This window comes from Mustela nigripes, chromosome X (genome assembly GCF_022355385.1).
Source record: "Mustela nigripes isolate SB6536 chromosome X, MUSNIG.SB6536, whole genome shotgun sequence".
In the NCBI taxonomy this organism is placed as follows: domain Eukaryota; kingdom Metazoa; phylum Chordata; class Mammalia; order Carnivora; family Mustelidae; genus Mustela; species Mustela nigripes.
In genome coordinates, this window is record NC_081575.1 from 37,632,296 (window position 1) to 37,776,474 (window position 144,179).

General features: G+C 41.3%; 2 protein-coding genes across 4 annotated transcripts in view; one reads left to right on the forward strand and one right to left on the reverse strand.

Moving 5' to 3' along the window:
• The first annotated feature begins 3,051 nt into the window (after positions 1-3,051).
• Positions 3,052-117,255, forward strand: AMMECR1 (AMMECR nuclear protein 1). 2 transcript variants are annotated; one of them, XM_059384883.1, is made up of 6 exons: positions 3,052-3,577; positions 57,159-57,269; positions 94,806-94,920; positions 108,785-108,875; positions 110,304-110,400; positions 112,773-117,255. In XM_059384883.1, the coding sequence occupies exons 1-6, from the start codon at positions 3,105-3,107 to the stop codon at positions 112,885-112,887; spliced, it is 1,002 nt and encodes a 333-aa protein (XP_059240866.1). In that variant the 5' UTR covers positions 3,052-3,104; the 3' UTR covers positions 112,888-117,255. The 2 variants fall into 2 exon arrangements, with proteins under 2 accessions (XP_059240866.1, XP_059240867.1); XM_059384884.1 differs by lacking the exon at positions 57,159-57,269.
• Positions 117,256-133,276: 16,021 nt separating this feature from the next.
• Positions 133,277-144,179, reverse strand: part of TMEM164 (transmembrane protein 164) — a 90,007-nt gene continuing 79,104 nt past the window's right edge. The window contains exons 4-6 of one of the 2 annotated variants that reach the window (XM_059385351.1): positions 137,967-138,067; positions 136,077-136,285; positions 133,277-135,017 (exon numbers count right to left, since the gene is read on the reverse strand). In XM_059385351.1, the coding sequence (XP_059241334.1) occupies positions 136,079-136,285; positions 137,967-138,067 (308 nt within the window). In that variant the 3' untranslated portion in view covers positions 133,277-135,017; positions 136,077-136,078. Of the gene's footprint in view, positions 135,018-135,152; positions 136,286-137,966; positions 138,068-144,179 lie in introns of those variants that run through there. The other variant, XM_059385350.1, reaches the window with a different exon arrangement.

Genomic DNA, 144,179 nt, shown 5'->3' on the forward strand with positions numbered 1-144,179 from the left:
CACTATGCTTAGATGTAAAAACAAACAAACAAGCAAACAACAAAGCAACTGAAAACCCATTTCTAGAATTTGATCTGTGGATTTCATTTGTATTTGAATGAAATATGATTATTTCTATCCTGGTGACTTTGCAAGAAAACCAGGCCAGGAGAGGCATTTCCTCAAAGGCTAAAAGGAGGCATTACCACCACCCTATTACTTGCCAGAGGATTTGGAAAGCATGTTGAGGCTCAAGGTTAGTATGGGAGATGAGCCAGGCTCAGGAGAAGTTAACACAGAGAAAAAGGTTAATGTTGTTTTTTCTTTTTTTCCTGTTCTTAGCCAGCCAATACAACAAAGTGCTTTATATCGTAACTCCTAGTAGTCAAGTAACGGTGTATTTTCTGCAACAATCATTGTTTGGGTTTGTCTATTTTCTTTATGCTTGTGAGGCTTGAAATTGGCATTTAAAATCCTTGGGGTAAAAGCTATTTTTGTAATTCAGCTGGGATGTCCTTGTCTCAGGGTTTCCCATTGCATCAGTCCCTTAGCCTGGTACGATAGCCATGATAGTGCTGTGTCTTTTAGATGATGTGCAGAAATAAGGACATGATTATGGTGCTTATTAAAGATTCCTTGCTATTTTCACAAGAGTAGGGGCGTTAGACTCTTGTCTACTGGCCAAATTCTAAATTGGGAGATTACATTCTGCTTTCCTAAATTCCCCCAGCAGAAGCAGCCATCCGTGGTATCCTACTTTGTTTCCTTTGCTAGACATTGAATGGCATTGGTTTTCTACTCCAGAAGTGTTCACTTCTTAGTGGAATGGTGAGTAAATCAGTACCTATCGTCTGATATAGTATCTGACCCAGTTACAAACAAATTAAAAGGTAGGCATGATAGTTTGAGTACAAAACAAAACAAAAACACCCTAACAGTGTATCAGTTGTTGTGGAGCACTTAAAACAAAACAAAACAAAACAATCTGCTTTCTCTTCTGCAACATAGACCCCCAAAATTAATGCTTTTTAAAAACTCCATTAGGAGTGGACAGTGAATTGTTATTTGCCTCAAACAGGAAGATAGTTCTAACAGTGACCATGAGGTTTGAGAGCATGAGAGGATGAGATCGTGTATCACAAACCAGTTAACCCCTCTCTTTTGTCGTTGGGCTGCATTGAACCATTCTTGACAGCTGATCTACTTTGTAAAATCTCCTTTTAAGGAGGTTTTTCATCTTAACATTTAGTGTTTCTCCATCTTTCCCTAACAATGACGTTGTTATTTTTGTTTAACCTCCATCCCACCCACTGTAGTTTTAATGTCCCTATCTTCTATCCATTGCTAACCTTGCTATGACGTAGTGGTATTGCGAGGCATGGTTTTTGAAATCAGCCATTTAATGCCTTGCTCTAACACTTTCTAGGTGTGTGATGTTGGGCAAGTTACTTCTGAGGTTCAATTTCCTCATCTGTAAATGAGCAACCTCAGAGGGTTATTTTGAAGGTCAAATGAGGTAATATATTATTTTGAGGGGTCGTGGGGTAAGGCAAGGCATAGTACTCGGCACCTGAAAAGGCCTCGATAAATAGTAGATATTTATTGGATTGTGTACACGGATCTGACTTAATTCATAAACTCTTTGAGAGTGGGAAGCATATTTCCTATTTCGACATAAGCACAGTGTCATGCATATAGGATGGTGCACAGGCTTAATATTTATTGCACGAATAAACCTTTTTTTCCTCCTGAGTGGAATGAACAGCCCTCAGCTATTTGCAAATCCCACACATTTGGCTCAAAGGTGACAAAAATCAATCAATCCTCTGATACCTCCAAAACTACAGACACCTGCCTTTGTCTACATGTTTTGGTACGGTGTACACAATGCAAATAACTCACACTTTCTGTTTCTGTCAGGTTAATTTCTATGAATGTTAACACTTGATTTGTCTTAGGTGCCCAGAATGGGACTGACTCAATCACACGCCTCCTCATTCATTCAAGCATTCTTTGATTGAGAAATTTTTTTAATGAATACTAAGAACTATCTAATTATATACCTGAACAAAACCTTTCAACTTGTGACTAAGTGCACCACCTGCCCTATTTACCTGTAAGATCTGTGCTGACTACAGATATATTTCTAATGGCTTTGCTCCCCAGGCAAAAACAAACAAACAAACAAACAAAACCACCCAAAACAAAATCCCAAACAAACAAGACAATAACCTACCACAGCAAGTTTCAGAGCACTATCAACATCTTTGAACTAGGGAGGTGTTGGTTAGGATTTTCTTTTCTTTTCTTTTGAAAACGTTTGCACGGGGCTGGGAGGCAGAGAAAGTTGGGGGAACAAGGGAGATACAGATTCAACCAGGCTTGAGTATTTGCCACTAAGGAAAGAGTATTGTTCTTTCCCATAGTCTTGGAAAACCCCAAGTGCGTGCTTAGATGGGTACTAAAGCGACCGCAGTGTGGCCATTTCCCCGACTGCTTTGTACATAGTTTATACGGGCGGTCTCAGGTGTGGGGCTCCAAACACCTGCTTGCTCAGCTCCGGCAGTTCAGAAACCAGCGTATTTGAGGCCGATGGCTCGGGTTTCACGTAACTCGGCTCAAATGTCACTAACACTATGTGCAGTGCCGGTCATCGAGCTGTGCTTTGGGACTCGGATACTTAACTTCGGACTTTCTTCTTTCTCCCCTCCTTCCCCCCCCCCCCCCCCCCCACTAGTTTTCCTTTCTCTTCCTCCCTGGGCGTGCCCAACTCTTTCCTTTGCTCCTACTCTCTGCCTGGCGTTCTCGTTTCCTTCTCCCTCCTTTCTGCTGGGCTTCCCGTCTTTCATCCATCCTCTGAGGGACACAGAGCTCGAGGCTGCGCCTCGGACGAGGCGCGAGCCCCGCGGGACAGGCGCGAGGTGCCGAGCGGCGAGGGCGCGCGCGGCTGGGGCGCGCGCGGGACGGCCGCGTGGCCGGGCGGCCGGCTAGGGAGCGGCGCGCGCGCGCGAGCCCTGTGAGCCCCTGGCGCGCCCCCGGCGGCCGGGGCCGCAGCGTGCTCGCCCCCGCCGCCAGCTCGCCTCACTTATGGGTCGGAAGCGCTGCGTGGGGGAGACTGTTCCAAGATGGCGGCGGGTTGCTGCGGGGTGAAGAAGCAGAAACTGTCCAGTTCGCCCCCCTCTGGCTCGGGTGGCGGTGGTGGCGCCTCCTCCTCCTCCCACTGCAGCGGAGAGAGCCAGTGCCGAGCTGGGGAGCTGGGACTAGGAGGCGCCGGCACGCGGCTCAACGGGCTGGGAGGTCTAGCCGGAGGAGGTAGCGGCAGCGGCTGTACCCTCTCTCCCCCCCAGGGCTGCGGCGGCGGCGGCGGGGGGATTTCCCTGTCGCCACCTCCGAGCTGCGGAGTGGGGACCCTACTTTCTACCCCGGCCGCCGCCACCTCTTCCTCGCCCTCCTTGTCGCCCGCCGCCTCGTCCTCATCGCCCGGCTCCCGGAAGATGGTGGTGTCAGCGGAGATGTGCTGCTTTTGCTTCGATGTGCTCTACTGTCACCTGTACGGATACCAGCAGCCCCGGACCCCCCGGTTCACCAACGAGCCCTAGTGAGTACCGTGCCCTCCGCCGCTCTCTCTCTTGCGCTCGGGATGGGGCTCAGAGTTGAAGCAAAGTATGAGTCCGCCTTCCCGCCGGCGGCTGCCCCTGCCCCTCTCTCTGCCCCGGTCCCCGGAGCCACTCGACCTAAGTAAGGGCACCCCGCGCTTTCTACCCTCCGAGGCAGGCACCCCACACTTGGAGCAGGGTGTTGCTACAGGAGATGGCTTACTGGTTCCCAAAGGTGTTCGCTTTCTCTTTGCGATAACTTCGAGGAGTTTGGACCCTTCCCTTCTTTCCTTCGCCACCCCGCGTCCCCACCGCCCTGGTTTTGGAGAACTGGATTACTCAAGGTGTTGACCTCTCCTCACTTTGGTTTCCATTTACCCCAAGTGAAAACCCCGCCAGTATTCCCGCCCCGCGTACCTTGCACAGGGAGAGTTACTATCCCACTGCAGGGTGAAAAATAGCAACTATCCAACTTCTGTTCGGCTAGTGATGGAACTTAGCTCCAGAGCTTATGAGGTTACCCGTCTTTTCCTTCAGGTTCCCTTGTGTCCCGGGGGAGGGAGGAGTTTTTTTTTTTTTAAACACTTTCCCTTACTACCTATTCTTATCCGAACGTACCCATTAAAATGTGTTTCTAGTGAAGCGCACCGCCAGCTCTCTCACATTGGAAGAGTGAGACCCCCCCTTTTTTTAAATTCCACCGTCTGGGTAATAGCTCATTCAAAGAGAGCTGTCCCCATAGAACGAGTGTCAGTTTGTATATGAAGCGTGCATTCGCTTTTGTGTAGATTTCACTTGTTAGAAATCTATGTTGGGCTCGACGGTTTGAGAAATAGTTAATCCAACAGTAAGTGTGTAGGAATTTTTATGTTTTCTTTTGGCTTGTACTTTTATTTTACCCTTCAAGTGTGGTTGAAATTGTTTAAAATAGCACTGTTACAGCTAAAAGCAGGTTAATTCTAATCCCCGTCCATTTGGATGTGTGGGAGATGGGGCATATGGTTTTTTTTTTTAATGTGTAAACTGAGTGTAAACTGACTTTTTGAGTTAAATGCTAGACAGAATGTAAAGCCCAAGGAAGGGCAGAATGACAAAGAGGGCGATTGTTTTTATTATGAGTACTTTGCATCACAACAACAGAAATAATAGAGAAAAATTTCAGTGAAACTTATGAGGAAACCACCAGCACTTTCCTTGCTAAGACAAGTGCCCCTTGTCCCCATATCATAAATACCTGAATTGATGTTCTTTTTAAACTGCTTCTTTTCATTTTGTGAGATTAGGGGATTAGACTACTACTGGATAAGTATAAACACTTCTGCCTAGACTAGAAATATTAAATTAATATGTAAAGTGGAAATTGCAATAAAGTGTCCTGGAAATTGTAAATTTGTATTGTTTGTTTTCTTTGGCTTTGATACTTTAAATGTACTTAGTTTTATATTTTTGCCACTCTTGTGGTCTGTGCATTTTCGTTCAGACTTGGTTCATCTTTGGGCATTTAGTCATAAAAATGCATGAAAGAGCATCTAGACTAACATTTTTCTAAATATCTTTATAAATTTCATAGTTTTAATTCTAGGAGCTTAGATCCTAAAACCACACCTTTACTTAGCCCGTTTGTTTTTTGGTAAGAAGTCAGATTCATTTAAAAGAGACTGCCATGTAAAAAAAAAAAAAAAAAAACCTATGAAATATTTATTAGTTTGAGTCACTTATTTGTGACTTTTCTGCCTTCTCTTGGGTGTCTATGATGTATTAAAGCCAGTCGTGGAATGATACATAGGTTGGCTCTGCAAAGTCATGGGACGCAAAAATTCACTCCTGTTCAGTTACATGAGTTTGGCAAAGGCTGTTTTACTATTCACGCTCCATTGCTCCAAAGCATATGAGAACACACTTTCAGGAGGTGCTATTTTCACACATTTTAAAGTGAGCTTGGGTTAACTGAAAGACTGTAACAAGTTTAAAAGGAAAGAGAGCTTGACCAGTTCATACAGAGAATGCTTTTTGAAAATGTTATCTTAGCAGTGGCTACTTGTGGACATGTGTTTAGGTATTGCTTGTCTTTGAATACCCCATCCACTGGATTTCTTTTTCATGGAACTAAAGAGGCCAAATAAGACACACTTCGACCACTGGGGATATGTTGAAACAATGGTGGAAGAATAATAACTATTATCATTTAGCAGGCCTTGAATGTGTCATGTCTTCCACAAAACAGCTTAGAAGAGACCCTGAACATGACCAAGGGGAGAACGAAAGTTTTCTTAAGCGGAAAGAGGACTACATCTTATCTTCCTTTATCTTAAAGTCATTTTTGAGGTGTACTGTGGAAAATTCAAGAAAATGTCTTAAAGGTAGTGTTTGATTATGGAGTCAAATAACTGTCATCACTTGCCAGTGCCTTAGTAACCACCACACATTTTCTGGTTTACATATCACATATTTAATAGCATCGTGTACTTATTAGTGGCTTTGTGCTGGGGGCATAAGCTGTAAATAGACCTATTTTTCCCTCCACCCCAAGTTATTAGTATCCCGTCATGAGCAGCAGTGTTCCAGGTCTTGTCTCTGTTCCCCCTACCCCAGAAGTCATGCTTTCAACAAATCAGATACTCCTGTGTAAAAACACACTGCTTTCATCCCTTCCCAGAACCTTCTCTGTCAACATGTCTGTAAGTAGTGAGATCTGCCTCGTATAGGTTCCGAAGTTCTCCATTGAGCAGTTACCCTTCCATTCTGAAGGGTTATTAGAAATCTCCTCTATCCCTTTCAGTTTTGGGGAAGGGATACCAACATGTGAACAGACTGTAGGGATACAAACTCTTCACTGTTGGCTGCTGTTTGTTGGAGCACCTACCTCACTGCACACCATATAGCAGTAGCTACAGCTTGGGAGGACAGTGGCAACTTGTTCAACGGAGGACACGTGACATTCGTGTTAAAAGTGAGGACTGCATTACCAAATCCTCCGTCTCAGTTCTCCAGGCACATTTGCTCACAGAAATCAGGTTTGAGACGTGATTTTACAAATGACTTGAGGTGCATTTTACTCTTCAAAACCTGAGCTCTTGGATTCGTATGTGGGAGCCCGAGAGCCACATTATAGGAAATCATTTGCTACTCTAAAGGGACCCACTGCGCCAGGTGTGGAGCCAGTCAGACTCCAGAGCAGCGGTTCCCCACTCGGGCTGCACATTCGAACCACTGGGGAATTATTTAAAAATGTGGAGACCTGGGTCACAAGCCCAGAGATTCCGATTTAATTGGTCTTGGATGGGGCCTGGACCTCAGGATTATAAAAAGCTCCTCAGGTGATTCAGAACGTGCCGCTGAGGTACAGAACCACTGGTCCTACCGTATCCACCTAGTCCTCTCTCCTGAGATTCAGATTAATTTGGCCTGGGGTGGTGCCTGGGAACCCATATTTTATAAGCACCCTGGGTAATTCTGGTAAACAACTAGTTTTGGGAAACCCACGCAGTGTGGTCTGCAATAGACCCGACCTAGGAGCTGCTCTGAAATGGAGGCTCTCAGGTCGCCCCTCAGCCCGGCTGAATTGGAATCTGCATTTTCACAGGCTCCCCAGGTGATTCTTCCGCACGTTAAAGTTTGAAGAGGAGTGGTTCTCCAACTTTAGAGTACATCATAATCTCCTGTACTGCTTGTTAAAACACAAATTGCTGGGCCCCATTCCCAGAGTTTCTGATTCAGTCGGTCTGGGGTGGGGCCGTGAATTTGCATTTCTAACAAGCTCCCTGGCGTTGCTGCCTCAGTTCCCAGGACCACACGTTGAGACCCCCTGGGTTAGAGAGAGAAGCTAGGACCTCAGTAAAGTCGTGCAGCAACTGTAAGGGAATGGCAATTTCCCCTGCCAGTTTCCAGTAGGGAACTTCCTGTTTCCGTGTCACCAGCCTTTGTCATGTTCTTTCTAACTTAGCACTGGGGAGATAGAATGCTGCCAAGATCCTAGTAAGAGTCCCAGGTTCTTGGGATGGTTTCATTCTGAGGTGGGGGGAGGGGTGACTCTTGGAAACCGATGGTATGATTTTAGGACTTTTTTTTTTCTTCCAGAAATGTTAAATGCGAGGGGCACCTTTTAGGAGTTAAAAACAGCATAAATATGATCTCTTAAAGTGAGTTGTATTGATTTTGATAAGTAAAGCCCCCTTTCTGTTGCCATAAAAAATGCTTTGATGATTAGCTCACTAAATTACTCGTTGTGATACGATTTTAAAGCTTTTCCTTACACTTATGCTTGCTGGATTGGATTTTAAGAATTTCCCTCATTAACAAAAATATAAAAGGTTCCTGCCAAGGCACTGGGATTGTTCAGTCTTATATCTTTAATGCTGTGTTGCATGTCATGTCCCATGAACTATTTGTTTTAATCTTCTTACCACCTTTGAAGTTAATGCACTACTACATTTTGTACAGACCATGGCACATAAAAGATACTTTACTATTAACATCAATAATACGGTTTTCCATCACAGTGAATATAATAAAAAAAAAATCCACTCCTGGATATGCAGTTCTTGAGAGACTCCAATCAGGTATTTGAACGGTTAATTCTTTCTTGTCTTGTCACAGTAGTCAAATTACTGTTTTCCGGCATGCTTGGGAGGAATTGGGTTGTTTTAGAAAGGTAAAGCAGGCATTTTGCCTCACCAGAAGAGTAACACTCCTATGGCATGTTCGTTAAAAAGGCGATTTGATAATGTAGCTCAGGTCAAAGTGATATTAATACAGCATTTTAAACACAAGCTATTATATTTCTATTATGTCTTTTTTCTTAATGAAGACTGAGCAGAATAGCCAGAAGGTTTATCTCTCTATTGCAGATGATGCTACTAGGCCAGCATAGTGGTCATAATGTATATTTTTTCTTCAAAAAAACCCACAACAACAATAACAACAGCAACAATGATAACGTTTGTCTGGAAAATTGTTGAGCATTTTTGAAGGTATTATACAGGTTGTTTTTCTACAATGTTGATTTCCATTGGAAGGCAGCCTGGTGTCCTGTCTTTACTAAGAAGAAAGAAGGCACGCCCCCAGTTGTCATTTATGCTGTAAAAACAGCCAGTGACTGAAATGGAAAGATATAGAAATATAAATTACAAAATTATTTTTATATCCATGCGTAAAGGTGTATGTAGGACAAGGTATATTTAGTTAAAAAGAAAAACTCGATGCTTATTTTACCTTCTCCCCCATATGGCCAAAGGGAGTGATAATCTGGCTCATAATTTTGCTTGCTTATGAATTGTGTTTGTGCTGCATTCAGGTCCCAGCTAGTGGGTGGCAATGAAGAAGGAGCCTTTGCTGGGATCTCAGTCCAATGGGAAGAAAGACCACTACTGAGAAAGTGAAAAATGCCCTGTTAGCCCATATGCATGAGTAGCCCCCCCACCCTGTGCTTCTCAGAGAAATACTAGCATTCACATTGTTGTCTTTATAAAACCATACACTTTTTGAAATGTATTTGTGTTAAAATGCTCTAATGTATTACCGCAAAGGATTATGATTTAGAAGTCATTGTACTTCCCATTTAGAGACCATCTTACTTTTTGAGAATGTATATGTGTGAAACACTAAAACTTGTGCAATGAGATTAGTCAAAGTTCCCTATTTCAATAGGCGTTATTCTGGTCTCTCAATGTCACACATGCTTGCCTGTTTTAAAGCAGCACAATGACCACGGCTTTTACATTTAAATTTTCTTCAATAGGACCCCCCCCCCCCCCGCTTCTGCGAACTTGTGTAATAATGTCTCTTTTTGGTACTGTTCTGAATCAATTAAGCTAAGTAAGTGAGGACCAGCAGTAAAAGCCAGGGGCTGCCAAGAATGGACCTTCAGTGTGTAAGCTGTCTTTCCACAATCAGTAATTGGGCAGTTGCTCACAGGACACTGGAGACAGTGTGGGAAGCCAGTGGTTGTGTAGGTGGGAAGAGTAGATTCCCCAACAGTAAACTTATTTAGAGTTTGAGCTTCTGTAGTCACAGTGCTGCTAAGAGCAGAAATGAGCCACAAGCTTATGTAGTAGAAATAAAAGAGCCCGAAGGAAGAAGTATGGTGTAATAGTGCAGTTGGTTGGGTGGAGCATATTTTATGTTTGGTCCAACGATAAGTGGCATCTTTTCTATCCAGTGTGGGTGTATTTTCTGCAGCTTTTAAAGTATCATACTTTCAAACTTGCTCACCCTTAAAAATGTTAGTTTTGAGGAGCTAGGTGGAAATTATATGTCACTGGGGGGAAAAAAAAAAAAACCCTGTTATTTCTTTTAGCATATACGGTATGCTGAGTTCCCAGGTTGGAAACCAGAGAAGTCGCTCTGTCCTCACAGAGCTTCCAGTCTCGTTCAAGGTATGACACAAACATTAGAGTCGCTTAAAATGCTGACAGGGCACTATATACGTGATTATAGGTGAAGTTAAAAAATGGGAAATGTTGTACATCAGCACAGTGATGCCATGGAAAAAAGGAGTGGTCAGGATAAAAGGCTTTTGGGAAGAGGATGAACTTTAGAGCCAAGTTTTGAAATGGCAATGGTACAGAAATTATTGATGGAGAGTCTGGTATGACCAGTAGATCTCAAAGTCTTCCTGGTGGTTCTCAAACTCATTGCTCACCACCACACGCCTTGCCACAACACTTGGGGATTCTCAGCAGCTGTCTTCAGCCAGCAACCTGGACCCCCAGCATTCTCCATATGACTCCCCTTGCTCTGGTCTCAAAGATCAGAAAACTTCAAGGAAATTACAAGCAGCCTTTTTTCTTGGGAACCCTCTGGGAAGGCTGGATAAGAGATACTGGATCTGATTATGGTCTCTCACGTGAGGTGGAGAACAGTATTGGCAGAAGAGTCCTCCAGAACCTAAGATGACTTGGAAGGAGATGAGTCTCACGGTAGAGGAGACCAGCTATGGTTGAGGTTCCGAGGGCACTAGGAAATCTGGCATTGGAAAAGTAGGGGAGCCACTCCAGGGGCAGAGTTCATGAATATGGGAATGTTGCAAAATCAAGAAATGGAAGAAGTTATCAGCAGATGCAGGGACTCACACTCCAGGGCCAGGTTTTGTGTAGGAGTGGAAAGCTTGCAGCTCACCTGTTTCTTGGCTGCCATCCTTGCCTCTTCTTTTCTTGGCTCTGTGCCTAGCTATTCTTGTGCTCAGAAAAAGTTTGTTCAACAGCTCAGTTGGAATGGCTATGAAATTTGATCACAAGTGTAAGAACCTCCCCTTCCCCCTCTTCATCTATGCCCGACTGTATCTAAATCGAGAGAAAGGAGAAGATATGTTGGTGTATAGAATTCGGATCAAGTATAAAGTTAGCTGAGATAGCTTTTGGGCGAGGACCTGAAATTAGGGGACTGCATGTAAGTAAAGAGACATTGCAGAAAACAAAGCAAAAACAAAACAAATCAAACAAACAAAAAAAGACCACCAAATTCCCATTGCTGGGGGAAGTAAAGTGGGGAGAGTCTTTGAACCTAGTTCAGAGTTTACAAGCCTGAGGAACTAGGTGGTGGTGCCACTAAAAAGCATGGAGGTCCCCTGGGGATAAAAATATATGTTTATAAAAAATTAAAAAATTAAAAATAAAATAAAATAAAAAGCATGGAGGTGTAGGAATGGGAAGAAACAAATAGTTGGTCAGATGAAATCAGTTTTCTTATTATATGTTTTTCAAGTGTTTGCAGTTATCCGACATCATTTCTTTTTTAATTAACAGGACTACAGAATAGTGACGGAGCTCTTGTGACAATTTCGTCAGTCTCTTAGCTCTCTACAGTCACCCCTGCCCCAGTTGTGACTTTGAATGCTTAGATGGGTAGAGATCAGTGATAGTTTTCAGCTTCGTATTGCTAGGAAAAATACCCGATAGTATGTTGGGTTTCCCTGATATAGTTTTATGTAATATATATATTATATCTCATCAATTTGTAAAGTGATCAGTGATTCTTAGATTTCCTTGGTGTATATTTTAGCATGGTGTTCAGTAAAATGCAGCCTCATAGACAAACGTCTCCAGAATTTGTAATTTCAGAGCACCTGGGTAGCTCAGTTGGTTAAGCAACTGCCTTCAGATCAGGTTATGGTCCTGGAGGCCCAGGATTGAGTCCCGCATTGGGCTTCCTGCTCTGGGCTCCCTGCTGAGCTTGTCTCTCTGACCCTCCCCCTCTCATGCTCTCTCTCTTTCTCTCTCTTATAAATAAAAAAAAAATTGTAGTTTCAGATTGTGGATTAAAGGCAATTTCTGAAGGACTGGAAGTATTGCCTGGTATTTGGTTCTAGGTCCTGTGTCCTCACGCTTTGCTGACAAGGAAGGGTAGATGCTCTCAATGGACAGGATCAGCTGTATTGCCTTATGACCATTGCGATCTTCAGTGGATGGGCAGATATGAAAAGTTCTACTTGAGTCCAGGCCGACTAATGCTAGTTTTTTTTTTTTTTTAAATTAAGGTCTGTGATGGTCTTGATGATTCTTGCCTTTCCCCTATCTGTTTCATTTTACAGATAATCCACACTGTGACCCAAAGCCACATGCAATGCTGGGAGAGCACAGTTGACTGTATTATGCAATATCCTGCCAGAAGATGCTGACCAGCTCTCTAGTAATGGAAAGTAGTGAGACTGACCTAATAGCCTATGTAGCTTGCCTTGCCATTCCATATATTTTCTGTAAGCATATGACACACAATTCTAGTAACTTATATTCTAGTGAGATTTTGGATTGCTTCAAGGAGTTACCACCAAATTCTCTGCTTTGCTTCAGGCATTAGTGGGTCTTTGAGTCATTCTCCTAGAACAGAATCTATTAAAAAATTGGTTTTTGTGCTGTCTGCTTCCAGGTCCCTCAGCACTGTGACAGCCTCAAAGAGATGCTTGTGTGCTAATCACACTGTTGTGCTGCTTCTCCGTGACATTGTTTTTGCTTATGTAGCCTAGCAACTGTACAGGCCTCAGTGCTTTGGGGTACAAATAAGTTATATAGCTGGGGAAACTTGGGCCTCAGTACATACCTCATGATAGTAATGGAAATACCTTTTGTATCCTGATTTTGAACAACAGTGGGGTGTGTAGATGAGGGTTGCTTTTTTTAAATCCTTCTCAAATGCTTACATGGTAAGTGGAAGTTGGTGTTGGTAATTTATTCACTGAAGGAGAACCTCTTGAAGTCTTCTGGCCCTTTTCCATGTTAGGGTATTGCTCTCAGTGCATTTTATGAAGTTTCCCATGGTTAACGCAAACAAACAGCTCCACACGCTTCTTTGGCTTTACCAACCAAAAACTTGCCACCAGCCTGGCCAGGTGATTCCATGGAATAGCTCTTTGATGTCAGGATGAGGTGCCCGGTAGTTGGTGGTTAAAATGAGTCCATCTACCCCACACTCTTGTCAATTCAGAAAACCCTCACAAGAACAAATGGGAATGATACTGATTCTATTTCTCTGACACTAATGATGTGATGTGTGGTTTGTGGCATGTTTTACTCCACAAACTCCTCTAATCATTGCCGTTTGGCAGCTTGTTTTGCAGAAAGCCACTCTTTCACACTGTGAAAGCATTAGCTCAGTGGAGAAAGAGAGTCACATAGGGCCAGAGGCAGGAATAGAGGCTGCGTGGGAGCCAGGGAGGGAGAAAAATGGGATCGCAGTCAAGTGAGTTGAAGCCTGGATTCAGGGCAGAAAAAATGAGACTCAAGTGCCTGGTCTGGGGTAGGGCTGCTCTAACAGGCATGTTTCACGTTATGCAATCCTGGGTATCCCTCCTTTACAAGTGGCCATGGCACTCTTGTAAAAAAGAAAATTATTCCTATCAGAAACAGATGCACAGCATGAAGTTTAGCTATACAAGAAGACTTGCCTATGCATTCCGTGAGTACTTCCAAGAGACCACGTTGAAATGAGAATGAGGCCTCTGGGCAAGTTTGGGGACCATAGAACAAGTACCTCAAGTATATCCCCAAACAGATAAATGTAGCCACTCTCTGACCATGATCTTTCTTTGTTTCTTGACTTGTCTGTGAACATAGTTATAAATTCTCAGATACTCAGATGTGTCTTACTTTCTGTGTATTGAGGTCTGTGTATTGAGGTAGTAATAGATAGATGAAGTTTTATTTATAGAGCTTGCTCATAGTCATTCTTCATAACAGAGATTATGGAACAGGTAATATTAAAGGATAGATCCTGCTGTAATTTTTGACTGCAGAATGCAATCGATAGGAGGGCTTTTGATTGATCATACTCACATCTTCTGTAGCTTTTCTCTAGTGTGTCTCAACAGGACCTACTCTGGTCAATCTAATTTTTAAGTTACATTCCCACAGATAACTGCAGTGTCAGTCATTTTTAGTTAATCAGTTTCTCTTTAATCACACAGAGGTATGATGCTTTTAGAAAATTAATTGATTAATGTATTTATTTAGTGGTAAAAAACACATAACGTGAGACCTACCCTCTTCTCACATTTATTTTTTAGAGAGATCAGGGGTGGAGGGACGGAGGGAGAGGCAGAAAGAGAATCTGAAGCAGGCTCCACATTCAGCGAGGAGCCTGACGAGGAGCTCGATCTCACGACCCTGAGATCATGACCTGAGCTGAAATTAAGGGTCAGATCCTTAACCAACTGAGCGACCCAGCTGCCCCTCTTTCCAAATTTTTAAGTACAGTACAATACTGATAGCTATAAGCACCATGTTTAGCTTAGTTTTTGAAGGTGCATGATAGTGGCTCTACCTACAGCAACTAATGTTTCATGAGAATTTGGGGAATCTTTAAAAATGAATCTTACAAACATGTATTAGAGACACACAGAGCTTATTTATGGGAGAGCTTAATTTAGGCTTTGAAGTATTTATTTTTCCACACTTATTGAAAACTGAGTAAACTAGGTTAAAGGCATCTGAGTAAGAAATAACTATTAAAAAATGGTTTGAACTGGTAGTGTGTCAGTATTTGACATGGCATTTATCATTTCCTTTATTAGGATACTTAATACCACCTACCTGTATTTGAAAAAAAAACTGGATTTTCTAGCTTTCCTTTTAAGTTGTTATTCTTATCCTGTCTTTTAGGGCTTTCTAATGAATTTGCTAATAATAATATAAGGAAACGTCTTTGACAGGTAGGAACTTTGCCCTTGTTTACCCACTCTTAATGGTGGAAGGATGAAGACAGAGAGAGAACATTCATTTTGGGGGTTGAACCTTGTGTTTCTGAGGAAATGTGTTTTTTAGAGAGATGGAAAATTGGAAAACACCTTGCCTAATGGGCTGTCATAAGTAAGGCCTTTTAAGCCCGTCTGTGCATATGTAAACCACTTGAGTTGAGCATTTGTTGAAATTGCTTCTTATTTGCTTTAATGAAAAGCTCCTATGTAAAGGTGGTTAGTGGAATACTCACTTTGGGAGCGCATGCACTAAGTATGGTAGTGGAATCTGTGAAATAATAGACATGGTCAAGTCTTGAAAGTTGTTTATTTGCCTCACTGTCTACACAGCTGTGTGAGATTCTTTATTATTAGGAGAGGTACAGATGTTTTTTAATATTATCAGAGTTGTGATGTATTAATTTGGATTTTGGAGCAGTTTCTAACTTCATCCATTTAGAGATGGCTTTACAGTTTTAGAGAAGAAAGAGGAATTTCCACTATGATTATCCCTTTGCTTATAGACATTTTGAAGTGAGTATTTGTTTAAGCTTCAAGATATATTTGCCAACATTATCGTAAGACAGTGTATCTTACATCAAAACCTAGCATTCTCAGCTAGTACTGCCCTGCATATTGTAAATTCTAACATTTCAGTTCAATGAGTAATATAGCGGTTATGGGTGAGAGCTCTATAAAATAGGTGTATGCCATGCTTCCTGCCCTTAAAAGCTTGCAGTCATACTGAGAAGACAAGATTCATGAAACACAGAATGAGGCCACATGATTTAATGACTGAATGAATGATGGAGACAATGAGGCCTGTTAGAGTTTGGACAAAGACTAATGTGGGCTGGGATTATACAGGAGGGCTCCATAAAGAGAGTAGGATTTAGCCTGGGTAGACCTTCCACAGAGGGATAAAGCATTCTAGACAGTGAAACAACTTAGAGACACAGCAGTGAGGAGTATTGGACAGTAGTCAGTGAGTACCAATCAAAGGTATGTTAAAGCCAGGGAGATCGTAGCAAGAAAGGGTACCCCGTCAGGAGACTGTTGATATAGTCCAAGCATTGGGAAAGGAAGGCCTGCCAGTTGACAATTTTAAACTATTAATGGCCTGGGAATTGCCTCTTTCTTGGTAAAATTTCCCTTTGTTTAGCTAATTATGCCTCCGTAGCTCCTTTAATGTCATGAGTGTCATGAAGCCGGGACAAGAGACCAGGAAATAACACAAGCAGGAGTCTGCTGTGTAGATGAAGTGCTTTCATTTGTGAATAGACAGTCAGCATAAGTCACTTAGGTTAAGATTGGTGGTGTTGCCTTCTGCCTGAGTGCCTTCTATGTTCTGCGTTCTTTTTTTTCCTTCTAAACTTTAGTGTCTCAGACATGAAGTTGAGGGAGTTAAGTACCAACAAAGATTAAAAAATAATCTACTTATTTTAAAAAATTATTATTATTATTAAAAAATAATCTGCTCGGGGCACCTGGGTGGCTTAGTCAGTTAAGTGGCTGCCTTCAGCTCAGGTCATGATCCCAGGGTCCTGGGATGGAGCCCCACATCTGGCTCCCTGCTCAGCAGAGAGCCTGCTTCAAGAACCTCTCCCTCTGCCTGCTGCTCTGCCTACTTGTACTCTCTATCTCTGTGTCAAATAAGTAAAACCTTTAAAAAAGTTTAAAAAATAAAACATAAACTACCCTAATTATTATGGAATTAAATGGCTTTAAACCCTTTTTTTCTCCTTAAATCAATGAAGGGATTTTACTTGGATGTTACCAATGTAACTCACATAAGTTAGGTACTGGGAATTTTAGGATAATTGGGTACTAATGATTGAATGATGTTACTTATTAAATTAGCTTCAATATCATTTAGTCTAATGGTTACATTCCTCAGGGTTCTTAACATGCCCTACTCAAGAATGCTACAACTCTAAGACACAGACTGTATAAGCAAAATCTATAAAGATTTCATAGTATTATTTAGAAACAAAATTCTAAAATGGTTTCCTGGATTGCAATAAAACAGCATATTTTTATTTTATGTGTTGACCAACAATTATCCTTTGAAGAAGAAGGAGCAAATTCTTAGTCTTTCATTGATGATTTGTCTTTAATTATATGAAGACATAAGTGACATAAGTCATCTTATGACTTCTTTTTCAGGGATCATTGTAAAATTTCATTTCATTTTAACATTCTCTTTTATTTGCCAGAATACGTTTCAGAATAGAAGAAAATTATTTCCTGTTAGGCTGATCTCTGACAGGGTCTAGCCACATAACCATGAATGTTGTGCCAGCGTATTCAGGATGTAAAAAGCAGCCCTCGCATAGTGTTCATTAGGAGCGTTCTGTGTGTAGTCAATTTAGGTTTTTTATAAGTAAACGAGCTCTCCATCATGTCATAGACTTGAATCATGAGTAATCTGTAATTTGAATTACATATTACTACAGTGAGGTAAAAAAATACCAGATGTGAAAATAGTGGTAATGAAATATGTTTTGAGTCCGAGCTTTTGAGGAAGAGACGGTTTGGCCTATGTCTGCAATCACGGGCCCCTGCCACGTAATAGGATAGGAGGCCGGATGGAATCCAGTGGTTCTTAGGACAGACCATGCAAAGGTCCGTGATCACTTTCAATATGCTCAAAAGTTTTATTAGAAAGAGTGAATACTCTAATCAAGAGAAGGGAGGTGAGTTTGTTTATACAGGCTTGAACCATTGGGATGCCAGTTTCATTTCTCACAGGCTTCAGACAATAGGCGTGTTACATGGGCAGTGGCCTCCACAGTGTAGAGCACAACCAAGGAAAAAAACGTGTCTGGTTTTCCGTTTTGGCTATGGCAAGAGAACAAGCAAGTCTTCTTTTAAAGTAAAAAAATGGGTGTGGGTCCAGAGGGTCCTGGTTCCTGTCTCTACTGGCTGCTCTCAGAACCTTTGCTATGTTTTAGTTCAGCCTAGAGAAATTCAGGTCAGTTTTTACAGAAAAGGAGCATTTTAGTCTTCAAACTTTCTCTCATCCCCATGAAGAGTATAATTATTCACCATCCCGTAATAACCATTTGTTAACCCTTTACTAACTTAATTAACTTGCACCAGCCCAGCACGGCCACTGGTGCTTTCTTGTTCTCAGAATTATTGTTACCTTTATTTGAATATTTTTGACTCCTTATCTCTCCCACCCCTGAATTGAAGTATAAATCTAGGAAGGTCCTTCTCTTCCCCTTCTTCAACATAATTTGTCTTTGGAGCTTTGTCATTTTTGAGAGCAGCAGTCTTGAATATCTGAAGACTTTATAGCAATTGTACTAAATAAAATTTACCACTAAAATTCTAGCAGCGTCTACCACTTTGCATTATCTAAAAAGTTTACTGGTTCTGCTAGTGTTCCAGTTTGGGGAGAGGGTGGAGTGATTTGGAAAGAGGTTGTAAATTTATGACTTGACTTGAATATCTTAAGAAGTATTTAACTGGACTGATACTGAATTCGGGACAGTGTTTGTTCTCAAAGATTTCTGGAAGTTTTTCTAGGGAGATTTTAAAGCAGAGAATGAGAGATGTTCCATTGTGTTCTTTATTATGCCTTACCTAGAAGTGGGTATCTTTGTGTCTATATATATAACTGACACCATAAGATCTTTGTGGATTTATTTGAAATTGTTTACTGTTTGGAGACTGACCTGGCTATATGTAGCTATACACAGGAGGGATGTGTGTTTATGATTCTCAACAAGATTTGGCATAAGCTTTAATCACCACTGATCTTCTATGGTTCCATTCGTATATAATATTGGAATACTTGGAAGGCTATTTGATACTATTTATTTTCTGCTGTTCTGTTTTATTTATTTTTTAAAACATTTTATTCATTTGACAGAGAGAGAGAGAGAGAGAGCACACAAGCAGGAGGAGTGGGAGAGGGAGAAGCAGGCTTCCTGCTGAGCAGGGACCCTGATGCTGGGCTGGATCCCAGGACTCTGGGATCATGACCTGAGCCAAAGGAGACACTTAACCCACTGAGCCACCAGGCGCCCCTGCTGTTCTGTTTTAAACTATAGATTTCCATATGTTTAGGTAAGTGCTTCTTTCCTAATATTTCTACAGTCAGGGAGTTTTTTGTAAATATTTTATTTATTTATTTATTTATTCGACAGAGATCACAAGTAGGCAGAGAGGCAGGCAGATAGAGGGGGGGAAGCAGGCTCCCTGCCGAGCAGAGAGCCCGATTTGGGGCTCGATCCCAGGACCCTGAGATCATGCCCCGAGCCAAAGGCAGAGGCTTTAACCCACTGAGCCATCTGGGCGCCCCTCTACAGTCAGGAATTCTTAATCCACTGCCCACGAATTGACTTTAGAGGGTCAGCAAACCACAGTGCATATCCTCCATTTGGTGGGGAAAAAAAAGGGAATACCTTTGTTTTTATGGAAATTCTTGATGTGTCTGTTCTTGCATTAATATAATTTAGATGAAGGAAAACAGATTTGAAGAAGCCTGACCGAGGGGATTTTAAGTTTTCCTGAAAGCACAAATAATATTTTTGCATGTAATTTCCCTCATAAAATGTTTTATGGCAGACTTGTTTATGTCATAGTTCTGAGTCAAAGCTGAATTCAACACATTAGACTTTAAATTATCCAAAATTAATATCTTCTGGCTAAGAACCAACACAGCTTTATGACTCTTAAACCATTTCCTTATATTAATCACCCTCTGTAGAAACGTGCTTTATTTGGGGGGCCATTTTAAAAAAAAAACAAATTTTTTGTTCACTTCCTGAGTTATTGCGTAGTTTATAATGCAAAGAAAACATCCAAGCATAGCTGGACAGCAGGCTAAACTTACTAATTTAGCAACTTATTCGTACATATTAGCCTTAAAGTATACAAAATTCAGATTCTTCAAATTACTGTCTCAGCAAAATGAAAAATTATTTAATCAAGGACTTTAATGTTGCTCATAAATTTCTGAAATTGCAGATTTTAAGTCCATGAATTCTAAAGACACATAGTAGTGAAAACCTACCGTGTTATATACCTTTATTGATTGTATGCTCATGTTGGTTTTAAAAAGTACGTATTGAATAGGACAGTGAAACTCCAAATGATGGCTTCATAAGTATCACTGAGATGTTGATTTGAATGAGTGATTTCCTCTGTATTAAGGATCTGCTCAATTTACACTGGTTTTCTCAGACAAGATTTTAATGGCTTTGTAATCACTTTTTTAAAAGATTTTATTTATTTGAGAGAGAGAACAAGTAGGCGGAGGGAAATGAACAACAGACTGCACAGGGTGCAGAGCCCCACATGGGGCTTGATCCCAGGACCCTGAGATCATGACCTGAGCTGAAATCAAGAGTTGGGTGCTCAACCAACTGAGCCACCCAGGTACTCTGCTTTGTAATCCCTCTTACAGTGTTTTAAACATTATAGTTGAGTGATTCTCAACATTTTTCTTCTTGCAACATGACTCTGTGCCCTGCAGCATGATCCCTACACCCAGAGTTTTGTGTACAATTCCAGGTGCTACTTTAAGAGGAATAGGCCAGTTATTTTCAAAGTATTGTGTGTTTTTTCTCATGCTTCTCCCCACTTTACCTTCCTCTTCTCTCTCTCTCTCTCTCTCTCTCTCTCTCACTCACACACACACACAGAGTTATGAGAAGGTTGTTTTCATATCATACCTGCAACTAAATTAATTCAGGACCCCCAGAACTATCCAAATGAAGAACCACTTATAGTATGTTTGATATCTCCCAATTTTTTAGTATTAGGATAATGCTATCATTGTAGTCAAACTTGTTCATAACTTGTAATTTGGTTTGGCAACATTATAATGAAACATCAATTGGGGTAAAATAGTAAATGTCTTGTTAAAATGAATTTTTTAAAGTTTTTTTTTTAAGTTTTTTTTTTCAAAGATTTTATTCATTTGACAGAGAGAGATCACAAATAGGCAGAGGCAGGCAGAGAGAGAGAGGAAGTGAAGCAGGCTCCCCACCAAGGAGAGAGCCCAACGCGGGACTCGATCCCAGGACCCTGGGATCATGACCTGAGCCAAAAGCAGAGGCTTTAAACCACTGAGCCACCCAGGCGCCCCTAAAATGAATTTTTTTAATGTTTATGATTCTTGATATAATTCAAGACTTAGAACTTATAATCCCCATCTACCCCATTTCATCTAAGAAGTACACTGAGATCTTTTCTTAAGTAACCTTTCATCTTTTAGGACTCTAGGCTATGCTTTCAGTCCCACCATGTCTCATATAAGTCATAGTCTCTCATGTTCCTTTATTTAAAACTAACATAATGTGAATCTTTGAAAAGAAGTAATATTTAAAAAATACTTGAAATGCAGCCAAATGTTGATAACAATAAATGCCTCTTTATTGCAACTGTTATCGAAAAACACATTTATTTCCTTGTGGTCAACAAAGGTGAAACGGAATGTAAATCTAGGCTGATTATATTTTCTCTCTTCTAATTTTGTAGATGTTCACAAATACTTTAACCTAGCAATCTATGTGTAGATATCACCAAGGATCCCATGTATTTTTCTGGGTACTTTTAAGAGCTGAAGGTTACTGTTTTTGTTTGTTTGTTTGTTTTAGAAGACACCAGTTTTAAAATGATTTTCAAACTCAAGAAAAGAAGGGATTTCCAGAATCTTAGAGTAAGGACTGTAGAAAATCCACTCCTCTATAAAAGCAACATGGACACTGGCAAAAATATTCAAAACCAACTTTTTCAGAATTCTAGAAATTAACCAAAGATTTTAAACAACCTGAGCATTTCCTCATTAAAAACAGTTGATTTTCAGACAACAACAACAACAAAACTGGATGATTTTCTGTAAGAACAGTGAGCTTTGTTGTGTTTTAACTTGCCCTAATCCTTTCTCCCTTTATCCAGTTCCACAAGGAAACCAGTAGCCTTGCAAAGACAGTAGCTGTGAAAAGCAGTAGCCACTGGAGGGGCCCCAATACCCCGTCACCAAAAATCATCACTATTTGACCTGCATGATAGCTCCCTGGGAAGGTTCCACTCACAAGGCTTGTCTCTGTTTGACCTGACTTATCCTTGCTCAGTGGAAAAGCATTATCCTCAGAGTACTTGTTAAAAACAATCAAAGACAATTGTTTTAACATTACATCTGCCTGAGCTAGTGATACCAGAGGAGGACAAAGAAGAGGCTGGCTAGAAAACTTAAAAGGAGAATCTGGGAATGGGTTAGGGGGTTTTAGCAAGCTCCAAGATATTCCTGGGTATCTAGATGGTCACACCCATGTGTAGAGCTGTGTGTAGGCCCAAGAAAGACTTGAGGAGCCCCAATCAGCTCACCTCTGGCTAACTGTGAGAAGCTGAGGAAGCAGGAAATGAAGGCCAAGGTACATTTGTAAACTGCTGGAGCATTGAAAGCATACCCCAACACACACACACACGGTCTCTTGACATAGGGTGAAAGATACACTGGTTCAAAACATTTAGAAAATCCCTTTCCAATCATTAGTTGACCCCTAAGTTAACTGAGTAGAGACTTCAAGGGACCACACATGACACTGAATACTGACTTTACATAATCAGTCCAAGAAAGCCACTAACAACCAACAAGAAGAACAAACCTTACAGAGGGATCTAATTTCCAAACTTGCTACATTACATTATTTTAAATGTTTACTTTTCAACAAAAAATAAAATACAATCAAAGACACAGGGAAGTATGACACATATATAGTCAATAGAAACTGTTCCTGAGGAAACCCAGATGTTGTGCTTACTAGTCAAAACTTTAAATGAGCTATTATAAATATATTAAAAGGAAATCATGTCTAAAGAATTAAAAGAAAGTATATGACTGTCTCATCAAATAAGGAATATCAGTAAAGAGATAGAAATTATTTTAAAAAGAACCAAATGGAAAATGTGGAGTTGAAAATTTCAGTAACTGAAATGGAAAATTTACTAAAGTGTTTCAGCAGCAGATGTGAGTGGCAGAATTAAGAATCAGCACACTTGAAGACAGATTGAGATTAGACTATCTGAGGAACAAAAAGAATGAAAAAAAAATGGGCAGACTCTTAAGAGATCTATGGGACACCATCAAGTATACCAACATACATACAATAGGAGTCCCAGAAGGAGAAGGTGGGGAAGCAGAAAGCATATTTGAAGGAATAATGGCCGAACACGTCCTAAATTTGTTAAAACAAAACAACATTGATCTGCAACATCCAAGGAGTTCAACTGAAAGTAGGATAAACTCAGAAGGATTCACACCTAGACACATGATAGTCAAGTTGTTAAAAGATGAAAACAAAGAGAATCTTGAATGCAGCAAGAGCAAAGGGACTCATCACAGACATGGGCTTCTGAATAAGATTAACAGCTGATTTCTCATCAGAAATCATGGAGGTTAGAAGGGTGGTGGGATGAAATATTCAAAGGGCTGAAATAATGGATTGTCCAGAATCCTATAGCTAGCAAGACTGTCCTTCATAACTGAGGGAAAAAATAGGACATTTCCAGATAAACAAACGCTGAGAGAACTTGTTGCTGCAGATCTGCTCTATAAGAAATACTAAAGGGAGTCCTTCAGGCTGAATTGAAAGGACGCTAGACAGTAACTTGAATATACTAAAAGAGCGCTGATAAAGGGGACTACACGGATGAATACAAAAGACAGTGTAAAGGTATCCTTGTTTGTAACGTTTGTTCTCTTATCTGATTTAAAAGATTGTTGAACGAAGCAATAATTATAAAACTGTTGATGAGTTTATCATGTACAAAGAGGCCATTTGAATGACAATAGTGGTTTAAAAGAGCAGGGTAAGAAACAGCTATAGTGGAAGAAAGATTTTGTAAACTATTGACATTGGTTGCTATTATTCTGAAGTAGATTTTTGAAAGTTATATGTTAATTATAACTCCCAAGGTGACCCTTAAGAAAACACTCAAACTAGAATAGAGAATTGGTAGTTAGCTTTAGAAATCTCATTGTGATGGGATACAGGTTAGATTAAGGGAATGAGATTATAGATGACTTATTTTCAAAGTAAAGTTTTGATTATTTTCAAAATTAAGTTTCATTTGGAAGTTATTTTTCATATGTTGTAAGCAGGTTGAACTATATTGCCTACATAGAATATTTTGACCTCATTGCAGGTAAATTTTAATAAAATACTAAAAGCACTTCATAATGATCCATTCTTAGAACAATCTCTTAAACTAAGAGTTTGCTCTTATCCCATTCTTTAGATGGGAAAACTATATAGCATAGAGAATTTAAACCTTGCCTCTTTCTTGGTAGGATTTCTAACATTGTTGAGAGTTGTAATACTCAAGCACTGGTTTTATAACATAGCCCTCCCCTCTTTTAAAAGTGGTTAATGGCACATATTTATTTTTTGATATTAAAATTAATGTGTTTAAGAATTTTATGACACCCCTCAAGGAACTGAAGACAAGTTAAAAATCTCTCCTTGAGCTTACTTGCCTCTCTTCCAGAACTAATTCAAAGAGACCTTCAGTCTGATGTGCAGTCTCGGTCACAAAGTGTGTATATCTATTGCCTGGAAAGTTGTTTTTAGCTTGGATGGAGGTCTTTTTTTTAAGATTTTTAAGTTTGATTTTTATTTGAGAGAGCTAGAGAGAGAGGAGGAGAGCACGGGCAGAGGGAGGGGGCAGAGGAAGAGGGAGAAACAGATTCCCCCCTGAGTAGGGAGCCCAACACAGGCCTTGATCCCAGGACTCTGGGATCATGACCTGAGCTGAAGACAGATGCTTAACCAGCTCAGTTGGTTAAGACTGAGCCACCCAGGTGCACCTCAGATGGAGGTCTTAAGAGACTGTGAAAAAAATTGTTCTTTTCTGAAATAAGTATGGCATGTCAATTAAAAAAAAAAGTTGAATTGTTTTTATACAAATTTCTGAATTTTATTTATTTAAAGATTTTATTCACCTATTTGACAGACAGAGATCACAAGTAGGCAGATAGGCAGGCAGGGCTGGGGAGAAGCAGGCTCCCTGCTGAGCAGAGAGCCAGAAATGAGATGCAGGGTTGTATCCCAGGACCCTGGGATCACGACTTAAGCTGAAGGCAGAGTTTTTAACCCACTGAGCCACCCAGGCGCCCCAACAAATTTTTGAATTTTAGAAATGAGTCATCTGTCAATATGCAGATTGAGTGCATCCTTGAAAAAGTGAATGCAAATCAATATTTCTGAAGAATTTACCATGACCAAGGCATTGTGGGAGATTCAAAGATAAATATGTTTCTTGCCCTCATCAAGACTTATTATTAAGGACAAGTTGTGAAGTGTTGTCATATTTAATTAATTTTATATTAATGCTTACTTTAAAAATAATGAAGAGAAATTAGAGATTTTTAGTATAACTTAAACTTTTGGAAGTTACGTAACCTAAGTCACTAAAGAAGTACAGAATGGACTAACAGTTCTAGATGATAAATGCCATTATAACTTACATTATAATATTGGTGATTGGTTTTTATGGGGAGACAGCTCTAATTTTGACTTGCTTTCAGTTCTGTTTGTTTGAGGAAGAAGAAAAGTGGCAGACAAAATGGTTAAAAGATCTGAACAATTTTGAATGGATCTTGAACCAGCTGCAAGTAGCATGAAACAAAGACTGCATGGCTTCTGGGGGCTGGCTGTCAGGGTCAGGGGTGTCCAGCAAAGCAGGATTCCTTGTGAGTAGGAAGCTCTTGAACCCGTGCTCTCAGAAGGGACTACCATCTTCTCCTCTCTTCCCCCTCCTCCCAGGGATCTTAGCATTTGTTTACCAAGTTTAAAGAGAGAGTAGCTTAGCAGTTTTGTAGTAATGTTTCAGTTTAGCAGCCAGCTCTAGCTGGTTGAGGAAGAGAGAGAGGATGAGGTTCCAGTATATAGATAAGGAAGGTGCTGGTTTGACTTCCATGAGGTCAGAGCAACATCCTCAAGGGATGAGGCTTGTTAGTTACGGCAGCATAATTTCTTTCTATAATATACTTGTAAAAGTCTTTTATTTGCCCTCACAACAACCCACTATATTATTTTTTAAGATTTTATTTATATATTTGACAGAGAGCACAAGTGGGGTAACAGCAGGGAGAGGGAGAAGCAGACTCTCTACTAAGCAGGGAGCAGGAGGTGGGGCTTTATCCCAGGACCCTGGGATCATGACCTGAGCCAAAGGCAGATGCTTAACTGATTGAGCCACCCAGGTGCCCCATCCCATTATACTATTTTAAACAAATTAGTTCAGTTATAAGTTAAATGATTTTTTAAGTTAATTTTAAAATTAGATCATCTTAATTAAATGAACTGTCCAAAGATGATTAACCTAGAAATTAGTTACTTTGGGAATAATGAGATAGATAAGGCTTCCCTGCCCTTAAGAAGTTTATATTCTAGGGATGTCTGGGTGGCTTAGTCAGTTAAGCATCCAGCTCTTGGACTCTTGATTTCCTATCAGGTCATGATCTCAGGGTCGTGAGATGAAGCCCTGGGTCCATTTCCACGTTCATGCCCTCAGCTGAGTCTGCTTGTTCCTCTGCCTCCCGCTCTGTTCCTCCCCTTGCTTGCTCCAGTGCATGCTCTTGCTCTCAGATAAGTAAATAAAATCTTAAAAAGAAGTTTATACTCACGTAAAAGAGCTAAGTTATACACTGAAATATCTAATATAAATGAGTAAACATCTTATGGAAGGACAAGTAAAACCTATAGAAGTTAGGGAGTGATGAGCGTGGTTGGAGTATTTTAGCTGACTGAAGAGTCATCTGGTTCATAGACACACAGATGTGAAAACCAAAAGGAAATTTACAAATCACCCATATTCCCACAAAAAGTCTTGCCTTTACTAGAATAAGCCTGTATCTTTTTGAGCATTGGTGTCTGGAGATAGACAGTCGTTGACCTTGGAATGACTCATGCTAATGAGAAGTTAATTTTTTAAACATCATGCTGGGGCAGAATCAATGGTAAAGAATCCTTCTAGGTCTGGGGTTTTAAGAGTAGGATAATAGTCAAATCAATTCAAGACCGTCTATGTCCCTAAATATGTCAGACTTTGGGCTGGGTGCAGCTAATGCTCTGGCCCCTTGCCCTCCAGTAGCTAACTCACTGTCTGACAGGAGAACACTGCCGAATGCTGGATGAGTGGAAGAACCTATCCCTAAATCCCACATCTGGGTCCTTGGGCCTTTTAAACTGGGTGAAGAGTAATACCTCAGATAGAAGGGATACTTTAAAACCTTTTGGTCGGAAGACCGTGCCCCCTAGGAATGAACTTTTTTGGAAGAAGGAGTATGTGCACATGGTATGAAATTCATGGTCCCCCATTTCAAGGGGACCATGAGATGGAGCTCCCCCCCCCCCCCCCCCGCCTCCCCGCCATCCTGTTCCCCTCCCCTGAGACAATCACTGCTGCCACCAGTTCTCTACAGAGATAGCTGATGCATATACTAGCATCTATGCACATGGATGTACCCTTTTGTTTTGCACAGAGTAGCATACTATACGTGCTTTTCTCTAACTTTTTTGCAGTTAAGAGGCCATCTTGGGCATACTTCTATATTGGCATACATAGAAATGCCTCATTCTTCTCTTCTTTCCTTTACCTTTTTATTTCAAAATAATTATAGACTCACAGGATGTTACAAAAATAGTACTGAGAGATTCCCATGTATCTATCACCCAGCTTCCCCCACTAATCTATCTTCCGTAACTGTAGTGTACTATCAATACCAAAAAACCCATTGTCACAATAGAATTAGACTACAGTGCCTGTTTTTTTTAATGCCTGCAAGATATTTCATTGCATGGATGTACCACAGTATTCCACTGTGTGGACATACCACTTAACTAGTGCTTTATTGATAAAAGCAGAGATGGTAGCATTGGTAGTAGAGAGAAAGACAGGAGACAATATCCATGTATTCAGGACCGCAACTAGCACATGTATTGCCTTTGTGTTGATTAGTAAACAAATGTCCTCTTTTGGAGGATAAAGCACCATAGGGGCAAGGCTTGGAGAGCAGAATACAATCGAGATAACTGTATTTAGCATTTCTGTATGTACCTCTGTATGTACATTTCTGTATGTGCATTTCTGATTGTACCTCTTTACATCTTAGTGGGAATACATATGTAGGATAATGGAAGGGTACTTGGAAATCTTCAGCATGACATCAGTGTTCCAATTTGAAACTTTGACGCGGTTTCCTTTCAGATCTGACACGTCCTCGTACCGTTGATCCCCGCCTGTAACCCTCATCACCCCTCCCCTATACCTCAGTCAGTGAATGTTTTCTATTATTTGTGTACATATCTACCTCCCACATTAGATGGTAAGCTCCTTCCTTTGGTAGCAGAGACCCCATATTTTCATCTTTGTGCTTTCTTTCCCTTCCTCCCCTCATTCTACTGTTATCCAGCCAGATAGAATATTGTTGCATATATAAGTGTTGAGTGAAGTTTTGTTTAAAAATTTTCTTAAGGCAGGGAGGTTAAGAGGTTATTTTTTTCATCTGCCTCTTGATACTTCAAAAGGTGTCAGGAAAGTTTTAAACCAAAATTATTTTGAATTAAAATACCCACACATGCCACATTTGTAGGAGAGAAAAAGAGTGTGTCACGAAGTCAGCCAACTAATAATGGGGTACTGCAATTTCAAAAACATTAAGCATTATAATATGGAAGAAAATAGAGAAGCTGAACTCCTTGAGAAATTGTAAGCAGATTATTAGGTTCTGGCTCCACTGAATATTAAAAAAAAATAGCAATAAGAATAATCCCTGATAAGGGCTTTTTAAAGAATTCATAATGTGTACAAAAGAAATATATACTGTTAGAGATAAAAGAATGCATTTTAAAGCTCTGTTCACAAAGAACCTGTTTTATGTGCTTATGGTTAGTAAGTACAAGTTTGAGAAGTTGCATAAACCTTATACCCTCAAAATACCTAATTTCCTCAGGTCTTAACTTTATATGCCATTGATATAGGATGAAAATTGTCCATTTTTTTTAACCACTGGCCCTTTGATTATTGTTGAGCAGTAGAAATGTTTTATGGAATTTTAATTTTCATTAAAACTTCCATCATTGGAACCCTATGTGGTACATATCAGTAGTTCTATAGATACACAAAGAAGAATGGAAATGTATTTTTTAATGCATCTTTTGTTGTGTAAACTTTATATGAGCCGTGTTAACTAAATAAAATTATCAGGCTAAGCATACAACCTAATTGGCATCAATCTTTTACAACTGACAAGTTAAAATAGATAATGGTAGCTGTAAAATAGCTTGATTCTGAAGATTATGTCAATAGCGTAGGCAATGAATGGTTTTGACATCTATATTAGTTATGTTTGCTTGTGTATAAAATTTAAGGAGGTAAACGTTGCGGGTGTGCCAAATGAAACTGGGGGGGAAAATCTTCAGATCTCAAGTTCACAGTGAATTATCAACTGAGAGTTGCTTTGTCAGTGGCACATAAATATTTTTTCATATAGGGGGTGACCGTTACTGGAAGAGAATTGAAGAAAACATTTGTTTTCCTTGATCATTTGCTGTAAGTAATTTTTTTTTGTAACTAAATCAACAAACTACTGTGGGTTCATTAGGAGAAAGAGCATTGTTATTTATAGTCTCTATTATCCTGATGTTAAAATATGGTGGGTTTTTACCTGTATTCCAGGAAATAAAGCAAGTTGGATTGATTCCAGTAGGTTTTATTTTTCAGCTTTAGTGCTAAAATCAGATTGTGTGCAACTCTGAATCATGGTTCTATAAATTCTTGGCTATACTAAGTAAATTACAGTATATCTTCTAGTACAATTATAAGAATTCCGTAACACACAGGATCCTTTTCTTGAGTGTTTTTATGATTAAAGATTAATTTCCTCCTGCACATGGCTTGGGTAGGTTTTCATTCAGCTAGGATTGACGATCACTGTCAGCTACCACTTGGGTGCCATCTATGTATTTGACAATTTACTGCGGACTAATAGAAGTTTAAAGAACTTCTATTTGGTTTGGAAAGATTTCTTACAGGGGTGAATAGGATGGACACATTTACCTTGTAAGTATGGGTGTTTATGCACACACACACACATTTTATATTAATCTTGGCCTATAAACTTACAGTATACTTCAAATAATTTACCAACTTTCTTTTCCCCTCGGACATACATAAGTAAGCCATCTTTTCCACTTCACTAAGCAGGTGCCTATTTCTGTGGCTACTACTTCTATTTTAAGAAACTTCCAATATAATTTGATGTAATTAAATGATATATATATTATCTATATAATATATATATAATGCCTTTTATTATCCCTGCTTCTGTAAGGGACCTGAATGCAAATAGTACAAAATAATGATTTCCTTGCCTCTTTTTCTTGACTTTTGCCCTCATTCTGTGAGTTGTCTGTATGTGTCTTCTCTGTCATGCTCCATCCAGCACATTTACTGGAGTGGACATACCCCAAGCCAGTAAGTGGAAAGAGGTGAAATGGCCACAGGTAGATAATGGGGAGTTGGGTATTCATGATTCTACACGAGAATGAGGGAGACATGTTAGTCATATTAAAATTGATGGACTTCACTTACTGGGGAAGGATTTCAAATTCATGGAAGATTCTGAATTATGTTTGAAATCCTAGGGATTTAGAATTTGAATTGGGGGGAGTGGACTAGGTATTACAATCAGTGAGGATCATAAACAGAGTTGATTTTGTTCAGGGAACTATGAGGAAATGAGGATATTTGAGAAATTTGAATCAGGGTAGGTGAGGAGTAAGAAGAAAGGCTTGAAATTAAAGCATCTGTTCATTCACTTTGACTTGATTTTTTAACCAGTTGGGAAATAACTGGCATAGGCGTTGTACGGTTGAAACAGAGTGAGAGATTGGTCACCTCTAAAACAGAGTAGAGTCGTTGTTGAAGAGAAGACTGGAATAGGTTAGCTCAGAGAGGACTCTGGTTTGCATAAGGATTAGCTGTGAGGTTAGGTTTGAGATGAAAGAGTAGGTACAAATAGTGGTTTAGGAAAGAAGTGGTATAGTTTGACGTTCTACCAAATAACGCATGTGGTGCTGTAGAGGTTCATGGCAGGCTCACCCTGTTCATCTAGAGAGAAGGGCTGTGCCATAACCCAATGGATTTTGGAAAGCTCTGTCAGCCACACACTGTTGACGTCCTGCAGAGGAAGGTCTTGTAATTTTGCCTGCAGCTATACTTCAGAGATTTCTAGTTGTTTTCTCAACTCCTTGAGTGTACCATCTGACTCCTGCAATTCTGGTAAAGCTTGTGAGGAGAAATGAAGAACAGTGATGGCTGCTGGGGACTTATGTGGCACGCACCCTGTTTTACACCTGCTCTTCTTTCCCATTTCTCCACCAAATCAGATCTTTGGTAAGGGCATACGTACGGGTGGATGGGTGAGTGAACATTTGCCAAAGTCTCTACCCTGTCAGAGCCTTAGTCACCTAAAGAAGTTCAAAAGCAGTGGTGTGCCTTCAGCTCTGACCAGGAGCTTTCTAGCCTTCCCTTTTCCCTTTACTACACCTTTGATGTCTATTATCTCATGGCTCCAAGCCACAGATCTTGAGCTCAAGTACTTTCCCTGGTCCTCTCCTTTGTTGCTTCCCTGAATTCCCACATGAAGTGGCTGCCTTCTCTGCCCCCATCACTTCTCATTCATAGCTATTTGGTTTATGTTAAATTCTGTGTATGTGTTTTTCTCCTTCACCTATCAGACTATAAACTCCTGATGAGTAGGGTTGGTCTTTTCCCTTTTTTTTTTAAGTACCTCTGTTTTTTTTTTTTTTAAGAGATTTATTTATTTATTTGTCAGAGAGAGAGAGAGCACGCGTGTGTGAGAGCATGAGCACAAGCAGGGGGAGTGGCAGGCAGAGGGAGAAGCAGGCTCCCTGTTGAGCAAGGATCCCAATGCAGGACTCAATCCCAGGACTCTGGGATCATGATCTGAGCTGAAGGCAGACACTTAACTGATGGAGCCACCCAGACATCCCAGGGTTGGTCTTTTTCATTTCTGAGCCCTAGTACCTAGCAAATAGTAGAGAAGGTGCTTCATAATGGTTTGTTGTACTAAACTGACCCTGTCAACTGTAGTTTGGCTTCTTATATTGTTTATCCCTGTGGGACGGCCCCCACATTCTACTGACAAAGAGCGGGGCAAGGAAAAACCTCTTAGCTTTTTTAGTCGTCTTAGTCCAGACAACTCTATGCCACCAAAACTGACTCGCCTCCAGATAACAGACTCAGTCTTCCAAGGACATAGTATACCCAGCCCTAACTGGTCCTACAGTGTCAAGTAGATTAGTAACTTGGAAGATTGAGCTACAAGAAATGGTTGAGGGGAGGAATTCTGAGCAGCAATGTTCATGCTAAATTTTTTTTCTCAGAATGATGATACTCAGGAAACCAGGGAGGCCTTTATTACCTAAGGAGGTGTAAACAGCTCCAGGTTGCAATTAGATCAAGTCATGATAATTGTAGTCACTCTGACTGAGGCCCAGTGGTAGGCTGTGTTCTCTCCAATTCCTAACAGCAAGATTACCTTGCTTTTCCAGGGTTGGTGAAGAAACTAGAACGATTTGAAAGTTCTTACTCAACTGGGTCTAGAGGCATAGCCATCTTCCAGAAGTGCAAGATCCTCTAATTCAACAGTGCCTCCTCAGTCTCATTAGGTGCCTGCATAGTTAGTGTGTCTCTGCATTTTGATTTCTTTTTTTAAATTTATTTATGTGACAGAGAGCATGCACATAGCAGGGGGAGCAGCAGACAGAGTGAGAGGCAGAAGCAGACTCCCCACCAAGCAAGGAGCCCAACGCAGGGCTTGATCCCAGAACCCTGGGATCATGACCCGACCTGAAGACAGATGTTTAACCGACTGAGCCACCCCAAATTTTTATTTCTATTTGAGAAAAGTATTCCTGGGAGGAAAATTGAAGATCAGCAAGATGTGGCTTATCCCCCATCCCCCACTTCTGACAGCCTACTCTTAAATTCTGGTAGATAGAATTCTTTTATCTTTCTTCAGCCTGCTACTCCACAAGAAGCTAAATTGCTCAAACTCACCTACCCATGACTGACTTGGTGGCAGCAGGTCTCATAATTGACAGAATCACTGGCAGTAAGGCCATTAACTTCTCTAACCAGCCCTATTTTTTATAACCAGTGGTTATAAAATTCTGCTTATCTTTCCCATTTGGATCTCAAGAAACTGCTAACTCATGAACATGATTCCACATTGAAAGACCTTGTGTCCCTCCTTACCATCATCAAAGGCAATGAAACTGTCCAAAAAGAACCCTTGAATGGGTATTAAAATGCAGTAGTAGCTAATCTAGGATACTAGAGATAACCTTGATGATCTTTTACTAAGGTCTCCAGATTTTGGCCAGTGACTATAAAACTAGAAGGCTCTGGTGGAATGGGAAGAAAGAGAAGATGACCCTAAGTAACTTCTCACACACGCTCTAAGTTTTTCAGGGTCATGTGCCCATACAGCCTTCATCATTCAGGGTGAGTCATAACCAGAGACTGTATGAGGGTATTGTGAAATTCTGTGCAGTTCTTTAGCCATACTGGTGTTGGGTTCTTATAAAAATAGACTATTTCCAGACAGTAACTACATATTCTGGATTTCCCAGGGCAGCCCTGATTTCAGTTTGGCCCATTACATCCGTAAGTATCCTCGGATTCATAAGACTGTACCAATTTTTGGTTTGGAAAACACAGAAACCATACATGGAAGGACTACCTTCTTGCCAGATGAGAAGAATCCATCACAGCATAACCTTGCTCTTTGGGCTCAGCCCTTTTCACTACCAGCAATTCTTACCTGCTGCTTAGCAGTTGCTTGTTCTGTTCCTGTCTTGTTTCCTCCCCTTGCTTTAACCCTTCAGGAGTTAACTTATCTCTTTCCTTTGGCATTTCTGGGCTTTGGAGTCTAGCAAATGGTGTATCCTTACACTCTCACTAAGCTACTTGTATCCCAGCATTTGGGTGTTACCCTTTGAAAAAATAGCACACTTTTCATTCTTTACAGGGCCTTCTTGGAGGTGGAAAACTGCACCTGTGAGATACTCATCTTCACAGGCCTCCAAAACAGATTCAATAAGAGGCAGCACCACCACCATTTATTGAGTGTTTACTATACACTAGAACTTGGATAAATTTCTTTTAAAATCTCATTTAATCTTTATTAACCTGTGAGGATGGTCCCTCCTCACAGATAAGGAAACATCCTTAGAGAGGTTAAGTAAGTTGTCCAAGATTCCTACTTAGCCTCTAATTGGAAATTCTTGCTACAGTCTAGATAAAATATTAGTTGCATGCATACCGGCCTTAGAATTATGGCTGACCTGGCTAAGCGTTCCAACCCCATGTTAGAAAAGAATCTTTACCTTTATGCTTCCCACTACCAGGAAATGTATATTTCTGTACCCTTGATAATTGCGTTTTTTCACATCCTTGTTCTATACCAGTGGTCCTCCAACTTGAGCATGCAAAAAAGTCACCTGGACAGCTTGTTAAAATGGAGTTTGCTGGCCCCACTCCCGAAGTTTTTGATTCATTGAGTCTGGAGTGGGGCCTGAGAATTCGAACTTCTAACAAGTTCCCTGGTGACCTCAGTTCTGGATGTCCAGGGAATACACTTTGAGAATCACTGTCAGAGACTATTTTTTATTGAATTATTTTTCAGCACTTACTATGTTCTAGGCACTGTGCTAGCATGGGGGACATAAGGACAAACACGTTAGACAGGGTCTTTGGTTTCATTAGGCTTACAGTCTAGTGGGGGAAACAGACTGACTAGACTAATGTGTATTGGGGCTGAGTAAACAGGGATCAACACAGAAAACAACAGAGTTGCTATCCTCTGGATAGGTTGAGAGAAGGTCTTCTTGGAAAGTGATATTTAGTCAAAGATTTAAAGGATGTGAAGAGCTTCTTACGGCTTTCAGCATTGGTTTTGTCATCTCCAGCCTTTGTTGCTGGCACTGATGACAACAGCCTTGGGAGAACTCCATGCATTTCAGACTGACTTCCGGGCAGTGCATTCCTTGGGCACTCCCTGTGGCCTTGGTCAAGCTTGAGTCCATACTTGCTCTATGACTGTCCCTTCGCTTTACCCCAGTCTCCCCACTCCTCCCCCCCGCCCAGTAAAGATACAGGGGTCAGAATTTGAAGGGTAGGCTAATTTTGTCTCCTGGCTCCACCTAGGTCACATTCCTTGGTATCCGATGGCTTGGGAAGAATATATACCAAGGATTGTGCCTGTGAACCAAACATTCATGGTCACTGCCTTCACCTTGCAACTATTAGTGACATTTTAAGATTCTACCTTACTTGCCAGTTGGCAGCTTGGCTCGGAAAGGAGTGACAGTATAGGAACCCACACAACTCCCGAGCTACCCTGATGTTGGGTTTCCTTAAAGAGAACTCCCAGATTCTTGTGGTCTAAGAGGATGCTTTCAACTTTCCAAAAGGCTATCAGAGCAACACAAAACCAAATCCTGCTTCTAGTTGTGTTGACACCAAACCTGGAACAATTCTAGGTATTTGAAGGTAACTATGCTCCCAGCTCTCCTTATCTCTTGCCCTAGAATTTTAGCCCTGAAATTTGATGATTTACTGGTTTTGTTTGTTTGTTTGTTTGTTTTTGCTCTGGATATGCTCTACCATGATTTAACTAGCTTCTGCTTAGAACGTTCCACCTCCAGAACCATTTCCTTGATTTCCAGTTTTGCTCTGTTCTGATTAAACATTTCCATGGTATTCTGTTCCTATACAAAATAAGGGATTCTTAACAGGTATTTCTCTGGGTATTTTCAGGCAGATCATTTCTTTTGACCTAGATATACTTCTTGGGGATAACAGACTTCCTTAATCACCCCTCTATAAATCTCTGAACCCAAGGTTGTTTATCTTATGGAGAATACTGGAAATTGACTTTTTGTGGTTGCTGAGGGTATCCCAAGTTAAATCTTTTAAACTGTCATCCAGTGCATGGTTAATGGCTCTGATGACTCTTCTACCCACCTACACATGGAGGCCAGCCTTAACTCTTTTCCCCAGATCGAGAATTATCCTTTCCCTGTGTATTCAGAATTTTCTTACTGCTTCTATGGTTCCTGATGGTATAGAGTGGACTAGCATGTTTTGTTAGTCCATGTATCAACCACAAGAATAATTGAAATAACAAAAAAGGAAATGGTGCAGAAGCTCAGTTTTATCTGAGGATGATAAACTATTTCTGTGACTTTGGAGTCAGTTAGTCCTGGGTGATTATGTCATGTCTGCCCCATTCTAGCAGTGTCCTAGGCTGAAGTCAACTGACCTCTCAGCCTGTTTTCTCATCTGTAAATGCTTTTTGAAAGTTGTGTTGTTGTGAAGATTAAAATGCCTGTGAAAGCACCTGATCATATTTGACTCATAGTATGCTGTCATTGAATGATGACTCTCACTTTCCTCCTTCATGTTCCTCAAGTCCTGAAGCACTCAACTGAGCAAGGCACAGTCTCTCATGGTGCCCCTGTCAGCACCAGAATCTTACATTTCCCCAGATATAGAATCTAGTCAAGAGCCACCTGTGAAACTGTAATCCTTACTATAACCAATTATAACATGAAATTGTAATACTCAAGTATTCCTACTTCTCCTAAGTATCTAAGGATACTTTAACAATTTAACGATTTAACAATTGTTAATAATTTAACAATTTTTGAGGGGCTACTTAATAGAGGTCTCACTGGCCAAAAATGGTAACAATAATTTTACCTTTATTGATACAGCATTATAAATACTTGTTGGTTTCAGGACCTAAATGGCTAGTACTCTTGGATCCCTGTGGCAGTCCACCGAACAGACTGTGCATTCCTCCCCGTCTTTGCATTTCCATGTCTGAAGCTGAAGGGAGTTAGAGGACTCCTTCACAGTCTTTAGACTAATGGATGGTGGTGTAGAGCCTCGAGCCTGTTTCTATCCTCTTCTCATCCTATTCCAGTACTTTAATACTATTATACCCCATTGATTTAAACTCTGAGGTTCTGATACATGAAGTAGCTGAGCACTAGAATTCTAAGAACAAAATGTTTCTGGGGCTTCTGTGTGGCTTAGTTGGTTTAATGTCTGACTCTTGGTTTTGCCTCAGGTCTTGATCTCAGCATCTTGCAATGGTGCTTCACAGTTCCATGCCCAGAGGGGAGTCCGCTGGGATTCTCTCTCCCTCTCCCTGTCCCCCACTCTCTCCCTCTAAAACAAATATATCGATCTTCAAAAAGAAAAACATCTCTTAGGTTTCCCCCGATTTTATTCCTGAGACATTTACCTCCTTAAAAGATATCTCTATAAACTTTGAGTTTTAAACTCTACCTGGAGGCCCAAGAAAGCTGTTTATGCCTTTGATATAAATTCTTTTTAAAAAAGTTTTATTTAGGGGCATTTGGGTGGCTCAGTTGGTTAAGTGACTGCCTTCGGCTCAGGTCATGATCCTGGAGTCCCGGGATCAAGTCCCGCATGGAGTTCCCTGCTCAGCAGGGAGTCTGCTTCTCCCCCTGGCCCTCCCCCTCTAATACTCTCTCTCCTATAAATAAACTCTTTTAAAAAAAGTTTTATTTGGGGGGCGCCTGGGTGGCTCAATGGGTTAAGCCTCTGCCTTCCGCTCTGGTCATGGTCTCAGGGTCATGGGATCAAGCCTCGATTCGGGCTCTCTGCTCAGCAGGGATCCTGCTTCCCTTCCTCTCTCTCTCTCTCTCTCTGCCTGTCTCTCTGCCTTTTTGATCTCTGTCTGTCAAATAAATATATAAAATCATTTAAAAAAAATATTATATGGGCGCCTGGGTGGCTCAGTGGGTTAAGCCTTTGCCTTTGGCTCAGGTCATGATCTCAGGATCCTGGGATCGAGTCCCACGTCGGGCTCTCTGCTCAGAGGGGAGCCTGCTTCCCTCTCTCTCTCTGCCTGCTTCTCTGTCTATTTGTGATCTCTCTCTCTCTGTCAAATCAATGAATTTTTAAAAATCAAAAAAAAAAAAAAGAAACTTGGTCTTCTTTATGAAAAAAAAGTTTTATTTATTTATTGAGAGAGAAAAAGAGAGTATGCATGCGTGTGAGCCGGGTCAGTGGGGAGTGGGGCAGGGAAAGGGCAGTGGGAAAGGGAGAGAGAATATCAAGCAGATTCCCTGCTGAGCGCGGAGCCTGTCGCAGGACTCGATCTCAGGACCCTGGGATCACACAGCCTGAGCTGAAACCAAGAGTTGGCCGCTTAACCAACTAAACAAGTGACCCAGGTGCCCCAAGCCTTTGATAAGAATGCTGTGTGCCACAGTTAGATGCCCAGTACACATTTAAAAATAGTATTTTTTAGGCCTAGACCCACAACAGTCCCTTTTAGTATGATCTTCATTAGATTAAATTATTCATTTCAAGTTATTTAAATTATTTCATTCATTCAACAAACATATCTTTAGCCCTCACTATGTGCCAGGGGCTAGGGATAAAGCCATGCAAAAGAAGAACTGTCCCCTTGGAGCTTACAATCTAGTAGGGAGACTGTAAACAAATAGGTAGAGATATGTAGTGTGAAGAAAAAATAAAGCACTTTAAAATTATTGCTCAAACCATGAGACCAGTGACCCCTGGTAGACTTTCTGAAAAAGTCAGTTCTTAGGAAAATGGCCTTGGAAAGGAACATTGCCTGTGACACCCCTTAGCAGTGTCTACCTTTCATTCTCGGGACTAAGAACTTGGTGTTTGTTTTGCATGGTTGTGAATAACCCTAATAGAGATGACGTACAAGGATGTGGCCAAGCGCTTAAAGACAGATTGCAGAGGAAGGGCTGTTAGGTATAGAGCACCTCTGGAGAAATAATCTCCCAACATATACTTTTTTTTTAAACAAAGATCCATTTTTAAAATATAATGTAGTACTTTTCTTTTTCTCTTTTTGTTTAAATTCAATTAGCCAACATATAGTACATCATTGGGTTTTTTTTGCTTTTTGTTTTTTTTTTAATTTTTTATTTTTTATAAACATATATTTTTAGTCCCCAGGGCTACAGGTCTGTGAATCACCAGGTTTACACACTTCACAGCACTCACCAAAGCACATACCCTCCCCAATGTCCATAATCCCACCCCCTTCTCCCAAACCCCCTCCCCCCCAGCAACCCTCAGTTTGTTTTGTGAGATTAAGAGGGTAGGAGAAGAATAAATGAAACATCATTAGTTTTTGATACAGTGTTCAATGATTCATTAGTTGCATATCAACCCCCGGTGATCATCCTATCACATGCCCTCCTTAAATACTTTTAGAGTTGTGTTTATCTTTTAGTTTTTAAATGTAATCTCATGCCTTATAGTGTGTTCCATGAGGAACAATGAAAAGAGATGGATTTTTTTTTAAGTATCTGTCAACTTTTTTTAAGAAAACACAGTATAAAAAAGCCTCTTTCGATCCTTCTTGTTTTATGGCATAAGACTGTAGAATAAGATTTTTTTTTTTTTTGGACATAAGTGTTTTTGAAGAACAGGAGTCTGCAAGTTGGAAGGAAGCCATTCTTACCACGAGGCAAATATACTTGAGTTTAATTTTTAAACTATAACTGCCGTTTGACCTTAAATTAAGACAGTCTGTTTCCATTGTGGTGTTTTACTGGTTTAACAATGAGAACATTTAAAGCAGCTGCCACCAATTAAAATGATTCATAAATGCTGGTTGTAAATAAATATTCTTGAAGTTTTAACTCAGTGAAGTCTTTTAACTCAGTGAAGTCTTTTGTTTTTTTTTTTCTTTAAGTGGCACTGTCTTTCTGGAAAGCAATTTGGTAAAATGCATCAAGAGCTTTAAAAAAATGTTCATATACTTTGATCTGGGAATTATGCTTCTAAAAAAACTTTATCCTTAGAAAATAAGTCTGAGACCTGGATAAACTTTAATGCATAGAGATGTTCTCCACAGTTTTAACAAGAAGGAAATGATTATCTAAATTATGGTACACCCGTATGATGAAATATCATGGAGCCATTAAAATATTTTTGAAGAAGCTTAACCATCTAAGAAAATGTTTATACAGTTCAGTTGAAAACAAACTATATGAAATCATACAGTGTAATGTTAACATGTGAATGTACTTCCATAGAAAATGACTGTCAGGAATGACTGTCATTTTCTTTGGTTGTGAGATTATGTGTGATTTTTATTTTCTCTATCTGCTTTTTTATGTTTTCCAAAATGTTTACAGTGAACATGCGTTACATTTATAATAAATAAAAATATTACATGTTTTGATCCTTTCTTTCAATGGGATGCTTTTTTATTAATACCCAGTCCATTTGTAATATTACAACATAATTTCCTGCAGATTTTCATCTTTACAGCAGTTCTTTCTACTGTTTTATGTTTTTAACCTTCTGTTTATTTTAATTTTTATAATATGCCCAGTGTCAACAATTTTATTTTGTTCTAATTTCCGGGTGTTAGCCTTTAAAGCCAATAATTCAGTTCCCCACTGGAATACTATTTTTCAGGTGGTTTGTATCAAAAAACACACACACATTCATAGACTGTGGTAAGTAGAGGTGGCCCTAGGTCCATACCACAATGCCTAGTTCCAAATCCTGACCACACCACTTAGTAGCTATGTAACCACTGACAAATTGATTGCCCACTCAGATTCCCAGTTTATCTGTAAAATAGAGGGTAATAATAGTATCTACCTCATCAGATTGTGGTAGGGATTTAAAAGAGTTATTACATGTAAACACTCAAGAAAGGCCTGCCACATAGTAAGTGTTTGGAAAACGTTAGGTATTTTTAGTCCTGTGTGTTTGCATATGTATATGAATATATACATGCTATCATGATCATTTGTGAAATGCTCCTTTTTACCTTTTTATTCCTCTATACAGTTGTAATTTAAAAATTTAAATCTGTCTTACTCTTTGGTAATCAGAGTTAGTTTTCCTGTTGTGCTTTGCAATTATTTTTAAAAGTTACCATATTTTCAGCAATAGAAACCTCATTGTTTTGTCTTCCAATCCTATTTTCCTTTTCCATATTTGGAATTGATGATCATTCATGTGGACTGGATGGAATGAAACTTGGCTTTGTTCTAGGTGTAAAAGAAGTTTCATTTACATACAGGTAGTTGGTGTATTCCTTAACAGTTATCCCCATCTGTTGAATTATTTACCTTATTTATTAAAGTACCACCTCAGTAGAGAAGAAGCGGGGGGAGGGCAGGTAAGTATAAGGGTACCCTAAAGAAATAAACTACATTTGTTTCATTGTAAGCTCTGTAATCCAAACATCTCTAATTCAGTTCAGTTAATTGATCTTCTCCGATTTGGCATGAAAAGAGAGCTGCCTCTTAGGGAATCATGCATTGGGCTAGACACATATGTAATTTTGTAGTCCATAGGAGAACTATTTTATTACATGTAAAACAGTCATTTGGCAATTTTGCTGTCATACACTACAGAATGAGAAATGTGTTCCTATAGAAAACAACTTGGCTTTAACGGATTAACTGTTCCTTATAGCTAATTCCAATAATGTTGCCATAGCTCAGTTTCATTTCTTTGAAGAAGTGGTGTTTCTGTGGTACATTTACATTGGCAGAATGAGGAAAGACTTGGGGCAAGTTTGAAAGCATTAAGCTGGTCACTGAGGGACTCTTTTCAAATGTCAAGATTTTTAATCAGTCTAGCAGTATTCAGCGGAGACATGGATAGTCTTAAGATCTGCATCTTTAACTGAAAAGTTTTTAGTGTTGAATGTCAAAAACGGGTGGGAGAGGTAAGCCCGATGAAAAACTACATTTTCCCTGGTCTTTGGTTCTATAGCTCTGTAGAAACACTGGATTGATTATGAGTTCCATAGGTGTATTTCAGATATGGAAGTGGAGTGACAGCTCAAAATACTTTTTTAAAAAAAATCTGCGTTATTTATCTGCAAAGCAAAGGCTTGGGGTATTTTTGGTAGTTTTAAGGGAGAGGACGAGATAGGCTTGAAGGGGAAAAAATTAGCTTTCAGAAATGAGCATGTTCAGTAGCTCAGGTGGCAAGTCTTTCTTTCTTCTACTGACATGATGAAGCTGAGTAGGTCACCATCATTTCCAGACCTGGTACAATATCTTTGACTAATCCGTAGTCTTCCATGTACTTAGCAGTTCAGCTGGAGCCTTTTAAAACCAGAGTATTTAAATATACAGAGGAAGTTGTTGTACTGGTGCTTGTTGGTAGGGCTGCTGTGTTCTTTCTTATCTTCCCAGGGAGTTTGGTCCCTTTGTTTAGCTTCTGTTTCATTTGTTCACAAAGTTATAGGCTTTGAAGTAGGCAGCTATATAGGACTACCTGAAGAGAAGTGTAAAGCAAGAAGGTAAGCAATAATCCTCATCTCACTACCTTGTTAACCTCAGTTTCTCAGCCAGTGTCATTCGTGAATTTTGCTTTTTTCTTAGAGGCTCTGCACTGGCTTGCTTACTGCTATCCTAACTTTCTGGGGAAACTTCTGTTGTTTTGTGTTTGCTTTCTGAACATTGAACTATTGTGATGTTGCATGATGTGCTAGTGGGGAATTTTTAAGTTTTTAGATTTTTTATTTTTTTAAGATTTTATTTATTTATTTGAGAGAGAGTGAGAGAGCACACCAGAGAGAGAGAGAGAGAGAGAGCACGAGTTGGGGGCAGGGGCAGAGGGAAAGGGAAAAGTAGACTCCCCAGTGAGCAGGGAGCCCAGTGCAGTGGGGCTCAATCCCAGAACCCCAGGATCTTGACCTGAGCTAAAGACAGACACTTAACCAACGGAGCCACCCAGGCACCCCGCTAGTGGGAAATTTTTAAAAATAATTTTTGATAGGATAATTTGATGACACATATCATGTTGTTTTTCTTTTTGCTCCAAAATAAAAATATTTTGCATATTTGGTTTCCTTAATATGGAACTTGTTCCTAGGTGACTGCCCTTCTGTAGACATGGCATTGTGATTGCAAGATGTGTACCATTAAGACTGTGATAAACTCAGTGTTATCTAGTACGGCAATGAGGTTAAATAGCTCTGCCATAAGATTGTTTAAATTGTCGTAGCTGAAAAACATGTCCTATAGAAGTAGCAGTAACAAAACACAAACACACACATCAGGCATAATTCCTGATAATAACTTCCTTAAGATTTTTAGGTGTTGTAAATAAGGTTGTTCAAGTTGCATTTACTTTTTTTTTTTTTTTACCATTTTACTTGTATGGAGGGAGAATAAGAGGAGTGAGCTATTTGTGGCATCCACTTAAAGAAGGAAATGTCAGTGTGACTGTGAACTGACACTTTTGTCCATTTCAGTTTTAACTGGGCTACTTTGATTTTTTTTTATTTCATTACCTTGGATTTTAGAGTTCTTGAGTTGATATTTTTTAAGATTGACATCTCTAACCTTTTGGTTCTGAGCAGTGCATTGCCCCTGAAATTGGTTGAGTCACTTCATATTCTTCTGAGTTCACCACCTGTCAAAGCTGAAGAGATCTGTCCCTTTTACTTTTTGCTTCCTGGTCCATTTTCCTGTGCTCCGTGGTCCTCTGCTATTTGTGGTAGGCTTTTCCCACACTTAATATGTGAAACCTACCATAGATTTTGACCCTTAAAGTTACTCAGTTTTTAAAAAGCCTTTGGGAATTCTACTTCAGTCCAAGAAGTTGTAGCTGGGATTAGGGCTTGTTTCCCTCTGCCTCATGTACCTTGTAAACAACTAGGAACTGGGTAAGAGATCTTAAACAACTGTTTTCAGATGTTGGGCAACAGGTAGACAAGACTGTGATCCCTGAGAAAAAGGGAACAAATGAAGTTAGCCCTATAGTTACTCTGGCTTTTTGCCTGTGGGCAGTTTCTGGACCATAGCATTGTAAGAGGGAATCCAAGCAGAGCCTACAGTTCTGTTGAATTGGTGAGACAGAGATAGGAACTCAGGGAGGTCTAGGTGGCAGGAATTTGTAGAGCAGAGTACTGGGGGAAGGGGGCCACTCAGAAATATTTCCAGAAATCTGCAAAAATGTCCCCTTTATCTTTGGCGATTCAATACAAATCTGTGCATATCTTGAAGAAACACCATGGGGCTGGCCAAAAATATTGCTCAAGAGCTATAAGTTGAAAATTTACTGGAGCTCATACAGGACTGACAGACATTTGAGTTACCACAGCAAGAGATGAGAGACCTTGTTGAACACCCAAACTATTAAATAGAACCCCAGAAGGGTCATATCTTAGTAATAGGGCTACTGTTAGCCCTAAAGTAAAGGGTACTCTGAACCCTAACTAAAAAAATTCAAGCCAAGCTTTGAAAACTAAATAGTTTAGATGCATGACAAAACAAGCTTTACCCTTTGAAGGAAGACAGTAAAATCAAAACATTCAAAAATATAATGGTTTTAATGTCTGATTTTCAAAAAACCACTAGATAGTCCAAGAAGCACTGAAATGTGACCCATAATCAGGAGGAAATTGGTCAATAGAAACAGAACCAAAATTGACGGTTATAGAATTAGCAGACAAGGAATTTAAGACAGCTATGAAACTGTGTTAAACAATTGAATGAAAAGCATGAATATAGTGAGGAAAGAAATTGAAGACCTATCAAGAACCAAATAGAACTTCTGTAGCTGAAAAGTTTAGTATATGCAATGAGAAAGTCACTGGATGAAATTAATAGCAGATTAGATTAGACTCCAAAAGAAAAGATCAATGAATTTGAAGATCTAACAATAGAAATTATCCAAGCTAAAATGAAGAACAGAAAAAAGTGAAGAAAAGAGCTTCAGTGAACTGTGAGGCAATATCAAGCAGACTTGTATACATGTAATTAGATTCCCAGAAGGAAAGGAGAGAGAAGATAGTCATAAAAAATAGTGGAAGAAATAATGGCTAACATTTTTCAATTATGATGAAAACTATACACCCATAGATCCAAGAAGCTCAATGAACTCCAAGAGGGATAACCACAAAGGAAACCACGGTAAGGCTATTACAATCAAATTGCTGAAAGCCAGTGGTAGAGGTCACAATGTATGGGTCACATTTCAGTGCTTTTGAGCATTTGAAAGAAGCTAGAGGGGGAAAAAAGATGTATTATATACAGAAGAGCAAAGATAAGAACTGATATACATCTCATCAGAAACAATGCAAGCAAGAAGACAATGGAATGACATCTTTAAAGTGCTAAAAGAAAAAAAGTACCGCAACCTCAAATCTTGTCTCCAATGAAAATATCTTTACAAAATTAAAGCAAAAAGAAATGAAGGTGAAATATATTTTTTCAGACAAACAAAAACTGAGAGTTGTCACCAGCAGACCTGAGCTATAACAAATATTAAGGGAAATTCTTCAGGCTGCAGGAAAATGATTCCAGATGGAAATTTGGATCTCTACAGAGTAATGAAGAGTGCCAGATAAGTGTGGTAAGTGTGGGATAAATATACAAGACTTTTTCCCCCTCATTTTAAAATTTCTTTAAAAGTTAGGTGATCGTTTAAAGCAAAATTAATAATCTGTTATGGAATTTGTAAGGTATATAGATCTAAAAGATATGATAGTATCCCCAAGGGATATGGAAATATGCTGCTAAGGTCCTTATGGTGTACATATAGTGATGTAATATTGCTTGAAGGTAGATTGCAATAAGCCAGAGATGCATCATATATGACTCAGAATAACCATCATGAAAGGCATAACTAACAAGCTAATAATGGTGTTAAAAGTGAATGCTATATTATACTCATTTAATCCAGAATAAGACCAAAAAAGAAGAGCAAGGAAAAGATGGGAAATGTAAAAACAAATATAAAATATAAAGATGGTAGATTTAAACACAACCATATCAAAGTTACATTAAATATAATTAGTCTAAATACTACAATTAAGAGGCCACATAAAATGCAAGACCAACTATGCACTGTGTATGAGAGACCAACTTTAAGAATAAAGACACAGGGGCACCTGGGTGACTCAGTGGGTTAAGCCTCTGCCTGCGGCTCAGATCATGATCTCAGGGTCCTGGGATCGAGCCTCATACTGAGCTCTCTGCTCTCAGTAGGGAGTCTGCTTTCCCCTCTCTCTCTGCAGGCCTCTCTGCCTACTTAACAACTGAGCCACCCAGGTGCCCCTGCCTCTTTGCCTACTTGTGATCCCTCTCTGTCAAATAAATAAATAAAATAAATAAAAATAAAGAATAAAGATGCAGATAGTTTTAAAAAACAGATAGAAAAAAATATGTCATGCAAACACTAATCATAAGAAGGCTGGAGTGACTACATCAATATGAGCCAAGTTAGATTTCAGGACAAAGAATATTACTAAGGAGGGACATTTCATAATGGTAAAGTGGTCAGTTCATCAAGAACACAACAATATTAAATGTGTGTGCTCCTAACAAAACCTCAAATAAACATGAAGAAAAGAAAACCAGATACAACTGAAAGGATAAATAGACAAATCTACAATTACAGTTGGATGTTTCAACACTCTTAACTCAGTAACAGAATAAGTAGACAAAAAAAAAATCAGTGAGGAGATAAAAAACCTGATCAACACTACTATACCTAACCAACTGTACCTAATTGATATGTATGAAACACTGGACCTAACATTACCAGAATATATTTTCTTTTCAAATTCACTAAAATGGACCACATTCTGCGTCATAAAACAAGCCTCGACATATTTAGAAGAATCAAAACAATACAAAATATATTTTCTGACCAAAATGGAATTAAATGAAAAATCAATAACAAAGGTATCTGCGAAATTCTCAAGTATTAGGAAATGACACAGTACACCCTAAATCAACCATGGGTCAAAGAAGAAATTAGAAAATATTTTGAACTGGGGTGCCTGAGTGGCTCAGTTGGTTAAGCATCTGACTCTTGATGTCAGTTCCAGTCTTGATCTTAGGGTTTGAGTTCAAGCCCTGCATTGAGCTCCATGCTGGGTGTGGAGCCTATTTGATAAACAAAAATTTCAACAGAATGATAATGAAAACACAACATAATGAAATTTGCAGGATGTAGTTTATACAGTGCTTAGTGGGAAATTTATAGCTTTAAAATAAAGGAGATCTAACAAGTAAGAAAATGAAGAGCAAGTTCAGCCACAAGTAAGAGGAAGAAAATATTATAAGAGTAGAAATCAATAAAAGAGAAAACAATAAAGAAAAATCAATGAAACCAATAGCCAGCTCTTTGAAAAGATCAATAAAATTAATAAACCTATTGCTAGACTGATACAGATAAAAAAGAAAAGACAGAAATTAGCACAAATTACCAATATCAGGAAAAGAAGAACAGACATCACTATAGATCCTGCAGACATGGAAAGGACAAAGGAATATTGTGCATAACTCTATGCTGAAAAATTCTTCAACTTAGATGAAATGGAAGAATTCCTTGAAGGACACAGATTACCAAAATTGACTCAAAGAGAGCTAGAAAATCTGAATAGCCTTATATCTATTAAAGAAATCAAATGTGTAGTTAAAAATCATCCCATAGTTAAACTCTAAGCTCCAATGACTTCAGTGTGTATTCTACCAAATATTTAAGGTACAAATCAAACTTGTGGAAAATGGAGGAGGATAGAATTCTTCCCAGCTCATTCTCTAAAGTTGGCATCATCATGATCTCAAAAACTGACAAAGATATTACAAGAAGAGAAGACCACAGATCAATATTCTTTATATTCATACACATAAAAATATATCACCAAATATTAACAGGTTTAAAAAATTAACCTCACAATATACACAAACAGTAACTCATAATGGATCATAAACCTAAATTAAAAGCTAAAATTATAAAACTTCTAGAAAGACTAGGAGAAAATCTCCATGAACTTTAAAGATTCCTCTATCCAACACAAAACATGAACCAGAAAGCAGAAATTCATAAAATTCAACTTCAACAAAATTAAAAATGTGTGCTCTTCAAAAGATAACATTAAGAAAATTAAAAGGCAAGCCACAGTCTAGGAAACATAGTTGCAGTGTACATTTGGGATAAAGCTTGGTATCCAAAACACACTTTTTAATACCCTAGACCTCCTGTAAAAAGAAGAAAATCTAATTTAAAAATAAGTAAATGAGTTGAACAAGCAATTCCCCCCCAAATTTGTGCATAAATATGAAGCACTTGAAGAGTTACTCAATATTCTTAGTTATCAGAGAACCACAAATTAAAACCACAGTGAGATATCCCTACACATTAACTTGAATTAAAAAAAAATACCAAGTGTTGGTAAGGATGTGGAGCAACTGGCACACCCATACAATGCTGGTAGGAATGTAGTTGGTGTAGCTACTGGAAATTGGTACAGCCAATTGAAAAATAGTTTGGCAGTTTCTTATAAAGGTAAACATATACTTACTCATAACTCAACTATTCCTTGTAGGTAGTTACCTAAGAGGAATGAAAACTTAATATTTCTATAAAAACTTGAATTGAACATTATCATAGAAGCTTTATCTATAATAGCCCCAAACTATAAGCAACCCAAATATCCATCCATGCATGAGTAAAGAAACAAATTATGATCTATCCATTCAGCGGAATACCACTCAACAATAAAAAGGAACAAACACATGAATGAGTATCAGAAGCATTACTCTAGGTGAAAGAAGCTGTCACAAAAGACTGCATACTGGATGATTCCATTTCTGTGAAATTCTGGAAATGGCAAAACTACAGGGACTGAAAGCAGGTTTGTGTTTGCCAGGGTCCAGGCATGTGGAGAGGGAATTTATTACCAAGGGGTGCAAGGCAACTTTTTGGGGTGATGGAAATGTTCCATAACTTGATTGCACTTTAGGTTATATGTATATATATGTTTGTCAACATTCATTGCATTTTACACCTAAAATGCGTGCTTTTATAGTATATAAGTTATACTTTAGTGGGAAGTAGAAAGTTGATTTTCAAAAAGTACATTGGAGGTAAGGATGTCAATTCCATGTTAAAAAAAAAAACCCAACCTCGTGGGCAGTTCAAAATAGAGGTTCTTAAGAGCTTGAACTGTTTTTTTTGGAAGGTGATAGAGGGGAGGGAGCGGAGGAAGGTAAAGGCAACATAAGCAGCCCTGATACAAAATATGGGCTCAGTTGAATGCTTTGTCCCTAGATCCTGCCTTTCCTTCTAACCCCTAAAATGAGAAGAGCTTGGGGAAATTCCTGCTACAAAGCTGAGCCTATCCAACTTCTTTATCTCAAAGGAGCAAGTAATCCAATTTGAGGACCTTAAAATCAAAGCAGTTACCTTTCTAAACCAAGAAAACTTCATAAACACCTACATCACAGCTTTATTGCAGGTCTTACGAACCTGAATCATCACATTGGATCTCCTTGGAACACGAAGCAAGATGGAAATCCAGAATGAAGAAGCTAGATAACTTTACGGTTCTCTATATATTAGTGTTTAAATCACTCAGCCTATTTATTTCCTGTCTACTCTATTTCTGGTCATGGAATGGGTTCTGAAGATAAGATAAGATGGTGAAGACAGATCATTAGTGGGGAGGTAAGATAAAAGTTTAAAAACAAAGCAAAACAAAATCCTTTAGTTGTTTTCATTGTTTGAAGTGTTAAGTATTCCCTAACCATCCAGCATGTGAATTGTCCAATGGAACAAAACATTTGGTACCAAACACAGTTCCATAAAAGTTGTTAAGGGCATAAAAAAATAAATGTTGACCATATCAATCAAAACATTCTGAAACTCTGAATCTAGTTCTCCTGGCTCTCTCAGTTGTGCATATACTGAGTTTGGAATACTTAAGGCATGGTAGGTCTTTTTTGGCCTGGTGTGTTTTATATTAAAATAATTAATTCTTTTCATAGTAAAGGCTGAGTTCCAACCCTTAAAGGTCTTTGAACAAATTGTTTCAGAACAGGAATTCCAAATATAAATTATTTCATTGCAGAATTCTATAACGATTTGTCACTTAAAGCTTATTTTATGAGCTTCATTCTTAAGATGCTACCATATATTGAATTTAATACTCACTAAGACTCAAAAAATATGTGTAAATGTAGATTTTTTCCAATGCAGGCAGGCTTTCTCATCTAATTTTGGGCTCTAAGAAATAAAATAAGACAGGCTAAACCCAGTGTATCAAGTCTGAGACTGAAATTTTTTTACCTTTACTGAAAAATCATTGATTTGGTCATGCTGAGAAGAAATGGTTCTTTCAGTTCAAAATTTGGCAGAATCAAGCTAATCCTTTAAAGTATGCTGATGATTTGGCTGGCTATATGTTAGTGGTTATTATACTTGATTTATAACACACACACACACACACACACACCCCCATTCAACCTTTCCAGTCATCTGTAGGACTTGAGGCTCTCTTTTCCTCTGGCATTTGCCAGTTAAATTAGCATTATAAAAATGATGTTGGGGGGAGGATATAGTACTGCAATGATAGAATTTCTGGGACTACCAGGCAAAGAAAAATACTGAAAGATTGGTAATTCCTGATTCCCATTTTCAGATATTTGTGGTCATCTATACTAAGCCATGCTGTCTGTCAGAGCAGTGTCTCCTTGTTTTCCCAAGTCCCATGGATACAGGTTATTTAAAAGTTGGAGGAAGAGGAGTAAGGCTATAATGGTGATTTAATGTATTAGTGTATTTAGTTTAATGTATTTTCCTTATCTGCAGTAAAGGATTGGTGTGGATGAGAGAAGTGAAAAATGTATGGGAACCTTACCTTCTTCCCGCACCCCCCACATTTACCACCTCCTATTGTTCTCCTTTGAGCATTTCTTAATTTGAATTTCAGATTACCTGGAAGAGTTAGGCCTCATTCATCCATTAATGATTCATTCACTCACTTAAAAACCTCATTAAGTAATATGAATTAAACAGATCAATACCTAGCTAAATAGTTTTTAACAGCTGGTAAATAGGAATTTTCTTTTGGCAGGAATTTTCATTGGGCAGAAATCTGTAGCTTTTAGGTCACTTGAGTTGGATGAAGGTTGTTTAGACAACAGGAAGAAAAAATGAAGAAAGAGGATTGAGAGGGAGTCAGAAAGGATGTTGGGAGGCCATCAAAGATAAAATAGTAGGTTTTGCTATGGGCTTCTAATGGGAATAATATAGAGATTTGTAAAGTTGGTTTAGTGTGTCTAGGTTGATCCAGCATTTCTAGTTCTGGTATCTTCTCAGCTGATCTTTCTCTCCTTTCCTGGGAGGAGGAGAATGACATTTGTGTCTTCATAAGCATTTCCTAATCTGTGGTATCTTAGAATACATCTAGCTTTGCTACTCAAAATATTTTTTTTCCTATACTGGCGGTCGTAAGAAGATTTGGAGAACTAGCTAGCTTTTACCACTAACCAGTGAGATGACTCTGCACTTAGTCTCCCTGGATCGCTTTTGGTTTTTCACCTGTAAAAGGAAGAGGAAATAGATAATCTCTTAAAATGTCCTTCATCTAACAATCTCAGATGATTATATAAATCGTGAATGATATGAGAAAGCTCTCATTAGGGATTTGCTATGGACTGAATTGTGGCCCCACAAAATGAATATGTTGAAACCCTAACCTCCACCATAATGGTATTTGGAGATAGGGCCTATAAGGAGATAATTAAGGTTACTTGAGGCCAGAAAGGTGGGTCCCTGATCCAACAGGATTTGTGTGTTTGAAAGAGCCGGCTAGAGTTTGTATGCATGTGCACTCATTCTCTTTCTGAATGCTCAGAGGAAAGACTAAGTGAGTACAAAGCAGTCACCCACAATCCAGAAAGAGCTCTCACCAGAAACAGAATGCTGCTGGACCTTTGATCTTGTATTTTATAGTCTCCAGAACCATGAGAAAATAAATTTCTGTTGTTTAAGCCACCTGGTCTGTGGTATTTTGTTATGGTGGCCCAAGTAGACTAATACAGGATTTAACCACACTGAGTACATTTTTTACAAATTGAATCTGTAGTTTATGTGATGTGTATGAGGTAGGTAACGTGTTTGTGCTAAAACAGGAAGCAGAATGTTCTAACCTGGCAGTGGAAGGAAGACTCTACCATTTCTGTTTTTCTCTGAGCTCCTAGATCCTGGGGAATTATGGCACTGGGTTGGATGTTATGCGTAATTTAGTTGGATCACTGAGCTAAGTAACAGAAGAACCTGAACATAGTTGAGAAGCAATTGTAATTTAATGGCAAAAGAAAAGAACCATGCCAGGTAGCTTCTCTTTTCCCATATCTGTGTATAATATAACCTGTTGAACACCCATTTATAGTTATTAGCAGTATATTGGTAGGGATGGAGATCATCGTTAATGTCACTTCCTACAAATCTCATTCTAAAGAAGAGTGAATTGCCAGAGTGGGGACTTGCAAATGTCTCAGGCTATTTTTTAAAAAGATTTTATTTATTTATTTGACAGACAGAGATCACAAATAGGCAGAGAAGCTGGCAGAGAGAGAGGAGGAAGCAGGCTCCTTGCTAAGCAGAGAGCCCTATGTGGAGCTCCATCCCAGGACCCTGGGATCATGACCTGAGCTGAATGCAGAGGCTTTAACCCACTGAGCCACCCAGACGCCCCACGTCTGAGGCTATTTTTTTAACCTGTATTTAACCATTTGCCGTGGTATGGAGGGGAGATAGGATTTATGGTAAAATGTTAAGTAGACACAGTTTTATCATAGCCATACCCCTCTCCCACAAATATATGTCTAATCTGTTTTGGTCTGCATCAATAGTCTCAAAAGAGGGATGTAGGAAGTGGCACTGCCAACAGACTGGGGAATGCCCTGTTCAGATTCACATTGCTTTTCTGTACTTTTGCTGATCCCATACAGCTACCTTTCCCTGAGAGCTAGTACTATTGACCTGATGGTATTGGCTGCCAGTTGGCAGAGAGGATGCACCTAGATTAAGTGGTTACTTCCTCTTCCTGTCGACAGACTTGGAAAAATAGAGTTTACTTGCCTCCAAAGGTTTCTCAGAATGTAGTGGTACAAAATGTTCACAAGTAGGAAAATTCCTTAAAAAGCTGTGTCTGGTTACTCTCAGATAAACATTTCCATTAATATTTCATTTCATTTTGAATGTCTTTCTAGCTTGTAGTATTTTTTTTTCAGTGTATGTAGGTGGCTTCAAACCATACAGTGGAAGTATTTTCCAAAAAGCTTCAATCTTTGTCTTACTATGAACTGTTTTCCTTAGTTCTTGTCACTAAGCAGCTCCTCTCAACAGGCTCAAATCCCTTTTTCTACTTTAATCTGTCTCTGATTACGTTGACGTCGTACATCCTTTTGGGAACTCATACGTGTTTTAATAATATATTGAAGAAGAAATTGCCTATTTCTTCCCTCCGTGTATTGGGAAAATAAAAATTTTTGTTGCTATTTTTAGGTAATACGTATTGAATGTTCCCATAGTCATTGCCCTGTACAAAGAAGTTATCACACACAAGATACAATCTCCTGTGCTCAGTGATGTTTATTCTGTTTCAGTCTACTTTAAAATGCTTCATTTCCCAAGTTCTTTTCCCCCATGAAATGTTGCTTGTAGGTATTTTGTTTTTTTCAGTTCCATATATGTGTTCTTTAAAAAATTTTTTTTGAAATTCTTTTGTTGAAAAATAGCCAATGTACAAGATTGTATTAGTTTCAGGTACACAACATAGTAATTTAGTATTTACATACATTATGAAATGGTCACCACAATTAAGTCTAGTTACCATCTGTTACTGTACAAAGTTGTTACAATATTATTGACTACATTCCCTACGCTGTACATAACATAGCCTTGTACCTCCTAATCCCTTTCAGTAACTTGGTTCACCCCTCCTCACCCCCTTCCCCTCTAGCAACCATCCATTTGTTCTCTGTATCTGTGAGTCTGTTTGTGTTTTGTTGAACACATTCATATTCTTTATGAAGTATACTGGATGAGCATTTGTAAATGAGAAATTAGGGCCCAGATTGTGAAGGCATAGTTGTATTCTGTCCCCTAAATTCTATCCTAAATACAGTGGAGTTTTCAAGTAGCAATCTCTCCTGTCTTTGCCACAGATATTTTTCCACCACACCAGCTGCCAAAATGGGCGTTGCTGGGGGCAGGTAAGGAACAGGGAGAGTGCAGACAACTCTGCATCTGCTTTACCTGTTATGAGGGCTCTTGAGGACAAATAATCAACAGTGCCTGAATTCATAGAATGTTAAATGTGCAAGAGACCACAGCAAGTTATCAGGATTATCATACTACTTTCTATTACATCTCCGAGCCCTTGCTTATTATGGAGTACCTTTTCTCCAAGGCTGCCTGGCAAAATGCAGCTTATCCTCTAGCACCCTATGCCTTGAATTCATCATCCCTTCATCAGTGATGGTATAGCATTATAAGAATCTGTATGTGATTTTCCCTACTATGTGTTTTGAATGCCCTCTGACATACTCCCTAATATAGTGGTTAATTTGTATTCTCTTTCTATTTACCCTACACATTTTGAATGTTTGCTTGAGTAGATAAGATTATGGTAAGAATGATGTGCATCTATATTTTAGTGGGATAAAGAAGATTATTGAGGGTAAAGCACTTTTTTTTTTAAAGATTTTATTTATTTATTTGTCAGAGAGAGAGAGCAAGCACAGGCAGACAGAGTGGCAGGCAGAGTCAGAGGGAGAGGCAGGCTCCCTGCAGAGCAAGGAGCCTGATGCGGGACTCGATCCCAGGATGCTGGGATCATGACCTGAGCCGAAGGCAGCTGCTCAACCAACTGAGCCATGCAGGCGTCCCGAGGGTAAAGCACTTTTAAATTACTTTCATCTCTAGGGATTTTGATGGGAAACAAATTCACTGATACTTTTAGGTTTCTCACTCGAGTCACTGAGGAAGAGAACACACAACTAAATTCTGTGTCGTGGAGAAGCCATCATATTTTAAAGACATGCTAGTATATATGTTGTGTGTGAGTCACACAGCAGTGTGATTCACTTTGTTCTCGATCAGCCAAGGGTCATGTTATGGAGACATTTGTGTAGGTGCCATTATAGGGGAAGATTGGTATCTTACTGTCCACATAGTGGTTGATGAAGTTGACTCTACCAAATTACAAAGTGAAAAATAAAGAGGTAAAGTTCATTGTTAAAGATAGTGTGTGGAGGGACACCTGGGTGGCTTAGTGGGTTAAAGCCTCTGCCTTCGGCTCAGGTCATGATCCCAGGGTCCTGGGATCGAGTCCCACATCGGGCTCTCTGCTCAGCAGGAAGCCTGCTTCCTCCTCTCTCCGACTGCCTCTCTGCCTACTTGTAATCTCTGTCTGTCAAATAAATAAATAAAATCTTTAAAAAAAATAGTGTGTGGAGGGCACCTGGGTGGCTCAGTTGTTAAGCAGCTGCCTTTGGCTCAGGTCATGACTTCAGGGTCCTGGGATCAAGTCCCACATTGAGCTCCCTGCTCAGCAGGGAGTCTGCTTCTCCCTCTCCCACTCACCCTGCTTGTGTTCACTCTCTCACTGTCTCTCTCTTTCTTTGTCAAATAAATAAATAAAATCTTTTAAAAATATAAATATAAAATAAAAATAGTGTGTGGAGTGCCTGGGTGGCTCAGTCCGTTAAGTGTCTGCTTTCTACTCAGGTCATGATCTCAGGGTCCTGGGATCGAGCCCCTACGTGGGCTCCCTTCTCAGCTAGAAACCTGCTTCTCCCCCTGCTTGCCACTCCCCCTACTTGTATGCTCGCTCTCTCTCTCTCTGTCAAATGAATAAATAAATTCTTAAAAAAATAGAGTGTGTGGATTTTAGGTAGTAGTATTTGTATGAGTTATGTGTCTAATTCTTGTCTTCCTGATAATTCTTAGTCAAGAACAATTAGAGAAATGCTCTAAGTGGGGCATCAGTATCTTATCTCAAGTTATAAGGTGTTCACATACATATGATGTGGAAAGCAGAAAACCTGGAATTTCCCTTTTGCTTTTTATCTTCGTACTTTTAATGTAGGTCATCCAACACTTGAATACTAACATCGACAATCATTTGGCCTTATGGTCATTTTTTTCAATGCCTCTGAGAATTTGGTTCTTGGAAGAAGGTAATTCTTAGCACTGCTCCTGGTTTGTATACATTGTTTATTTTGGAACCTGTCTGATGTTGTGGCCACCTATCAGAACTTGGCATTATTTTATTGTTTGAGATGGGTGATTGAAGTACTTGAACAGGATATTTTCACTTAACTGCTGATGACTGACTAGAGAGTACCTTAAATACAGAATGTGCTCTCCATCTCAACAGCATATTATTAGAAATACATGACCTATGGTATGTCCCCCTAAAATTTAAATTTTTAGAAAGCAGAATTTTACTGTATCCTACCCATAATACTATGAATATTCACATTAACACGAACCACCCCCAACTGTAGGGTATTTATCCTTTTTACACAATGTGCTAAAATGTGTAAATTAATTTATTTCATACAAATTGACATATAAAGTTGCTTCTAACTAGAATTGTTTCTAGAATCAACCATTAATCAAGGCTAGATCCAAACCTCTACTATATTAAACTTTATTTAAAACTACACAAATTTCTTGATGGCATTGTATTTAATGCTTGTGAGATTGTATTTGTTGGCCACTTTTATCTAAAAAGTAAAATAATTTTTCTGGTTTCAGAGTCTTACTTTGTTAATGTTTGCTCTTGCCCTTTACCTCTCCAAACCCTACCCATTTTTCTAAGCCAAGCTGAAGAGAAGCAGACTTGATCAGATTTTCTTCTGTCCCTGTAGGTTCATTCATGGCATTTCAGACTTAGTTTATAAAACTCAATTTCTTTTGTCTGTGAGTTAGTTGTGAACATGCCTCCCTTCTGTACTGGTTCCTAGAGAGGTACCATGATGTTTTAGGCAACCGTGTATTTCCTGTAACCTTTTGCAGTACTTTGCCCTGAGATATTCAGTATTTGCTGAAATTATGGGTTTTGTTGTTGTTGTTTTTCTAATCTAGACTTAATGAATCAGTCAGTAACTTGACTAAAGTCAGTAACTTTAAACAGGTTTAAATGAGGACTCAAGCAGTCACCATGCTTTGTCCAGGTAGCTGTTCCGATTTCATTATGTATTAACTGTGGAACTACCTCATCTGTAAAATAGGACTGTGGTAATAGCAATACTCAGACTCTTAGAGTTGTTGATGAGGATTGATATAGACAATTTGTTTAAAACATTTATCGTGCTGCCTCACATATAGGTTCCCCTCAATCATTCCAGCTATAATTGCTAAATGCAGTCCGTTGGGCTAGACTCAGCCATATCTCTGGCATCTAACCCTGTGTATAAAAAATATCCAATAAATAACTTGCTTGAGTTGAATTGATTGATTGACCCTATTTTTATCTTCCGTTACAGCCCACTGTTTGTAACATGGAAGATCGGTCGAGACAAAAGATTGCGTGGATGCATAGGTACTTTTTCTGCCATGAACTTGCATTCAGGACTCAGGGAGTACACACTTACCAGGTGAAGATCAATTTTTGTTACCTCTGCTTCTACATTAAAAACAAAACAAAACAAAAAAACTTATAATACTTGCACCTGCTACTTTAACTCCTTTGCCTTTACTAAATTGTTAACATTCTTGACTTCTTTCACATCAGATTTTTCCTTCTCTTCAACCATTTGCCTTATCTCTGATAAAACATTATTGCTATATTATCATAATGTAAAATACTGTGATTATATGTATTCTGTCATAGATGATTTAAAGTGTCTTCCTTCAGAGGCCAGCTTATTTTCTGTAACTTGAAAGTCAGTACCCAGATGTCAATGGCTTACCAAAATGTATTATTTCCATAATAACACTGTGTCTTCCCTGTTAGGCTTTTTAAGAATTGTTGATATCTGTCATCTTACACGTGTTGCTACACTTTTATGTACTTTTGCAGTGAAGGGGAGAACCTTGGAAGAAAGGGATGCCACAACCTGGCAGCGTAATCATTCACGTTCACGCTTTATCCAGAATTAATTGTAGCTTACTTATTTTGTTTCCTCTAACACAAGGACAAAGTAATGAATGCCTCATTGCAGTTGTTAAGACTTTGTTTTTAATTTCCGAACTCACAAAAAGCTATCGAGCATGCCATCTGATTTTTTTTTTTTTTTTTTTTGGTTCAAGTTTAGATTTCTAGCAATTTAGGTTCCAAAATTATTTCAAAAGAAGAAAATTCCTTAAATAATAAGCTATTAGTAAAGGAATTTCCTGTTTTTCATATTTCAGGGTGATTATCTGATACAGTTTCTATAGTTGTAATATGCACAAGTATCTGTCCAACAAGAAATTGGTCCCTGCTGACTATTGGTACTTGGGGCACATTGCTTAACCTCCAGTAGTTAAAGTAGTAATTACAGGATTTTGTTTTACATACTTACTTAATAAGGATGTTAGGGAGGTGTTAGGGGAATCAAATAATACTCAGTCACTACTTTGCTTCTGGATTAACATTGTGGAACATTCATTATTTTATTTTAGGGTTGCATAAATGTGGCTTTTGCTACCCGTTAATAAAATGCTGGTAACCGAGTTTAGTATTCTTATATTTGAAGGTGCAGCTAACAGCTACAGGGTTTTCTTAACTTACCGTGAAACCTGGAAAGGAAAACAAAGGCTTGGAGGGTCACCTTCATTTTTTTATATTTGCATCGGCATTAGAATTGAGTGTTTGGACTTGATTAAGAACATACAAGCAGTAAAGGGGTCAAAGCACATATTCTGGAAATGAATTGAACTTGCTAAAGATAGTGTAAAGTCTAGTCTAATCAAGTTAGATTTTTTTCCTTGACATGAAATACTGTGGACTAATTTTGGGACTTTAGCAAATTCTGCCAGTGACTACCTCTTTGGGACTGGTACATACGAAATTACTCTTTTAATAGCTAATCAAAGGCAATTTATGACACATTTCCTAAAATAAGTAGTTATGAGGAACTTTGGTTCCTTGGTTATTGCTTGGAAAAAAGGATCCTATGGCTAAATAAATTTGGGGAACACTGGTTAAGCCAATTTAAAGAGCTGCGCTTACTGCAGGACTTTTCAGAAACTTTCATGTTAATACTGTTGTGAATCTCCAAGAGTGAGATCTAGAATGCAGCATTTCCCAAACTTCAACTCTTTTGACCACAGAACACTTTCTTTGTTAAGATTATTTATTATTTGATAGAGAGAGAGCGCACGCACAAGCAGGAGGAGTGGCAGGCAGAGGGAGAGGCAGAAGCAGGCTTCCTGCTGAGCAGAGAGCCTGATGTGGGGCTGGATCCCAAATCCTAGGACCCTGAGATCATCCACTGAACTGACTAAGCCACCCAGGTGCCCGAGAACCCTTTTACCCTACCACCCCATTCATTGTCTTATGCTATCAGTATCCCAAGGAACACATTTTCAGAAATTTATAAGTCTGTCATAAAAATTCCATTTTTCTTTATATTTGGCGAGTCTAGGTGGATAGTACAGAAACCCTTTGTACTTTCTAATGACACTGTGGCAGAAATCCCAGTATCAAATGTTATATACTTTAGAAATCCTTAGTGGTGGTGACTGTAGTAGCACTTGGGTTTTGTTTAAAGAAAATCTGAAATTCTTTTGCCTATAGTGGTAAGACGGGATGAAATATTCAACTTCTCCACACTTGCAGATTGGTCTCTTAGAGATATTACCAGAGGAATTATAGTGGGTTTTTTTTTTTTGACAATAATGTGATTCTGAATGAATCAGTCAAATAGCTCAGCTTGAAAATTTGCTGACATTTGTATACATGGTTACCCTCATAGTAGTCGGTGGCTCTTCCTGTTCATTTTTCAACTTTTTTCACTCATGTTTTTATACAACTTCCTGAAATAGTGTATGGCACACTAGATGCATATGTTTGTGTGTGTGTGTATACACATGTTCATACCCAATCATTTTATTTCTGTTTGGCTTGATTCTTTTTGCTTACATGACAATAAGAAAGAAGTTATTTGGAAGAGATGAACAAAAGAAAATGCGTCTTACAATATACAGTTGTACTTCTAGATTCATCTTAGAGTCAAAACTACAGAGTCAACTTTAGAAAAGTCACCACATAATGCCTTTCAGTCTAATAAGGGGCATTTACCATTTTTGCTGTTGATGGTATTATTATTAATAGCTGCTATTTATTAAAACTTGCTACATGTTGATACTGCAGAGAAGCTACTCACAACTCTTAGGTATCAGTACCACATTTTAAAACTGAAGAAACTGAGGTTTATGGAATTTGAATAATCTATCCCCTCATACATCTAGTAAGCAGTAGAATCCATCTGACTGCAAAGTTCCAAGCCTTTAATTAAGACGTTTGAGATAAAACAAAACCATTTTTTCTCAGAAATTATGTTCTGCAGGTTTGTCATGCAAATAGTGAACTCAAAAGAGAGTTACTACAAATTGTCTAAGTCATGGTTCGATAATTCATCACAAAAATGGAGTTAAGATTGAAATTTTGGAACATTATTTTAAACTCCAGAAAATCTGCAGATGGAATTATAAAAAATACATAATACAGGGTTATATAGACTAGTCAGAAGAAAACTGACTTGGATTGATACTGAAAAAAGGGACAATGCTTATTACAAAAATATACTTTGGTGTGATAGGAAATTGTATTCTCTGGGACCTGTAAATAATGGACTAGACATTCAGAAGAATACAGTTTTTTAAAACATAACAATTAGGGATTCTTGGAGTTCATTCTTCAATCTTAAAAACCCATAAATCACAAAATTTACAAATGGAATCAAATGAAAACAAAAAATGAATTGTGAAAGACTCACCAGGTAGAAAGGTATTTTTAAAAATTATTAGAGTATCTGGCTTTTCACTGTCTTCATCTGTGATTAGGTAGACTGTTGTTTTCAGAATATTACTCGGATATACCCTTATTCATTATGAAATATATATAACATGAAATTTATGTTTTTTGGAATTTATCATTGTAAATTTACCATTTTAACCAATTTTAAGTGTACAGTTCTGTACATTAAAGTGCAACCACCACCGTCATTCATATCCAAAACGTGTTCACCTTTCCCAACTGAAACTCTGTAGCCACTAAACACTAACTCCCTGCTGTTCCCTCCCTGCCCTGGGCAACCATCATTCTACTTGCTGTCTCTGAATATGACTCTTTTAAATACTTCATATAAGTGAAATACAGTATTTGTCTTTTTGTGATGTCTTATTTGGTATAGCATAGTATCTTCAAGGTTCACCCATGTGGTAACATATGTTAGAATACCCTTTCCTTTTAAAAGGCCGAGTAATATTTCATTGTATATATCTATCACATTTTGTTTATCCATTCGTCTGTCTGTGGACATTTGGGTGACTTCAACCTCTTGGCTATTGCAAACACTGCTGCTGTGAACATGGGCATACACATATCCAGTTGAGTACTGCTTTTTTTTTCCATTCTAAAAACTAACCACTTTACAGAAGACAGTGATCTAATTTGTTTATGGTCCCTTAATTTCCAAAACCTAAATCTGAAAAGTGACCAGGTCCTTTTTAAATGAAATGCCTATTATAGACTATGTTTTTATTTATAAAATACAGCCTTAAAATTCAGACTCTTGCCATAGTCAAGTTTTACATTCTCCTAATTGAAACTTTGATTTAAGGCTGAACTAAAACCTTATAAATAGGCTGATTTCCTCCCAGTTGTAAAAATGTATAATTTCTGTGTCTGCAGCAGAAAGACTTTGTGAGAATTATAATGTGGAACTATGGAAGATACTATTCCTTCCTTGTCCTTGGAGACTCTGGGTAAAAGCAGGCAAGATTAGAGCAAACAAGTAGCAGGATGGAGAGCTCAGAATTACTGATAGAAGTTTATCCATGGTGACATGTTCAAGTCCACAAATGACTATATGTATTCATGGTCAGACCTTTCAAGTAGAAATATTCTTTGTCCCAGTTGAAGAAGAAAAATGTCTAGTATTTGCCAAGCTACTTGCATTTCTGGCTATTACATGTTAGAAAACCGAGGCAAACTTATCAATCCTTTCTCTTAGTACTTAGAGTATACACTTTATAGGAAGACAATCATGACTCATATAGATGAATACAAATGTCTCAGACAAAGAAGATTCCTTAAAATTTTGGTCAGTAAGGTGCCTGGCAAAGCAGAGGTCTGATTCTTTATGTAAATTCAGATTGGTGGTAATTCTTTCAGAAAATATGAGGGAATAATAGAGGTGTTCTTATTTTGTAAAACAGAAATATGGTCTGTCATCAAGCTTAAAAGACCTTCTTTTCTTCTCATTTACTTTATTGGACTTAGACCTCTCAGCGGTGAAGTAATTATGCAGGTGCGTGGGCAGCATCTGGAGCTTGATTCTGAACTATGCCACTTTGTTGCATTACTTAATTCTGAGAAATTAGCAATGGAGGTTTGTTCCTTACTAAGGAGCAGGGGGACCACATAAAAGGTGGTGTGTTTTGTTTTGGAGTTTGTTTTGTGTGAGTGAGGGGTGTATGTGTGTGGGTGTGTGTGTGAGTGTGTGTGTGAGAGAGAGAGAGAGAGAGAGCGATTGTTTCTGTGTTACAAATGTTCATTTTCTATTAGGATTTTTGAGCTATTAGAAATAGCTGACAGACCTATTTTATTCCTTTCAAAGGCCCTGGCTAGATTGGGTTCTTCTGGGTGACTAGCTTTGTTGTAAACCAAATTCGCTTTTATATTTAGTATTACAATATGTCATTTTCTAAGGCAGTATGAGGCTAAAACCACTGTAAGCAGCACAATTATATTTTTCCCTCTCAGGGTGGACTATTTTGTGATCATTGTTATTCTTGATTATTTTAGGTAACTGGACTTGGCTCATTGAGAATAATGAGGGGGCTTAAACACTCCCCCTCATTTAATATTAGTGCCCACGATAGCATCACCCAGATTGATTTTTCTCATGAAAAGAAAAGCTGTACCCGAGTCACTTCTAAGTACACTGTTGTCATGGGGCCCATTCTGGAGGTGCTTAGGCCAGACCAGTTTTGGCAAGTGTCGGTGGCAAGAGTCCTAGCTAAAATATACTTTTTGGAGAAATAAATAATATATATCAAAAATAGTATGCACAATTAATTAACCTAATTTGCAGTCTACATTTTGTTGCAATTTTCCTAAAGGCAGGTTGACCTGACTTCTAAAACTTGTACAATTTCTTGGTTTCAGTGTCTGAGTGTTTCTCAGGTCGCATAAGCATTTAATTTAAGGTGTAGTTTGGAACCTAGATCATTTTGTACCCTCTACTCAAAATTATTCATTAAGGTGGCATGACTCAGTATAAACTGTGGAAATCTAGAAGCCTCTTTTTAGCCACTAGTTTAATGCATTCTTTCATTGTTCCATGGTTGCGCTAAATGTACAGAGATGTGGCCAGCAGAATGTGGAAGGAGAAACTAAAGGGTAATAACCATTCCCAGTATGGGTCATGGCTCCTGAATTAGAGGGAACTATCTGAATTCATAGAGCACCTACTATCACAGAAATTAAAAGCAGTTCCTTATCCTTTCTCTCAGATCTTCAGATCTCCAGTTGGAATCCCTGTGTTCAGCTTTAAGGGCCACAGGCATAGTGCCTTTGCGTAGAAAAGCAGAAAAGGCCATCTGTAAAAAGGTGAAGGTGTGAGAAAAGCTGAAAATAGGCTTTTGCAACGTCAGAGCTCTGGGTTCTTGCATTTCATAAGATGGTAAACTACAAGAAATCGACCCTGTTCTTAAGCTATCTATAAACTTCATGGCTTTGCTTCTGGGAGGCTGACGTTTCCCCTTTAATCGTGTTTAAACAGTCCATCCTGCAAATCTGGTCTAAACTTTGCCTTAGGAATTTATGATATAGTAGGAGAGATAAGTTATATAAATACTTATGGTCCTACATAGGAAGTGATTTTTGCCAAAGAGAGGTGGTACTGGATGAACAGATACTCTGCGTCTGTAATAAAAGTAGAACCGTATTTAAAGCAATTTATGAAAGTATGTAATCTGGCCCATCCCTTGTCCACTTTGAGTAAAAGCAAAACACTACCGTTTTTTGGCTTGTTTTTATCCTATATGGACAAAAGTCCCAAATTCCAGGAATGTGTATCAATTGTTAATATCAAATTACCACATACAAGGTACTACATTATTTGAGAGGTTCATAACATGTATTTTGAAGGGAAAATTGAACTTACTATGGAAAAAATTAGAACCTCAGAAATAGAGCACATTTAAAAGAGTGTGTAAGCACACACATGCACACACAGAGTTCATCAAAGAGTAACTAGAACCAGTGGGGTTATAGCTCTGATGCTTGGCAAATGAAGAAGATTAAAAATTAATAGTTTAGATTCCATTTCTCTCTTGTCCCATGGAAATGAATTCATATTTTGTGTCAGTTCAATAAATTGATATCTACCTCCTTTTCTGAGAATCATTGCTTGAGATATTCTTCATTTTTTTTTCAGATGAAAGACTGAAGTGGTAAAGATAATTTAGAACACAAATATTGTATGAAATCATTATTACATTAGATGCGGTCTAAAATCATACTGAGGCATTTAACAATATATTTACTTTTGTCTGAACATTTACAAAATAAATATTGAGTCTACTTATAAGGATCTAATGTATCCTTGAATCATGAGGACCTGAATGTGTGAGAGAAGAGATTTGTATCTTAGTGTCCTGGAATAATAAGATGCTTATACCAATAAACACTGGAGGCAATGATTCCAGTCTAGAGTATCATACAATAATATGTTCTTACCACTTCTAGGGGACAATGTTGGTAGTAACTTGAGTACTTTAAAATAATTTTATGTTGGGGCATTGTGCAGCAAATAATACTCAATTTTCAGTTCCTATTTTATAAGCATGAGAAAATACTTTTTCAAAGATTTCCTTTAAAGGCAAGGAAAGAAAGCCCTCCTCCATATTCTTTGCCCTTCCTTCTAACTTTAAACTACTTAAGATGTGGTTATCCAAAATAGTAGCCTTTGGAAAACTTCCCTTTTCACCATTGATAACAGTTTTGAGTTCTTTAAAGGCTTACTGTTAGCCCTCTATCTAGAGTCGTAGATATATTTGTTGTAGAAGCAACTTCCAGATTTTTTTTTACATTTCTCTCACTTTTTAAAAAAGATTTTATTTATTTATTTGACAGAGAGAGAGAGAGATATTACAAGTAGGCAGAGAGGCAGGCAGAGAGGGAGGGGGAAGCAGGCTCCCCACTGAGCAGAGAGCCCGATGTGGGACTCGATCATAGGACCCTGAGACCATGACCTAAGCCCAAGGCAGACACTTAAACCACTGAGCCACCCAGGCGCCACTCTCTCTCACTTTCTAAGTAAAGAATAAATATTCAATATAAAAATCTTGTTCTAAAGAGCCACATTATCTGGGCTGCTTCTTTACAAAAGAAATTTAAGAACCCTTACTATATAATAAAATAGGCATGGACAAATGGTAACTTTTTAAAAAGTTCTATTGGAACAAGAGTTTCATGGGTGCTAAGAATTTTTAGAGATGGGAAATGGTATTTAATACATTCTATTGAGAATGAGGATCTAATGATTAGCATCAAATTTGCATTTTCCACATGTTTAAAATTTAAAAGTGAGGAAAATGCAGTAAAGTCATGCAAGTGTAGATTTACAACTTGTCTCATGTTCAGAAAGCTCATTTTTATTAATTTTGAACTTTTTTTTTACCTCAGCTCACGAAATTATCCTGTAAATAAACATATTAGAACTATAGGCTTCGTCATTCAAATTAGATCAGCATGATATTATCCCCATTTTTAGCCCTCATTTTTAAGTTTATACGTTGATATGCCAACTTTTGTGCCCTTTCCAGTGATGAAAGAAAAGATTAGGAAAAGCCATAAAAATAAATTCGTCAGAAGCTTTTATTAATGAGATTGCCCAGAACTCAACTTCCTGTGGCTTTCTCCAGCTACTTTCAGAACTGCTCTTTATGGTCCACAAAGCTGACTTAGAAAGTTCCCACTACTCCTACTTCACTGAGGATAGGAGAAGAGTCTCTTAAATTTTTGAATCACGATATTGTACACCTGAAACTAATAGGACACTGTAGGCTAACTATACTGGAATTAAAAGAAAAACTTAAAAAAAAAACCCACTTCTTCAGGTTCCTTTAAACCAAAGCCATTCTTCTAAGATGACCTTCTGTTGCTCCCTAGCTAAGGGAGATTGATTTACTTACCTAGGTTGGGAGAAGTCTGCTACGCCTCAGAAATTAGCAGAGAGGTTGTTGCGTATAAGAACAGTAAATAACTACACAGAGTGGCTGGTTACACTACACTGCTAATGAGGTCATGGGTTCAATCCCCATTTACACCAGTTTGCTTCGTTTAGCTAAACATAGACTGCACCCACTCACAAGGGGGCTCAGATAAGAGCATGTGGATGACCCCGTACCACACCCAAAACTTCAGCCTCGTCTCAGCAATAGGAAACATGCTACATTTGGAATACCCAACACTGCGCTTTCTCCCAAATAGTTAATTCTGACTCAGTAGCCATGCTGACTATGAACACACCCGTCGGCAGGATGGAAATCTCCTCAGTTACTGTTAATCCTTGTGCCTGAGACAAGAAGTCTCTCTCTGTCTCCATCTTGCTTAGGGTAAAAACCAAAGTTATTCCAAAAGCTCTAGTTCAGTTAGAGTGAAGTTAATGCCTTACAGTGCCATCACCCTCTGTCTGCCCCTGCCTCTCTCCCCATCTCATATTCCCATCCTTCTTGGCTTTTTTTTAAAAAGACCTTATTTATTTTTTTGAAAGAGAAAGAGCACGAGTCGCAGAGGGGCAGAGGGAGAGGGAGAAGCAGACTCCCAGCTGAGCAGGGAGCCTGACACAGGGCTCAATCTCAAGACCCCGGAATCATGACCTGAGCCAAAGGCAGACACTTGACTGAGCCACCCAGGTGTCGCTACTCTTAGCCTTAAGAAGCATGGCCTTCGGGATGCCTGCGTGGCTCAGTCGGTTAAGTGACTGCCTTCTGCTCAGGTCATGATCCCAGGTGCTGAGATCGAGTCCCCCTGCTGAGCAGGGAGCCTGCTTTTCCCTCTCACTCTGCCTGCTGCTCCCTCTGCTTGTACACACTCTCTCTCTGGTAAATGAATAAGTAAAATCTTAAAAAAAAAAAAAAAAAGCATGGCCTTCAAGGTCCGAACCTCTCACTCCAGCCATGCACAATTATTCACAAATACAAGTCTTTGATGTCTCTCTGGCTTTGAACCTTTTTTTTTCTTTGCCAGCCACGCCTCTCTCCACCTCTACCCAGTCACTACCTATCCTTCAAGACGCAGCTTGCTCATCACTTCTATGAAATTTCCTTGACACTCCCAGAGGAAAGTTGGTCAGCCTCTGTGTTCGCTCAGCACTTTGTTCCGGCCTCTGTGATTACAACTTGACACACTGGTTTGTAATAATTAACCTTCCACATTTGTCTCTCCCTTTTGAAATTGTCCTGAGCCATAGTTTACCAAGCCACATCAAGGCAAATAAATAGAAAACAGCCTCATTACTTTGTAGCAACTTGATCCCAATGACCATTTCTACTCTCTTCCTTTCTGTCCGCTTCTGTCAGCTTACGTTTGTCATCGTTCCCCGCTGCCACTGTACTTGAGCTATTATAAGTTTCTGATTCTGACTGGTAGTGAGAAGGGTAGTTTAAAGCCAACTGGAGTTAGACCAATCTAGGGGGTAGGGGTCCTTATCCAGAACACCTCAGAAAGCAAGTTAACATTGGGTTGATCTCTTGGGATAGGTTCTAGAAACAATTGAAGAAGCTCAGGCTGGAAGGAATCCTTACGGATCCTCTGGTCCCGCCCTTATCAGCTACTTGAATTTCTCTTAAAATCTCCCAGGAAATGGGCATCTAACTCCTCTACAAATATCTCCATTGACTGGGAACTCACTACTAGTTAAGTAAACCATTTACTTTTCAAATACCTCTAAACCCATTGCCCCATCTCTAGTTACCACATCACTTTAGCTGAAGTGCCAGAAGTAAAAAATGGCCTATACTTAGCACTTTATTCTTTATAGAAAGCCACACTAACCAGCAGTGATTAAACTTACCCTCTGAGTAATGTCTGAGCCCTTAGAAGTTGAGGAGTGGTAAGACACATAGCTTTACAACTGACTCCCATCCACCCACCCTTCAACAATTTTAACTGGCTCCCCATTATTGAAACCTTTGAAGCTCCTGCCACCGCAACTTCTCTCACTGTCTACATTAGACTTCTGGAATTGGCTGGGCCAGAGCGCCTATAGATTCCAAGATAGAATGGGTACTAGAACTTTTAGTACCAACCGTCCCTGGTACAAAGTTGGAACTAGAGTTAGAACACAGGTCTTCTGACATTCCCTGGGACTGTCACTGCAATTTTCACAACAGAAGACCTCTATAAAAGTAGGAAAATATATTTATATTAGTTTCATGTTAGGAAGCACAACATTCCAGGGCACCCTCTAATAGAACAGTCATTTTGTAACATAAAGTCTCAACACCGAAGTTATCTGCCTTGTGTCACCTTTTTGGCATATTTCTCTAAAATGAAGAATAAATACCCTTAGAGCTATTCAACCATAGTAACAGAATCTGTGAGACAAGCCTGAAGCAAAACCCAAAGCAAATACACACACACACACACACACACACACACACACAGATATGGGTGTATGACCTTTATTCTTATCTTAGATTTCCCTTTTACTCCAACATGGCTTCCAACATACTGCTAGTTAAGTTTCCTAATTACAGTAATCACTCATAAATTCTCTTTGTGTGTTTGTCTTGGACCTATCCAAAGTATTTTATGTAAGTCACCTCATTTCATCTTGCCAATTATATGTGATGTTGAAGGTACTTCACTTCTACCACAGCTAGTGAAAAATAGGACTTAGGTTAAGTCACTTGCTGAATCATAGCTAATACATGACCGTATCTGAATTTGAACCTGATTGTATCTGGCTCTGTAGTCTGTGTTCCCAGCCACTGCCTATACTGCTTTCTCCTGCAGTGACATCGCTCGCCTCCATTCACAGGAAAAACAAACACACACTGAATAACTCTTCTCTTCATGCAGGGACTCAGTTACTCAACCCAGTAGTCCAAAATCCCTCACACCTGCAATCCCTAAGTTCCAATCTTTACTCAGCTTCTCCTGGATTCTCTTTCCTTTTGGAATCCTGCCGCATGCCATCTCCCTCCTGCCTGTTTTCTTCACAGCTGTGCTCTTGGTCCCGGTTGATGTTCTGAATCCATATAGTCCCTTCAGAACAGATCATCTCCTCAGGGACAACCCCCCCACCCCGAGCTTTGAATTGCTTTGTGCCACATCCACATCTCATCCCAGCAAGTTTACATGGGATAAGAGTTAAGCCTTCAGATTTCCAGTCAGGTACAAGTGGCCGAAATCTACTCTGACTTTTGCAAGGGCTTAGGGAAGTCTTCCCCATAAAGGGTCCGTAGATAAAAGCCCCAGCTCTGCTCTTCTCTACACCTGGTAAAAAGGGGAGGCATTTCAGGGGTGAGAAGTTAGTCCATTTCTTAGAAACTGTAATTAAGGAAACAGATTCCAAATTTCCAAGTAATTTAGATCAAATTTATTGCTTTAGTTTTCATTTTTGCAAGGTGACATTCCTTGGGCAACTTAACCATAAAACAAGAAACAGCTATATAAACGGAGGATAAATATCCATGACAAGCATGTTTCTCATAGAGATTAAAAAGGAATTTTAAGAAGGAACTGGATGTATTCGGGCATGGATTATGTCTGTTGTACCATGCTTACATTTTTTACAATCAGAAGGGTTTTTTTTTTTTAAGAAAAATAATAAATTATCCAGATTCTGTCTCTTTCTGATTGCATTTGGGATTTGGGGATCTGAGTATCTGAAAAGCAAGGGAGGTTTTTTAAAAGTATTTTTTTTAATTGTATACAGGTCTTTTATGGTCACATTATCTTTTTCAAATTTGAGGTAAACGGTAATGAAAACTAGAACCTTAGGCATTGTATCTTGTTTTTGCTCTCGATCTACTTTAAAACTTCTTTTTCTGAAACAAATAGCACATCATCAGAAGTCTGTTTTCAGGATAGAGGCATTTCACAGTCTGTTAGAAAAATCCTTTCCATTCTTTTATTCATATACTGCCTGTAATTATTTTAAAATGAATGGCAGCATTGCTGGATACATTGTCCATGCCTCATGTCTCCTAATAGGATTGCCCAAGAATGTTGCCAGCACCTGAAGTTGTCATTTCACATATCCAGGCCCCACATACCACGGACTCATCGTGGCAACAGGGCAAATTAATGATGTTGTGAAAGAGAAACCAGCAAAGGGCTGCAGATGCCTACCCACGAGTTAGTCATGTCCGGAGTCTCTGGGATTTCAGGCTAACCAGGGCACCCAAGCGTCATTTGTAGGCTCGTGTCCAAGGCCAGAGAGGTGAGAGGAAAAGGATGACGAGGCCTGATAGAGCAGACATTCTGCCACCTTGTCAAGTGTCAGAGTCGATGGCTGCCATTCTGTCTCTTGCCTAAGGTGTATCCCCTTTTAAGTTTGAGACTGAGAAAACCTTCCAGAAAGAACATTTTTGATTTCCCAGGCAAATAACTTAGTAAATACGCATGGCTCTCCAGTGTCACACAGCAGAGTTCTTCTGTTTTCCGAAGGATCCACCCAGGGTTTTCCCCAAACCCCCAGAGTTACTGCTTGTTCCTGTGTGAGCTTATTACCTATGGCTGGTCCCTCTGTTAGAGCACCTTATTTATCTTGCTTTGCTGTGTGCTTAATTCTGCACGTGATTTTCTCCCTTACTTAGGCTGGTAGTCCCTTAAGGACCTGAGCTAAATTTTTCACACTTCTGCATACCTTAAGTAGCTGTGGGGGATTTAGGCATCGATCAAAATAAATGTTCGAATAAGAGAGCAAGTTCCCTTAGTATACCACCGTCCTTGTGTACTGGAGAGTCGGGGAGTGTAAATTAATTCAAGTATCAGGAGCCACGGCCTATGCAAAGGAAATGAGAGATGAAGGTAACAGATTTTTGGACAGATAAATCATAGGAAAATAGAATCCATTTGTAGAAGTGATTTCATTTGGAGGAACCTAGACATAACCTAAGGTAAGACATATCTATATTTTGTTTTCTATATATAATTTTAGATCAAGGAACTTTTTGCTGTGTAACTGTATCAGCTGTCATTTGACAAAGGATGGGCATACCTCATTCTTATGAGAGGTTTTAGGTAGACAAAATGTTTAAGATATTCTAGTTGTAGCTGTTAAGGTCTGCTATTTAAAAAAAAAATGGGGACTCCTAGGTGGCTCAGTTGGTTAAGTGACTGCCTTCAGCTCAGATCATGATCCCAGGGTCCTGGGATCGAGTCCTGCATTAGGCTCCCTCTGCCTGCTCTGTCTGCTGCTCCCCCTGCCTGTGCTCTCTCTCTGTCACAAATAGATAAAATCTGAAAAAAAAAAAGAAAAGTTTAAAATGTGCTCCCATGGGGTGCCTGGGTGGTTCAGTTGGGTGAGTGTCTGCCTCTTGGTTTCAGCTCAGGTCGATCTCAGGATCGGGCTTGAGCTCCTCATTGGGCTCCCCACTCCATCTGCCCCTTCCCCTTCTCTCTCTCTCTCTCTCTCTCACTCTCAAATTGATAAATACACCTTTTTTTAAAAAAAGTGCTCCCACAGAAAAACTTACACATCCTCATTCTGCAGATGAGACAGAGAACCAGAAATGAACCAGAATAGTCCAAGATCCTGTGTATTACTTGTAGTGCACGGTAGCAACTTACAAGCATCTGGTGCCACAAGGGTCTATTGGAATTGTTTCATGAGGGAAACTTCATTCACAGTGGCACTGGTGTTCACCTATTTATTTATTTATTACTCCTTATAAGAGAGCGGTGGCCATTTCGTGAAGTTTTATAGCTCCTAGTCTTAAGAAGGTCGTGTGAGTGTGTGATAGTTTGTCAGAAATGATCTACTTGTGTTGGCTGAACACCTTGGGTGAGGGGGGCCAAAGTTTCAGGTAAGCAATCCCAGATCATGTTTTCACGTTGTGCCATTTATTAATATCTAGTGAATTATCCTTAATAATTCTGTTAATGAAACCATGTAGAGAGGCTGTATTGCCACAAAAATAAAACTTGAATTCAACAAATGAAACAAGACCTCACCCCCTTTCCCCAGGGATGAAGCTTTGGGCTGGGGATTGTGACAATCTTTGGATCGTTGTATTTAACAAGTTTGAAAATGTCCTTTTGAAGGGCACCTGGGTGGCTCAGTCGGTTAAGTGTCTACCTTTGGCTTAGGGCATGATCCTAGGGTCCTGGGATTGAGCCCCTATCCTGTCGGGCTCCCTGCTCTGTGGGGTGTCTGCTTCTCCCTCTCCCTCTGCCTACTCCCACCCCAGTCCTGTACATGCACGTACATTGTCTTTCTCTCAAATAATAAAATCCTTTTTTTAAAAAGTCCTTTTGAGAGGTAAGGCCTCTATCCTGTCTTTAATTCTCAGCTGTGGGAATATTCACTCCTGAATGTATCCCACCCTATTCTGAGCCCTACTTTCCTTGTCATTCCCCCGGCCATACATACTATGCAGTGACTGCCTGTGTAATGAATAAACCCTTTGGAGATTAAGCAGAGTGTTCAATATAACGGTTGGGGGGTGGGCGGGGAAAAAAGTGCTGTTTATATGTTGATATGCATTTGATAGGAATGTGTTAATTTCCACAAAACATCTGGTTTCAAACAAATGTTGTGAATGTAGGACATCTAAGGGGGTTAGAGAAGGAGAAGGGATTTACTGTGCTTAACAATTGCCAGTAGTTAGGCCATTTCCAAGTTGTGATTTTGTCAGACTTGGAAATGAAGCGGGATCAAATCTATGCAGCCCTTCTGTGGGAGAAGATCCAGATCCAGCTGCAGCAGGGAGCAGTTAACTAACTGAGAAGAACTAAGGCTCTACCCAGTGTCTCCTAGCTAGTTTTCCTTAATATGCTTAATATTGCCCTTTTTATATTCTGGGCTTAAAAAAAAAAAAAGACTGTCTTTGTGGTTTATTGGCTGAACTTGTTCAGCTGAATCTACTGTAAAAGGGCTTTCTTCATGGCCATTATTTTACTACAGTTTTCAGTGTTCTTGCTGTTCTACTTCTTTTCTTAATAAGGTAATTCAAACTTAGAATAGTTACTATAGTTTCAAAGCTTGATTGAAAGATGCATTCAGTATTTTCTCTAAATAAGCAGCAATTATAACAACACAGCTGTAGTTAAAGATAGAATTTATTATAAATCCTGACAGTCACGCTTTTCAGTTACATCAGGCTGAAATAAGGTCTGTTCAGTTGAATTCTACATTTATCGAGCATATAACTCTGAGCAAGGTATCAGATTAGGTTGTGGAGGTACAAAGACGAGTAATACATAGTATCTTCAACCAGTGAGTGTATAGTCTTGTAAGATATGACGGGACATGTGCACAAAGGAATGACAAAGAACATAGTAAGTGCTACGTTAGATGTATAAACAACACTGCTGGAAGCAAGAGAAGCCAGGTCTGGTTGCCCAGGCTGGGGCAAGGTTTCACTGAAGAACTGACATTTAAGCTGAATCTGTGGACATTTCAGACCCAATTTGAACATCCAAAAGTGAGGATGTGAAGAAGGTATGCATGATGTGTCCAAAAAACTTTCTAAGCCAAATACAAGGAGACAGAACAGTGCCTGCTGTTCAGGGGAGAACTGTAACCCTGTGTGGCTTGAGCTCTATTGAGGATAGTGGGAGATAAAATGGTAGATGGGGGCCGGAGTTTACTCCCCCACCCCCGCCCCAAAGCAGTGAATTGGCATTGAAAGATTTTCAGCAGAGTAACCGTGTCATTCAGGGATGACTCTGGCTGCTTATATATAGGATGGGATGGCAAGGATAGGGATGAGAAAACAGTTAGAAGGCTAATTTTTAATATTCCAAATGAGAGATGCTACAGATGTGAATTAGATTTGTAGCAGGAAGGATGTAAGAAGACACAGAACAGAGGCATGGGAGCACCAGAACAAGAGGAGGCTGTGTGTGGGGAGGGAAGTAAAGAGATGAGTTACAGGCAGATCCAAAGGTTCCTTCTTCCATGATGGGGAGATGACACCACTAATGGGCAGCCTGGGAAGAAGCACGTGTTTGGCACATTGCTTGTAAAACAGTCATTTTTAACGCCAAAGTGATTTGGACCTTAATCTGAGGTCCCTTTTTTTGTTTCTCAATTTGATCACGGAGGATCTTTTTAAATTAAGAATGTATTGAACATCACTTCCTTTCAGGACAGAGTAGTGACAGAGGAGTCTATGATTTAATATCTTATTACACGATATAGTATTATTTATTTAATGTATTATCTTACGTAAACGTTTAATAAGGACAGTAGAGGAGCAAGACCCAGAGAGCTCTGTTTTCTTTTGGCCCATGCCACCAAGCAAAGCTTAGACAATAAAAGATCATTTTTTATAGGGCTACCACTTGCTTGAAGGAACACTGATGCTATAACATTTGTGAAAGTACAGCCGAACCCTCAAAATTCCTCTTTGTAACCAAATATACATTTTGTGGATGAGAAAGCTATAAAGAAATAAATGTTTGTAAACACTGGGCGGTTGTTATGGAATTTAAATATCTGTACTTAGTACCTAAGAATGTCTGGGTTTCAAGGCTGAATTAAAATAGATTCCAGGCTTCCTTAAAGGTAAACAGCACATCTGTTGATTTGTCTAGGACAATGGAAACTGACTGATTTTTGTATTATGATACAAGTCAGCATCTTCTCTTCCATCTATTTAGCAATACTTTCGGGTAATCACTTCTCCTTTGGGGAACTTTCCAGATGTTTTGTGAATATGATTCCAATTTAGGAGAGTTGTTTTTATATCATCGCTGAGTGATGTTCTAACTCTGAAACACTTACTTAGACTGGTGTAATTCCAGCCAAGGGGTCCTCTAAAATGTGTGTAGGAGTGCCCTGTGACGCTTGGGCTCTCTTGACTTGCCTAGATTCTCAGAGCTGTCTAGATTCTCAGAGCTGTCTGTGGGGGCAGTTTACTGGAGTCAAAAAATCCAGGCCCTCTTGCTGTAATTTGCATTAACAAAGAAAATAACATTTCCAGGTATCAGCCGGGGTCACTTACGTTTGGAGCAATGTTCATATAGGACAGTGAAAATGAAGAGTCAGTACCATGAGATGATTAAAATGCTTCCCTAGGGGGAGAAAAGAAAAAAACAAAAAGCTCCCGTAGGTACAGATGTCCACTTGTCTTTTCCAAGAGGAAGAGAAGCCCTGAAATTCAGTGAAAAATGACAGGGTCGTTGCTGTTGCTGTTGTAGGCATAGTCAAAAAACGGTTTTTCAAATAAAAGATCACAAACTTTAAAAAAATGTTAATGTATTACAATAGTCTGGCATTAGGTAATGAATTTATGTTATGACTACATTTGTTTCTTAGTATTTATTTAGAAAATTGAGAAAATTCATAGTCTGTGCTTGGTTTTATCCAGGTATAGATTATGCTGTTTATGATTTTCCACAGAAAAACCTTCCCAAACAGGAGCCACCCCAGGCTGCCTTGCCCTGCCCAGCAGTTGGTTTGTGCCCTGTGTTTGCTGACTACCTTAAATAGTTGCCCAAGCCAGGCATAATTTTAAAAGTAAAATTTCTCATTTTAAGAGTCACAAGCTTATGGTCCAGTTGTAGATGATTTTTGGACTGTGGACCTTCTTATTCCCCTTAACACCAATGACAGAGATGCCACAGCTGATCAACCCAGTTGATGAAGAGAGACCCATGTTGTAAAAGGGAGTACAGACTTTCTTGCCCAAAACCGCTTCGCAGAATTTTTTTCCCTGTAAAATTTACCAGCTAGCATTTCACTTTGGAACATTGACCTATGATTATTTTATTCAGTATTCTTGTGGGACCCCTATCAATTTTAGTGTCCCAAATTTTCTTAAGTGGACACATTTGGTAGTTCTGGTATTTTCCAGGTTTCTATAGAAACTGGAAATCTTGGAGCCTTTAAAAAAAAAAAATCTTATTGTTCTGATTTACAGTTCTATATATGAAAAGAGGGAGTCTTAGCACCTGAAACCAAATGAAATTAGTGGAATACCCATCCATGATATGCTGGTTCTGTGTGCTGTGCTTAAGGGAGATGTGTACGAATCCAGGAGCTCACAATATAATCTGCATGGTCAGATGGGTCCTTGTGACAAGACGCCTGGGCCTCTAAGACTGTGAGCCATGCTCACAGAGCGAGATGAGAGCAGGATGGAGGTGTGAGGTGTAACCACCACTGAGAATATTTCCTCTGGACAGCAATGCTACTTTGTTGGGCTTTCATTTGATATCTGTCTCATAATGACTGAATGTTTCCTACTTACTTTACAGGTTTCCCAAGAAGGTTGTGGCTCTGCCTTTTATTTTGTTTGTTCTGGTGCAGAGGTCTATGACCCCAGGGCATGGAATTCCCCCCCCACCCCGCCCATTTTACAGCTTGATGTAACCCAAGGTATTAAGAATTTGTAACTTCTTTAGATCTGACAGGAAGTGACTGAACTCGTCAGGAGGCCTGCACCATATTTTTGAGTCAGTTAATGACCTACCATAAGACTTGTACATATAGGTGCTTCCGTGTGATTCTGACCATAGCCGAGTAATGAGCCACACGGAAGTGGATATAGAAGTTCCCTAATTCAAAATAAGTGCAGGAAGTCAGTATGATCAATAAAGAATGAACTTTTTAAAGTAGCTTTGCTTGTTGTAATGCCACAGATAGCTCAAAATGGGTGAAGAGGGTACTACTGAGTAGCCATCTTCCAGAGAGATGCCTTTTAATCTAAAAAGAAGATTCATAATTATGATAGCACTGTGCACAGAGATGGCTAATTCTAAAGTCCTGAAACGAGTTGCTCTCTCTTCTTCCCTCACAACCTTAATTGAGAGGTTGATTTGTTGAGCATAGCAAACCCTTCTTTTCCAGTCAGCGTAGGTCTGTTTGAATTAGCACAAATTTTGCATTAGTGGAGCACAAATTAATGACGTTGTATTCTGTTACGAAGAGTTTGCTTTCCATCACTGATAATTATTTCCAGGAAAGTTAAGTCCACAGAAAATATTCTCTCAGCTTCCTCAGTGCTGTTTGCCAACATCTAAGAAGTGGCTTTTAGTTACACAGGGGAGGGACAAGGCATGGCACTAGTGAAGGAAAATGAGGTACTATAACCTGGTCTTTCAGGTTTGTGGAGCAGGCTCTGAGCAGCATTCTAAACCAATATTATTCCTTATAAAAGGCAAACCAGACCTGGGAATTTGAAAGTCTAATGTGATTGAGAGAATGTGTGCTGGTGCATACTAATACTTTAACCCCTCTCAGCCTGGTGCGTTGTAGATCCTCTAAGCTGATAAATACTCGGGACAGCCCCACCAGAGAGAGGTCTATGGGTCTTCCCCAGAGTCAGCTCTTCTGCCACTAGATCATTCTCATAGCTTCCAAGGGTTGATCTTCATCAGGTCCCCTTTTCCCTTTGGACTCTCTCTCCCCCGACATCCCACAGAGAACCAGAAGAGTGGGCACAGGATTTTGTAAAGGATTCTTTTTATTTGTGAACCAATGTCTGATTTTTCTTTAGGCCCATGTTCCTTTAGAGAGACTGTTACCTTGTGCTTTTTTTTCTATGCCTGCCCTTGCTCATGGTGATTCATCCAGTTTGTAAGATGTTCCTTTATAAGAAGGTGTGAAAGGCATAAAAATAGACTAGTAATATGGGCCCCTATATGTTTCAAACTACAACAAAATAGTGATAATCATCCCACAAACATAAGAGGCCATTGAGCTCCTTCAGGATGCAAAGCATCTGTGTTTTCCTTGGGAGGGGAGAAGGCCTGTGAGATCAGAGCAATGCTAACTCTATCATGGAAGTGAATTATTATCTATTTATAGCAGTCTATGAGTTTTGGATGGAAAAAGGTTGCCAAACTGTGCTGCACTGTGAATGCACAGTAATTTAACTAAAGACTAAAAAGGCCAGTTACCACCTAAATGAACAGCATTTCATAGACATCAAACAGGGGAAAACACATTTCAGTGGAGAGTTCTTTTAAGCTGATAAATAAAAGGATATTTGGCATCTAAGGCAATGTTGGCTCTTTAATACAGTAAAACCAGTAGGGCCATTTTAGTGTTTATTATCTTACCAATAAATGTATATGAAACTCGAGACTACCTTCCTCTATGCTTTCCTTCACTCATTAAATATTTACTCACCAGCTACTGAATGCTAGGCACTGGGTATAGAGTGGTGAGCAAAATGTACACAGTTGCCATACTCATGGAGTTTATGGTCTAATGACCTTATACCCATAACACACAAGTGGGTACGAAGGAGTCAAAAACTTAGTCATTGAGTTTCTGTAGCGTTTTGGCCATTAGCCTGGTAGCTTGGCTTTTACAAAGAGGATTATACCTGTAAAGCAAAAAGTAGTAGGGCCTTGCGAATTTAGGTGCTCCCCTCCTTCTCTTGTTGGTTTTTGTTTTACATCTCTAAAATGTGACTTAGTGTATGAGATCTGCACTTGTCATTAGTTGTTCTGGGTTGTGCCTAGAAGTGCCATCATGTCAAGGTAGTGCAGTGAAACTTCTCTGAAGTAAGGTGTCCCACAGAACTCCTATTGAACACACTCCAGGTGTATACCTATGCTTGGCACATAGCAGGCACTGAATAAATATTTGCTGAATGAAAGAACTCATGTTCATAGAGATTCTCTTCTACCAGCAATCATTAGGACTGCCATTTTTCCGTGGCGAGTTCTGCTGCTGTGGGGGAAATAGAGCTTTTGTCACGTGACAGAGATTTAAATTGCATGGCTTTTATCCATTGCATTTTTTCCATCCCCAAATGATGCCGTTTCCTTTTTGTATCTACTGTGGTTTTTCTAATATGTACTGTAGTACAGAATCAGCAGTTGTGATTTCAGCAGTGTAGTGCAAAGCTTTTCCAACATATTTTATTACCCCATGTGCTTGTCTCATGGAAACAAAGTCAGCGTAGGACCCTTTCAGTGGGAGAATCGGGTAATATTTAATGGTAATAGAATGGAAAACTATACAAGTGGGATTTTTCTTTGCCTTTGAAAATTGGGTTTATCAGATATGACCAATCAAGAGATGGAGAGCTAAAATACCCTTTTCTGTTTGATCAGGCTCACTTTTAAACATATTTGTTGAAAGGAACAAAGTAAAATCAGTTCCAAGTTAAGGGATTGGAAAGTACGTTGGACTGAAGTCTGAGAGGTTAGCAATACATCAAAAACCATGGGTTCTTCTCATCCTCAGTCTATGTGTGGCATTGTGATATTTACTTGAAAATGGGCATGGAGGTCATCTTTCCCTAACCAGCTTATAATTTACATTTTTAGGGGTGTCTGGGTAGCTTAGTCAGTTAAATGGCTGACTTTTGATTTTGGTTCAGGTCATGATCTCAATGTCCTGGGATTGAGCCCTGAGCCGTGTGTCAGGCTCTTTGAGCTACTCATGGACTGCTTGAGGGTTCTCTCTGTCCCTCTGCCTTTCCCCTTGCTCACATGCATGCTCTCTCTCTTTTTCTAAAATAAATAAATAAATCTTAAAAAATTAATTTGACATATTTATATACACACAACCAGAACATGCAGTGAGTAGCATTTACAACAGGGACAGATTCTCTCATTGTTAGAGCTTGATAAAAGGGCATTAAATACCCTATTTTTTAAAAAGATTTTATTTATATGTCAGAGAGAGAGAGAAAGCAAGCACAAGCAGGGGGAGGGGTAGGCAGAGAGAGAAGCTGGCTCCCCACTGAGCTAGGAGCCTGATGCAGGACTTGATTCTAGGACTCTGAAATCATGACTTGAGCAGAAGGCAGATGTTTAACTGACTGAGCCACCCAGGCATCCCTAAATACCTTATTTAAAAACAAAAACAAAAGTGTCTAACTTTTCTGCTGAACATTCCTTCTCTGTAGCTCAGCAATTAGGGAGAATTGAAGGGACAGAATGGATGGACTGCAAGGGGGAAAAAAGAGCAAAGAAGAAGAAGCATAATGAGGAAAAAAGCAACTCCTACTAGGTGTGTAAGAATAAAGTGAGACGAGGGAGTGAATTAGAAACGTAAGGAGGGGACTGGTGAAGACTACAGTTGCCACCATCACGGTGCTCTGCTCTTTCCCCAACCCTGATCTGCTCAGTTTCGAAATTCCGCATGGCTTCAGCATGAAGACAAGTGCCACGTGCCTGCTAGTGTTGAGTTATGCTGGGAAGCTCACTGCTTTACTGTTTTAGCTCTTCCCTGGTGCCCTTTGGCATTTTCTTCTTTGCTCGTTGAACATCCGTTTTGGAATGTTATTGGACTAAGACAGAGTAGGTCAACAGATATGTGAGAGGTCAGTGGATGGGGGATGATGGAAGTCAGGAGATGCAGAGTTTAGTCACTTTCTGCTCTAGTTCCCCGAAATGTCAAATGAAGAGTGATAGTGGATGATCTCTTGAGTGCTTGTAGCGCTGACATTGGATGACTCTATGACTATAGCGGACCTTGTTCTTCAAGGACACCTATTATGGTTTCTAATGTAATGTAGCTTTCACTTGGTCTACTTCATGGGGCTGTTTTGAAGGTCAGCTAGGCTAAAAGATGTGAAGACCCTTTGGAAACTATGAAGAATCATATAAAACAAAGATGATAGGAATGATTGATACTTTTCCCCCAAAGATATCACACAGTGATAAAAATTAAAATAGTTCCATTATGGGGCACCTGGGTGGCTCAGTGGGTTAAAGCCTCTGCCTTCGGCTCAGGTCATGATCTCGGGGTCCTGGGATCGAGCCCCTCATTAGGCTCCCTGCTCGTCAGGGAGCCTGCTTCCTCCTCTCTCTCTGCCTGCCTCTCTGCCTACTTGTGATCTCTGTCTGTCAAATAAATAAATAAAAATCTTTAAAAAAAATAGTTCTGTTGCAATCCATGTAAGGCAGGTTGCAGAAGCCTTAAAAACAGACATGTAGTTATGCTTCGTTTTAGAGAAATATGCCATTGGAAAGTATACAAAGCCAGGAACGAATTCAAAACCATTGCCTGTTTAAGCAGTGAGGGGGTTGAAGCACTAGGCTTTTTTCCCAACCCCCATTCTGCTTTTCAGGGTTACCGTTAAAACCCTAGACAGAAGCAAACAGTGGATCTTGCACATTTCTCTGTCACTATCATCCATCTGCTGTGCAAAAGCTGAGCTCTAACTTTAAAACCAGTGCTCAAGAGAACAGGTCATCTTGACCCAGTGGCAGAGCGTAAACACCTGTAGTTGCCTTGCACCCTGGCCTGTTCCAGTGTCTGGTGGAGGCAGCAGCTCTTGGCCTCTGTGTTAGTGTTTTATCTCCCCCACCCCATTTATTTCTTTCATCTCCTCTTTATGGTGTTTTACTATTCTTTCATCCTTCCTTACCTTACTAGAGTAGAAAGAGGAAAGAAAAGAGAAAAACATCCAGAAGGTGGGGGAGAGGGGAAGAAGAGAAGGAAAATAAAGATGAAAAAAGCAAAAACAAAAACAAAAAGGAAAGATGTTTCAGAGGTAGTGGGGAGAGGTGGATTCCTTTTCGCTCTCTTCCTAAGCATAATTGAGTTGATAAGTGTAGTTTGTAACTCATCTTGAAGACTGACTGAGCTCTCCTTTGTTAACCACTATAGTCCCCCATCAGTGACGTCTGAGAAAATCAGAGGCCCCATAGTGAGAACCAGCATGCTAGCTCTCAGCACACTCATACCATCTAGGGCTGGCAGTTTTAGAAAGGACAGTAAACCAGAGGGTCAGACCAGACTACCCTAACATGGCACGTAAGTTATAGTGACAGCATATGTTTTGCAGTTCAGGGTTTAATTCATAGATCTGATTACCATGGAAAGAATAGAGGACAAAAATTGCAGGACTCTCGTTGGGAGCATGAGAGAGCTTATTCATTCAGTTTGGAAAAGCAAAGTTAAAAATCAGAAACAGGCCCTCCAGTCTAGAGATGTCCAAAACTAGTTCTTCGGTCATGCTGTTAGGCCTTCTAGCAGATGAAATTTCCAGTTGTGGAAAGGCTTCAGAATAAGGGAAGTCTTCATGTCCCACGAATAGGGCTTATTTAATTTAGATAAAACATCTTTTTCAATGGCAGCAGCTCTGAATCACCAAGATGGAAATGGAGAAAACAAGAGAACAAAAACAAGCTAATACCTTGACTTTAAAAAGTACCATTTATCTAAGCTTCAGAACCTGCTCACACTTAGAACCTAAAGCCTTCAGTGAAACCCCAAGGGAAGCAGCATTAACTGGGAACATTTTTCCTTAAAACCGATTGAATGTGTATGCATGCATTTATGTTGATTTGCTAACATTCTAGAAGTGGTACCACGAAAGGAGAAGGAGCTCTAGAAGCAGGCAGCCCCGATGAGTTCAGATGTTAACCCTGTTACCTAGTTTTATGATCTTTGACAAGTAGCTTAATCTCACTGAACTCAAGGAATCTCAGTCTCCTTATCTGGAAAATGGGGAGGTTTTGAGGACTCCAACAAGGTAATACGTGTATAGTACTTGGCTCACGTAGCTCCTTCAGAGATAGTGGCTCTTCTTGTATTTAAAGCTGTTTTTGCTCATAGTATCATGTGTCTAGGTAGATTAGAACCAGTCTCCTAGAATTTGATCAGGAACTATACCTTTGCAGTCTCCAGAGAGGGGTGCACCTAGGTGATCCTTTGCAGGGTGAGAAGAAAAATTAGAAATTCGAGCTATGATCTGCCTTATCCAAAATATAAGGAAGTACTTAAACCCCACAAATCCTTAATGTATGGACTGACCCTGGTGCCCTCACTTGGGTTATATCTGAAGCTCACTGCCATATTCTAAATGAGGGATCTTGAGGAACGTGAGATCCCTGATTTGATGGAAACTGAGAGTGGCATACTCCTTTCATTTGCTTTCAGCATCTTGCAGTTTACATGTATCTGGTTAAGTGGATTGGTGGTTCTTGGTATGATCTTCAGCCAGTGGTTTCTTTGCAGAAGTCTCCTGCAGCCATCTGACCATTGTTCATAGGTTAGCTAAAGATAGATAAACTAACCCATGCAGGAGGGACAAGGGGCTTGCTTAAAAGATTTCCCGGCCAGGAACAATGGATTGGTGATAAAAGTAATAATACAGGCACAAGGTAAAGACAAGAAAATGGTGGAGCTAGCTGACACTTCTACAAGCTACCTTATAATTTAGTTGGACAAGTCCTAAAGTAAAAATGAAGATGATCTAATGAGACCTGACAAGATGTCAGCCCCCAAATAAAAAAGAAATGATCAAGAACGTTCCTGAAAATATGTATTTATACATGCTGTCTTTAACAACAAAGCTTACTCAAATATATATTGTACTTAGGATATATTAGCTAGTGATGGTAGTACATGTAAATACTTTGTAAATAAATATACATATTGGGGGTGCATGGTCAAACTTTTTTTACTGACAAGATCAAAACCTCTAAACCAGTGGTTTAGATGAGGAAAGCATGGACTTTCTCATTTCTCATTCTGTGTCTAATGCTTAGCAAGTATTTTGTTTTGTCCCTAAGAATTTTGACGAAGCATAACCAATAAGATAAATAATATATTTAAATCCATTCAAGATAAATTGATAAGAATTCAAGGAATTGCATTTCTTGGTCAACATTTCTTGTATGGAAATAAAAGACCAATCCTTGCCCTGGATATTTTTAAAATTTTAAAAATTATTTATTTATTAGAGAGAGAGAAGGAGCAGGGGGAGGGGCAGAGAAAGAAGGAGAAGCAGACTCCCTGCTAAGCCAGGAGCTTGACATGGGCTTCAATCCCAGGACCTTGAGATCATGACCTGAGCTGAAGGCAGACACTTAACGAACTGAACCCCACAGGCGCCCCTCCCTGGAGATTTTTAAAAATCTAGTTCAGGAACACTGAGAGTCACAAAGCAAGATATGAATGCATGCCTGTGGGATAATAGAAATTCTTAATGAAGAAGCTCCTTACTTGATGTAGTAGCTTGGTTAACTTAAAAAAAATGCGTATACATTTCATTTTTATACATTTATGTGTAATTCTGGGTGACTTGATAACCAGTAAACCAATAGCGGAGAGAGTCGAACAGATCCTTCCAGAAAAGAAATGAACCTTGTCTGACCAGTCCTTTCAGCATTCCTATTGTATGTGATTTTAATAAGTCTTTTACTTATACCCATATATTACTTTGTAATCTATTCTTATATCCTTATGGCTCTTCACATGATAAAAAGCATATAGCAGGTGGGGCGCCTGGGTGGCTCAGTGGGTTAGGGCATCTGCCCTAACCCAGGTCATAATCCCAGGGCCCTGATCAGGTCATGATCCCAGGGTCCTGGGATCAAGCCCTGTATCGGTCTCTGCTCCACAGGGAGCCTGCTTCTTCCTGCCTCTCTGCCTAGTTGTGATTTCTCTCTGTCAAATAAATAAAATATTTTTTAAAAAAAGCATATAGCAGGTAATGTATTTTGAAAATGAAATTAAGGCTTTTCAAAAAGACCGTGCCAGGGGTGCCTGGGTGGCTCAGTGGGTTAAAGCCTCTGCCTTCGGCTCAGGTCATGATCCCAGGGTCCTGGGATCAAGCCCCACATCAGGCTCTCTGCTCAGCAGGAAGCCTGCTTCCTCCTCTCTCTCTGCCTGCCTCTCTGCCTACTTGAGATCTCTCTCTGTCAAATAAATAAATAAAATCTTTAAAAAAAAAAAAAAAAGACCGTGCCAGGAAAAGTGACCATTATTGAGATGACTGCATTTAATTCCTAGAGAAGATAACTGGATCAGATTCCCCCGTATTGAGGTTGATGGGTCATTCTTATTCTTGGGGTTCCCTTCCTTTTCCCCGAGCCCTGATATGGGGGCTGTGGGCATAAGCTTACAGTTAAAGTTCTTTGACAGCCATTACTTAGTGAGCACCTAGTGTGTGCAAGGCACTTACACAGGTGTTATTACTATTATTTTATTTACTTGTCATAGTACCTCTGTAGTGTTAGCATCCCCATTTTATAAATGAGGAAATTGAGACTCATAGAGGTTAAGAGTTTTGCCCAGATATCACACAGCTAGTAAGCAATGGAACTAGGATCCACATGCAGGTATATCTGACTCCAGGATAGAAGGTCTTAACCATTCTATGAAAATAGAGATACAGCATACCAAAATCTATGAGCTGTAGCAAAAGCAGGTCTAAGAGGGAAGTTTATGGCCATACAGGCCTACCTCAGAAAAAAAGAGAAATCCCAAATAATTTAGTTTTGTACCTGGAGGAACTAGAAAAACAAGCCTGAAGTTAGTAGAAGGAAGGAAATAATAAAGATCAGAACAGAAGTAAATGAAATAGAGACCAAAAGATAATAGAAAAGGTGAGTGAAACCAAGAAGAGCTTCTTTGAAATAAAACAAAATTGATAAACTTTTAGCTGGACTCACCAAGAAAAAAAAAAAGAGGGCTCAAATAAATAAAATCAGAAGTGAAAGAGAAGTTGCAACTGATATGACAGAACCACAAAGGATCTTAAGAGACTGCTGTGGACAAGTATACACCAATAGTATGGGTGACCTAGAAGAAATTCCTAGAAACTTACAATTTTCCAGGACAGAATCATGAAAAGATGTTCAGGAAATCTGAACAGACTGAGTCCTAGATTATTAGTAGGAAGAGCAAATCAGTAATCAAAAACGTCCCAACAAATAATGTATAGGACTAGGCAGCTTCACTGGTGAGTTCTGACAAACATTCAAAGAATACTTAACACCTGTCCTTTTCAAACTCTTTCAAAAATTGAAGAGGAGGGAAAGCTTCCAAGCTCATTTTATGAGGGCTTACTCTGATACCAACACCAGGCAAGGACACCCAAAAAAAGAATTACAGGCTAATATCCTTGATGAACATAGGTGTAAAAATCCTCAATAAAATATTAGCAAACTGAATTCAGCAGTACATTGAAAGAATCCTATACCATAATCAAGTGGAATTTATTCCAGTTAAAATCTGCAAACCAGTCAGTCTAATACACCACATTAACAGAGTGAAAGATTAAAATTCTATGATCATCTCAGAAGATGCAAAAAAAGCATTTGACAAAGTTTAACATTCATTTATGATAAAACCTCTCAACAAAACAGGTATAGAGGAAGCATACCCTCAACATAATAAAGCCCATATATGACAAACCCTCAGCTAATATAATACTCAATGGTGAAAAGCTCAAAGTTTTTCTTCTAAGACCAGGAACAAGGTAAGGATGCCTAATCTACCCATTTTTTTTTTTTAATCAGCATAGTATTGGAAGTCCTAGCTACAGCAATTAGGCAAGAGAAAGAAATAAAAGGCACAAAAATTGGAAAGGAATGAGTAAAGCTGTCACTATTTACAGATAACATGATTCTATATATAGAAAACCCAGAAGATTCCACAACAAAAACTGTTTGAATAAATGAATTCAGTGAAGTTACAGAATACAAAATTAATATACAAAAATCTGTTGCATTTCTGTACACTCATAATGAACTATCAGAAAGAGAAATCAAGAAAACAATTCCATTATGATCATATCAAAAATAATAAAATACCTAGGAATAAGTTTAACAAAGGAGGTGAAAGATCTGCACACACCGAAAATTATAAAACATTAATGAAAGAAATTGAAAAAGACACAAAGAAGGGCAAAGGTAGTCCATGCTCATGGATTGGGAGATTTAATATTTTTAAAATGCCCATACAACCCAAAGCAACCTATAGATTCAGTGAAATCCCTATCGAACTTCCAATGGCATTTTTCAGAGAACTAGGGTAATTCTAAAGTTTATGTGAAACTACCAAAACAAAAAGCAAAAATCGTGAGTAGCCAAAACAGTTTTAAGGAAGAAAAAGAAAGCCAGAGGTATCATACTCCCAGACTTCAAACTATACCACAAAGCTGTAGTAATTAAAACAGTATGGTACTGGAATCAAAACCAGACATACAGATCAGTGGAACAGAATAGAGAGCCCAGAAATAAACTTGTGCATGTATGGTGATCTGCGGCAAGGGAGGCAAGAATATATAATGGAGAAAGGACAACGTCTTCAATAAATGGTGCTGGGAAAACTGGACAGCTACATGCAAAAGAATGAAGCTGGACCAATATCTTATACCATATACAAAAATTAACTAAAAATGGAATAAAGACTTGAATATAACACCTGAAACCATAAAACTGCTAGAAGTAAACATAGGTGGTAAGTTCCTTAACATCAGTCTTAGTGATATTTTTTTTGATCTGACTCCAAAGGCAAGAGAAAAAAAGCAAAAATAAACAAATGGGACACATCAAAAGCTCCTGCACAGCAAAGGAAACCATTAACAAAACAAAAAGGCAGCCTATTGAATGGAAAAAGAAATCTGCAAATCATATATCTGATAAGGGGTTAATAGCCAAAATATATAAAGAACTCACTACAACTCAATAACAGCAAAAGTCCTTTTAAGTAATAAGCAGAAGATATGAATAGACATTTTTCAAAAGAAGGCATACACATGACCAGAAGACATAGAAAAAGATGCTGTCCATAACTAATCATCAGGGGATGCACATTACAACCATAATGAGTTGTCTCCTTACACCTGTCAGGGATCACTTTACACTTATCAGAATGGCTGTTACCAAAACCACAAGAAGTAACACATGTTGGCAAGGATGTGGGAAAAAAGGAAGCTTTATGCACTGTTGTGGAAATGTACATTGGTATGGCCACTGTGGAAGGTTCTTCAGAAAATTAAAAATAGAATTGCCATGTGATCCAGCCATTCTACTACTGGGCAGAAATGGAAACACTAATTCAAAAAGATATATACAACCCTATGTTCTTTGCAGCATTATTTACAATAGCCAAGATAGGGAAAACAACCTAAGTATCCATCAGAGGATGAATACATTAAGAAGATCATACACATACACACACACACACACACACACACACACACACACACGACTACTAGTCAGCCATAAAAAAACCAAAATCTTGAAAAGAATGAAATCTTGCCATTTGTGCAACATGAATGAACCTTAAGAGTATTGTGTGTGTGATAGAGAAATACAAATACCATATGATTTTATATATGTGGAATTTAAGAAACAAAACAAGAACAAACTAACCAAAACAAAACCCTGATTCATAGATACAGAGAACAGATTGGTGGTTGCCAGAGGGGAATGGAGAGTTGAGCAGACTGAAATGGGTGAAGGGGATCAAGAAGTATTACTTCCAGTTATAAAAGGAGTCATGGGATGTACTGTACAGCATGGGGAATATAGTAAATAATATTGTAGTAAGTTTGTATGGTGACAGATGGTAACTAGATTTACTGTGGTGATCATTTTGCAGTATATCTAAATGTCAAATCACTATGTTGTACACCTGAAACTAATTAATATTGTATGTCAACTGTACCTCAATTTAAAAAAAAGATGAACCTGGGTCATAAAGAGAAAATTAAATTGCATTCATTGTACTCAGTAGCTTTTCATCTGAAAAATAATTAAAACAAAACTGTTCCTAGTAGTTCATTTCTAAAACCAAGATAGAGTAGATGCAGAAAATCTGCAGACAGAGCGTTATTGTGGACATTACATGGAGGGAAATGAGGAACACCTGCCATCTACACTAAGCATGTAGCCATCTGTTTCTTTATGTATTTTGTATTTTCCAGTTTTAATTGTGCTCCACTAAATCAGACCCACAACCCATTCTCCCAATTTAAAGGCGAGGTGAGAACTCGTGGTGAGGCTGCAGATCCCTGACAATATTGCTGTGGTTGTCACAGCATGCGGCCGGAAGGGTATGCTTCCCTCCTGGTGGGCAGCTGTAGCTATGACAGAGAGTAAAGGCTTTTAAGAATGTGAGATTAGAGCAATTCAAGACTTTTAAGCTGGCTAATCAGAGGGCAGCAGACGATAACACTGTAAAGCCTAAGTGAATCCTATAAGATGGGAACCAAATAACACAGGAAAACCTGTGGGACCTACTGCACTTTTGCTCGCCCTCCCTCCTACCTTTTACTCTACCTTGCTTTCTCTTTTTGTCCGTGTGTGTGTGTGTGTGTGTGTGTGTGTGTGTGTGTGTGTGTTGTCTATTTTTTTTTCTTTTTTCCTTTTTTCACCTCCCGTTTCCTTTTCTTGCTTTTTTTTTCCCCTCTTCCTCTCCATCTTTCTTTGTATATATATACCTTTCTCTTTTTTGGTCCCTCCTTTCTTTCCTTTCCTTTTGTTCCATCCCTTAGTCCTTTCTTCTGTCCCCCATCAATTACCCATCATACCACATTTTGAAATGTATATTAAAATTAATGTTTTAATGTTTATATACATTGAGCACTAAGTAGCTTGTATTTATTATTCTAAAGGGGAAAAACATCCCCCAGTTATGGGACACTTTACCAATGGCTTACAATTGAAAATTTCCTTTTGGGTCACTGCCCTTCCTCCTTCCTTAACCTAACGGAATCATGTCCTTTGTTGTTGTTCTCTACCCTTAGGTTTGATAAATGGTCACTTTTTGGAATTCTGTTTTACATCCATCATTTTTTTTCTCATAATGGAAAACTAAAATTGTTACTTCATGTGAAGGAGAGGCTGTGGATAATTTTTTCAGAATTGGCTTTAGGATTCTAGTATTCTAAGTTTCCGAAATTCAGACATGCCACGTGTGCATTCTGTTCCAGAATCTCTGATGAGGAATGGCAGAATTTCCAGAGGATTGAAACCCCTTGTGAAAAACAGTTTTTTTTTAAATTTCAGACTAATGTATGTCTGATTTACTTTTCTTCACCTATCCAAACAGGGATTTTTAAAAAGATTTTATCTACTGATTGATTTAGAAAGAGAGTGCATGCAGGGGGAGAGGCTGAGGGAGAGGGAGAGAGAATCTCAAGCAGACTCGGCGCTGAGCAGGGAGCCCGACACAGAGCTCAATCTCTGGTCCCTGAGATCATGACCTGGGCCAAAATTAAGAGTTGGATGCTTAACCGACTGGGCCACCCAGGCGCCCCCTAAAAGGGATTTTTAATTTTGATTTTGTTTCCTTGTCCTGAAAAATGATGGCCTGGAATGTGAAGCCTTTCTCAGTTTGGTAACTTTCCACTGCTTAACTGATTAAAGTCATCGAAGTTTTAGAAAGTGATGGAATGAAGGAATGAGTGAGTAAATGGCTAGCTAGCTAGATTCATTTAAATCATTTCCGTTGCTTGCTCTGTTGTTTATGATGAGTCTTGTAACAGCTAAGATTTTGCCTCCTTTTGGCTGTTTTTTTTCCCCCTCATAGCTTCCAGGCATTGTCATAAACTTTGATTCTTTGATAGCTAAACTCTTAATTCCTTTTTTTAAATGTTCATTTTCATTAAAGTGCTATTTAACATTAGATATTAACTTTGACAGATGTTAATGCTGCTTCTCAATTAGGTAAAATATATTCTTGGTGAGGTGCCAATTTGAATTGAATATATTTGAATTTGGTATGTGAATTAAACTGTTGTTTAAACCTTACCCATCCATCACATGGGTGATGGAGCAGCTGGCTGGTTCTGTGTATAAGTGCGTTTCTTCCCCCCAGCAATATTTACTTATTTATTTATATTATTTTTAGAGGGGGAGGGGCAGTGGGAGAGGGAAGGAGAGAATCCCAAGCACACTCCTCACTGAGTACAAAGCCTGAAACGGGGTTCCGTCTTGTGGCCCTGAAATCATGACCTGAGCCAAAATAGAGAGTTGGACACTCAACTGATTGAGCCACCCAGGTGCCCCCTCTCCTTCAGCAATATTTAAACATTAGAAAATGGCTTCCTATTATAGCAAAGAGAACTTCATATGAATTTATTACAAGATCTCCTTGTTTGTCAGTTTCTTAGGCAGCATAGAGTATAAATTGCCAGACACTACTTTGGTATGAAATGTTTTCCATGGACAGTATTAATATTTTAAAATCCTTTTTGCTCCTACAGATTTCCAGTAGACAGGAAGTCTGGCTCTATTTACCCTTTGGCTACTAATGAATGCTATTAAATTATTATTTATCTTCTTTAGGCAGAGGCACTACAGGAATGAGATCAGAATTGCCAAGTGAGGTAAACATTTAATTTTAAAATTAAAAATAATACAAATCCATTCAAAAGTGGCAACTAAAGTGTGGATCCTAGAAGGTATTTTGGACTTGAGTCAGAGAACTAGGGTTGTGGCCCCACCTGCATCACTAACTTGCTGGGTCATTTCAAGCAAGTCACTTCCGGACTCTGGAGGCATGGTTCAGCTTCCCCATGGCATATTCTATATGATAAAGGAAGCAGGGCTGAGGGAGGCTGAAACCTTGTTTATCAGCTATCCACACCAGCCTAGCAGCTCTGAGGTCAGACTCCAGCTGCATTTTTTGTCTTTTTTTTTTTTTTTTAATAATCCCTTAAATCCTTGCTAGGCTTTCATTGCTAGTTCTTTCCCCCTAGGAATTTGCATTCAGAACTGTTGAGGGCTTCCTACGTTTGGGAATTTTTCTATGCTCATGAATTTAATGAAAAGTTACTTAGAGTTACAAAAAAAATTTCAGAATTAAATGTCTTGTTTGAATGACTGTTTCTGTAAAATCAGACTGTTTTCATCATGACTAATGTACCTTCACTATTTCAGTTTTGAACTTAATAACATTTGCGTCCTGATTGTCAGTTTCTCTTATTAGCCATGCTAGTATTCTCCCACTTACGCATTGTTCTCTTTTTTTATTTTTTTAAGCCCAGAATGATTGAGCAACAAGGCTCCATATCATGGGAGTTATATTTTAGGTACTTGAGAATCTCATTGATTTGAAATAGTTTGAATTGCACTAAGCTAAAATTTACCTTTTGTTGGCTTGCTAGGAAAAAAATTAAACAAAATAAACTTACCTCAGAGTGTTGAGAAAATAACCATATGGCAACTTCAGGATGTGTATTGTTTGACTGGAAAATGCTAGAGAGAGATTTTTATAGCTCTCTTTATTAAAGGAGGTCTAGCGCTCTGATTAAAAAGGCAGACAATAAGAAGGGCTGGTAAGGATATGGGGAAATTGGAACTCTCACACATTGCTGGTGGCAATGAAAGGTACAGCCACTGTGGGAAGCAGTTTGTTAGTTCCTGAAACAGTCAACCATAGAATCACCGTATGACCCAGCAATTCCATTCTTATGTATCTACACCCCAAAGAGACTAAAACCTCTGTCCACCCAGAGACTCATACATGCATGTTTATAGCAGCATTATTTATATTGTTTCCAAAAGTGGAAACAACCCAAATGTTTCTCAGTAGATCGAAGGATCCTAAAATGTGATAAAGCCACACAACTGAAATATGATTAGGCAGTTAAAAAGATGAGGTATGGATACATGCTACAGCATGGATGAAACCTCCAAAACATTCCGGTAAAAAGCCAGACACAGAAGGCCCCATATTGTAGGACTCTCCTAATATGAAATACTCCAGAGTAGGGAAGTCCATAAACAGAAAGTGGATTAACGCTTGCCAAGAGCTGGCAGGGAGCGAAGAGAGGAGCCTGGCTGCTAATGGGTATGGGGCTTCTTTTTGGTGTGACAAAATGTTTTCAGATTGGAGAGTGGCGATGCTTGTATAATTCTGTGAATATACTAAAAGCCGTTCAATTGGATACATTAATGGGTGAATTGTATTGGTTTGTGAATTCTGTCTCCATAAGCTATTATATGACAAAAACATTAGCAACTATATTATTCTAATTACTTGAAATTGGAAAAGTGTCTGTAAGTTACATTTTTTGCCAGGGGCTGAAAGGAAGGAAGAGTGGGGAGTTAGTATGGAATGGATGCTGTTTCAGTTGGGCAAGATGGTAAAAATTCTGGAGATGGATGCTGGTGATAGATGTACAACAAGAACGTGCTTATCCACACAGAGCTGTACACTTAAAAATAGTTAAAACTGTAAACTTTATGTTGCGTATATTTTACCATGATAGAAAATCTACAATTCTAAGAAAATCACATTTTACATTATTCAAGTGTATAAGGCTTCCTTCTCTCTCTTTCTTTTTAGCAAGAAGATGGAAAGTGTGATCAGCCTTTTGGTTTTTATGCATGAGATTCTTTTGTCTTAGTTTCAGTTCAGCGGCTGGAAGTTCTTTTGTTTCTGTTCAGTATTTGTGTTTGTTAGGAGAGAGGGTATTGGTTATACATACACATATAGGTCTTTATCTTGGCTTTGAGGGAGAACTTGAAAATGCTTTATGAAAATTTATTTGCCAACAGGAAAATAAAAGAGGCCAAACTGTAGGAAAATGTATGTCGTTAAATTATAAAATAGTGAGGGGGGTAGGGATGGGTGGCTGGGTGATGGACATTGGGGAGGGTATGTGATATGGTGAGTGCTGTGAAATGTGTAAGCCTAATGATTCACAGACCTGTACCCCTGGGGAAATAATATATTATATGTTAATAAAAATAATAAAAAAGGGTTGGATGCTCAAAAAATTATAAAACAGTGAAATGCTATTCTCAGAGTATAAATTGTCACAGATGTCCTGATTTTCTTGGTTAATCTTGGCTCCTTGAATGGGAAAAAAACATTATAGCATATATAGAACATATCTGTCTATAAGCATTTTCCTTTGTGTAGTAGGATAGAGCAAGCACCCAAATGCATTGAAAACACTCACAAACACAGGGGTTACATTTGTACAATAAAATAAGTGTTTCAGAATCTAAAGGAAGAGATGGAAAAATGGAGAAAAAAAAAAGAAACTCCAGCAATGAGGAAGTCACTGAAAAAGGAATTAAATGATTTCTAAAGGCCATGGAACATTGTTAAAACTCGAGCAGTTTGTTGGCACTAAGTTTGTAATTTCTACTGATTAATCTATGAAAATAGTTTCTAAGCCTGGCTGCTATATAGCACATTTGAATTTGAATATCCATGGCACAAATGCCAGAAATGCCATTAGTATAAAGTGTAATCAGAGGTATGTTTGTTTTTCTTGACCAGGAACTGGTTTCTTTGAAAAGTATAGGAAACACACAGTGCCTCTGTGTGTGAGTGTGTGTATGTCTGCGTATTTTCTGTCTCTTCTTCTATTGCAGGAAGAATTATGGTCTTCCAACATCTTTGTCCTTTATAGTAAGGGTTTTTCTAGAATTTTGCACTGTAGTATATTACCCTTGATTATAGGATCCAGTCAGAGTTGATGTACTCAGAAATCCATTGATGTGATTAATGGTCTCCTAATCATACTTTTATTGCCTAGATTAGCCCAATTTCCTGTACTTTCACAATTTTTGAGTCATATGTTGAATTATCCTTTATAGGGGGCCTGAAATCCTTGTATTTTTAGTCTGTAATTTGCATGATTATTTTAATTTTCTTTGATTTCCTTTGCTTGAAGAAAATGAAATTTTGATCTTTTTTGAACTCTTTGAGTGCTGTTCTATGGTAATGGACAACCTAATATGAACTTTTTTTTAACTATATACATATTTTTTCCCATCAGCCCTAGATCTAGAAGTCTTCCTACAAATTTCCACTAGTCTAGGTTTTATTCTTCTCAAAAAGTAAGTAAAAAATAGTCTCAGATTCTACAAGTAATAGGGAAGTACACCAGGAAATGACTGTACAGGAAATGTAATTGATGATTCGCTCTTTACAATTGGTTACAAGATTGGCTAATAAACAGTCTATTGAATGAAAAAAAAATGACTTCTAAAATCTTTGGGGGCCTTTAAATACATTTGAATTTTTTTTTGATCTCTTACCTTTTTCAAATGTCTGCATTTGAAATTCAGACTTTCTCATATCTAGTGGTTGCTTTAATATTTGCTTTGTTTTCAACAGTGCCCTTAAAGATAGCCGTTTCCCCCCAATGACAAGGGATGAGTTGCCACGGCTGTTCTGCTCAGTGTCTCTGCTCACTAACTTTGAAGATGTCTGTGATTATTTGGACTGGGAGGTAAGACTATAGAAATTTTTGACAGAAAAATGAAGGTAACTCCTGAGTAAATGTTAAAAAGTAGGCCCAGGAAACAACTCTTTCAGCCCATTCTTTATTATAGTGGAGGTGGAGAGGAAGGTGAATAAAGAAACCTCACATTTGATCAGTGAGATATCAGTGAAGGAGTTGTTTTGTTTTGTTTTTAAGGCAAAGCGCCATGTGTTGCTTTAATCCCCAAACTGAATTTGCTGTTTATTTTTGTCCTTTTACTTTACCACAGCACCCATAAAAGCTGTTAATAAGTAGTGAAAAGGACTGATTGGAATTTATTTTTCCTCTTATTTCCATTCTAATGTACTTCGGTGTAACTGCCACCCAGCAGTTAGGTGCTCAGAGGAAACTTCTCAGAAGGAAGGAGCCAAAGAGTGAGGATAATATGCCAGTTGGGGAAATCAGCATGTGGATACAGAACAGGGTGTCCATTAACTGCAGTTAAATCATGTTAATTCATTCTTGGCTACCTTACTTTATGCACTTAAACCCGCTAACAAACAATATTAAGGTTGTATCTCGGTGATCTCTGAGCATTGTCATGATTGAAGTAGCCTAGATTAGTCTTATTTTTTATTCTTTAGTGTGTGGTGTTGGGTTTTTAAGGAAGTTCAGAGAGGTTCTCAACAAACAAATCAGCATGATTTGTTTTGCTTGTTGCTGGGAGATAGTCGAGTGTATGTCTATGAAATTTCACACACAATTGTGCATACATTATTGAATGCCTGCTGGGTTCAAGGCACTGGGCTACATACACAAGAGTCCTAAAATCTGGTCCCCGCCATAAAGCATCTTTCAGTCTAATGGCAGAGAAAAGAAGTATGTACCAAGCATAAAGGAAGAAGTACTACAAGAATGAAACAATGGGAATTCAGTAATGCGCTTAGCATTCTCTCGCATAAACACTCATAAATGACATGACTATATCTTTATGCTATAACATGTTTTAATTCTACTGACTTTTTAGAATGACCATGTCCCATGGTAACTGAGATATTCTGCCTTGTGGACAGATCACTGTCCTGATAATTAATTGGACTTGAATTTTAATTTGCGATTTGCTCATGAGACTTTGTGAGACTTTGGACATCTTATTCCACTGCCATTCAGTTCTCCACATACAGAATAAGACATTTCTAAGGTTCTTAACCTTCATTGGAAAAAATCCCTATGATATAAATTATTGTTGTTAGGCCAAAGCTTTAAAAAAAACACATTCTGCCCAGAGTAGGATAAAAGACTTCTTCTGAGTTTTGGAATACATAGGGTTTTTTGGAGTATTATCAGAATATGAAAACATTCAGGGAAGTTTTGTAATGGGAAAAATAAAATTAATTGATAGTGTTGAACCTAGCAAAGTTGGATTGGGTAAAAATTTTCACAGAATTAAAAATCCTGATTGCTTTCTATAAGTTCATTGTTCCTATTTGAATTTTTCTTAAAATCTACCCATGTCATAGAAACATTCCTCAATACTTTATTTTTAAATGATCCCAAATTATATCCCTTACTTATTAACCAGTATTAAAATTTGAGTGGTTCTTTTAATGTTTTAAGGCCAGTGCTTCCTCTTCTCTAGCTAGAATTTTATTTCTGCTTTCTGAATTGCAGAGTGCCTGGGGGGTGGGGTCATAACAGGGTAAAGCCTGAAATCTAGAGATTACCAAGCTACAAAAACACGCCTACTCTTGCTTGCCACCACTGAGTTGGAAGTACAGTTGTGTGTGTTGGGGCGGGGGGGGGCGTTGCACATGCAAACATGTGAGCATGTTTGACATGTAAATGAATGTATATTTCATAAATATGCATGCATGTATTTGGAGGGAAGGAAAAATTGGAGGATTCTATAGTAGTTCAATAAATATGAGCAAGCACAGAGTATACCACCATCATCTTGCTTGAAGCCCACTTCAAGCACTGTCTACAGCTAAAATTAACCCTCATACATTGTATATTGTATATTTAATACATTCCTCGAGGCTTAAATATTGGTGTCTATTTAGTGATGCTTTCCGATTAAAATAACAACAACAAAAATAAATATATTTTTGTGCTTTTAACATACAAGTGTTTGAAAGTGAATTTTAGGTCCTGCTAGAATGGCTATGCTAAGAGGGAAAGACTGTCCTTTTCAGTTAGTTTGTCATGGTTGTAAGTGTTTAGCATAAGAGAATTTGTTCCCAAAGAGTAAGAGTGAAAATTGCATTTTATTAAGTACAAGAATGTGACTTGGACTTTAAAAAATTACCATAGTCAGTTCTTACAAGTGGAATGGTATTATCATGTGGGGATGATGTCATAAGGGTCATCCTTAATAGTTCTGAAAAAGCACTGGTTACTTGAAACACAGAATGCCAAAGTAGAATTCAAAACATTCTTTTAAAGTATATGTCAAGGCATTTCTGCTCCTAGGTATATACCCCAAAGAAATGAAAACAGATATTGAAACAAAAACCTGTACACAATGTTCATAGCAGCGCTATTCATAATAGCCAAAAGGTAGAAATAACCCAAATGTCTATCAACAGATAAATGGATAAACCAAATTCGGGATATCTGTACAATGGAATATTAATCAGCCATAGAAAGAAATGAAGTAGTGACATGGATGAACCTTGAAAACATTATGCTAAGTGAAAGAAGCCAAGCACAAAAGGCCACATACTGTATGATTCTGTTTATATGAAATATGCAGAATGCGTGTATTCACAGAGATAGACTGTGTTAGTGGTAGCCAGGGGTTGGGGGAGGGGCTGAATGAGAAGTGACAGCTTTTAATGGGTCCAGGGTTTCCATTCAGGGTAATGAAAAAATTATGGAACTGGATGTTGTATGGCACTGCAAATGTACTTGATGCCACTGAATTGTACACTTTCAAAGCATTTTTACATGATGTATATTTTATCACATAAAAAGGCATATATGCATCTGCATGTATATTTAAACCTATTGTCCATAATAGTATGGTAATTCTAATTTATTGAAGAAGAAAACTTTGAAAATTAAAAAAATTATAAAGAAAGGCAAGCCATTTGTAATTACACTGTTCTGAGATAACCACTGTTAACATTTTGGAATATTCCTTTAAATTATTTTTCTGTGTCTTTGTATCAATAAATATGCCTATTTGTTCATGTAACGGAGATCATATTGAATATATAGTCATTATTAAAAAGGATTGTGGAAAAGTCTTTGTTTATGGTTTACCTTTATCAGTTAATTATTCATATTGCAAATTTCCTTTATGAGGGGGGGTCCAGTCTATATCATGAAAGGATACATTTCACTTTGAGAAATTTCAGGCTAACAAATAGGTACAACTTTTCTTCTAAGAATGAAATACCCTATTCACCATAAGTTAAGTCTAAATTTAACCTGAAATGTACAGCGCTCTATATGTTGATGCCACAGGGGAAACAGGAGATGATGACAGAATTTTAATAGAGAATTTTTAAGGCAGAGATCAGTAACGGGTATGTTTGATATTAACAGAAGCCTCTCACCTAGGGCTTTTCTGGTAGAAGTACCGTTTGAGAGTTGACCCCCACTGGTGAAGCGTGTTACTGCAATAGAATTCCTAATTAAAGAGGCGAAAATGCCCAGATCAAAGCAGAAGAGAGCAAAGTCTAGAAGTCCCAAAGCATAGAGGTGAGTCACTTTGGTAACAAGAGAGACATCCCTGTGGTCATGAAGATGAGGGACGTGACCAGTGGTCATAGCCACTTAATTTTCAAATGATCAGGAAACAAGTGAACCACCACAGGGCTGGCTACTGTCTTTCTCTTTTCCTCAAGGTTTTTAACTGATCCTGTCTGGGACCTCTCTTTTGGTAACATGTCTCTGTTTGTAGAGTGGAAGTTAATAGGAAGGTAGGATTTATAGCAATCAGACTTTAATTTAGAGGCTAGAATGCTTCTCTTTGATAACATGAGGAACGTCTGATAAATGGTTTCACAAGTGGATGTAATTGGTTTCATTTCAAGATTGAATTGGCAGAATGATCAGTAATGCCTCCATGTTATATTTCCTCAACATAAGAATCATAACATGTAAGATGAGCGTCTATGGGTAGCCTCTCAAGGTAGTGATTAAAAACAGCAAAACCATCCACAAAGACCACACCAACAAATTGCAACACCCGCCCCGCCCTCCTAAGAATTGCTCATCATTGCCCCCATCATGATCTACTTCTTGCCCTGGTAGGTATGAGAAGGATGAAGAGTTGAATGATTTGGAGGAGAAAAAAATTCATTAAGTGGTAAATTGAGATATCTACCTGCCAGGCTAAAATGGTTGTTAGATGAGGAAAATTGTACCGCCCGGGTGACATCGGAAGTGATCTGCCTTGTGTCTGGACACTAAAATTATGACCGTGGTTAGGTGTTCTTCTGTCGACAGCATTCTCTTAATTCCATATGACAGGATGATGGACAGGCATGGTGCTTCAGAAAGAAAGAAAAGCTCTTGCAGTGTGTAGAATCCCTCTCAAATAATCTATAGGCTAGAATTGGTGTAGTCACATGATTTGGGAGTCACGTTTGTTTTTCAAGATGTGAAAGGATTTAAAACCAAGGACATTACAACAGTCGGAGTTTGACCTGAAGGGTGATGCTAGATGTGTTACCTCGTGACTGCTCATTTGCAAGATGATATAAATGAGTAAGCTTTTTGCTTGTTGAGGAACTTGTATACAGCCAGTATACAACCTGTGATCTTACAGGGGGAGCTCACATTGCAGTCTACTGCCTAGAAGACAAAGTATTTTCAAAATTGTCATCGGGGATCTCCTATTTCTGTGCTTTAGAGAACAGATCATTTTGGAGGCATGAGGAAGATACATTTTCTGTAATCGGAAGTAGACCATTAGATCATGTTTTAGTAGATCGGTAACATTTTTCACGAGCCATAAGGCACTTTTAGTTCTATCTAGCTCCCTGGATCACTGCTATCTCAACTGTGTATACAGCTGTCACTTGGGGAGTGCATCGTGGCCCTAAGACAGACTGTTCCTTTCTAGCACCCAACACTTGAAATCAACCCATGCTGGGTGGGGCGGGCCAGCATGATTCTTATATGATATCAAAAACCTATCCCTGGACTACAGAGCTAGACCCCAAGCCCCTAGTCTAGCTTTGTCCCTAATGTACCCAAGCATCTGTCATTGTCCATGAGCTTGTTCAACTCTCAGTACTCGGGGGTGCTGCACACACTTTAAAAAGCACACCTCTTGAGTGAGCACAGGTCCATTTCTGACATGTTCGGTTGCAGTTAATAATAGTGCACTTTTGTAACAACCTTCAGGAGCGTAAATAGATGAGATGAGTAAATTGACTACTGTCATTATCTCTCATATATTTTAGAAGGTCATGATCTCCTTCTTACCCCTTCAAGGTTTACATTTTTCTAGCTCCTCTCAATGTACCACTGAAAACAGTTTCCATTCAGACACAGATGTTTAGCATGACTCACCCAGTGAAATGACTTCTTGTCGTATATGTTCTGTCCACCGCCCCCTTCATGATTTTTCCCTATGCTATACACCATGCTTTGCTTCTCTTTTAAGATTCCCACCTTTGGGGCACCTGGGTGGCTCAGTCAGTTATGCGGCTGCCTTCGGCTCAGGTCATGATTGCGGGGTCCTAGGATTGAGCCCCACGTCAGGCTCCCCCAGGAGTCTGCTTCTCTATCTCCCTCTGCCACTCCCCACTGCTCATGCTCTCTCTCTTGCTCTCATTCTTTCTCTCAAATAAATCTTAAAAAAAAAAAAGATTCTGACCTTTGGGAAAAAAAAAAACATATACGGGGCTGCGGAGGCTTTGTATATCTAGGAAAATGCTTTTCATGGTATTTTCTGAAGGACCCTGAGATTTTTGTATAAGATATCGCTATTGTTACAATAATTTAGTCTTTGTTCTGGTGCTCTATTTAGAAATTTTTTTTTTCAAGTACTGTGGAACATTGGAGAAAGGAGTACTTCAAGCTTCCTGACCATCTAGTAAGAATTTGCTGTGAATCAACACTTCAGTGTATTAGAAACCTAGTGAGAAAGCAAGCTGAACAACGTGAAGTAACTTCTAGAAGGTGATTTAACACATGGAAATTTCCATTAGCTTTTGGTACTGTTGGTAAAATGGGCTTGCACAGTATGTTCTCCAGCCTCCTCCAATTGCTTCCTGCTTTTCTCCCACCATGTTGTTTCGTTGACGGGGGCAGCATTTCCCTGCTTCTTCCGCCAAATCCACAGACCCTTCCAGCCCTTTCCCTAGTAGTTGTATTATACTCTGCTCTTTCCTGGGTCTCTGTTTCCTCACCAGGACGTTGGAGAAGTTGGACTATATAATACCCATGGTCTCTTTGGAGGCTGACACAGTGTGATTCTGTGACTCCCCCCTTTTTAAAATGGCTTCTGTTTCATTTTACTTCCTGAGAACAAATCACCACTAACCACTAAGATGTCATAAGACGTCCCTAACTTTTAAAATAGCAAGGTGGCAACCAAGGTGAAAAACAGTCCAATTTTTGAAATTTGACATCCCATCTTTCCTTTCCACCAAAGAATTCTCTTCAGGGGGGTACCTGGCTGGCTCAGTGGGTTAAAGCCTCTGCCTTTGGCTCAGGTTATGATCCCAGCATCCTGGGATGGAGCCCTGCATTGGGCTCTCTGCTCAGTGGGGAGCCTGCTTCCTCCTCTCTCTCTGCCTGCCTCCCTACCACTTTGGAAAAAATTTTAAAAAAAAAAAAAAAGAATTCTCTTCAGGAAGACAAAATATTCTTAACAGCCAATGCCTTGTTCTATTACTGCATCATCCCCTGGTTTAAGTCAACATTATATGTATAAATCTAAATTAAGCTATTAGGGAGTGACTGTTCACTTGACAAAGATAGTTTGCTTCGCAGAAGTACTCACTCTAGGATTTCTTTACTACCTTCCTGGTGACTTCAAAATTAATCCATTTACACAAATGCAACACATATGTAATCTTTTAGGAACAAATCTCTTTGTAGATGGAGCAAAACTACATTGAGCTAGATACTCATGTATAGTTTAACCCATATAACATTCTCCTATTTCTTATCAGACAAACAACATTATTTCACCTTGAATATGTTGGCCAAGAGGTGCCCCCCGCAACCTTTGAAAAGCAAACTGATTCCCGTGTCTAGGTTTTAAGAACACTTCCTAACTTGGGTTTGTGTGTAAATTCACTCCCTTCCTCATCCCCTTAAAAAATGGTAGGAATGCATTTTTCTAACTTTTGATGAAAAGCAGGCTTTTTATTTAAAGGTCACCTGTGTTGCCTGAACTTTCCTTGGAAAGCTTCAGGATGTTCAGATTTTAAGGAATGCTCATTATAATTAATCATTACAGAGAATTGAGGGGTTTTTTTTTTCCTTAATTGCACACTGAGCTATCACTTGTTCTCTGCAAAACCTCAGCTAAGAACAGTCTCTTTCCTTGCACATGATACATAAACATGTTTGGCTTCCTAGTCTTTCAAAGCACTTCATCATTAGCTGTGCTTTATTTTTAAAATCTTAACTAATTCTTTAAAAGTTCATAAGGGGTGATTATTAGCTAGTTTAGGTATCATAGAGCTGTGTGTCTGCTATTAGTTAAAGTAAATGTTATCAGATTGTTGTTTGGTGGCCTTTGTGAAATAAATTGGCAGGCTTGTGTTCCTGATAGACAAGATGTCTGAGTCTCCTACATGAATCAAATTTGGCACTAATTGGCCCTTTGGTAAGCTCTGCAAAAGGCAAGAATTGGCCCATGGAGATTGAACTAATTTCTAAAGCAAAAGGTGACCCATTTGCAGGGATTTGAGAGAAGAGCAGTACATATGCATTTGGGTCTAGGAGGTCTTTGAGGTCATTGTCACAAAATAACAATAGAAAAAATAACTTCCGCTGACACAGACGATGAAGCAGTTTTCGGAGTAGAATATATTAAAAGGTGACTTGTGCTCAAGTGGTGGCTTTGTACTCGGTTACCCTGTTACCGTCTTTGACTTATTTTTCCATTATTCCTTCTGTTTCTGGAAGCATCTCACTCAAAGGAGATTTGAAAGTGAGGACCGCTATAGACACCGGTCAGATAACAGACTCAAAACAACCCAACAGGATAGTCCTTGGTGTTGTCCTAGTTGGCTCAGGAGATTATTTTTTAAGGCACTAAGCAAGAGTTATTTCTGGGTGGTCCTAGGATGGCAGGCCATCTTTATTTTCCCCTTTGTACTTTTCTAAAGAGATTTTTGTGTGTGTGTGCAGTAATATGCATGTACTATTTTTCCAAACGGGAAAAAAATATGCATGTTTGTGGTTGGTGAGGTTGACAGAAGTAAAAATTACTGAGCCCAAAAAGTGATTTTTGACAATGTTATTCTTTAAATGTATTATTTGGTGAGATTCTGAAGTGTTAAGTGCTAACAATTGTTAAGTGTTCATTGTTAATCAGATGGGCACCTTCCAAACTTCAGACTTAGGAAATTGGTGGGTGGGTTGAGGTGGTGTAAATTCCCAATTTTGAGGATTTGATGGGCAGATCTGGACAATATGTTGTCTACTTTTTTATTTTTTTTTTATTTTTGGTAGGATTGCGATTGAGGGAAGTGATTCATTAGGATCTGTACAAATTGTCATCAGCCTTTATGACTAAAATCTTAATTTTTCTTGCCCCAAAAAGAATTATTCAAGAGGATAAACTTGGAGCAGGCCCAAGTTTGGAATATTTTCCTCTTTTATGGTGAATTTGTTTTCACTGGGAGAAGAGTCAGCGTCTTCAGAAGGCCGAGTTGGGGGTGGGCAGAACGTTCTGTGGGGCTATGAGGGAGAAAGTGGAACGTGTCGCATTGTGGCTTTGGGGCTTCTAGGAGAAATACCACATATGGCTGTTTCCTCCCAAGAATATAAGAAACTCCAGACTCTGGGTCAGACCCATGGGCTGTCCAATGCAGTGTTTGTTTCTGTCTGTGGTACCATGGGCTGTTTTGTGAAAGAGCATGTGTATCTTCTATGATGCCAGCCTCTAAAGGTTAGAGGGTGTGCCAAATATCCTGAGCTCCTCTCATTAGGAACAGAGTCCTTTTATTCAGTTCAGTGGAACTGGCATATTGAGTCTGGCAGGTCAGTCTTATGTGAATGACCAGTGACTGGCTACTTTGTTAATTGCAAAGCATATCTTGCCAAATGATAACAAAGACATGTCAAACCACTTTCGATTCCTTGACTTCCTGATATACATGTGCATACACACACACACCACACACACACGAAAATTCAAGGTGAACCCACTGAAAAATCAGTGGAGTGAGCTAGGGCCATACTGTTTTACAAAGGAAACCCAACATTTGTTAAATGGGGAAGACTGGGGCTTACTGGGCATGTGCTAAGACAGGATGAGCCTGGGGAGGCAATTGGTTTTAATGGTCAGGATGTGATCAGGGGCAGATTCAGTTTTAAGGGTCAGGACTGTGGAGGTAATTGTGGATCCAAATGGTCCAAGGCTCATGTGGCACCTACTTGACTTAGCCAGAGCATGTTTTATGCTCACTGATACTTTTAGCCAGATGACTCCTTTTCATGTTTGAGCGTATCCGAGGTTATTGGCTTGTTGATTGGGTTCACAAATAACAGTAAGGCCCTTTTCTAGTGCTCTTAGTGGCTTACAGGATGAACACTTGCCTTATAGACAGATTAGGGGCTATCAAATTTGATGCAGTTGTGAGGAGCAGAATATGGATATGTATTATAATGGGGTGCGAGGGGGGCACTTTTTAAACAGTCCTGTGTCAAGAGTCACTGCATTAGAGGATAAAAGTTGTAAATGAAGCCACATTTCTAACAAGGGACCAGATAACGAGGATAAATGAAATCTGCAGAGAGTCTAGAAGCTTCATTTTAGCCATTATTTATAATCTCTTCTCCTACCAAACCTTTTACGATGTAGCAAAATTGATTAATTTGCATGTATGTCTCTGTGTGTGCCCACATGCTCTCTGACAGAGAGTGAGCAAACAGAGAAATGGACAAGAGGAAAGACGATGGGGTCAGGTGCGGCTGGGGATGCATAATCCCCAAACTGAATAATCAACTCTGGTATAATCAAGATATATTTGGGGGTCCTAACATTAATCTCGATATTTAATCATTCTGGGCAATGTTAAAAACAAATGGCTTTAGAATAGCGTTAATAAAAATCACTCACTATGTAATGGTTCAGAATAAATATGGCTTTCTTTTTAGCATGAAATAGGAATCTGTTGAACAGGTCTTACTGTTCTCTCGGCACACACAGATACAGCTCTGTTTAATTCCATATCCTCTTATCTATAAGTCCTACATTTAATTTACTACCATTCGAGTTGATTTATAGCTTTGCTTAGCAAAAGTACAGTCTTGATTAAAAGGATATTATCACAGCTGATGGGCCTTGAAAGCATTTTTTTTTTCTCAGACCTTCTAATAACTTTGACAGTGACCTACAGGCTCCCATAAGGCTAGATCTGCAAGTCTCCCATTTTTGCCTACCTGGCCATACTTTGGGCAATGGTGGTTAGGGGTAAGTGAGAGGTAGGAGGGTAACATAGTCTTCCCATATGCTACATCATGATCCATCCCTAGAAATGGAAAGTTACTATGACACTGTGGTGGAGTTTTAGCGGAAGTTTGCTTCAGGGAATCCCAGTTCCCTGGTTAGCCGAACGATCTCTTAGTTAGCGGGTAATTGCAACTAGAACTTTCCTCTCTTGGGATGCTGCTTGGTGGAAGGATTCTCCACTGTGTCTCAGAGAGGATTTGATTAGTATACATGAGGGTTACATTTTGGAGTTGCAGCTGGGGCTGATTCCTCCCTCAAACAATACAAAATTCATTTTGGTGCTCTTGTCAGCGGAGATGACTTAATTTGCAAAGCCAGTGATTTCCACAGGTTGGCCAGATTCTGTCATTCACCACAGCAGGCCATTTTCCACTCTCCTGTTTTGATTGCACAGTATGACTACTTGGTGGCGTCTATGGTTCTGGGAGTAAGGAAAGTGATGTTGCTCAACAGGTGACAGAAAGCTGTTATGCTCTGATTTGGGTCAGAACATGATTGCCAGTCTCCCAATTCCTCTGGTTGAAGAAATGCGTCACTCTGGTTTGGGCTTTCTATTGCTGTGGGGTGTATTTTTTTTCTTTTTCTCTGAAAGAAGTTATTTTTCCCAAAGGGCTCACTTTAAAAGCACCCTACTTACATTTCCATTTGCAGGTACATTTCAATTGTTCATAATCAGAGGAACATGGAAAAGAACTAAAAATTGTAAATGCGGTACTAATTCTAAATGGGAGAATTTCGATAATTTTTTTGTTGTATCAAATTTGTGAGGCTTCTGAAAATACAAAAGTCAATCAGTTGTATCCATGAGTAATTTTTATTTTGGTCAGCATGCCCTTCCAGTTTGGTCTTAAGAAGAAGGAGGTTTCCTTCTTTATATTTACATATATACATATAAGCTTTACTGAGGTATTATTCACATATCATACAGCTGGTCATAACCACTTTTAATTGCTAAATTACTAGGCTTTATAATCTCTGATATTTTTGTTAAAGAACACAATGCACTCCTATGAAGAAATGATTAATGTGTCTAAATTACCTCCAATTTGCCTAAATCACTTTTTTTTTCAATACACAGCCACAGTTTTTCAGAGTTAGGCCAATTATTAGAGGTTTTCTAGTTAACCTAGAATAAAAATCACCGGGGGAGCTGTTCTTTTTCCAAACCATACTTGCTGAAGCATGAAACCCCCTGAAATTCTGATAAATTTCACAGCCCCCCAAGCCCCCCCCCCACACCAGTTAAACACCCCTGATTTTGTCTAACACTCTCATCTCACAAATAGGGAAACATTCCTCGTCTCAACAATTTTGATTAGACGCCTTCATAAACACCAAAATTCTTTCCAATTTGAACATGACAGATTTTTGATAAATTGAGTTGAAGATGCAAAATTCACTTCAGTGAATGATGGGAGCACAGATTATTTATGCTGTGTATTTTAAAAAACAAATTATGAAGGAGCTGCTATGTTGAAGGGAAGAAAAAACTTCAAAGTCACAGATCAGAAAGTCGGTATACAGAAACTGCTGCAAATTTATCATTGTCTCGGGACCGTGTCAGGCACTGGGGAGATTAGGAGATGTCCTTTATCCTGGAAAGGCCTGATAGCTAAACACTCATAGTTCTTCTCAGCTGTCCACAGTCATTTCCCACGGGGTCTGGGAGGCCTTATTGTGTTAGTTTTTAAACAGCTGCCCTGACTGCATCTTCAGCAGAAGGAGATTCATAAGAATACTGATACCATGTAGAAGAAATAGTCACAGAGATAGGCTTTCAGAAAAAAACAAACTTCCCAGAAGATCTGACAGGCTCTAATGGTTGGATGTGTGAAGAAGACCTGGGGAAAGAACAAGACGGATTCTCCAGAGGACTTTTTCTTCCCTGAAAAAGTAGAAGATTTCAGGCTAAGGGCAGAAGCAGCAAAAGAAGTTTGCATGGACCCCTGTTCCTCTTCTAGACCTCTCCGTGCCTACAGATGGAAAGAGGCAAGGCCTATGACTTCACTCACCTGCTCTAAAAGGAAGTCTCTTTCCTGGATGAAAGTGTTGCCCTGGCCTCACCATCCTCCCTCCAGGTCCCTTGGGCCACCTTCCTAAACTCCACTTGGGGACCACTGACCTAAAGTGACTGTAGATTTGGGAGGCCGGAATGGAGTTGTTGTCCTTTTGAAGTTGTATTTTTCTTATCAGTGTTCACAAAGAAAACCTTTCTGTGATCCTCAGTTCCGTATATGATCCTATGAAGGATGCGAGGGTGGAAAAAGATCTCTTCTGACTAGATGCTAATCAGTGAAACAGTATGTTACTTTCTTAAAACATTAGCATGAAATTGCCCACATTTACTTAGAGAACTCCCTTTCTTAGGGCATCACTGAAAGTGTGTGTGCTTCCCATGAAGTTATAGTGATCTCTGTGTTCATATATAAGAAACTGCAAAACTACCCTGCCCCAAAGGGATTTGACATCTTTATCACTTGTACATTTAGCAGTACTGCATGAGGGCAATGACATAGATTGCAAAGGTTTGCCACGGACCCACCATATGTGTGTGTGTGTGTGTGTGTGTGTGTGTGAGAGAGAGAGAGAGAGAGAGATTTTAGAACAATTACATGGAATGGGCGATGGGGTTGGATCTGGTTGTTGGCTTTTTTCAGCCTTATCTGGGTTTGCTCATCTACATAGAAGTCAAGGTTTTAAAGAGACTAGACAACCAGGGAGTCAGCAGCCCCAGAATTTTTGGAACTTAATCTGAAGTGGCGCTTATACCTGAAAATAGGATGCATGTTTGCTGTCTCTTAGAAGTCAGTTCCCTCGCTCTAGTTCCTTAAAGTTGTGAGCCACTAGTAAGAAGTGGGGGCAGGATTCTTGCCCTTGACTGTCTGATTCTACACACAGCAGTGTGGTTGTTCTAGTTCCAGACAGAATAGCATAGCCCAATACATGCTGGGGATATATCAGTTGATGTTTTCAGTCTCAACAGCCATCATAATGCCCTCAAACTCAAAGTCAGTGCTTTGGAAAGAGAAAAATTGTGTGTGTGTGTGTACATATACATACATACAGACATACAGACATGTGTATATATATATATATATATATATATATATATATATATACCTTCCTAAAAACAGGGGAAAGGGAAAACTGCCTTCTCTTAAAAGTGAAATTATAACCTTTTCTTTCTGTTTCTATAAAGAAGACTGTACTAATAAAACTGCCAATTTCTTTCAGGTGGGTGTACATGGCATTAGAATAGAATTCATCAATGAAAAAGGATCAAAACGCACCGCCACCTACCTACCGGAGGTTGCAAAGGAGCAAGGTCATTGTCGTACTTTATTTCATATGATCTGGGGAAGAAGTCCAACAGATAAACACATTGAAATGCACTTATCTGACTTTGCAGTTGTCAAATGAGAAGAAATGACTCTTCCATCACTGTCACTGCAATGTCTGTATGAGATCAGTGAATTACTCCTAGAGAAGTTGAATCTCTGCACTACAGTTGGAGAGCAAAGACACGCAAAAATCTAACTTTCCCCAGAGCAAAGACTTGTAGAAGTGGGTTTTTTTCTTTTTAGGCAGTGGTTTGCTGTGAATTTGAAATGCCCTTTGCCCATAATCCCACTGTGCTATAGCCTTTTGTCATAAACAAGCCTTCTGTCTAATAGCCCCACGGTACATTCATTATCAGTAACAAATGCTTCCTCGTCAGGTGGTTGCCGGGGACTCATCGGCTGCTGTGAGGACTGTAGGTTTCCCATTAATATCAAGAGCACCGAGACGACATGGAGTCTTAGAGTTTGATCGGCTGGGTCCGCACTTCCCTATCAAACATGTTTCTGTGTTGGCAGATAGAGCACAAGCGTTTATGAACCACCACTGTAACCTTAAGGAATTCTTCGCTCTCTAGCACCTTGTCCTTTCTAGCCACTATGAAATTCTAGTTTTCCACGTCAGTTGAAATGAATATTTCTTCTTTATCTTATAGAACTTTTTTATTCCTCATCAGAAAGCATCTGTAGTTGGTTCTCTCCTGTTTGGTTCATATAAATGTGAGCTATATAATCATACAATTTCATGTCATTACACACCCCTCACCCCGACAAGAGAGTTAGTCTTTAAGACAGCTATCGGAAGATTTATTGGGGTTCCTTTCAAAAATGTCTTCAATCCCGTAGTTCCCACTGGCTTCATGGGGGAGGGGCTCGGATATTAAGCACACCATCCCACATCAGAACCAATAAAAATGTCTTCGCATATTTCACACAGATACACTTCATTGACCAGGTACAGAAGGTATCATCAGGGACGGTAGTTACCATGAGTTAGTGTGGTAGTCCTAACTACTACCGAGCTGGCGCAAGTGACATTTGGGCTTCTCCCTCCCTTTTAAAGATGTCATTGTTAAAGGAGAGGGCAGTGTTTATGGTTTAATATTGAGACCCACCTGAGACGTCACTGCCAGCCTCTTAGACTTCTCGTCTTTGAATGTGGTTGAGATAAAAAAAGCTAATGTTGTCAGCCATCACGGGTAGCTAGCACTTAAGGTATATATAGAGAAGCAGGGCCAGAGCTGCTTCTCAACAGGAAGAAGTCTGAGCTCTTCTGTGTGATTGTTTTTAAGACCAATGGAGTTGATGGTATTTGGTGACAGTGACAGCTGACCTCTGCGAAGCCATTTTGTATTTTCCCAAAAGTGCTTGTGACATGCACGTGACTGGTATTTTATCTGGTCTACTCTCCACAGGATGGGACCATATTCAGACCATAGACTCCTTACTGAGGAAAGGAGGATATAAAGCTCCGATTACTAATGAATTCAGGAAAACCATAAAACTGACCAGGTACAGAAGGCATTTTCTAGCACAAGGCTAACCAGTACCTTTCGATGTGTATGTCTATAACCCTTTGACTTCCTTGGTCTCTCTTACTTGCTTCCCTCTTCTGAAACGGAATGGAAATGAATGGCTGGGCCATCCTGGGGGTGGATACGATGGAACCTGGCTCGGCAATAAAGCTTGTGTGATGTTTGAGCCCATCCTTCCCATCCTTAGCATCCTTCCCATCCTGATCCAAAGGAATCACACATCCTGTGTGATTCCTTTGGCTTTACATGAGCAAATCCTCTGAGTCTGTAGACTACATTATCAAAGAAAGTTACCAGAAGTAGCCATTGGCTAGCTTTGGACATTGCTTAGCAGAACCCCTGGATTCTGATAAGCACTCTTCAAATTTGAATTTAACCTTAGGATGTTGGCAGTGATAGAAGTCTACCATGGAAGCTTACTGAAAATCACAAGTGAGCTAGACTCACAAATGCCAATTGTATTTCTCTGTGGGATGATGGGAATACTTATTTTTTTAAAATATCCAACATTTTAGGAAAATGGATTGCTGTTTCCATTTGTTTTGATTCCATAAAACTACAATGAATGCCTATAGTCTAAAATTGGACTTTTCCCAGCCCTGCAGAGTTACACATTTAAAAATGCCTCCCTCTCTTCTTTCCTTGAAGTCAGTCTAGGAGACCAGAAGGGCACATACAAAAATAATGAGGAATATAAGGCAGACTGTGATGGCTAGTGTGAGGTCATAAAGTAGGGAAAGAGGACTTCCAAGAGGGGTGGGGTTAGATAATACAACATTTCAGAGAGGATGTAGGTTTGAGACTGGTCTGGAGGAATGGGTAGAATATATGAGGGTGGGGGAGGAAAGGGATTAATTTAGTGAGTCGAGGCATGTGGGTGGTGAAGTACAGAGCCAAGTTCTGAGGAACGTTCAACAGTCTGATTTGGCCGGTCTTTCAGTGTGCATATAGAAGGTGGTCATGGGAGCAAAACATTGCCCAGAAGGTAGGTTGGGTCATATTATGGAGGGTCTTGAATTCCTGAGTAAGAAGTGTAGACCTGCTTCTAGAGGCAGTAAGTAGCCATTGAAGGGTTTGAAACAGATGGATTTGGGAAGGTGTAGGATTGGAATGGGACACAGGAAGAGGAGTTAGAAGACATTGCTAATTACCTAAGGATCTGGGGCAGCCACCCAAAGGAAGTGAAACAGATCAGAAAACACTGGAAGAAACAAAAGGACTTAGTCATCATTCAGAAGTAGGGAAGAAGAATAAGTCAAGGTTTCACTCCAGATGAAAAAGCACCAAGGCACAAAGCACCCTTTAACCAAGGGAGGGGGCACAGGAGGAGAGTCACGTTTCAGCACTGGTTCTGCATATGAAGTGCTTCCTGGGGTATTTGTATAGAAATGTCCGGTATGTGACTGTAAATGTTCATAGATAGAACTCATGGCCAGAAATGGTGATTTGGGATCATGTGTGAAGAGGTCCTAGCTGAAGCTATAAAGATAGGGCTCCCCGAGGGGGCACAGAGGGTGTAGGATCAAAAGAACAGAAGGCGGAAGAAACCCAGTAAAATCCTACCAGGCAGGAGCAGGAGGAAGAGTCCGAGAGATAAAGGAGAAGTCTGAGAGACAGTGTGTGGGTGGAGAACCAGGGACGTGTGGAGTTGGAGAGCCCATGACACAGGAGAGCTTCAGAAAGGGAGAGGTGCACACTGTCCTAATGGAGAGGTCAAGCAGGAACAGCGGGACCTTCTGAGAGAGCGGTTTCTGTGGAAGAGTGGCAGGAGCCAAGGAAGACCAGGCCGAGGAGCAGCGTGAGATGGAGGGCTAAAAAGGTAGAAAACACACATTACGGTTTTGAGAAGTGAGGGGGTGAAAGGAGAGCCAGAGATGGCGGAAGAGAGGGTTTGGGATACCAGTACTAGGAAAAGTGTTTGATTGTTGCTATTCTTACTGACTGGCAAGACCTGAGTAGATACGTGGATGGAGGGAAGGCCATGGTCAACAAGGGAAGGTCCTGGCAGAAAGAGCAGTCAAGTGAATGAGATGCATACACGATGGCAATAGGTTGGCTTTCCTGTGCTCCTTCCCATTGGCAAACTGGGGCTGCCGGGGAGACGGCACGGAAATGTCTAGAACAGTTGAAACCACAAATAGTAGAAGAGCCCTGGATTCAGACTTTGGATTCCCAGGTTCGGATCTCAGCTTCACCACTCAGTTGCATGGCGTTGGCCCAGTCATGACTTCTCTCGGGACCTCTGTCTCTCTTGGTCTGTAAAGGTATCTCTCACGTCCTTCCGGGCTCCGACATCGGCATGCCATCTATTTCTTGATGTTAACTTTGTCTCTTCCCTGACTTTTTCAGGTACCGTAGTGAAAAGATGACCCTGAGCTATGCCGAATACCTTGCTCATCGCCAGCATCATCATTTCCAAAATGGCATTGGGCATCCCCTTCCGCCATACAACCATTATTCCTGACACTGAGCCGCACAGCCAGTCACTGGGCCTCTCTGCAGACCTCTTCCCAGGAGACCCTACCCCTTCTTGGTCTAGCTATCTCTTTTACTGTACCATTTTATGATGATAGTTTCCGTTGCCATGATGAAGCTTGGACATCATTAAGATCATCATGGTAACGGGTAGGAAAATGGCATTTGTTAAGAAGATTCTGTTTCATTATTTTAGGTCATTGATTTTTTTTTTTTTTTTTGCAGCATATATAACTTTTGGGTTTTTCTTTCCTCGCCCTGTTATGTAGAATTTTGCTTTGCTCTCTCAGTCAGGTTTCTGTCTTTCTGTCTCTCTTGCCTTCCCTCCTGTCTTCTTTCTGTCCTTCTATCTTCTCTTCCCTCCTTCTTTCGACTGTGGATGGAAGACATTGTGCAGTTTTTGAGGATTTTATTTAGGTTTTTCTCTAGTTTTCCCCCAGTAAGATAGAGAATTTTTGATAGCTGAGTTTGGGAGCAATTTATATCAAATTCAGGTATTTGTATATTACTCTCGAATTTGTCTAAAATGCATTTAGCTAGGAGAGCTTAGTATGTGGGTCTTCACTTAGGTGTTTTCCCCATGGTTAAAATATATGAACTTAAGTTCTAGTAGAGAACATTGGAAGGTCCATGATAGGGCTTGTCACAGAACGTGAGAAATCATTTATGCCTTTTGTGCTGGTTATTGTAGAAGAGACAGCTTCATTACTTTATAGAACCAACTTAACAAACTACAAACACTGTTTTAAGAAAGTACAAGCTACCTTTCAGATATGCTACAGAAGTCATTTTGAAGAGCAGCAAATATCAGGAAGAGAGCAGATACAGAATTTAGTGCCTTTGAGAAGAATATAATTAAATGGAATTAAGAGAGGTTAGGGGGAAAAAGGCAATTTAGAGAAATATTCTTATAAAATTTTATTGTGTCTATATGGGAAACAGCAGATTAGACAAATTCCTTACTCTTAGGTATTTTTTTAAGGTGAAAAAATTTATTTTGAGCAAATAACCAAAAAGAGACATTTGTCTATTATATATTAATTTAAACCTGCTAGCTTTAGGTTTCAGTAAGTCATAATTGGCCAGAGACAATTTTAGCGACTATTTAAAGAAATAGTAAAGATAATCTAGTGAAACAAAAGTTCGTATATGCCACAATTTCAGATATGTTTGTCATGGGGACAAGACTGGAGTCTTTCTGCACTACATACTTTTGATAGAAACACATTTACTATGTTGATAAGATGTTACATTACACCTATGAAAATGGAGCTGGTATTTAGAAATGATAGTTGTTAGAGCCCAGCCGATTTGCAGGGCTGGTCTTCCTACAGCGCATACAAAGCGGACTTCCCAATGTCAGGAGGAGTAGGAGGTCTGTGTGTCTATCCCCAGGAAAAATGACAGATGATTCTGGAGAAAGATTACCTTCATTTTTCAATAGTAAATCTGCGTGTGAGTGTGTGTATGTGTGTGTGTGTGTGTGTGTGCGCGCATGCGCGTGCACACGCGCATGTTTGTGTAATTTTTCTCCAGCAGGAAACCAGTATATCAAGTGATGAATATAAGTATGGTGCAGAATATGTAGTCTAAAACTCTTGAGATGTCACTGAAAATCAAAATGGTGGCGCTTACATCTAGAGTCGGCTGTGACAAATGACAGACTGCTAGCTCCGAATTCAAAACCCTTTTTCTGGTTGGTGCGCTGATTGCCCGGATTCCCTGTGCTTGCCACTGTGGCTGAGCAAACTGCTTTTGTTTTTGATGAGAGTCCTTAGAAGTTTGGTGGTATTCCTTCATCCACAGCGCCCGTTGTTGAAATAACCATTTTCAGTTGTGATGCCTTAACTAAGAAGCCAACTGTTAGCCTGAAATGCAATCCTGGTAGCCAGTTTCATTGAACCTAGAGATTAGTCAGAGAAAGCTAGCTGTTGGGCTGTAGCAAGGGATCTTGAGTCCTTCTGTTTCTCCTTGGGAGCATTTTTGGAGCAGATTCGTCTTTCAGCATAAAACCAGGTGGCTACCTGACGGAAACTTTTTCTTGCCCTTATAGGGAAACTGAGCACAAGCTGAATGATATTATCTGCTGCAAAAAAAAAAAAGTAAATAAAACAAGCAAACTGAAGAGAGACAAAATAGACCAATATTGACCCATCTTATCCATCATCTCATCAGTTCAACAGGCTCCTCGTCCTGGGTGAGCTCATGGTTAGAAGTTGTTGTTGTTGTTGTTTTTTTAAAGAAAAGATCTATGACATACATATGTGTGTATGTATACATTTACTTACACGTACATACACACATATGTGTGTTTATGTATTTAACGGTGCTAATCAATCTTGAGCAGGTCACGTGACTGGTCATGCGGACTCTAAAAATCATATCAGATTTTTTAAAAATTCTTGATATATGCAGATGTTCTACAGATTTTTTTCTTACCAGTGTAATAATGTTATACTGAAGAAATAACCATCCTGCAGGCTTCAGAGGACGAGGTCAGCAATATTTCCCACCATGGCTTGGGGGGAAAGGATAGTTTTGTCTCCTTTTGTTTTCAGATTAATGCACAGTGCATTTTATTTGTCTCTAAATAGCTGTTGACTGAAAAGATTTGGTAGCATAAAGGGTGTCTTGCAGACCGTAATGGTGTGCTTCAAACGAACGCTAGACCCTTTTCACCTTCATTGTATAGTACAAAGCTCTTAAGTCTGTGCTTTGAATGAACTTGGAATATGTTGAAATATGTAGCATGTGTCTTTAACTCAGACGAAGATTCTGATTGCACAGGTTGTGTTTTAGCCCAGTTGTGGTTTATTTGTTCAGAAACACAAATGTGAATTGCACTCTTATCACCAGAATATTGTATAAGTTCAGTGATCTTTAAACAGCTCAGAAGTAATACTTGAACTTCATTTGAGTAGCACAAAGTTTACATTGCCCCCCCCTTTTAAATGTTAATTAGTTCCATTTCTGTGTTTTGTTTCTCAAATGCAACTGGGTATTTTTTTTTTCCCTCTGGGAAAACAGTACGCGTTTTACTTTGGTATGTAGCAAAAGGCTTCCGTTTCTGGAAGGTTTTCTTATTTTTAAACAACATCAGCCAGGTACCAGATACTAAAAGAACAATTGCCCTCCCCACCAAGCCCCCAGCCCTCCCCGACCCCCATTAAGTGGCCTTCGGACTGCACGAGAGTGTGCTCCCCCGCCCCCCACCCTAGGCTCCCCTAACCACGAGAGGTCGGTGTACTTGATGGAGGAAGGCGCAAGGCTTGCTCTCGTTCCCCCCGGCCCCCTTCAAGCGGGTGTAAGAGTTTCTAGTCCAGTAGACACAGTCCCAATGCCCAGCACACTGGAAGTTTGTATACTGGCCTCTTTTTGTGTCTCCAAATGTGCAGGAAATTTGAAACTGTCATCTGGAATAGGTTCCATCTCTCACGTGTGTTAGATCAAACCAAAGAAGCCCCCAGCCATGCCCAGATGCTGCTCCAAAAGCCTGCCTTCCAGTCCTTACAAAAACCTTGCAGGATTAAATGTGTTAACTTTTTTATTTTTGTACAGTTTCTAAGTGATTTTTGCTAGTGATGTTCAACTGAATGAAGTTTATTTGAGGGGTGTGAGCACCTCCTCCATTGAAATAAACTGGTGACTTTCCTTTTATTTTTTAAAAGCAGAAACCCGTTGTGTGCCTCTCGATTTAAGGGTTTCCGATTACATTATTCTGAAGACCAGCATTGATCCTTTATATACAAAGATCTGTTTTCCTTGTTTTTTATTACTGTTTCAGAAGAAGAGAAATCTTTTATTTTGCTCTGGACCCAGTAACTGCGCTGGTACATAGACGCACTGAGAAAACAAACTTTTGTAACCACCTCTGACTGTTTTTGTATATCAAAGTCAATTACTTTTGAAATATTTGGATCTAGTTTCTAAGTTATTTTAGTGTTTTGTATGTTCCCCGAAATTACTTTGAATCCGTCACCAGCATACTGAGTTCTTGGTGATACAGTGGTGAGACTCGTAATAAGCAAAAGCTACCTGGAGTAGCTCATCTTTTCCTTCGTTCTTAGTAACCTGTTTTTGGATTAGAGTGAGACATTGCAGATTACCCGAAACCCCCTCCAAGTATAACTAGAACCTCCTTCCTTCCACATTTAATTGCTTAATAGTTTGAAGAAACTATTGGAAATGGGCATTTTATATGGTATGTATAGCTTGAAAATATTAAAACTGAGCGAGAGGAAAAAATCAGAAGGTTTATGTGGGTCTCTAAGGTATGGCTGTGGAAAGATATTGTAGTAGTTTTGACACTATTGTTACTATCTTTAAAATCATTTACCCAATAAAATGTTAAAACTGAGTTACCGTTTGGTGTCTCTTTCTTTAACCTGCCCTCCTCATCGTAAGGCTCTTGGTCTCCTGGGGACTTCTTGCCACCACGCTAGCCGCCGAAGACTTGGAAACAATATACTTCGGAGCCGATGCCGATTTCTTTCCAGACCGGTGCTCCGGAAACCTCACCTGCCCGCAGCTGGTCCCCACCTCCCCTGTGATTTGCCTGTGTCCTCTTTTTGCCTGGCCCTCTATCCTGGCTTGGTGACTGAGTCCAGCCTTTATGGGACAGTCCGCCCTGGCCGCCGACCTGGGGCGGGCATCAGATGTGTAGTCCAGTGGTAGCATAACCGTGCTCACTCCAGCTCTAAATTTCTTCCAGGTGTTTCCCTCTTGCGAGCTGGTGGGGACAGTTAGCCGTGCTATCCAGGTGAGAGCACCTCAGGAGGTTGGGAAGCCTGTCTTCTCTTCTGCCCTCAAGGCTTTGCCATGTTCTCAGTACTGGAGGGACGGAATCTGAAAACGGCCCGGATGTGGCTCATCAGAGCCAGTACACATTCACACACGCAGCAGGCTTACCATACACCCAAAAGATGTCCCCAGTTACTTTTCCAGTTCTGGAGTGGCAGGAGGTGAACTCTACTCCTAGCTGGAGTTTGGGGAAACCATCTTGAGTAGAGGGCAAGGCAGCCGGTGGCGCTGACCTTCGGGGGCCAGATAAGAGCCTGCATTGAGAGACGGCGAGCTCTTGGTGGGCCACCTCTCTCCCAGCTGTTGCCTTATCTCTTCCCCCATGGAAAGGCCACCAAGGACATTGCTCGAATACCTCAGGCTCTTTCTAAATCGTTTGCTGTCTCAGTTCTAAATCCTATGCCGTCCCATGCATATTTCAGGATTAATCGCTCATGAATGCACGCGGGCTTCTTTTCTGTTGCATTGCCCCAAAGCCCTGCTGCCCGTGTGAATTTGGTGACACGTGTTGATGTCAATCACGGGGGCTAAAAACAGCCATCTCAGATCCCAGAGGACTACTGTGGTGTTGAATAGTGCTCCATTAAGGCAGCCATCTGCTCGAGGTTTATCCAGTTCCATCATTCATGGTTAATGGTACATGGGATTTTTATTTATTATTTTTTTGGGGGGGTAACGATGTAGACAATATTAATAGGCTCAGGTAGAACGAAGTAATTGCATGAGCCCACAGCCTTCACTTTTATCACATTAGTGGTTAACTCAATGGTCTGGACGGATTTCAACTTCAACAATCACACTCCACCTACCTAAATTCTTCACAGAGCTTCAGCATTCCCCCCCTGGATTTCACGCCCCACTAGGCACCTTGGAAATAGCCCCGCTGCTTCAGAGGAGCGGCGCGGCTGTTCCTCTCTGTTGATGGAAAACACTCTCATGCCCGAGGGGTCCCATCGGAGTGAGCTGGGGGCAGTCGGCCGTGGCGAAATCACACGCGGATTCAGAGCTGCCAGTCGGGAGTGCTAGTGAAGGACGGCTTCCCGCACTTCCTGCAGCTCTGACCCCAGGAGCCAAGACAAGTGTGGGTGTGGGCAAAGCCGTCGTGGCTTCCCCAATGCTTGCCCAGGCCTTCGCCTGCAGGAGGAATAACTGAATGGGGGGACACGCATGAGGTGGGCCCTGGGGAGATGGCGTGGGCTCCTGTGTTAAAAGGCACCCCCCCTTTAATCCTATAGCTTGTGGGACAATCTCCTGCTCCAGACTCCAGGCATGTGGAAAGAAATCGTTCAAGATGGGGAGGAAACTGCCTTAGATCCTAATTAAGTACACTTCTGAAGCCAGCTGACCTCGTCCTGAGAACTTGGTTACAACTGGATTTAAAAATGACCCTGAATAGATTACGTTCAGGTTGCACTGACGGTCACAAATCGTTTCAATGAACTGGCCCAGAAGCCTGGTAAAGGCCATGTGCCTTATATAATTGAACACTGATCCACGCTTGCAGATCTCCCCCGTGACCGATGATCACATGAGCCTGACAGAGCTTATATGTAGGGTGCGCTCCGTGCTCACCAACCTCACGGTGGGCGGTAGCTGGGAGACATGCCTCCGTGCTCACCAACCGCCCTGGCGGCCTTGAGCTCATGCTCCCATTCTAGAAGGAGGCCGCTGAGTCACAAGGAGCTGGTCATTTGCTCAGCCTTTGGTCTCCCTCCACGGTGGGAGGCTCTCTTTGCTTTTTTAATCAAAATCTCAGCTGACATCTCATTATGTTACAAATTCAAGATTAAAAGCGGTATTTTGTTGTTCTAAATTACAAATGCACACCAGTTCCTTAGCTAATGAGAACAACAAGGCTTTGGTGAGGACTAGAAAAATTTATAATCGGGGCAACAGATGATGGAGGCAGAGCCTCAGCACCCCATTGATTTCTGTACTCTGGGCTGTCCAACAGCAAGAAGGTCCTGATTTGCACAGAGAAGAGAGGGTATCTTACTCCTCTAGTTTTAGGACAGTGGGTGTGCCTCGGCCTAAACCATGAAATCCTGGTGCCGTCTTCACCTTCTGATCCAGGCCTGACGAGGCCTACAAGAAGTTCAGGCAGCAGACGCATCACTCCTGAGGTTTGAACAGAAATGAGGCCACCCAACCGCTCCCACTAACCCACTGGGATGCATTAGGGGTTTCTTTCAGGTTGTATTGGTTTTTAAATACCATACATTTATACACACTGCTTTTTCTTTTGAAGTGAATGTTTATGGAAACTTGAATTGGTTCCAACAGAATGCCAGGTCCCACAGGACAATCTGAAGATCATGGCCGGAGCCCCAACCTGCCCAGGTATCTTCAGAGCCTTTGGCAAGCTGTCATCTCATCTCCTCTCCCACTCCGGCCTTTCCCTCCCAAATGTCAGGCTCAATGTGATCCATCAATATTTTCTGAGTGCCTGTCCCTGCAGAGGCATGGCCCCGCGCTTCGTTTAAGAATGATGATAGCGTTAATATCATGAAAACAAATGAACCATCCGCTTGGAGCTTAGAGTTGGTGGGGGGCATCCAAGTTCAGTCTAGTTGGGCAAAGTCGTTCAGACCGGGGCCCAGGCAACATCCGGCTGGATTTACGGGGTCCCTTGAAATTGCTTCCACCTCAGAGGGGCCCTTGAACAGAGTTGTCGCTTCCCCTATGGCTCCCCAGCTATCTTGTTCCCTAGCGGCAATGCGCCCGCTGGTTGAGAAAGAAAACGTGTGATTGCAGAAGTAGGTTTGTATTCACACGCAAGGGCATTTGGTGGTGGAGAGTTGTGCCTCTCGCTGCAAAGCTGCCCTCTCAAAGGCTTTGGGCCCTTCCCGTGACCGGGAGGGAGAGAACAGCATGGCTGAAGACCGGGCTGTTTGTGCTAAGAATCCTGGAGGCCCAAGGAGCCGAAGAAAGCCTATATAGTATGCCAACTGGCTGAAAAATTATCCCGTAGCTGGGGGAAAAGTCTATTCACAGAGCAGGAGGAGAGAGAGGATGGTAGGGGTGACCCACCCAGAGAGGAAAATCAGAGTCCCTCTCGGTGTAACTTTCACTGACTCCGTAGGCCAGGAAGGCAGGAAGGCAGTATTCAATCTGGATTCTTGTAAAACAGGAAATCAAGTAGTAGTATGCAAGACAGTAGGTAAATCACATCTGAACCAACAAGAAGCTCCTGAGAGTTGGGAGTCATGGCCAAAACACCAGACAGCTTTGAAACTAGAAGGTGCTCTAGTCACTTTCCATCAAACCAGCATTTCTGTCTCAGCGGTCTTCCGGAATGATCCAAGGTTACGGTAGCTGTCAACCCGTACAAGTGGATTGGTGTGTATCGGCATAGGAGATGGGGGTTGAGCAAACAGCTGGATGGGGCAATCATATTGCCCACCTCCATGCATCCTGGCGGAGTAGGAAGGGCGTCTCGGCTGGAAAGAGTGGGAAACCCCCATCTTTCTGGAAGGGCAGTACTAGTGTGAGTAATGCACACATTTCCCCAAACTTTCTCCACTTCAGGCATTCAAATGAATTCCAGGAACTCTGGCCAGGGACAGTGGTGGGTGGCCATAGTCACCCCTGTACATGCAGCCATGCCCCTTGGTGACCTGGTTTGTGTTTACCTTGCCCAGCAGACGTGGTCCATGGTACACATGAATGATGGGGACGGAAGGGGGGGCACAGGGTTAATACTGCTACTCGAGTAGGGTGGGATTGCTCCAGTGGGGTAGACAGGCCCAGCTAGCTCCCTTGTCCTCCAGAAGAATCTGCGGCCTTGGAGGAGGTCAAATCAAAATCGCTCTGGTGGGATAGATGAGCCAAACTGGCTCCTTCTTCCCCCATTTGGGTTTATACCACTCCAGAAGAATCTGCAGGCTTGGAGAAGGTCAAATCGAAATCGCTAATAGGCAAAGTGCAGGTGACACCCTCGTTTCTAAGGAAGAGCAGGAGGCTGCACAGGGAGTCCCACAAGCAGGGTACCAGGACACTTGCGAGGTAAAAACAAACTCCCTTCTTTTCACCTCCTTTGTTTGACATTTTCTTTTATTGAGATGAAATTCACATAAAGTACAATGAGCCACTGCAAAACACACAATTCAGTCATCTTTAGTGGATTCACAATGCCATGCAACCACGAGCTTGCTCTAGTTTAAAACTTTTTCATCAATCCATAAAAACACCCCATCCCCATAAGAGGTGACTCCTCCTTCTCCCCTTGCCCATCCCCTAAGTAACCTCTAATCTTCTTTTGTTCTGTCTCTCCCGGAATTGACTTATCCTGGATATATATACACATGGAGTCACACAAAATGTGACCTTCTGTCCCTAGCTTCTTTTACTTAGCAAAATGTGTTTGAGGTCCGTCTATGTCACGGCTCGCTGATATTTTATGGCTGAATGATATTTCATTGTATGGCTCTACCACAATTGGCTTATCCATTTATCCACCAATGAACACTTGCGCTGTTTCAAACATGTGGCTCTTATGAATAGTGCTGCTGTAAACATTTGTGTCTAAGTTTCTGTGGGCACATGCATTTTCATCTTCCTTGGGTATATACTTGGGCTTGGGATTGCTGGCTCATACGATCATTCTGTTTACCTTTTGGAGGAACCATCAAACTTTTCCCACCAGTTGTGTATGCCGGTTGCAGTTTCACTACATCCTCACCAATACCCAGTTAGAGTCGGTCTGATCATGGTCATTCTTGTGGGTGTGAACTGATATCTCACTGTGATTTTAATTTGCATTTCGTTAATGACCAGTGAGGTTGAAACACCTTTTCATGTGCTAATCTGTCCACTTGTAGATCTTCTTTGGAAAAATGTCTATTCAAGTCCTTTGCCCAGTTTTTATTTGGGTTGTTTCTTTTGTCTTATACAATATGTATATATGTATGTATACTGGTGTGTGTGTGTGTCTGTGTGTACTGTGTATTAAACCCTTATCAGAGAAATAATTTGAAAATACTTTATTCCACTCTGTACTTGGTCTTTTTCACATTCTTTATAATGTCCTTTAAGGAAAAAAACTTTCTAGTTTTGATGAAACCCAGTGTATCTATCTTTTTCTTCTGTTGCTCATGTTTTTGGTGTCAAACCTAAGAATCAACTGCCAAGTGCTAGATCATAAAGATTTACCCCTATGTTTTCTTTTAATAATTTTTGCCCTTCTGTTTAGGTTGTTGATCTGTTTGGGGTTAATGTTTATGTGTGGTTTGAGGGAGAGGCCCCAATCTCATTCTTTTGAACATGGTTATCCAGTTATCCTCATACTGTTTACTGAAAAACCTATTTTTCCCATGGAATGGTCTGGGCACCCCTGTCGAAAATCAGTTGGCCATGGAAGTTTGGGCTTCTTTCTGTACTCTCAGTTCTATTTCCTTGGTCTATATGTCTACCCTTATGCCAGTACCACACTGTTTTGATCACTCTAGTTTTGTACTAAGTTTTGAAATTGGGAAGCGTGAGTCCCCCTGCTTTGTTTTTCTTTTTCACTATTGTTTGAGCTATTCAAGGATCCTTGAGATTTCTTATATATTTGAGGGTTGGCCTTTCCATTTATGGAAAAAAAAAAAACATTGGACTTCTAATGGGGATCGCTTTGAATTTGTATATTGCTTTAGGGACTGTTGCCATCTCAATATTAAGTCTTTCAATCCATGAGCATGAGATGCCTTCCCATTTGTCTTCTTTCTTTTTTTTTTCTAAAGATTTTATTTATTTGACAGACCGAGATCACAAGTAGGCAGAGAGGCAGAGAGAGAGAGAGAGAGAGAGAGAGAGAGGAGAAAGCAGGCTCCCCGCTGAGCAGAGAGCTCGCTATGGGGCTTGATCCCAGGACCCTGGGATCATGACCTGAGCCGAAGGCAGAGGCTTTAACCCACTGAGCCACCCAGGTGCACCTCAGTTATAAGCCTTTTACCACCTTGGTTAGATTTATTCCAAGGAATCTTATTCTTTTGGGTGCTATTTTAAATGGAATTGTTTCTCTTAACTTCCTTTTTAGATCATTCATTACTGGCATATAGAAACACTACTGATTTTGTGCACTGATCTTATATCTGGCAACTAAACTAACCTTGTCATTCTTTTTTTTTTTTCTTCTTTCCTTTCTTCCTTTCTTGCCTTTCTATTTTTCTTTTTTTCCTTCCTTCCTTTCTTCCCTTCCTCCCTACCTTCCTTCCTTTCTTAATTATACACTAGTTGTGTGTGTGTGTTTGTGTGTTATGGGATTTTATATAGAGAGAATCATATCACCTGCAAATATAGTTTTACTTCTTCCTTTCCATTTTGGGTGTCATCTCGGGGGAAAACTTTCAGTCTTACACTACTGGGTATGATGTTAGCTGTGGGTTTCTCATAAATGCCCTTTATCATGTTGAGGTACTTGCATTCGATTCCTAGTTTGTTTGATGTTTTTGTCATGAAAGCTTGTTGCCTTTGTCAAATGCCTTTTCTGCCTTCTGAAATGCTCACTTCTCCTTTCTTCTCTTAATGTGGTGTACTTAACACTGCTTGATTTTTAAAGTAGGCTCCATATCCAATGTGGAACCCAATGCGGGGCTTGAACTCACGATTCTGAGATCAAGACCTGAGCTAAGATCAAGAGTCAGAAGCGTAACTGGTTGAGCCATACAGGCACCCCACCGGTTGATTTTCTTATGTTGACCCACCCCTTCATTTCCGGGATAAATTCCACTTGGTCATGTGTAAGATCCTCTTAATGTGCTGTTGGATTTTGTTTGCTGATATTTTGTTGAGGACTTTGGTGTCTATACTCAAAATGGATATTGGTCCATGGTTTTCTTTCTTTATGGTATCTTTGTCTGGCTTTTGTATCGGGGTACTGCTGGCTTTATAGACTGTGTTAGGAAGTGTTGCTTTCTCTTCTGTTTTTTGGAAGAGTTTGAATAGGATTACTGTCAAATCTTTGAATGTTTGGTAGAACTCACCAGTAAAGCCTGGGTTTTTCCTAGTTGGCAGGTTTTTTATTCTGATTCCATCTCTTTATCTATTACAGGTCTACTGAGCGTTTCTATTTTTTCTTGAGTCGATTTTGGTAATTCGTGTGTTTCTGGGAACTTGTCCATGTCCTGAAGACTATCTAATTTATTGGCATACAGCTGCTTATAGTGTTCTCTGATAATCCTTAAAATTTTTGTAAGGTTGGTGGTAACATCCATGTTTCATTTCCAATTTTAATTTATGCCTTTTTCTTCTTAATGAGTGTAGTCATTCTTAATGAGTGTTGTCAATTTTGTTGAACTTTTCAAAGAGCCAGCTATCAGTTTCATTGACTTCATTTTTTTTCTATTCTCTTTTCATTAACTCTGTCCTCATCTTTATTATTTCCTTCTTTCTGTTGGCTTCAGGTTTAGTTTTTCTTTTTTGTAGTTCCTCCAGGTATAAAGTTAAGGTGTTGATTTCAAAGCTTCCTTTTTAATGTAAGTGTTTACAGCTATAAATTCAATTCTGAACACTGCCCGTCACTGTATCCTGTGTGTTTTGGTATACTGTGTTTTCATTCATCACAGAATATTTTCTAAGTTCCCTGGTGACTTCTTTAACCAATTGGTTAAGAGTGAATTGTTTAATTTCCACATATTTGTGGGTTTTTTTTTTTTCAGTTTCCCTTCTGTTATTGATTTCTAGTTTCATTCCATTTGGTCAGAGAAGATACTCTGTATGATTTTCATCGTCTAAAATTTGTTGAGAATTGCTTTATGTCCTAACATATGGCCCATCCTGGAGGATATTCCATGTACACTGGGGAAGAATGTGTGCTCTGCTCTTGTTGGGTAGAGTATGCTGTGTATGTCTTTGATGTCTAGGTGGTTTATAGTGCCATTCAAGTCCTCTATTCCTTATTGATCTATTGTCTAAGTGTCCTATCCATTATATAAAGCAGGGTAAGGAAGTTGCCACCTATTATTGTAAAACTGTCTATTTCTCCCTTCAATTATGTCAGTTTCCTTCATATCTTTTAAATCTCTGTTGTTTGGTATCTATGTTTATAATTGTTACAACTTCTGGTTGAATTGATCCTTCTATCAATAAAAATGCTCTTCTTGGCCTCTTATAACAATTTTTCACTTAAAATCTATCTGCCCTGCTGTGATTTAGCATCCCCAGCTCTCCTTCAGTGACCACTATTTCCATTGAATATCTTTTTCATCCTTTCACTTTCAACCTATTTGTGTCTTTGGGTCTACATTGAGTATTTTGTAAGCAGCACATAGAGCTTGTCTTTGTCATCCACTTTGCTAATCTTTCTTTTAATTGGCAAGTTTAACCCATTTACGTTTAGTGATTATGGATAATGAAGGATTTTTTTTTTTCTGCTGTTGTGCTATGTGTTTTCTATGTGGAATATCTCTTTTCATTCCTCAGTTCCTCCAGTACTGCCTTCTTTTATGTCTGATGGGGTTTTTTTCTTGTGAATCATTTTGATTCCCTTGTCCTTTTCCGTGTCTTTCATTTATCTTCTTTGTGGTTACCACAGGGATTATGTTAACATCCTAAATTTAAAACAATCTAGTTTGATCACCGTTTTGTTTTTCTTTCCTTTCAAACAGACTGTAATTTTAATGCAGTTTTAGGTTCACAGCAAAGTTGAGCAGAAAACAGAGTTCCCATATACTCACTGCCTGCCACCCTGCTCTCTGCAAATGGCCTCTCCCCTGACCCCGCCACTATCAGTCCCTCCACCACGAGAGTGGTGTATTTGTTACAACTGAAGAACCTACACTGATAATGTCATTATCACCCAAAGTCCAGCATTTACATTAGGATTCACTCTTGATGCTGTACATTCTATGAATTCGGATCAATGTTTAATGACATGTGTCTACCATTATATTATCATACAGAGAGCAGTTTCACAGCCCTAAAAAGCCTCTATACTTCATCTATTCATCTCTCCCTACCCCAGCCCCCGGCAACCACTGATCTTGATCACCCCTTTTAAATAATTAAAATAACCAACCTTCACTGAGTGCTTCCTGTGTGATGAGGACCATGGTATGCACTTTTCAACAGCCTTATAAAGTTCCCATCTTACAGCACAAGAATCTAGTTAAAGAAATGATCAATTATCTAAGGCCACCCAGCTACAAAATGGCAGAGCTAGGATTCAGACCAAGTCTGTCAGGCTCCAGAGACTAAGCTTTTTGGCATTCATGCTAATGTCTGGATGAGGATAAGGATGAGGATGAGGGTGGCAATGGTGGTGGCGGCAGTGGTGGCAATGACAGCAGATAGCATTTAACATTGACGGAAACAGTGCTTACAATGTGCTGGCCCTGTGCCAAGTGCCTTCTGTGCCTTATCTCTTCAATCTTCCCCCCAGTTCTGTGAGGTAGGCACTATTATTATTGCCATTTTACAGAAGAGTAAACTGAGGCTCAGAGAAGTTAAATCGTAATCTCCCTCAAACACCCAGAACCTACTGAATGGAGGCTGGTGACTATCATTGAAGGCTTTGACTTGATGCTCTGCCAACCCTCGCTAGGGCTGGAGATGGCAAAGACAAGGGACAAGGTCCTTGGCTGAAAACTGGTTGGTTTGGGTTTTTGAAGTTCAAAGTCCAGGCACTTAGATTTGACATTATTTGACTTTTTCTTTTACAAGGACACACGAGGTCTGACAGCACTTGTCTCCCACAGGCACAGCAGACTCTGCCCTTGGCTGTCTAGCCTTAGTTATTGTCTTTCTTGTCACAGGAGGATGGCCCTCAGGCTTCCGGGTACACAACTAGGGCTCAGAAATAGCCTCCTAATCGGCCTCATCAGCTTTGAAGGAGGCCACTGCAGGAGGGGCCTAAGTAGGCCAACACTTTAACCCAGTTATACGAGGGCAGCTGTAATCCAGGCTGATCATGTCTTGCTAAGCTCTTGGGGGGGGGGGGGGGGGGAGCAGGGGATGTCCACAAATTGCTTCCTGTGCCCAAGTATCCCTGGGTCTCCCTGCAGACACTCCTTCCCCTTCTGGAAGAGCTTGGCCTAAAGGCCACAGAGGCCAAGGTTAATGAGAGTGGCCGCCAGCACCCAGGGAAGGTTGGTGGCCATTTCCCATTGTGGTCAATGTCCATGGCTCATGCTGCTCCGGGACAAGGTGCTGCTTTTTTCCTTGAAAGGCCCACTGCCTAACTCTTCTCTGCCTTGTGGGACAAGGTGAGGAAATCATTGTCTTCCTCCGTGCGGGCCAGACAGCTGCTCAGGTCAACCCCAGGAGTTCAGAGCGAGGCTGGGCTCCTTCCCTCTACACCCATCTTGGCTCACCTCTGGTAATGGCGGGCCCTGGGAATTCCCCACGGAAGCAGGCTGAGCTGTCTGGCCAGGTTGTGGTTGGGAAATAAAGAAACCAGAGCTGTTGGGGATGGCTAGCCTGGCTTTTCTGGCTCCCTCCCCAACTCTCTTTCTGGCTTCCTCCTTCCCTCCCTCCCTCTGTCCCTGATGGTTGGCACCATGGGTTTTATTATGCAGGTGCGCTCCGCCCCCTCCCCTTCAGGGCCCACAAACCATCTGCCCCAAGAGGCAGCCCAGCAAAGTGAGCCCCCCTCTGGTCAGGAAGCAGAGAGCTTGCCTGGCCTGCCTGGATGCTGGCAGGAAAGAAGGAGAAGATGGAGTGTTGAAACTTTTTAAGTTTTTCCGAAGGGGTTTCCTCTACCAGGAGGGGGAATCTCCTGGGGACCAGCAAGGGGAATCAAAAGCAACAATTCTGGCATCTCAGTGACTCTAAGGCACCTTGGGTTGTAAGTTGTCCCTAGTTTATCTGCCTCTGGAAAAGAAAACTACGCTCTGCTCGAACTATGTCATGCCATTTGATTGTAAGATGCAACCCAGATTTAGAGATGTTAAAACTCAAAAAAAAAAAAAAAAAAAAAAAGGGCGGGGAGGCCTTTATAGACCACGAAAAAAAGAAAAATTCTTTAAAACTGAGGCATCTAAGAAAGGCATAGCCCTTAAAAAAAAAAAAAAAAACCCAAACCAAAACAAAACAAACCCGAGGCATCACCTCTGCTACACACCCCAGAGACGCCCAACCACACAGGGCACATTAAGGCACAGTGGGTTAAGTATAGTCAAAACTCCAAAGACCCTTTGCGCTCTGAGAATAAGCATCGTAACTACCCTGTCTGGAAATAGGGCCCCTCTCTGACACCAAACAGGACTTTACAAAGCCATCTTTCTCCCTGGGTGTCCCACAGCTGCCTTGGAGTTGAGAGAGGTAAGATTTGGCCAAGGGCACCTGGGGCCTTAGAGGGGGCAGAGAACAGCTGAGTGCCACTGCAGTGGTTTCTTCAACTATCGCCGGACGACCGCAATCGAGGGCTGGTGAGCGTGGAAAGAAGTGACTTCAATGTCTTTCCTGATGGAATTATGTACGGAACCTCAAGGTACCGAACGGAACAAAACTGGGAGTTGTTCCAGGTGAACAAGGCCAGAACCTCACATGCCCAGCCCCCACGCACCCCTCATCCCCAGGTGGCCTCCCCAGACCCCCTGTGTCTCTGAGGAACACTCTTCAAGTTTCCAGAGTGAGAGGCTCCCACTGTCTCAGCAAGGTTCTTTTTATGAAGCTGAATTTTGGTTATTATTCTTCAGACCTTTTTGGCAGGTCTTAAAAATCTCATTTATAAGAGGCTCGGGAGTAGAGGGTCAGGGCAAAGAGATGACTCACAACCCAGCCTGGAAGCCTCAAGTGAAAACAAAACAAAACAAAAGTTTGCTTTGCATCATGAGTTGGGGTGAGGCCTGGACACTGGGAGTGCGGTTAAACTCCCGCGGTGATTCTAATACACAGGACAATTTACAGGCTCCTGTCTTCGTGGTTCTCTATCTTGTCAGCTCCAATGTTCTCAAAATCTGAGGGTGTGTTCTGGACAGCACAGGAAGGCCCCTCCATTCCCAGGGCGGGCAGGAAACCCAAGAGCCCAGGGCCTCCTTCTAAAAATTTCCTAGGGAAGGCATTGGGGACTCCTGGAAAGTAGGGAAGAAACAGCCAAAGGGACAGCCTAAGCAGGCAGCACCCCTGCCAACCCCGTGAAGGCGAGGCGGGTGGGGACAGGCCAGAGAGACCAGGGAGCAGAGGGGCAGCTGGGGAGGCGTCGCTGGAAAGAACACCCACGCAGCTCACGCTACTGGCCCCGTGACCTATCAGAGCTTGGTCAAGGAAGCATCTGACCTCCTTGCCAAGACCTGCCTTGTCGCGAGACTCCAGGGCTCCTGGCTGGCTGAGATGCAGGAGGAGCTGTGCTGAAGTGAGGACATCGGCTGCAAAGGGCCAAGCCCTCTGGGTCATCTGGGAGCCACAGGAGTGGCCTTCCCTGTCGCCTCCCAGGCAGAGACGCTGAGCCCTCTTTGCCAGGCAGCTCAGACACCCCAGCTGTGCCATCCAGATGCTGGGCAAACGCTGACTGGGAGGGGAGTGGGGACGGGCGGTAACAGAGAGTCCTTGACTTTGGACGAGGCCCGCCTGTCCATTGCCAAGGTTAGCAAACCACATTTCCTTTGAATAAGCCACTGCGTTTGTCAGACTGACGTGGATCTCTGCCCCTCCACTGGCCTTGGCAAAGCAGGACAAGGGGGAAACTCAGTGGGGGGGTGATCACGGTGTAACCATCCCAAGCCACTCCCTCCCCCTCAGAGGGGCTCTGGCCATGCCAATACCAACTCCGTGCACCCCAGGGAAGAGAGGGGTGACCCTGGTGGGGACCAAACAGCTAGCAAAGATACAGAGAAGAAGTTGGAAGCCTTGGTCACCTTCCACCCAGGGGCCTGGGGAAGGCTGGGCGCGGAGGCCTACACAAAGGCACACAGCTCCACGTGGGAGAGCCCATGGGGTGAGGGACAGCTGATGTGGCACGGTTCCTCCCTTCGCTGGCGGTGCGGCCTCCCACCGTGTTGCATCTCTCTGGGATGAGCTGGGTGGTCACTGAGCACCTGCTATGGAACAGGTCCTGCGCCGGGGACAGGAGAATGAATGAGTCCCCACCCTGTCCTCCAGGAGCTCAGTCTGCAGAGGGACAGGCTGCCGGAATGCACTGCCTAGTTGGGGGTGAACCTGCAGTGAGAACTAGGAGTTGGACAGGAGCGGGGTGGCGGGGAGCAGGCAGCTGCAGAAGCCAAGCTGAGAGGTACCTAAGTCAGACTGGGGTTCAGGGAAGCCTGGCCCAGGAGCAGACACTTGAACTCAGGCTTTTGGACAAGGAGGGAGACTGGGGAGCTGAGGGACCCATGCAAAGAAAAAAGCAAAGGGGAAGACGGCCAGCGGGAAAAGTGGACCAGGAGATGTTGGGAGCAAAGGGTCTCTCCCTGTGTGCTGTGTGTGGTCCTGGGGTACACGGGGCTGTGGGGGCAGATGTTTACGGGGCCCAGGGAAGCTGTGCAGTCGAATCTGCATTTGTTGTCTGCAGTAGGAGGGGCCAGACTGGAGCAGAGAGGGCCCAGGGCAGAGAACGCATGGCCTAGGTCACTGCCATCCAGCTCTTTCTGAAAAGGGAGACACGCAGAAAGGCCATGTGACCCATCTTTCTGTCCTGGGCCAATTCTTGCCCCCCTTTACTCCTGTGCATTTCGGCTATGTTCTGGGGCTCTCCCCGGGGTCACAGGATGGGTTTGGCTCCTCTGCTTTGCACATTCGCGGAGCTCCCCTTCCTCTCTCTTGCTTTCCACATCGCCGCCTGGATCTGCTCCCGCTCCTCTTGGGGCTGGGGGTCCCTGGGCAGGGGTTGGCCCAGTAATGGCACCCCCCCCTCCCCAGATAGGCAGCAGAGTCCGGGAGAGCACAAAGCACATGGGCTGTGGAATTTAACACCCAGCATCTCCTTTAGCTCAGAGACTGCTCTCTGGGTGTCTGCCCATCCACTGGGGACAGCATTACCAGCCAGGTCGGCCTTCTGCTGCAGGGATCACAGGAGGGAATGTGTGTGCAGGGATTTAGCGCCTTGCCGGGCACACGGATGTAGCCATCCTTCTACAGGTGGAGAACCGGGGGACGTGGCTCGGCCTGAGCTAGCGGTTCTGTGGCCCCAGAATTGCATGGCCCTGGCTTATTTATAGCCTGGCCCAGTGCACCTGGCGGGGCGGGGTGCTGGATGAAGCCAGCAGATGTCCCCAGAAGACAGTACCCGCCAAGAGCAAAAGACCTCCTGTGTCGCTGGTGGAAGCAGGCAGCATGCGTGGGAATTTCCGGGTGCACGGCTCCCAGGGCAGAGCTGCCCTTTGGCGGTCCACCACGGTGTGGGGCGCGAGTGGCCCCTTTGGTCTCCTTTTCAATGCAGAGGGACTTCCGAGAGGGTTCTGGGAAGGAAGCCAAGACACCTAGGTTTTCATAAATCTTTTAATGAGAGTAAATGAAGAAAACATTGTAACATTAAGTTCCATGGTCAGGGGGTCCTTTATTATTCGGGGATCTTCAACCACAGAAACACCTAAGACTAAAATTCTAGAATGCTAGGTACACAAATTAATGACCATTTATTTCCAAAGGTGACTGCAGAAACTATTTCCGTACACAATCAAAGGCTTTTATAAAACAGAGAAAACACATTACCAAATGCCCCCAGGGAAGCGGGCAAACTGGTTGTGGGGTCGGGGGTGGGCAGCACAGAGCACCTGAGAACCAGCTTGGCAAAAATAGTCCCCCTGCTGCTGTCTAGGGGGCTTGAGAAGACTGGTTCTACAGGGGGCCCCCAGGAGGGGGTATGCGGAGTGCCGGGGCGTCTGCCAGAACACAGCAGATTCACCTGGGGATGGGGGAGGAAGGAGGAGCGAGCCCAGGGCAGAGGCGTTTGCCAATTTCCTGGCAAAAATCAGACTATCGTATTCTCTCTACCACAATAACACGGATACAAACGAAGAATTCTTCATAGTACAAAACTCACACCCAAAGAAAGCCAGTTCCCAAAACAACAGCTTTGCTTGAGATGACTTTTGCTTTGCTTTGTTTCTTGCCATGAGGAGCAAACCAGTGTACAAAAAAAAAAAAAAAAAAAAGTCATAGACAAGAGCAACCACAAGTGACTAGGTTTTCCTGAGCACAGACTGGTTCACTCTATATACAGAAGAAGGCGGCTCACTCCCTCTCGCGGACTCTGCCCTGTCTGAGAGGGCAGGGCAGGGCCGGGCCTGCGGTGAGGGACCCCTCTCCACATGGGGGCCTGCTGATCTACCGAAACCAGCACCCGCATCTTGTCCCTCGTCTCCTCCCCCACTGCCCCCGCAGGCTCCCAAAGAGGACAGAGAACTCTGGATCAAAGGCAACAAATCCAGGGGGGTCTTTGTGGCCCAGAGAGGGAGAGGAAGGACTTTCTGGTACCCCCACCCCCACCATGCCCCAACACCAGTGCACAGAGATAGACTGACAGTTTGCGGTTGGTGAGGAGGAGGGGAGCTGGGCCCACACCACACAACGCTGAATTAGCAAGGAGTACGGACAGCAGAGCCCCGGCGGAGGCTAGGCTGGAGGTAGCAGACGGCCAAGTCAGCCGACCGTCCCGCTCGACCCCACCATCCTCCAAGCAGACAAATGAACCCGTTCCCGGGCCTCTGGGAAGAAGATGGGCCAGACCATATTTGGTGTATGGAACCAAATACTGGGAACAGGGATGGGGCTGTAAGCAGGCGCTATCATCTCTGCTATTCTGAGCTGCGGCCTATGCTCTCAGACACTGTCTCTCTCTCTCTCTCTCTCTCTCACACACACACACACACACACACACACACGGTGAGCTCCCCCACGCTGGCAAATGGCATCTGAAAAGTTGGCCAAGGTGGCTAAGGAACTTCCTTGGTGCCACCAGGAAAGCCCTAGGCAGGAGCTGGGAAGCCTGGGCCCCCTGGCACGGGAGGCCACCCTCCAAGGCAGGCTATCTTAGGTGGGCTCAGACCATGTCAGGTACTCGCCACACCCCAACCCCTTGAACAGAAGCTGCGGGTCCCCGTGCAGCCCGCGGACTTGGCCCCCGCTCTCTTTCCTCTGCCTGCCTGTTTCGGAGCCCCGCTGGCCCTAGGGCTCCCCCCACCAGCTCCCTCTTCCCCTGACAGGTGGAGCTGCCTCTGCCCCAGCCAGGCGCATGGCTTCTTTCCCTTCCTTCCTTCCTTCCAAGCAGCAGAGAGGACCAGCCAGAATGGGGCACCAAGCCACAGCCCAGGGAAAAGGTGAGCTTCTAGAAGCATGCCACCGCTGGAAAGACTGGGCTGACTGGCCACCCATGCCCCAAAGACAGGGAGGAAGGGCGAGCGTGCAGAGTCTCTGCACCACTGTGGCATTTGGATGCCAAGCATCCACCTACAGGACTCCGTGTTCTGGAAGGAGACAGAACGTGCCACCAGGGGCTCCTCCTGTGACATCCTTTCAACCTCTCCTTTTGTAAAGAGCCGAGGGGCACTGAGGCCTTACATGTTTTCTTATCAGTCATCCCTACACGCAGCAGCCCGGTGACCACCGGGGTGGGTCCAGCTGCTCAAGAGGGACCCCTTCTGGAGGACAACCCTATGGTGAGAGACGCTGAGACAAACTTGGCCAAGCCCTTGCGGGGAGGGAGAGGCAGAAAATGGAGTATGTCATGAGGAGCTCAAGGGGAATAAGAGTACTGGGTGTTCTCCCTCTGGCCCTTCCACGTCCTGGGAACTCATCGTCCCCTGTGCCAGCAGCCTCTGCAGCACAGCAGTTACTCCTGCAGCTGCTTCCCAGACCTCACCTTGCTCCAAGAGACTCTACTGCACCCTGTTGCCTTCTGAAGGTCTGTTTGCTCAGATCACGACCACTGAGTCACTGAAGCTCAATCTAGGTCTTTACAGTATAGTAACACCTGGAATATGGGACCCAGACCAGGACTACGAAGTTGCCTAGAGTGGGGCAGGGGATAAGCCATAAGAGGAAGTCATCGAACCACCTTTTCTGTTCTTAGGCAAACCTGTTCTTAGTTAAAACCCACAAGGAGTCAGCAAATGCCCAGCCACTGGTTCTCTCCTTGAAGCCTGTGTGACTGAGCTCAAGTCTTTGTGCCAAAGGTCTTCCTTTTGAAGCACTTGAACCTGCACTCATGATTTCTTGGTACCTCCTTTGCAACCCAGACATGGGCTGTGGGGGTGGGCCAGGTGGGCGGGGAAGCATGTGATGCCCCACCACGTGAAACAGTTCGGCATGGAATCTGGCTGCGATGATGATACATGGCCCTAGGGTAACAACACCAACAGGATCTGTATCTTCCCCCAACCCAGGATGCTGACATCGCCTGTGAAAGCACAGAATGCATGGACAGGAGCCTCTGCGGAGATGGGTTCCTGACCCAAGGATTCTCTGAGTTAAAACATCCAAAAACAAGGGAGAAAACAAATTAAAAAAAAAAACCCAAAAAGCAAAAAACCCAACTCCAGCTCACCCTTCCCTGAAGCTACCTTTTAGACAGAGAGAGAGAGAAATATTTAAGGGGTATTCAAGATTAAAATGGCATCTACTATCAAACATTCAACTAAAATGGAGCATATGCTTCAAATCACAGTTTTCTCAAGTTATCACTTCCATTGATTAATTTCTAACGTTCACCTCTGATAGGGATATGGGTCACTTTTTGGCTCCCTCGGGCAGAATTTACCCAGGGTCCTGCCTAGTAAGAGTGGTGGATATTTTCAACTTATTCACTTTGGATCTGCTATCCCAACAGCTCTCCATTCCCTTCAATGGAATCTAGCCTTGGGGCCAAAGAGTGCCCCCACCTCCCACCACAGGCAGCATCTTGGAGGGAGTGGCTGGTTGGCTGCTTGCTTTGAGTCATGAGACACCAGTGGGAAGACTCTGGCAGGTTCTATTTTGGCCACGAGCTGGGAAACCCCTTGGCTCTCGGCTTGCCGCTGGTGTAGAAACAAGGCCTCGGTCCCATTATGGTGGGGGCTGGGCTGGAGACAAATGGGGACCCCAGAGTAAGCCTGGAGGTCCCTGGCAGTGGAGAAATGAAACCCAACCCAATCTCATCACTTCAGTGCCAAGAGAACTACTGCTTGTTGTTCCCCCTCCCCTCAACCAGCTGTCATTAAAGCACCAACAAGCAGAGTGAAAACCACTGACTACCATCGCCTACATAAGGCCACTAGGAGCAGGGAGGAAGAGCCAGAGGGGAGGAGGAGGAAGAATCCAGCCCTTGGCACGATCCCCCACCCCCAGGCTCTAGGAGATGACCTGGGGGTTAGAGCTGGGGAAGGAAGTGTGGTGGAAGAAAGTGACAGAGAGGAGGGGAAAAAGAAATACACCAAACATCCTACTGCCCTCTCCCCATGATTTCATCAAGAACTGGGTGTTCTCCAAGTCAAGTCAGGACTTGCTTCCTCAGGGAGAAAAAAAAAAAAAAAAAAAGACAAGCACCTTCAGTCTATTTTCTTGGCTGGAAGCCGGAGCAAATCCAGCAGATATTTACACAAGGGCCCAGCCATGTATGAGAACAGGATGACCAGCTTCCCGTGGGTCATGGTCATGAGAGTCTGGTGTCCCGAGGCCCAGATGCGATACCAGGGGCCGTAGAATGGGTCTGAGATGGCCGGACACAGCATGTTGTTCAAATTCACTTCGGTGACCTGCAGGGACAAGGGAGGTAGAGTGAGCGTTCACCATCCTGAGGCTTTCTCTGGCTTCTGCCAGTTCAGCCATCTCTACCTAATGGGGGGCTAGACAAGGAGGGATTGACCAATCCCCACCTGTTCATGATGGGATTTCTCTGTCCTAGGGTTTTGGGGGTGGGTCAAGGCTAGAGCCCTTGGGAGGCGATGGGGGAGGCCCTCCAGTGGAAAAGCTGTTTGGCGTTGCTCAATCTTGCCTTCCCATTGGGTCCAGAGCCTGCCGTCATTCCTAAGCATCTACCACGTGCCTAGTCCCCAGAGAGGTGTCAGGGGGTGACAGAACAGTCAGTGACATGGTCCCTGCCTCCACTTATAACTGGCCACCAACTGAGTCGGTACAGGCAACCATATCGGACTTCAAACCAGACGGTGCTCACCAGGTTTCCCCCACCAGGAGATCTGGGGGAGTCCTCAGAGAAGATTTCATGAAGGAAGTGGCACCCTGAACGGACTCATGAAGGATGGATGGGGGTCATGGCGTGGAATGGAGCGAGCAGGGCCTTCCTTGTAGGAGGCACGGCCTGACCGAGGCCTGCAGGTGGGACTGAGCATGGTTTGTATGGTGACATGAGGACACGGACCCCTCTGGAATCAAGCAGTCCCAGTGGAGAGCGCTCAGAGCCAGATGTGAAAGTCATCCTGTTGCCTTCCTCAAGTGTGGGAGCATTCATGCCACTGGCCAAGAGCTCCAGCTGTCCCCCAGGCAAACCAGAACAGAGCAGAATGCCAGGGTGGGGAAGAGAAAGGGACTGCTCCTCCAGAGGCACTGGTGACCTCGGTCATGTGCCTTAGTCCGGCTAGGCCCCACGAGGCCCCACACGGCTGATGCTGCATTCATGCCGCTCGCACACAAAATCAGACACGCTGCTCCCGTCCCGAAGATGGCTGCGGCACCTGCCTTCCACAGCCCTTCCAGCCCATTCACGTTAGAGACACGTCCTCACCACCTCTTGGGGAGGCTGGCGGTTTGGTTCCATGTCTCAGAGGGGGGCCAGCTCGCTGCCCTCGACGGGGAGGTGACTCACCCAGAATGGTGGCAGAGCCGGGACTTGAACTGGGTCTCCTGACCCCCCACAGGCCCGAGTTCTTCCTCCTTCACTATGACACCAATATAGACAACCATGCACTCAGCAATGTTGGGCTCTGGATAACTCAACTACTGAGTCCAGCCTTCATCCACGCTCCGGGCGGGTCTGAACACCCCAGAATACCATGGGAGTCACCCCAACATGGCACTTCCACTGGCCACACAGCTCAGGGCCTGGAAGTCCGCCCAGAATGGACCTAAGGTTGGAAACCTCCTCTCCAGGCCCAGGCCAAGGTGGAGGTCCTGCCTTCACCCCCCAAGGGGTATGTAACAAACCACTTTCCAGCCGCGGCTCGCTGTTCGCAACCCAAAGGGCATCTTTGCCTCCCCAGGAATGAAAGAAACGGTCAATACTGTAGATTTCCGAAAACCCTTTGGAGAGGCCCAGGCCATGGTGCATAAATCAGCAACCCAGACACAACAATCTGACATCCTGGCCTTTGGCATCTTGTATTTTCGAAACAAAACGATACCCTAGCGCCAACCAGGATTATGAAGATTTATGGAGAACTCCGCACAGAGGGGAATCAGAGGGGACCAAACCAAACTTACCAGGCCCAGGATCTGTAAGATGCTGAAGTGGTAAAAGAACATGAGGCCAGTTGAGAGAAGGGCCCACCGGAAACTGCTGAGGGGCTCTGGGGTGTAAGCACCTGGAGGAAAAGGGGACACGGTGAGACTCACTTCTCCTTTGCTCCTCAAGGTTACAGATGCTGAGGCCGCAGCCACCGCTGGCCAACTGCCCCCTGTCACTACTTAGAAGATGGGCCCGCTGACATGCCGGGGCCGTTATGGAGGGAGGATTTTTTTTTTTTTTTTTTTTTTGGATGATGAAAGGAATGCATGATCGTTAGAAGAAATTTAGAAAATGTCACAGGAATGGCAATGAGATGGGGAAAATGTAGAGCAACACATCCCGGGCCCTCTACTCCCCACATGCGGCGCTGCAGGCTTGTGGGTGTGCAAGCCGACAGGACTGCCCTATGCCTCAGGAGTTGGTTTGCTTTCTTTTTTTTTCTTTTTAATTACTAATTGGAGTCTAACTGTATATATAATCACGCATCCTTCCCTTTCACACTGACTTTCGTCCTTCCCTCACGTTTCTAGAGAAAGAGCTCTTTGGGGAAGTGTGGCGGCATGGTGGTTGGAAGGGTCCACTTTCATGGGCCATGGATTTGGGCTCAAATCTAGATTCTACCACGTCTGGGCTATGTGGCCCTGGAAAAGTTGTGGAAACTCCCTAAGTCTCAGTTTTCCTGTCTGTAGAATGAGGATACCAGTCCTACCCACTCCTTAGCACTGTGGCAAGGAATAAAGGGAATAAGCTACCGGATGCTCGTGGTCTAGATTTGGGTACCATGTGAGTGTTCCACGGGTGTGAGGTGCTACCATGATCACACTTCCAACAACGACAGAATGCGCTGTATCCAACGGCTGTGTCACTTCCCAACTGTTACCCAACTCCTTCCCCCACCCCGTAACAGCAAGAATGATATATTTTCCCTCTAGCCTCCCCAGGAATGAGCCTCCCGGGAGGCTTGGATGCATTCCAGAGCTGGCAGAGCTGGAGTATGGCTTATAGGATGCTGTGGGGTGTCAGTCGGAATGGAAGGCTTGGAGATGGGGGTGCTCCAGAATGAAAGGAAGCTGGAACCCTCCATCCCAAGCAAGTAGGCGGCAACATTACACCCTGGAGTAGTATCTTCCCAAGTCAATCTTTCACTGATTCACCCATTCATTCACTAGTTATCAGGCACCTATTACATTTCCAAGCTCCGTGCTAGCCTCTGAGGTATAGGAAGATAAAGAAGACAGGCTCCCTATAATTCCAGACTCCTAGTCTGCAGGGGGAGGCAGACATGCCAATCAACAATTAGAACACAGTACAATGGCGGGATGCCTGTGTTCTGTGCCCCATTATCAAGGGAGGACAGAACTCAATTGGAGGCAGAGGAGGGGGGAGGAAGATGTAGGAACAAGGACTGCTTCTCAGTAGACGGGGCACAGAGCAATCCCAAAGGACCAATGGGACTTAACCAGGGGCCCAGGCATTCTAGAGCCAGAAGCTTGCACAAAGACAGACATGCAGACATGAGCCCTGGGTGTAAGGCAATTCAGAGAACTATGGGTAAGAGTTGGGGCCGCAGTGGAGGGTGTGGCGGGGTGGTGAGCAGGAGTAAGACTCGGATGTTGGTTGAGGGCTGGCTTGGGCTTCAGCCCATACCTGCAGGGTCATGAACCCCGATGCCACAAGGCTCAGGTAGGTAACTGGGAGAAGAAAGCCTGTGCGTGCCCCTTCTAAAGATGGCAACCACCACTCGGCTCCATCTAACCACTGCCCCACTGGAACATGTTCCCAGAGTTGCCAGTTTTTTCAGTTTTGCAAGAAGAGCCAGAAATACGAACCTGTGTGTGGAATTTCCTGATTTTTAAATGTTGGCAAATAATTCGAATGTTTTAAGAATGCTCAACGGACCAAACAAAACATGTCTTCTTGGATGGATTTCAGCACATGGATGGTGAGCTTGGAGCTCTGCTGCCAAGCCACAGGAAGGAGCAGGAAAGTGATGTGATCAGACATGTGCTTGACAAAGGTCCCGCTGGCTGGTGCAGGGGAAGGACTGGAGCAGAGAACATCGAGGCAGGGAGACGGATAAGGAGGCTGCGGCAGGAACCCAGAGAGGGAAAGGGACAGACGGCCCTCAAAGTTCATGGAGGCAGGGCTGGAGAGAAGTCGAAGGAGATCTCAGCAGATGTGAGTCATGGATGCTGGGGAGCAAGGATGAGGATGGACAAATCTAGAAAGGCCTCTAGCTTGGGCCTCGTTGGGTTGATGGTGCCATTGATTGTGATGGAGAAGAAAGGGGAAGGCAAGAGGAGGCAGAAGGCAGGGAGACGATGAAGCCAATTTCAGACATATTGAAATCAAGGCATCTGCGGAATATCCGAGTGGACACGTCTCAGTCAGTTTCACTCATCTATAAAATGGCATGCCACTGCCCACTTCATAAGGTTGTTGGGTAGAGGAGATGACTTAATTTAAGTCACGTCACACACTCACTGGAGAAGATGGGGCTGAACATCCAGATGTAGGTGTCAGCAGCACCCACTAGCTACTAAAGACACAAGGGCACACGTGGACTGGGAGAGGAAGGCCAGAGGCAGAACACCAAGGAACACCACAGGGGCAGGGTGGGGTAGGGTAGGGTAGGGTGTGGCAGGAAGGAGTGAGGTGGGGTGACTGAAGCCAGGTAGGTCTTCTGGGGGAAAAGCTCGGGCTGATTATGGGCACATGAGCCAGGCTCACAGCATCTGTAAGTCACAAGGCCCTTGGAGGGCATCAAACTCATTCTTCCAGGTTAGAGATGGAGACACCAAAGGCCAGGAGATTTGTGGTGCCACCGCCAAAGTAAGAGCAGGGTGCTGGGCTCTCAGACGCTGCCAGGCCACTCACTGCTCAGTGCCCCTGTTGCCACTTGTCCAGACCACCACCTCACCAATTCATAAGGTCTCTTTCCATGTCTGCTTTCCTCTCTGGACCAGAGCTCCACGGGGAGGGGGCCCTTGTTGAATTCGTTTCTGTGCCCCTAGCATCTAGAACAGCGCTTGGCTTGCAAAAAGGCACTGGGCTGCGCACTGAAACTTTGTGCACCTTCCTGTTTGCTGAATGAATGGGAACCAGGCACCCTGTTGTCCCCCTGGCTTCTGGGGTGTTAAGGGGAAGAGCGGACCTGTAGGACCCGTAGGCGCCTCTCAAGGCTGGACCTATTTCCCTCCATCCTCTGCTTGGCTCCCCCTAGTGGCAGCTGCGCAGCAGTGACCGGTCCCGTGGGCCACGGGGCCCCTGGAGGAAAAGGACAGGGGCGGGCAGCCAGGAAGTCCTCAGCCTCGAGGTAGCTCAGCCACCGACCTGGGGAAAGCCGGGATGAGGCCCTTTTCCTCATCATGCTCCTCCCTGTCCCGCAGGCCCTGCCACACGCTATGGGGGAGAGGCACACTCAGACACAGCCAGGGGTCCACGTTTTCACTGCCCCTTGCCCCAACCCCCACTTTCCTACAACCACTTTGGGTTACCCCATCCGCCCCACACCAGATTGTCAGTTCCATGAATGAGGGGCTGTTTCGGAATCCCCCCTTTACCTCCAGCACCTGGTACAGAGCAGGCACTCCAAAATTCAGCCCGGTGTGAGTGATCAAATGGCAGAACCCTTCCGGAGAAATCATTAAACTCTATACAACCCTTTGGCCTGGCAATCCTACGTCGAGGACTTCTGTCAAATACCTAAAGAACCCAACAGACCACCCTTATTTGCACAAAGATATTTACACCTGCGCCACCTGTAACACTGAGGACCTGGAAACAAACCAAGTGAGGAGATAAGGTGAACTCTGGCTCCTTGGTATTGTGCGACCACCATTCAAATGACAACCAAACCATGCCCGTGAGGAAAAGTCCCTGGCTGGTAGTGGCAGATGTCGAAGGCAGAACACCAAACAACATGCCAGGGATGGAAAATAGAGCTGAAGAGGTGAAAACAAAGGGCTTGGAAGTAGACAGCCCTGGGTGTAAACCCCCTGCCTCCCACCGCCTGGGGTCGGGGCAGGGGGACAGCGGTGGGGGGGGTGGTCCCTGGGGCAGATCCTGTTGCAATGCCCTCTCGGACTGTTTCCTGTATGAAGACTGGAGGTAACATCCACCTCTCAGGGCCATAACATCCACCTCTCAGGGCCTCCAAGTAGAATAAGAGATACAAAGAAGTAAACAGAGCAGCTTGCTTGGCACACAACAGGTGGCTGCTACTTTTATCATGGAGAAACCACAGCCATCCAAAATCTCCAGAAAGAAGCGATCTTCTCTGTGAAGGGCTGGGGGAGGGGGGCTTGCCTACGGTTTCCACTATCTTTTCACTGTTGTTGGTTCTTTTCATTGTACAGATAATCAAAGATTCAATTTCTCAGAAACTTAAAAAAAAAAAAAAAAAAAAGGAAAAGAAAAGAAACCAGAAAGAGAGCCAGCCAGGAAGAAAGCAAGCAAGCACCCTGAGAATAAATGATCCACCCCACATAGATATATGCAAATGGTATGCACACACACATCATTCCTTTTTTTTCTCCATATACCTGAAGGTGGCCCTTGGGATAATCCGAGTGAAAAACTAGTTTTCTTCTAAGGGAAAAGAGAAACTTAAGCACTTTTGGAAAAATTAAACACATAAAACTTTTTTTTTTTTCTACTCTAAGAAAGAAATGTGACATTTTCCTGCTAGCATCATGTATCCCAGGAGGATAGAAGCATTTCATCTCTAAAGGTGGGGGGAGCGAAGATAATAGCTTTTTCTGAAATCGATTTCTTCCAGAAGGAAGCATCACACGTGCTGGGAAAGAAGTCACCTGCACCACCAGCGGCAGCAAAGACAGCTCCCGAGAGGCCTCCTGTCCTATAATCCCACCCAGGAAGGACTTAGACCAAGGAGTTGAGGCTGGGCAGGCTGGCATCCTGTTCTCCGGTCTTTGTCCTGCTTCCTTCGACCCATTCACTTCATCCAACGCTGGGCACCAGATCCCATGGCTAGGCGGTGGGGACAAGGGGACAGAGATAGTCCCCACCCCTGATAACTGCCCGGCACTTACAAGTGAACAGTGAGGGGAATGCCTAGGTGGCCCAGTGGGTTATGTGTCCAACTCTTGATTTTGGCTCGGGTCTTGATCTCAGGGTCCTGGGATCGAGCCCTACCTCGGGCTCTGTGCTAAGTGTGGAGTCTGCTTGTCCCTCTCCCCGTGCCCCTCCGTCCACTCATGTCCTCTCTCTCTCCAACAAATAAATAAAATCTTTTACAAATAAATGAGTGAATCACGAGATGGTGTAGGCAGGTAAGCACAGGAAGTAAGGGGGCACAGAGGAAGGGTAGCTGGAGACGACAGCTGAGATGGGTTTTGAAGCAGCACAGGGAGGAGCTGGGGTCGGAGCGTGCAGGAGGGAAGGGTACTCCACGTGGTGGGTACAGCCTGCCAAGAGGTGTGGAGGCCTGACGTGGCACACTGTCTGCATGTCATCTCAAGCAGGTCTGTGTCACTGGAGTATAAAGTGGGAGGGGACACATGTCAAGGGCTGAAGCTGGAGAGACCAGCGAGTGGGGTCAGGTCATGAAGAACATCATTCGCCATGGTCAAGAACTTGGCCTTGATCCTGAACATGACGAGATGCCACTGGGAGGTTTTACACAGGGGAGTGCAGGTCAGATTTCTGTTTGGGATGGCTAGGGAGGCAGGCCAGGCAGCTTCCAAGTGTATGACTTCAGAATTGACTACAAGTCTTACTTCAGTAACTGAGTTGAATTAGGGGAAAGAGTTCAACGCGGAATGCGCTGACACCAAATTCCTATGGGTTGTCCCCGTGGAGAGCTTGGGAGAGGAATGGCATGGACAGAGCTTGGAGCAGAGAGATCAACAAGAAGAGTCCATGGACTGAGAGTCAAGTACCGATCACTGCCAGAAGAAAGTGGACCCCCTGCCCAAGAAGACAGGACTGAAGGCAAGATGAGCCCGCCAGCCACACGTGACAATTTACTCAAGAAATTAAAATAAGATAAAACTAGAAATTTGATTCCTCAGCTGTGCCAGCTGCATTTCTAAGTGCTCACATGAGTAGTGGCTACCCTACGGGGCAAGGCAGAAGCACAACATTCCCACCATTAACGAACATTCCACCAAGACCACACTTCTCTATAGAGGTAGAGACCAACACCTCCCCTGGCTTTAGTGACA

Coding starts and splice junctions, on each gene's coding strand:
- AMMECR1 (XM_059384883.1), top strand. CDS start 3,105: ATGGCGGCGGGTTGCTGCGGGGTGAAGAAGCAGAAACTGTCCAGTTCG. Junction 3,578..57,158: donor CGGTTCACCAACGAGCCCTA/GTGAGTACCGTG, acceptor CTTCCGTTACAG/CCCACTGTTTGTAACATGGA. Junction 57,270..94,805: donor AGGGAGTACACACTTACCAG/GTGAAGATCAAT, acceptor TGTTTTCAACAG/TGCCCTTAAAGATAGCCGTT.